A 144,179-nucleotide genomic window follows, 5' to 3' on the forward strand; every position below is an offset into this window, starting at 1 on the left:
TGACTTTGTACAAACAGTGTTCTAATTCCCTCTCTGTCCTCAAGAATCCCCCAGATATAATTTGTCTTGGACAGTTAGAGCAGTTGGGGATTTCATGTGGAATTGTGCATTGCACACCTGTGATCATCATTTAGCTAGAACAACCTAGAATTAAACATCCTAATGGCAAGGGATGGCTTTTAACTTCAGATTCACTGTTAGAGTAGTTCAAATAGACTTTGCTATGTGCAAAAAACCTATGTATAGTGCCTAGTGTTGCATCATGCAAGCAGAAGCAGAAGCCCATGGCTATGCTTTGCCTAATAAATCCAACTGAACATTAACTACAGTGCCAGCTTATGACATGCTCATTGGCATTGGCTCAAGTTCACATCCACCCCACCCTGAGAAAAGCAAAGCATGACCTATTGTTTGAGGACTTCCTGATGACGAGTCTTTTCTTTGGCAGTTAAAAATAATAGGCATCAATACACAGCAATCTGATGTGTCATCTGATTCAGAGAGGAAAATTATGAAAATGTTTATTTTAAAGATATATTTATCCATCCATTCCTCACTTTTATGTTACTAACAAGATGAATAAAACATTAGATCTGAGGCCAGATCACAAAGGTGGTTAGGCAAGAGTTAACTTTTGTGTGCATGGAAAGTTACAACTGCCGATCGGCTCTCTTCTACTGAAAAGGCAATGTTGACTTCCACTTTTTATTTCACTTCACACTCCAGTAGTCACAAGCAGAGTTAAATCAAACAGCATTTAATTATTTCATTTCCATAATTCCCAAATTAAGTTAATTGTTCACTGCATTACACTTAAGTAAGAGGAACATATATAGGCATACAAAATGGAAAACATAAAAGTTGTGTTGGAAAAACAGAAAAAGAAAAAAAAAGTCAAACAATAAATTTAAAAAAGAAAAAGAAAACTTAAAGTTAATTATGTGCTGGCCCTTAAACAAAGACCATTGTCTAAACAGATTCAAACCTCACTTTAACTGACCAAAGCGGGGGAAAAAAGCCAAAGATTTTTGTGCCAAAGCATTTGGTTTGAGAGACAGCATTAGCCGCTAATCCCTCCCGCTTGCAAGTGCTGTGCCGAGTGGAGAGGTAGTTTCCTTTCCTGGTGCAAAGGAGTTTTTATAAGGCATGGGAGAGTTTTTAAGCTGGAAAGAAAAACTAGGTCTTTCGGGGTGCTCGGCATGGAGGAAAATCATTTGGCTGTGCAACTTAAAACATTCTGTACATTTTGTATGGGCTGTTAGTCGCCATCTTGAAAAGCACTTGAGCAAACAGCTGACATACATTCATTTGCTCCGTCTGCATTTCATCCCCTGACAGAGTTGAAAGGCATTTTTGGTTTCCACAATGACAGGTTTTAAAACAAAACACCGTTTTCTTTGTTTTAAAGAAGAATTTAAGAGCAGACCAGCACATATAAGAGAGAAAGAGAGAAAAAAAAATACAAGTATCAACAGGTCAGTTCAGCAAAGTTCTCAATGGCTTCATGTTTTCATTACAGTAGAGAGCTTGAATATTCTTGTGCCCTTAATAACCAGCATAGATCTGAGAAAATCACAATGCAATAAAAAGGACTAAAAACAACGAAACAAAACTGAAAGGTTGACCTGAAAGTGCTGCATTTGATTTGATAGAATTGCAACCAAAAATCCAAATACAGCAAAGATAATGCACCAAACAGAAGGGAGGAATCTAATCTCTTTTAAGATGCAAGGCTGCCACTTTGGTGCTCCAGCAAACATGATAATGGTCCAACAATTCGGGCCAATACATTCAGACATCTCATCTCTAACAAAGAGAGAAGTCATTTTAAAGGCTCTGTAAAATACAAAGAAAGATGCAATTCGTAATAAAAGTAAACAAAATATGTGACAGCCCAAAAATGCCGGTTTGCTGGTATACGATTATAAAATATCCACAGCCCTTGATTGGTTATCCCAGATTTTTTTGCATTGCTTAGCTTGCTGACTATCCTTTAAATATTATACTTTCGAACACGCAAACTAAATAATCCCATACACAGCAACTCACATTCGTCGTCCTACCACGAGGACATTTTCAATTCAGATCAATTTAATATGCTGCTTCCATCAAATGGCTCAAAATATAGTCTTTTTCCTCAGCAGAAGTATCTGAGACAGAACAAGGATGGCCCGTCATGAAACCCTTGTGCGTCTCCTTTAGCAGCCGAACAGTTCCGATACACTGGGCAAAAGGAGTCCGGCCCCCTGTGTTCACCATCGCATGTGCAAAGATGGCAAAACAAAAATTTACTTACACGTCTTTTTAAACATATAATCCACTTTGAAAATTGTCCAGTTGATTTGATATAATCAAGGCACATTTGGTTTTGACAATCAGTTTTGAGTTGGCCTCTACGCCGGAGTTATGGTTTTCCCACATCCACTGTGATTTTGGTGAATAGCTGGTCTTTCTCAATCTGAACAACTGTGTATGTCAGTGAATTGATCCCGTCTCTAGCCATAGTTTCCCTTGTGTGAGCTATTCGGTCAAACCTGTAACAGGAAATGACATGATTAACATTCCACAGTGCAGGAGGGCATTAAGTAGTTGTTTAAGTGGCCTCTATTTGCACAGTCTTGTTAACCATTTAACAAAGCAGTCACTCAACTGACGATGTATTATTGCAATGCATTTCAAAGCGCTTAAGGTTTTACAGAACGTTGTCAGAAAGCTGTAATATGTTTAGGTACCTCTGTGGATTGGGGTCGTTTTGTTTGTCTCGCTCATGACGGATCATTCTACATCTCCCAATGAGTGCATCGGGCCTTGATATAGTCATCCCTTTGGAGGTAACCCTGTGAAAACATGCAGTGCTTTTCAATTAATCTGATTAAACACTCTTGAATGCACGTGTAGAGAATAAACATCCATAATTATCTAGTTCATGTTATAACAGTTCAGAGACATTAGCCGCTATTCCACTGTCGGGCCAAACCGTTCTCGTTGCTTAAAGCATAGTTCACCCAAAAGTTTTTCCAAACCTGTATGAATTTCTTTCTTCTGTTATACACAAAAGAAGATATTTTAAAGAATGTCAGAAACCAAACAGGTAATGAAACCCATTGACTTCCATAGTATTATATATAAATTTTTTCATATTATGGAAGGCAAAGAGGTCCATCAACTGTTTGGTTTCTGGCATCCTTCAAAATATCTTCACTGTATGGACAAAAACACAAGCATTTTTTTGGTTTGGGTGAACTATCACTAACCATGGCAAACAGTTTCAAAGATACTGAGATTTATTTACTCATTCAGGTAAATATGAGCTGAATTTGCTTCCTCAACAAACCACACAACTTATGTCTGTAGCACAAATAGTGGGGAAAAAAAAAACATTAAGTACCATATTTGAATATTTGTTTAAAGTTTATTTTTTAAGGTGAGAGATTAGTTCAGACTGGAATTTAAAAGCTGTTTCCTGCTCTGCATGTATTTTTCTGAACATTTCCTGAACATTCAAGGCTGTAGCTGAGCAGCTGACAAATGCAGTGTAACTCTCCACTATCCTTTGAATAACAGCGTTGAGACACATAAGATAGCTGTGGGAAAGTATTCTTGTGACGTGCAAATAAGACATTAAACAACATTTTGACTTCCGTCTGCACCCTGATAAGCCTGATTTTATCTGCCTCTTCCTGAACTATTACAACCAGGAACAGAACCACATTTCAGTTACACTAGTATTCAAATGTTTGGCGTCGGTAGTAAGATTCTTTTTTTTTTGGTAACACTTTATTTTACTTTTATTTACTTGTTACATATCGTCACCTTCCTAAAATAATTGCCTAAGTAATTTTTTGACAAAAATGATTTTTTTTCATCTTGTGTGGCCTTCACAAGTCATCAAATCGCCCACATCCTCAGTTGAACAGATCATGCATTTCTACCCCTGTAGTATAATGGCCTATGTCAAGAGTGTGACTTAGGCTGTTTTATTTTGCCTAAGGCAAAAGACTTTATTTATTTAAAAATACAGTAAAAACAGCAATATTTTGACATTTCTATTTTAGCTTTCCATTTTAATATATTTTAAAATGTAATTTATTCTTGTGATGACAAAGCTGAATTTTCAGCATCATTACTCCAGTCTTAAGCGTCACATGATCCTCAAGAAATATTTCTTAATATTTCATTAATGTTCAGAACTGCTTAGTGTTCTGCTTAATATTTTTTTGTGGAAACCATAATATATATTTTCCAGGATTCTTTAATCAATAAAAAGTTCAAAAGAGCACCATTTATTTGGGAAAAATTTTTTTTTGCAACAATGCAAAAAAGTCTTTACGGTCACTTTAAATCAATTTAATGCATCACTGCTGAAAAAAAGTATTAATTTCTATAAAAACAAAACAAAAAAACAAACCCCAAACGTTTGAATTGTAGTATGTGCTCTGTATCACATGCTTGAGCTTTAGATTGTGCAATGCCATGCTTACAGCACAGCGACAGGAAGTGTGAGGCTCAGAATGGAACATTCAGCTGAACGCATGCTTCCGTTTTTTGCTGGATCAGAGGTTTCCTTAGTTAAATCGCACTAGAAGGCAGACATGAGCTCGGCTCTAGGACAAAAACATTAAAGTGTGTTTTTTAATAGAAAGGGGCGTTCACACTAAACTTCATACTCTATTCACTTTCATCCATACGCATTTGAACGTGGGTGTACGCCAACACAAAGACGTTTCACATTTTACATTTTTAAATGTCATTATTTTCTCTCCCTCCAAACTTGTTTGCTCTTTTTTTTTTTTTTTTTTTTTTTTTTTGATGAACAATGATGTTTGATGTTGCTTACATCCAAACAAGTGAAAAGATTGCTTACATTTTGGTCTGTTCATCGCGTAAAACTATCGTATGACTTCCAAACACAAGTCAAATTAACTACTTTTATGGGGCTTTTACAGTGCTTGTATGTTGTTGTATGGTATAAATTCAGAGTGAAAATTCCAAGTATGGGACACCATACTTGGCTACACATCACATCACTTAAATCTGTGAAGATTCTCTAAAAACTGTTTTTTTGTGTGTGTTCCAATCAGCAAATGGGTTTGGAACAGGATGAGGGGTGAGTAAAAAAAGACAGAACTGTCATAATTGGGTGAAATATTCCTTTAGAAGGGTTCTCGAACCTGTTAAATATGTCGTCGTCCTCCCCTCCCCAGCCCCAGTAGTTGTTTGGGAAGCCGTTGATCTTCAGAAACTGTTCTTTGCTCAGTGATGACACGCCACCAAAGTACTGCGTGTATGGCAACCTGTTGGAAACGGAGAGAGAGAGAGAGATAGAAACCATGAGGAACAGTTGCGTGTTATGTGGCAGGTGTTAGGTCAGGTGCAGAAGAAGTGCAACACGCAGCTTGGTGTTTCTCTGCAGGGAAATGACAGTGCAGTAATGAGAACTGGCAGGGGGCCGAACTTGAGCCCGAAAGCAACTGCTGCCTCTGTGTTTTGCTGTAAGCCAGTTGCTCTTGTAAATTATCAGGAGGTGTCACTCCTGATAACCCACACTCGGGATGGTCGACATAGTGATGATAACCATAGCAATAGTTTTGCGTCAAGAAACATGAATTGCAGTTTACACGGATGGTGTGAGATACTTCTGACCAAACTAAAGGCACCAGAGATGTATTATCATTATATCCGAATAGAGCTCTGGAAATTACACTTTTGAAATTCCCTGATATTTCAAGAAATAAAATGTAATTATTCATCAATTTATTAATATTATATTATCAAAAAAATAATAATTCATGAGTAGTTGACATTACATTTTCGATTTAAGCAGTATCTTGTGTTACATACATAATACAACAGAATGTATCTAATATTTTAACTTTTAAAAATGGATTTGTTACACAGCATGACCATTTCAAATGAACTAGGCTAAAATAGTAAATAATTACTTATATATATATATATATATATATATATATATATATATATATATACACACACACACACATACACACATACATATATATATATATATATATATATATATATATATATATATATGTATGTGTGTATGTGTGTGTGTGTGTATATGTATATATATATATATATATATATATATATATATATATATATATATATGTGTGTGTATATATATATATATATATATATATATATATATATATATATATATATATATACACACATACATACATATATACATACATATATACATACATATATATATATATATTCTACTATAATACATTATATTTTAATCAGGATTTATTTTGTATTATTTTATAGATTGCACTCAAAAAGAGACATTTCTAGTCAAATAAATACTTTAAATCTGAGCATAAGTAAAATAATTATATTGACTACTGAAATGTTGACTTTAAGGACTGAATGTATAATCTTAACATTGAAATAAAATCAACTTTCAAGTAACAACAGCTAATCTACAGATGAATCCGTTTTGGTGTTGCCGTTAACCTAGAAACAAAATTTTTTGAGTCTGACTTGTCTCTGAATTTGAATGAAACTGTTATCCTATAATTACAGTAATTTCGACGTGACATGGACACAGCAGTAGATCACCCCATCCCTTCGACCACACACACCCACACTGCTTTCCAAAAATATTAGCAAACCTTACTGTCACCACAAGACAACCACTTGAAGCTTCAACTGTGATTTGAAACTAATAACACCAGAATGGATTCATGTACAGCTTTGCTGCTAATACCTATTGTAAATCACTATATCAAGTCACATATTCTTTTGCAAAATACTGAAGAGCGAGGGAAGTGCATCAGCAAACACTGGCTATGATAAAATGGAATATCAAACTATGTGCAATATAAGCAGCTTTGAATGGATTCTCCACTTTTTTTGGAAATAGGCTCATTTTACAACTCCCCCAGAGTTAAACAGTTTTACCGTTTTCGAATCCATTCAGCCGAACTCCGGGTCTGGCGGTACCACTTTTAGCATAGCTTAGCATAGATCATTGAATCGGACAGGACCATTAGCATCTCTCTCAAAAAAAATGACCAAAGAGTTTCGATATTTTTCCTATTTAAAACTTGACTCTTCTGTAGTTACATCGTGTACTAAGACCGACGGAAAATGAAAAGTTGCATGAAAATAGTCCCCAGCTCGGTAACTTCCAACGTGACCGGGACTAAGTTTGTCCAGAGCCCGTCTACGGAGAGCCTTGGCACTCCCTATTAGCCCCATTGTATTGATCTTGGTTGCAGTTCCATTAGAATTCCACTGGAGGTGATCCCTTTAAAGGAATTTTCAAATAAGAAAATTCTGTCATTACTTTATTAATTTTGTGACTTTCAAACCTGCATGAAAAAAGAATAATAAAAGTAGCCTGCATGGTTTGCGTATCTATCTGATTTTATCTATGCATAATCTATTTGTTAGATTTCGATCTAAAGTCGTAATTCACTGGAATAAAACAACAACAACTGATGTGCCCTAGCTATTAGCTATTGACTTGGAATACAGCACTAGAGATGCATGATAAATCGCCCACCATATCGGTATCGGCCAATTTATGTTCATTTTTAATGTTATCGTTATTGCCCCGACAAGAAAATTTGCCCGATATATTACAGCCGATAAATAATGGATTATTTCAGCTGAGACAATTCAGACATGCTCTGTTCGCCGTGAAGGTTTTGAATAGCTTGAATCCCTTCAAAAAGGAAAATACAGTTAAGTGCAACATGTGCTGTCTGTCATAGGCTACATAAAATTATAATGAGAACACTGTGTGCTTGGGACATGGATTTAATGGTGAGACTTGTTTTTGTAATAAGGCTCTCAAAAATGATATAAAAATTTGGATTGAGATTTATCGGCCAATTTATCGGTTATCGGCTTTCAAATATAAAGAATTATCGGTATAGGTATCGGCCACAATTTTCATATCGGTGCATCCCTATACAGCGCAAGCCAGTTTATGAAACTTTGTTTTTGCATTGTTTTGTTTTTTTGAACTGACATTCACTGTCCCCAATTGCATTGAAACAGGTCTAGAAATAAGTGTAAATGATTGTGTAAAACTGTAAAAGAGTAAATGATGACAGAACTTAATTTTTGGTCAACTATCCCTTTAGAAACTGCAAAATTACAAGTGCATTTAAATACATTCAAAGTTAAACAAGACAATTATGGAGGAAAGTATGCAAAAACATACTTGTTTTGGCCAAATGTTGATACAATATCATAAATGGCCTTCATTATGATTTGGTTGCTGTTTTGCATACAAGACTGGTTCTACATAAAGGTGTCTCTGTTTGAAATAAATGAGTAAACACTATCCTACACCAGGTCCTGGCCCGCTCTTGTCTGACGTTCTTCCGCACGATAACTCTTGAAAATTACAAATTACATCCAGATGCTTTTGAAGTTCTGTGTGAGAAGAAAGCTGCCCTGCTTCTGCGGAACACTTTAAAGACTTTATAAAGGACTGCCGGCCTCTGTTACAAAAGAGCAACCCAATTGTTTCAGCGTGTGGAAGTTTAAAACCTAACCTTTATCATATATTTCCTCATTACAGACAAAAGGACACACGTGAACGCACACACCCCTTCACATACATCATACTCATATTACTCAAAGCTTGTGCTGGAGGTCACTGGTACAAGCTGCTCCAATGAGCTAGTTTCACTTTAGACAGAGAGTTGATCTCCCAATGGGCTCTAATCTGAATCATGTGAATTTTCCCAAACAAACGCTGCTACTTTATCATTTATCTGACAGTTTTATCTAAAGTGACTCGTTTATTACAGGTCAAATCCTGCTGGAATAAATGGGGGTTAAAGGATATTCTGGATTAAATATGACCAGGTTAAATCAACAGCATCTGTTGCCTGCTGTGGATTACCAACGAAAATAAAGTTGACTAGTCCCTCAGTAAATATTAATAAAATAAAAAAAAACATTTACAGTAATTTAACCCAGAATATTATTTTAAGGTCACAGTGGTGATAGACCAAAATTACAATACAAAATATAAAAATATATGATAATATAAAATATATTGTTTTGGCTACTGAACATCTATGTTTAAGACTACAGATATCTTGGACTTACAAAAAGTACTGTGGTGGTAACATGGTACATACAGATGTTATTTAATATATTCCATGATAGTGAATGATTACTATATTCATATACAATGGTATTTAGAAGATCTTATATCAGTTGAGTTGTTTCATATCACTGTGACTGTCTATCCACAACTGATCAAATGTTTGGGATTTAACATTTGGGATCAAATGTTTTAGTAAAGATAAATATTAATATTGTGAAATAGTATTACTATTAAAAATAATTGTTTTCTATTCGAATTTATTTTAAAATGTAATTTATTTCTATGATCAAAGCTAAAGCCAGTCTTCAGTGTCACATGATCCTTCAAAAATCATTCTAATATGCTGATTTGCTGCTCAAAAAACACTTCTCATTATTATCAATGATGAAAACAGTTTTCTGCTATTTTTGTGAAAACTGTGATATAGATTTTTTTCCAGAATCCTTTAATGAATAGAACGTTCAAAAGAACAGCATTTATTTGAAATACAGTTCATAAAATGTAAAACATATCTTTTGTCACATTATAGATGTCTTTACCGTCACTTTAATCACTGTCAATTTAATGTAAATAATAATATAAATCAGCCTTAAGTGCGCTTTCAGACCTGTAGATCGTTTGCTTTGTTCCAAAACAGGGACTTAATTTGTTAGGATTTTCTTCTTGGTTTGGTTCATTTTCACAAGGCAACATTTCAAAGAATACCAAATTTTTTTATGCAAGTCACATGCGAGTAAAACTGTCCTCTTATTGGTCAGAGTTTCCTCTACGTCATCCATCAAGATGGATTGACAAGTTCGCTTCGTGATTCATCTTAAGAAGGCAATAATCACGATAAGCGCCAGTAATACAAAGGTCCAGTCATCATTCAAGATAGCACAAGCTAGATCAGGGAGAGACAATCCCGCTCACGACCTTTAATTCATTTAAAGTCTTTGGGATGTGCTGCAGGAGACTTTACAGAGTGCTTAACTCTTGCATTATACAATATCTTGACCAAGAATTAATACACACTCTCGCTGATCAATGTTTAAATGTGAATAAAAGCCTAATTTATATCTGTTCATCATATAAAGTGATCGAGTCTCTTCAGAAAATTTGGACTAAAGTGCTCAGTTTTACGAACTTCTTTCTCATTTTGACCAGTTTGGGACATGTCCTGCTCTGCATTTACACATTACTCCATGTTTCTTTGTCACGCTAACCATTTAAATACTGTCCCAGTCCCTGGCTGCCATGCAAATATGTACACCACAGCCGACATGATACTGCAATGTAATTCAAAGAATACCTTAGTATTATGCCCTAAAACCATGTTACTTTTAAATTAGCACGTGCATTTGTAATCCAAATAAATATAAATACATACTGACACATTCTGGGGGCTGAAAATACACCATAAAGCCATGACATAAGACCAGTGTTGGGAGTAATGCGTTACAAAAGTAATGTATTACAGTAACTTATTACTTTTTGTTGTAACGCAGTAGTGTAAGGCATTACTAATCAATTTTCAGTAATATTTTACTCGGTACATGTTCAGTAACGCATGCGTTACAACACACTTTTAGCCCAAAATTTAATTGTTAAAAAAAAATAAAAAAAAAATACAGCCAGACCGCGAGCCATTAACGAATGAAAAATGCAAGTTATTACCTGTTCGTGGTCAGTCAATAGCCGTGCGTGTGGTGTCCAAGTTTGTAAATAATGACTAAATGACAGCTTCTGATATATTTGTAAGGCGATTTATTTCATTCATCTCCCTCTTGCTGGTGTACCTTTGTATTGTGTGACATACTCCAGTAAAAGCGTGTTTAGGGCAGGTTTTACAGGAGTGCCGCGATCATGATTTCGGTCTCTGTGCTCGCGCTGGCCAGTGGAAAAGCGGTTAACGGGAGAATATGGTAGAAGAAGACTGTACATTCGCGGGATGGACGTATGCGCATTGCTCTGTTTGCTCTTCTGTGTTTTCTTTCTAACCAGAGAGCAGTCCGTTTTCTTTCGTTTTGAATTGTTCTGTTTAAAAGTAGACATGTCTGACTGTGAGTGAGGCAAGTAGACGCTGAGTTTCGGTTCATTTATGAGACGCCCGCGCCTCCGTGTCCTGGTTATCTCTTGTCTACTTATATTTACTTCTTACTTATTAAATCCAGGCAATTGGTAGATGAATCATTGATTAAAATTAAGATACAATTAATACAAAACGAAATTCTCTTTAAAGAAAGGCTTTGTGCTGTTTGAGGTCTCTGTGAAAGCTTAAGCAGTCTGTAGTGCCGCTTTCAGAGCGGTCGCGTCCGTTACGGAGAACTGACACGACCGTAACATCGTTTTTTCCTCATAAATGCGAACACGAAAAATAAAATAAAATAAAATAAAATGAATATATTATGTTCTGTGGAGAGCCAACCCTTCTTCATACTGTGGGTAGTATTAGGCCTACTTTTGGTTTGCTTAGTGTAATTCACAGAATTACTAAAAAATATTTTGCTATAACCTACCTAAAAGTTAAAGATTTTTTGTGTCACGCCATTTCCCTCATATTAAATATAAAATGCATGTGTGTATATTTTTCTAATGTCTGGACTCCTTTATTAAGGGAGTAGCCTATGGATGTATAAACAGACGTTTCAATATATTGGTATTAAATGCATTTTCTGAGAATTTATATTTCAAGTTTTTACTGCAAATGTCACGTCCATAACGCTGGAATTGCCCAATTTTAAATAATTTATTCTCAACTAGTTTTGTGGTGTAGGTCTACGTATTTTATAATGTTAATTTCAAATAATATTAAAAGTAATTTAAAGATGTGGTAGCTTTGGATCTGGACGTGTGGGGTGTGTCGTGATTCTGCCTTCTCACACCGCACACCGACACAGGTTCATGAATCTGAGTGTCGCGGTTTCATATCACATATCTTTACAGCCCTAGTCATTTTAGAATGTTAAGTTCTACTTCTGTAGTTATTTTGGTTAAAGTAACTCAAAAGTAATACAGGAGTAATGTAACGCATTACAATTCTGAAACAGTAATATTGTAAGGTAAAGAATTACTTTTTAATAACAGTAACAAGTAATGTATAATGTATTACAGTTTGGAAGTACCTTGCACAACACTGCATAAGACAACAGTCAACAAAAGCCAGAAATACCTGAAGCCAAACTTGTCCATAGACACAGACAGATGCCTGGGTTGATTATAGCACTTGTAGAAGTTGCGGTCGTCCATTGGAATGAGGTCAACGTCGCTGAAGACAAAACAATCATAGTCATACTCCTTCAGAGCCTCCGCATATCCAATGTTGAGGAGCTTGGCGCGATTGAACGTCTCCTCGCCCGCCTGATGATACAAGGATACAAAGAGAGCATGAGGCCAAGCTGCAAAATTCATATTTAAAGTACGGATGCACCGATACCAACTCGGGCCCGATACTGATCTCATGTACTCGTACTCGTAAAAATGCTCCGATACCAACAACCGATACCAGGCAGCGTGTAAACAGTGTTTGTGTCCAGACAAGGAAACACTGACAACAGAGGGTAGGCCTATGATGGGGATAAAAAAAAAGAAGGCTGTCTATGAAGTAAATGTATCTTATTAGTGGAATATTAAACGAAATATAGAAACGCCTATATAGCTGTGGTGCACGAGCTGATAAGAGAAAAACGCGCAGTGGATTGAAATGGATGAAAAATACTGTAAAATACTGTAAATGATTGAGCGCGCATCGGCACCGCACAGACGCGCGAGCTGGTCGAGCGCATCCCTTTTTCACAGTCAGAGGAAAGTTTGTAGCGTTTGTTCAGCGAATTCGCGAATACTGAATTGAATTGTCTTTCACGTCTCGAGCTTGTACGGACGAATTCACACAAGTTTATGTAAAAACGCCCGTCTTGGCGAGTATCCCAGTAAACAAAGTCGGTTATATCTCAAGTGAACGTAGACAGTATTTTCAAATGGTGCGTTCGGTCTTAAAGGGGCAGCAGTTTAAGAAACCTGCTGCTGTGTTTTAATGTTAATCAAACAATGGACAAATAAATTACTCACTGAATAATAATATGCAATATTATATAGAATATGCAATGTTTTTTCACATTTGATTACTTTCAAATTTCTGTACCTGTTAGATCTACCCGAAAAACACTGTTTATTTCATTTGTAGCCTTTCTTTGTTCTATTGTATTTATTTGTGCTATATATGTGTAATTTGATTATTTGTTCTTATTTTATTACTGACTGCTTACTTGTCTTCAATAATGTTTTAAATTCACATTAATTAGGCTGGTAGTTTTTGTAGTATCAAAATTGGAATAAAGAATTGATATTTCACTGGTGTCTAAACATTTGTACCACTGATCCAATCCTCAGCACTGAGCCCTTCTGGAGCTGCTCTAAATACGTGATGTGCTATTAAATGAAAGATAAAATATGACAGAGCAATAGAAAGAACAGTGAAAGTAACAGAAGCTCATACAATGCATTTTAGCAGGCTTAATTGAGCATGAAAATAACTGAAGGAAATATATATTTGATGAACAAATTATGCAAACTAATATGATTTATATTCTTTTGGTTTATCTTCTAAACATTTAAAAATTAGAAATGCAGTGAAAATACAGGTATCGGTTTTCGGTATCGACGAGTACCAAAAATGGGAGTATCGGACTCGAAAAAGTGGTATTGGTGCATCCCTAATTTAATGCAAATGAAATCACAGTGGTGGAAGAAACGTCATACAATGTTTATAAAGCACTCTTTGCTGGAGTAGGTGTGTCTGTTTAAACTGACAAAATAAGTTTAAATATTTACTTATTTGCTTGCTGTACGGAAGGTATCAGTTTAACCTTTCGCAATATGGTTCAGGTGGCAGGAGACATAAATGATAGTACTGGCAAACACAAGCTTTTCAAGAGTGTATTTCCTTCAAGTGAACTTTCCAGTAGTGCAATGTCGTTGTTTTTTTTGTTATTTGACATGTACTTGTCTGATTAAGCCGATATTGAATGCAAATCATTTCTGGGAAAATTATTTACAGTATACTTATGCAGGTTTTGAAAGTTATTCATTATTTAAAAGTAGTAGTAAAAAAAAAAAAAAAAATCTATCTTTTCTACAGTAAATTAAATGCATGCTGTTTAAAAATAAAGTGCAACATTAATGATTTAAAATTCCATTATTAAACAACATAACATAAGTACTGTAAAACTTTTCATGTAAATTTACAGTAAAATAGTAGCAGCTGGGTTGCCAGCCACTTACTGTATTCTTTACAGGACTACAACTGTAAGCATTTAAAGTATAGTACTGTTGTTACCAAATACAGTATCCTGCTGTAATATTATGTATTTTACAGTATTACACTGTCTACAGCAGGGGTGCCCAACCCTGCTCCTGCCGATCGACTGTCCTGCACAGTTCATCTCCAACCTTAATCAAACACACCTGCTAGTTATTGTTAGTTATTGGTTGCTAACAATAACTGTTAGTTAGTTATTGTTATAACTAACTTATAAAGTTATACTTATTACAGTTATACTGTATATACAATTTATACTTATTGTTATAAATAACTAACACACCTGTTAGTTATTGGTTGCTTCAGGTGTGTTTGATTAGGGTTGGAGATAAACTGTACAGGACAGTCGATCGGCAGGAGCAGGGTTGGGCACCCCTGGTCTACAGCAATTCATTGCATTTATACAGTGGAATACTGTAATTCCTGGTTTTCAAACTGTACTTATATTACATTTGTCATTCAATAAATAAAAACGTCATACTTTTGTTATGTTATTTGTTATGGCAAAGGAAATGGAAAACAGAATTTTTAAAACTTTTATTTATTTAAAGAAAAAAGCAGAAAATTGCCCAAAACATAAGCTGAAATGTCAATATTTAAAAACATTTAAAGTGCAGTTAGTTATCAATGAACAATACTGCTCTTTTTTGCACAATGTTGCCAGTCTTGGAAGTCAGTATCCCATTCTTGGTTCTTGACCTATGTTCAGGGTTGATGTCAAAGTGCCTAAAAGGCAGAAAAGCAAAGAAAAAATAAATAAAATAAAAAACAGATATACATACATATATAAATATAGACCTGGTGACGTTAATTGTGACATTAAGCACACCACTTACGTTAACACTGGATCTGCATCAGATGATTCAGCCTGAAATGACAAAAAACAATTGCCAACAGTTACTAACCGTTTCCAAGGCATGTTGTAAGAATAATGCATGTTAATTTTTGCCGTGAAAGATCAATGTTATTCCGTGAAAGCGTTGAGAACAGAGTAAACTGTATGCCCAGGACTAAACAAAAGTGCAAATAAAAGCGTTAAAAAAAAAAATACGTTCCAAGGTCAAACCAATCATGAAAAAGTAGACACGAGACCGACTTACCATATACACAGACGAACAATCGTTTATCCTTCTTCTCACGCTCCACTTTCCACTTATCCTCCAACTTTCCACAGGCACAAATGTTTTGATTATTTTGGCGCAAAATTAGTGATGAGAAGTCGACTCCAAAAAAAGTTGATTCCTCGACTCTTAATAGCCCTAGTGTCGGAGTCAGGGCCGGTTCTAGACATTTAGGCCCTAGGCAAAATTTATGTTGGAGGCCCCTAGTGCCACACCCCTCCTAATAAACAGCAGCACTTCAAACAAACATTCCTATGCTTTTTGTTTATACAACATGTTATTAAAATTTAGAATAGTAGACATAAAACACTTGTCGCATTGGGAGAAAAGTTAAAATGTATTTTCTTGTCCTAGAAACTTGAAATGAAAAAATAAAATAAAGAAAATCAATCCCATAAATCAATGCCTCTTCAATATGATACCGTATTACGAATGAAACCGGCTGAAAACAGAAAACTGCTGTATATTTACAGATATTTAGTAAAAGATACAGTATGATACTGTTTTAAGAAAATACATTATAATACTTTTAGAAGCTACCAGTAAATTTACAGTAAAGTTTTACAGTAATATTGGTATATTATATTGCTATATAACAAAATAAAATGATTAGTTCTACTGGGTAAAACGTTTTATTAGATTAAAACTACTTTTTTAGCCTTAGCATTACATGAATTTCACATAGTTCCTATTCCCATGTAGGCTAATCATAGTTTCAGCCAAAACATCCTACTAGTTATTGTCACCACAATAAAACTAATGTGGTATTTGCCACTGTTGCTATTTAAAAAAAAAATATAAAATAAAATAAACAAAAAGACAAAGATTTTGAAAACTTTTAAGAACTGTGGTTGTAGAAGACCACACATTTTTACAAACTATGGTTACCATGATACATTTTTGTAAAGAACATCCTGAAGAGTCCAAAAAAGGTGACTTTTCGCTGGCTTTGGGGCTTCTACTCATGATTAATGGATGCGATCCCTGTCTAGAGTCCACCTTTTCTTCATCTGAAGGGCATCAAGGCAGCACTTGAGCTCGTGGAATGAAATTTAATGACGGTGGAGCCTCAGGGGTGCGGAGCTATCTGTTAACCTCCTGTGCACCCAACAGAGAGTAGCCATCTTCTCTTTTATAACACACAGGAAACTCAAACGAGCTGCCCTGAACGAACTGAGGTGTGCTTGTTCTAGTGGAGAAGAAGACATCCATGATTGATTTAGAAGATGTGGCCTGTGCATTCAGAGCGAGACTCCGCTTTAAAGAACCAGATTGTCCTATTCTACGGCCATCTTTTCAGTCAACATAATGTAGTGTTCTCATATGTCAACACCCAGATCTGATTGTCTGCTTGTAATGCGTCACTGGAGGATTCATTCACATTTTAGGGATTACCCAAGTAAAAAAAAAAAATAGTAGACTTAAAAAAGAAGGATTAAGACTATTGAGGAACCAGAACACAAAGAACTGAAAGTGAAGAAGAGTTTCATTGTTCATATAGAATAGATGGATAGGAGAGACTGGACAGACAGGACAGGTCAGCAGGGCCTGCTTTACAGCAAAGAAAATAAACACAGGCTAATCAATCAAAAGAAAGATTCCGTACTTAATTACTCGTTCTTTTTCATTCAATAATTTAGTTTTATGTTCGACAGAAAAACTAGCAGCATAATGGTTTGTGAGTCATTTTTGGATGAATATTACTTTTCATCAGTAAATAAACAGATAAAGAAGAAAATAAATAAAAAGCCAAATTTTAAAAAGTCACCAGTCTTCCAAAAGAATGAGATAATGTGATCAAATTACTCTTTCGCAATACAAAACATAGCTATTTTTGGCACAGAACTGGCATCCATGGCAAATGAGGAAATTAAAAGAGTGAAAACAAGGATGAAATGAAAACGACAAAGAGAAAACAGATAATCAAGAAGCCAACGTTACCATTCGTCAGACGCAGCCAGTGAAGCGTAGTGTGTTTGGCCAGAGAAAGAGCAAGCAGACGTCTCACCTTTTCCCGAGTGCAAGGGCCTCTGACGTGCATAAAAGGGTTTTGGTTTGAAGGGGAACAAGGGAAGGAATGTAGTATAGAAGGGTGAAAAAGAAATGCAAGGTGCAGAGAAAAGAAAGGGGTGGCAAACAGAGCAAGAGAATAATTAGAAAGAACAATCACATAACACTTGAGAAAACACTCAGAGAAGACAGCAGACAGGTCCAAGACCTTCTTGGCGAGCACATTAGGATGCTTTTAGTGAAACCCGCATGGAAGACACACATTACTCTTTTCATTTACTTGGAACATTCCCATGGAACATAGCTGGCTGTTTGAAATGGATTCAATGGAGACATCTGTTCTCTGTGAGTCCCAAATAAAGGAGACAAGAACCGAAGCACTCGGTCTCACCTCGTTCCAGTCTGTAATGTCATGGGGCATTTACTGAAATGATGACAAAAGGCAGTTCAACTTTTTTTTTTTAAAGGACGCTCAACCTCAAACAGCAGCGGTCTCTACCACAGTCTGGGGAACTAACTGTGTAATTTACCTTGGTTTAGCATTTATTAGCTGTACTTTCTGAAGAATTCCCGAACTCAAGGACGCAACCAGATATTTAAGATTATGGTGATCAAATGTAAATGATTGAGTCCTTAAAAAAAACACCATCCAATAAATATTCACTAATCTGAATATTGGGAGCTTCTGTTCTTCTCTTTCACATAAAGTTTGGCACTGTGTATTGCAAAAATGGCTTCTGATGTTCCTCATTTGTAAGTTGCTTTGGATAAAAGCCTCTGCTAAAATACTAAATGTAAGTGTACATGGCATGCCTCCCTCAATGTAAGGATATCAAAAGTAGGGCTGCCCCCTAACAGTCGACGAGAAGAGGCTTGGTCGACCAAATTTTTTTTAGTCAGTTTCTAATAAAAAATAAAAATAAAATAATAATACTAATAAAAAAAGAGGAATTGGCAAAGAATTTTGCTGTGGTCAAGACTTGCCTATGCAAAAATGTCAAATGTACAAAATCAACACACACAAGCGCACAGCAGGGCCTTGCTGTTAAAATCGTTTTTACAACATAATACTCTGAGCTACATTTCTCTAACTGGCCAATGAGAGACAAATGAGGACTTTGAGAAAAGAGCTCACTTAGCAAAACACATGCCAAACTTCATGCCCCGGCACGCCTGTGTAACAAAGAGTTTACATTCCAGAATTTACTAAAGGGAGTAGACAATGTCATTTAAAGGAGTGAGTGATGTTAAACAGAGCTTTATGAGGAACTCATCATTAGTGGTAACAAACAGAGCAAAGTGTTGGTGTGTTCAACAGCAGGTCTTATGTTTCAAGATACAGTTTACTTTCAGAGTGACAAGAAGATTTAAAGTCAAGCGGCTGTTGATGTTTGCCTTGCTTTATCGAAGCCATAATTTCCAATCAAATGACATTTACAAACAAAGCTCTTGAATGTTACTTAAAGGCACTTGCATCCGATCAGACATAAAAACCTACACTCTAAAGATTATAAGTATGTTTTAAAAGAAAATACTATTTTAGTTGTTCTACTTCAAAATCTTACATTTATCCGTTTCTTCGTCAGTGTTTGTGAAATGTGCAGGCAATTTCTAAGTGAAAATAGTTTCAAAGGAAATCCTACACCAGTCTTTTATTTAACTTCTGACTCAATGATAACATCAGACTGTACCACAGGCCTTTGAACCCTTGTGTGCTTGCAGATAAAGCATTTGTAGCAGCTAACAGGTCAAAGATTTTATTGCACTGGTTGAAAGACAAACCTGATTGATGACGTAGACGCCGTAGTCCAGTTGCTGACGCTGTAGGATGGGGTGCAGATAATACAGCCAGTACTTCAGGTGCTCGTCGCGGTTCCTGAAAGGGATGATCATTGCCACCTTCTGCTGGGCGATGCAGTCTGTGGGTTTAAACCGCCCGCCGGGCTGCAACACAGGGTTCTCTGACCTAATGAGGTCTAGGGTGACCGGGTCAGAGAACTCAACCCGGAGTGGCCCCACTAGAAGAACCGAGACACAAATTACATGCTTTATTATGGAGACTAAACAAATCTCATTTTCTTAAAGGGAGAGTTCACCAAAAAACAAACAAATTATGTCATCATTTACTCACCCTCAGGTTGTTCCAAACCTGTATGAGTTTCTTCTGTTGAACACAAAAGAAGATATTTTCTTGTTATGTTGGTAACCAGGCAGTTGATGGTAGCCATTGACTTCCATTGTATTTTTTTCCCTACGATGGAAGTCAATGGCTACCGTGAACTGTCTTGTTACCAACATTCTTCAAAATATCTTCTTTTGTGTTCAACAGAAGAAATAATCAACATAGAACAACATGAGGGTGAGTAAATAATGACAGAATTTTCATTTTTGAGTGAACTATCCCTTTAACAACAATATTGGGACTGGATGACTTCAACCATTACAAACCAACCAAGCACTATTGCATCTTAAAGTAAACCATGTCACCTTAGACAACTCATTCTTACTCATTGCACTATGGTGGTATCAGATTACATTATCATACTACTGTTGCTACAAGCAGCAGCAGTGTCAGTGCTGTCTGACAAAAGAGAAAGATAGCCAGCCAGGACAAAATAACAGACACAATTTTTCCATTACGACACAGGGCTTCAGGGAAGCCGATTCATCAGCATCAGTAGATAATGTGAAAACTACCAAGTGACACTTATGCAAGAGATAAAGAGATAAATTGCTGTATTGTCAAAAAAAAATTAAACAAAGAGGGGTAAATGTTAACATCCAGAGACTCGACAGCTGTAAAAACATGCTTTTGTTTTTGGAATCTGGATTGAGGGAAGACAAAGTGACAGGTCACATCATTTATAACAAACACAAGTTACTCAGAAATACTAAAAATACTAAAATGTGTTGATTAATAATAGACAAGCACAATTGTATGTGGATTCTGGTTAAAAGAGAGAGAGAGACATTTTATTTTATTTAAAAACAACCGATCTAAACTAGCCAGTAGCACAGAATGAGAAATCTGTCCAGAACATGCCTTGTGTATTTAAACCTAAATACAATGAAAATTGTACATTGAAAATTAAGCCTGCTTTACACTTGTATTTGTCATGAAAACATGATACAAAAACAAAATAGACAATAGAAGACTGGTTAACACCAGCTATATTAATTCATGCTAACATCAACTAGTATTACATATATTTTTAACTTATCAATAATTAAATGTGCATTCAAATAGTTAGAAATGGCATTAAACTTTCTGTATACTGGAGAAAAGTTTGGAATCATTAAGATTTTTTATGTTTGAAAGAAGACCCTTATGCTTGAGGATTAATTGATGAATAGAAAGTTCAATAGAACAGCGTTTATTTTAATTAGTAATGTTTTGTCACATTATGAATAGACATTTTTGTTCATTTTATAGCATCCTTGTGAATAAAACTCTCTTTGTTTTTTTTTTGTTTTTTTGTTTTTATCTGACATTTTGAATGCTAGTGTATAACTTTCAAATGTAGTGGAATCATGGTTTCCACAAAAATATTAAGCAACAAAAACTGATGAGAAATATTTTTTAAGCAGTAAATCAGCATGTAAGAATGATTTCTGAAGGATCATGTGACACTGAAGACTGGAGTAATGATGCTGAAAATCATTGTCATCAGTTTTTATTGAGGATATATATTCTAAATAAACAATAGCATATAATATATTCCAATATATATATATATATATATATATTTTTTTTTTTTTTTAAATATAGATCTTTGAAACAGCTACTCACCCAAGCGAGGTGGATTGTCAGGGCATGTTTCCAGCTTTCTCTCAGTTTCTGTGATATTCGTAACGGATGGCAGAAGCACATCGTTCGGTCTGATCTCCTCGGTAGTGACTTTCTGTTCGGTCAGTTTCCTGTGGAACTGGGGGGTTTGCTGATTTTGTACGAAGGCTTGCCTTGAATCTGAATTTCTCATATAATATATGAGAGTAACAGAGATGTGAAGGAAACACAGCACAACCACCAGAGAGCAAGTCCTGTGCAAAAGACTGAAATTCACAACTGCATCCGGCATTGTAGAAATCCTGGATATGCTTTTGAATATATATTTTAAAAAGAAAAGGGGAAAAAAAAAGCTATTTACAATCTAACCCAGTCACGTCCTATACATTTCCCACTTCCTGGGATTTTCTGAGGAACATATCATTATATATACTAAGTTACAAGTTAAACCCCCTATCACATACTGTTTTAATTATTAAAAAATAAAATACAACGTAGTATAATACTTATTTATAGAAACGTCTCAACCGATTCCACCCAATCTTAAATAATTCAACAGCTTAGCTCAGTTCTCAGCTACTAACACGCGACCCACTATATTTGGCTTATTTCCTTGAATTAAAACGTCAACGTTATGACAAGTAAAACTACTAACGTTACACATCCGAAACTTGAACTTCAGTCCCGATCATGGTTGACGTTTAAACGTGTATGAACGCAAAAAAAAAGAAAGAAAAAAAGTCCGTTATAAAGTTTATAGGAGTCACTTGACTTGACGGCACCATAGACTGTGGACGGCACGAAGACAGAAGTAAAACTCCAAATAAAGCTAAACGTCAGCCGACGGCATCTTCTTAAAACCCCACAAAATATCCAGATCCCCAATGTTTTACATGATAAATCTCCGTGCCAGAGCAATCCGCGGTAATTATATCGCAAGGGAGATGGCGAAAAGTTTCCGGACAGATTCCAAGTCAGTCCGCGAAGAAACGGGTCGCGTTGAGGTTTTAGATCGGTTGATATGCGCTCAGCTCAGTTTGATCTGTAGAAGCTCTGCTGGCGGATTTGTCGTTGATTATGACTTGTAGATCAGCGAGAGAGCTAGTTGCGTCATCAAATGAAGCCAGCTACAGCGGGAAAAACTTCAGCTTCAAAATAAAAGCATGCCCTGAGAGTTTCAATTTAGAATGTTTTGCTTATCGCATTTCATTCCCAGCATATTTATTTTGCTCCTTGGACAGCCCAGTAAAATGCTTTATTTGTGAAACCAGTAGGAAATACACCACTAGGAGTCGAAATTTGCTTGATTTGCCAATAATGGATAATGGATTAGATATAGAAAATTTGCAATTTTACATAATACAGTACCAAATTTGGTAGCCTAGTTGTATTTGTATCAGCACTTATTTGCATGCTTTTGGGCACTGGCATAATTTTTTCAAAGAGGCAAACTCAACAGTTCTGGTCATGTGACTATTTACACCAGCCATGAAAAAGCTAAAGTAAAATAAAACGTTCACAAACTCTTCAAACTAAAAAAAGCACATAAATCCCAAGTGGGAATAAATTGGTAATAAAACAAATTAATGGTGATGACCAATATGATTGGTCACTCGTGTGTGAGACACTTTCTTTCTTTCTTTCTTTCTTTCTTTCTTTCTTTCTTTCTTTCTTTCTTTCTTTCTTTCTTTCTTTCTTTCTTTCTTTCTTTTCTTTCTTTCTTTCTTTCTTTCTTTCTTTCTTTCTTTCTTTCTTTCTTTCTTTCAGAATGGTAAGCGCTTCTCACGTAGATGTTCAGCGCAGCCTTGTGGTCTAAAAGGAATATAACACCATAAATGTGAAATACAACGGCATGAGCTTTCATACAGTTTTTCCCGATTGCTAAGTAACAAACTATAACGGATTCATTTGTCACAATTTCCAAACTATTCATTTCATTTTATCAAAACATATATGTATAGGCCTATCATATTTCTCAAAACGTTTCACACATTTCACCTGTTTTTACTCATATTCCAATTTTCTTATCATTTCTGCAAAAAATACTACACTGCATTGCACACTGCGCAAAAGACACAAAATAGTGTTTTACATTGTTCACTTCTGTGTGTTTTTGACGTGTATATGGCTAATCATTAGATGGTTTAATGTTCAAAAACACACATTTTTTAGAAGAGTTAAAATAGTTTTGAATGAAGTGTTTGCTTTTGCAAGAGATGTGGGATATTTTGCATGTTGTGTGCATGTTTTGTATTTCGAGAAATGTAGCCACATAATTTTAGAAATTGTGTTAAGCAATCTCAGGATAATAACTACTTACACATACAGTATAATTACAGTACACAGTAACAGTACTTTAGATGAGGCAAATTTCACCACAGTAAACTATAGCACATGTACTCCCTCAAACTCATGATTGTCAAATTTATTTGTAGCCAGTTATTATTATTTTTTACATATACTGTATATTTTGCAGAACTGAGTGATGAGGGAGGTATAGAGAAAGTCTTTTGTCAGAAGACCAAGAAACCTTTATACATTGTATACTGTAATGAAATCTGGCCGGAGGTGCAGTGGATGCTGAATTTATTAATTTATGTATTTTTACTGTATTTACAGTATACTGTATTGTGTTGCATACCAAGTTCATATTCAGTTCTTTGGTATTTTAACTTTTCTTTTCTAGTGCTTTTCAATGAAAAGTAATTTTACCTATAAAGCTCTTTGTTGTATTTTACTGTAGCATATGCACTCTTTCATTATGGCAATAGACACTTAGCTGCAAAATAATTCCTGAATCCCAATTTTTGAGGTTTTTGTTGCATGCAAAGCTATGAATTGATATCTGGAAAGTCTGTGTATTTGTTAGGCTTCGTGAGTCATCTGCAGGCCAAAGTTTGATTCCAACAAAAGTGACGAAAGACGTTTTTGACTAAAACATTGGATTTTGAGGTGACAGTTTGAGGTTTGTTGCTGTGTAGTTCGGAGATTGTTGACTGAAATGAAAAAAACTGTAATGATGTTTCAGATGGTAAATCGGCTAACCTTGATTTTCATCTTTAAAAATACCTTTCAGATCCTCATGATATCATGTTTTCCCCATGTGCTGCAAAGCTTCACATCCAGAGGGCCCCATGGCATCAAGGTCTAACTTTAGACTTTATACCCTGTTCCATTTTAACTGGCCTTGGCTGGGACCTTATAAGCTCTTTATATATTTGTGTAAAAAGACCTTAAATAAGCAAAATACAAATGTAACATTAAGTTCTAAAATCTTACCTAACAGTTTTAATTTGGCACATTAAGCTAAATCTGTCAGGTTCCCTTCTCTTTGAACACACATCTGAGTCATCAATCCTTAAAACGGCAAACTTCAGGGCAGGCCATGAAAAGTGTCCTTTCTGAATGAATGACAAACAAACCGTTGCTATCTTCCTGTTGAGCATGTTTACTTTAGTTAGATTTAGCTTGTTAAAAGCCATAACAGAACATAATTTAGTGCCTTGGTAGATCACTTATAGCACAACCAAGAATTCCACTCCAGGAATGATGCAGACACTCAACAACACTCAATGTTTTTATTCAATAATCCTTCATTAAAAATACATTTGTAGCTGTAAGATATTATTCAACTAATAGCATAATAATACATAAGTTAAGTTGTTCTAAAATACATTTCACGACTTTTAATATGGTTAAAATGTGTCCAAAGCACCAAAAGGGTTAAAAGTGTGGACAAATCCATGGAAAATAAACAGAACCCCCCCACCTATCTTTACTAAAGTTAGTTGTTTGTCTAGCACTTGTATTAATCCTGTGAGTTCAGCTGCCTAATATCATCCTGTAAAAATACCAACAAAAAGTAATCTTGACTTGTACACTGCTGACCTACTGCTATACAGTTCAGACCCATTCAAAATATCTTCGCTATATTTTCGTTTATTTGTTCAAACCACCAGTCTGTCACTCTCTGCCCACACTACAAAAACAAACTTCGAGAGCGCGAGAACATGAGCGCGCCCCCTGTGTGAGCGAGCGCGCTGACGTCACACATCCCCAGCGATCGCTGCGCGAGAGCGATGTGTTGGAATGCGTGAGTCTCGCGCACTTCCTCGACCGATTTGAGAGTTTGGAAATAACTTCTCCCGAAACTTGTTTCTGGAGGAACATCGCCGAACAACGAGTGAACGTCTCCGGTGAGTACGCGGGCTTGGTTCCGTGGGGTTTCGTGCTCATTAGGGTGTGGTTTTGTGTTGTTTTGTGTCGCGCACGAGCCCAACTAAGTTTGAGTAAGTGGAGTGAAAATGGAGGGTTGCATTGAAAGGGAGAGGCGCTGTCCAGGGCTGATTTCAGCACGGAGAGAGATCAGATCAGGACCACGGCTAACACACTCACGCTGACCAAATTAAAAGTGAAAAAATGCGTAAAAGTAATGAGAAATGAAACACAAAAACCTCACCATGATCTGCGATCGACTATGTTGAATAAAAAGTGCAACTTTGTCGGGTTGTGTGTGCTGTTGTTGTTGTTGCATGCAGTTTCCGGAAAAGTATTTTTTTTCTTATTATTGAAGGTTCGTAATGCAACTTTTGCTGTCAGATTGACTAGATTTGTGTTCTCCACTATTATTCCAGCTGAAAAATGACAATCTTTTCACTTTTACAATAAATCACATCATCTTTTTTGGTGTCTTTGTTTTGTTTATTCGAAAATCACCAATATTTGCACTTCATTTGATTTTAGACTTTATGTAGTGAGTGATTTTTGATTGTTATGCCTGTAACATTTCGTGTAAAGTGGAGCTCGCTCTTCGTCTGATTCAGATGGGTCGTGTTTGGAGCTGTCCAACAAGGTCAAAGTTTTTCACTCCTTGTTTTGATTGAACACAATCACTGTATCTTTTCACTTAAAGCTCGATTGCGCATATTAGCACTAAACGTTTAGTGTTTTGCTTATTAAATGAATTGATCTCAGTAAACTTTCATGTAAAGCTGCTTCAGTTCACACATCGTCTGTATTTTGTTCCTCCTCCGCTGGCTGAAGTTGGTGGTGCTGTTTTAAAATGGCCGAACACACATTTCTGAGCATGCAAAGCTCACAGGCCCTCATCACACACATGCATGACTCTGTTTGCCATGACCATATATATATATATATATTTACAATAGAACAGATTTAATTAAACTTTAACTGGAAAGTTTTAGTGATTTTTGTTTTGTCAATACTCAAAAAAACAACAACAAATTTTTTTTAAAATCATATTTTGTATGTAGCATTGAGTGCTTTTAAACCTCTCTCTCTCTCTCTCTCTCACACACACACATATAGTGTCTCTTAATGTTATGTATCATGTAATCAGTTATAGCCTGCAGTATTTAGAAATGCTATACTATTACATGAGTAATAGTATAAAACATTGAGTACCCTGCGAACATGGTAATTCGTTTTAATAGTATTTTGTTTTAAGTTACTATATAGTAGGCTATAACATTTTAAACTAGATTTTTTTTCTTTTTGAAATATGGTACATAAAATAGGCCTAACATATTTTGGGTTGAAATAAATGTCTGAATTGCACAGTTTTTAATACATTTTGCTTTTCCATAATGTGCACAAAAATTCAAGTTTTTTGGGGGAAATGATTTTGTTTCCTAGTGCACAGTAAAGTAAACTATACTTCACAAAGTTCTAATTGAAATAATGCAAATCAATAAACATTGATGTGTTTTGTTATTGTTGCTCTGAATATATTTCATGATTGTCCTAGATTGCATCTTAAACAAGTAATGCTGTCATGATTGAATCATTACTTTTGAGGAACATTACCATACATGGTCGGGATTGTTGGAGCTGTTGTAACATAGACACTTCTCTGCTGTAATTCCCTAAAATAACCCAGAGTTAAAGCTGCTTATTAGTGGACTTCATACAAGAAAGAACAGTGTAATTTATTGGCTCTTATAGATTTGTGTTTATTTAGGCTTTGTTTGCTTCTTTTTAAATGTGTTTGGGTGCATGAAATCAAACAATCTGCTTTTTCATTGATTAATCAATCAGATAATGGCTCAACTAAGACTCTCATCTCAGAAAGGTCAAATCATTGACCCTTATTTAACTTAAATGAAATCGCAGTGTTTGTTTTGTCATAGATGACTTGCTCTCAAAAGATCACAGTTATCAGATTCTTTTCAAACTTCTTATTTCATTTCACATACACATAATTTGTTTATAAGATTTAAGATGATAATACAAATATGCAATTTTTACAATTAAGTTACTGTTGTGTTATCTAAAATCAGTGTTTCTATTTACATTTCAGCTGGTTGAGCATGTCTGCTCAGATGGTGTATCCTGCTACTGCTGGTATCTTCATGCCTGGAGGCATCCCACTACCGGAGGTGGGCCATGACCTTCCTGAGCTGCCTCGGAATGATGTGGCCGCCCCTCAGCTAGTGATGCTCGCTAACGTAGTGGTATCATCAGAGGCGTCTTCCTCAGACTACAATGCAGAAGAGAAACAAATGGTTGAACTCAAGACTGTTGGATGCAACAACTACTCTGACAGTGAGGAAGAGGGTGTTATCAGATACAGCCTTGACAATTCGGAGATGTCCGAGGACACGTACGCTGAGCAGGCCACTCGGGTTGAGGCAGATGTTACAGAAAGAGCGCTGGAGCAAGTTGAAATGGAGCGAGCAGAAGATCTCTCGAACCCGTCCGAAAAGGCCCTGCCTGAGTCCTCGCCGGCGGAAAAACGTAAGCGTACCCCGGTCGTCATCTTCGAATCCAACAAAAAGAAGAAGAAGCCCTTCTTTTGTAAACCTTGCCAGTACCAGGCCGAGAACGAGGAGGACTTTATTCACCATATCCGCATTCACAGTGCCAAGAAAATGAATGTGGTAAATGGTGCGGCTGATTCTGACGACGATCTGGCCAGTGAGTCAGGACGATCTCAGACACCGAACCCAGAGAATAGTGAAAGTTTGAGTAACTCCAAAGGTGTGATCCGTTGTGAGCGCTGTGGATACAACACCAACCGTTATGACCACTACATGGCTCACCTTAAACATCATACTAAGGAGGGTGAAGATCAGAGAGTTTTCAAGTGCACCATTTGTGCTTATACCACCATCAGTCAGTACCACTGGAAGAAACATCTGAGGAACCACTTTCCCAGCAAGCTTTTCACTTGCAACCAGTGTTCATATTTTTCTGACCGCAAAAATAACTACATACAGCACATCCGGACCCACACTGGTGCGTCTAAAATCGAAAGGATTTGAGTTCACGTTTCAGTGTCCTTTTATATTATCAGAAATGTATGAAAAATCAAACACTTGATTTTATGTGATTCTTCTTTTAGGTGAGCGTCCGTTCCAGTGCATATACTGTGAGTACTCCAGTTCCCAAAAAACTCATCTGACCAGACACATGAGAACCCATTCAGGTGAGTCTTTTGTCTGGCTTTTGAAACATTCTTGTTCTAAAATTGATCTAGGGTGTATATAGTTATATTTTAGGATTTATAAGCTAGTTTGTTAAATTCCAGTCCACATTTTGATTTATAACTCTGTTCCAAAACCTTCTGAGCTGCCTTGCTCCAATACATTTCAATAGATTTAGCCAATAACAGCTAACAGTATATTTTAATAGAATAAAAATACACAGAATGCACAAATCTATCAATTACAAATATTAGAAATTAGCTAAATCATTTTAATTACACTGATTCATTATTCATAAAAATAAGTATTTTTGTTAAATAATTTTTTAATCATTTGACACAATTGGCAATTCATCTTGGATTTGTTTTTTCATTGAACCTGTCACAGTGCATTCTGGGATGCATTCTCTGAAAAGTATTGTGTAGGATTTAAAACTGTGGTTTCCATGTTTGGGAAAAATCATGTGAATTAAATCTTAGTCATGGAAATTGTATATAGATTTGTGAGGGAGTTCTCTGGGTTTTGGGACAAAGCAAATGTGCTGTTAATCAGCTATGACTCAAGGCTTGTGTTTTGATCTTGTCAATGATGTTTCTCTCTTTTGTTGCTCTCCGTGGAGCCAGATGGCTTTGGATAAAATGGTACACGGTTTGTGGTATACAGAGTGAATTAGAATGTGATTCCGTATTGTGATGTGTTTGCCCATCTTTTATCTGTATTCCCCGCATGAGACTTGCGTCTGTGTTTCTCTCAAAATGTTGAAATAAAAGACTGATTGTTCTGTCTTGACCTTCTCCTTATGGTCTGTCCACAATAGGTGAGAGGCCTTTCAAATGTGACAACTGCAGTTACCTGGCAGCCAACCAGCACGAGGTGACCCGCCATGCCAGACAGGTCCACAATGGACCCAAGCCCCTAAGCTGCCCTTACTGCCAATACAAGACAGCCGACCGCAGCAACTTTAAAAAGCATGTTGAGCTCCATGTCAACCCTCGCCAGTTTCTTTGCCCAGTCTGCAAGTATGCTGCCTCCAAGAAGTGCAACTTACAGTATCACATCAAGTCCAGACACCCAGGATGCACTGATATCTCGATGGACGTGTCAAAGGTAAGACTGCGTGTCAAAAGGACTGACGGCGATGATGTTTCGCCAAATGAGCTTGCGACAGAACAGGCTGAAGCAAGGCGAAGTGAGGAAAAGCAGTTGGGAGAATTGGATGACGTTGAATCAGGCCCCATCAACCTCTCCATTAAGAAATCTAGTAAACCCATCTCTGCTGTGGAGACTGAGCTGACTGGCAAGACCTCGAAGAAAAATCTTGATATCATTGTGAAAGAAAAATCTGGAAAGCCAAGCCAGCAACCCAACGAGAAGACTGCAGAGAAAAAGGCCATGGCGAAAAATGAGGGGAAAGACAAAACCGGTAAGAAGGTTAAAGGAAAGACTTTGGTGAAAGTTATGGACATTGCCTCGACACAGAGAGAGGGCTGCAATAACAAACAAGTTAATAAAAAGGAGTTGAAGAAGGTAGAGAAATCAATCAAATCTGTGGAGAAAGTAATGAAAGGTCGTCCTAAAAAAGAGAAGCCGTTAAAGGAGACTGCCAATGAAGTTATTGCAAAACCTCAACCCATTGTTGAAGAGCAAAGGTTGGATTTGGGCAAAGAAAGAGTGGAAAAAGACCTTGTAGATAAACAGCAGCAGCACAAAGACAAGGAAGAAAGAGAGCGGCTACAAAAGGAAAACAGATTGCTGAATGATAAAGTGAAGGAGACCGAAGAGAAAGAAAGTGCAAAGGATTGCAGGAAATCTCCAACCAAGAAGCCATGCAAGAGGCAGACAAAATTGTCAAAGGTCAGCAGTGATACTCAGAGTAAAGAGGCAATGAAAGAAGTCAGGACTAAACCAGTCAAAAGAAAAGCAGAGAGCATGGATGTACGAGCGACTGATTCTTCAGAACCAACCTGCCCTTCAAAGCGGGTCAAGCGCACGAAGAAAGATACAGCTAAGCCATCAACAAGTTCTGGTGCTCCAGAGAGAAATCGCACCATACCTGAGGTTCTACAGGCCATGAAGAGCAAAACCAAGAATGCTGAGGCAAGTACAAACAAACCTGAGAGTTGTGTCATTGAAACCGAGAAGACCAATGAAGTCCCAGAGAAGCTAAGCCCTCCAGAAGCTGAAAAAGGGCTCACCACAGAAACACTGAAGGTGCTTACCCAGCCAGACGAGCAGACACCTACTGATGTGACCAATCAAGGTGATAGAAATCACAAGGAGACCGCTGCTGTTTCAGAGGAACCCACAGTCTCGTGCCAACCCCAAGATCCTCCCTCAGAACAACCTAAAGAAACCGAGAACAAGATCTCACATGAACCAAAAGAAATTCCAGAAGCAGACAGTGGAAGTGAGATGCCGTCACCTACTGACAGCGAGAGCTCTCCAGGTTTCAGCCAACAGCAGCCTGTTTTCAGCTCATCTCTTGAACTTCCTGGTCCGCCTGGTCACAAATCCACGGATGCAGAGGATGACGAGGGTATCCACAGTAATGATGGGGGAAGTGACATCAGCGATAGTGCCTCTGAGGGAAGCTACGACTCCGGTCTTAACGGACTGGCTGCTGCCACCGAGAGTGGAGAGAAACTTCCAGAGACTCCAACAGAAGATCTCCCATCTTCAACCAAACTGCTCAGTCACACGTGTATCTTCTGTGACCGTACGTTTTCTCTAGAGATGGACTACCGTCGCCACTTGAACCGCCATTTAGTAAATGTGTACTACTTGGAGGGGGCAGCTCAGGGTAACAAGTGAGGAGTATCTTTGTTTGTGCCCAAGGCAGTTTATGAGGTTCTCAGAGACTTCTGAACTGAACAAAGCTTGTTCAGGTTGTAAAAAAAATGAGGTTCCTGTCTGTTCTTGTTGGATTTACGGCTCATGACAGACACCCACATCAATGCTTTCTAGTTTTTAGCTTGGCATGACATGATGAAACATTAAATGTCAAACTAATAGATTTCTTACCATAGTATTCCTTCAATTCGAGATTACAATCCATTGTAAACTTGTGGTAGGATCCTATTGTCTAATAAATTCCAAACTAACTGTATCTTCGCTTAGTCATGTGCGCCATGACGAATGGTCATCGTTTTTTCCCGCGTTTTTTTTTTGTCAGACTACTCGGACAACAAAAAAGGAGGGCTGCTCTGAAAGCAAGTAAACTTTGTCCCTCCATCCCTGCAGAGAGCTCAGATTAGCCAGACCCAGGTGGTCCAGCACTGAATAGCCCTGAAGATAATGGGGTTTTCAGCGTCTTTGTGCTGTTCCACTCCACTGAAGCGCCTCCATCTCTGGGCAGCAAGAGACGGAGTGTGTTTAAAGCTGGCTAATGTCATTGTATTCAACTGTTTCTTTGTTCCCTTTTACAGTTTAGAGAGCACTTGACAACTAACCATAATCTTACCTTTGAGGCTCTGTTTCACATAAGCTGAACATTTAATTTAAACACAAAAACATTTCTGTACACTTCCTAGAGGTCTTTCTTTGATTAGGCTGCTCTGCCTTTTGAGGAAAGTAGCGTGTAGTGTGTAATGTTTGAATAGTAGTAGGTCATTTTCTTTCATTGTATATTTGCTTTCAAAGATTTTTACTCTTGCGTTTGTAGATTTTTTTTTCTTGTGTCTTTTTTCTGTCAAATTTTCTGGTAATGCTTCAATTTCATCCTCAGTCCAAAGATTTTGTTGCTTTTGTCTGTATATAAACTGTACATATTTCTGTTCTTTACTTGCTCTTCAGTGCCTCAGACAATCAATTTGAGCATTTTAATTCATTTCTCAGATATGTAGATCTTATTTACCATCAGAAGAATGAATGTCGTCTTTTCTTTGTAAAACATTCCCTTCCATATCAAATTTTTTATCTGCATCAAAAATGTTTATCCAAAGTTTATCTAATCATATGACTTTCAACTGATATCGACTGACTTTCTTTTGTTTTTTTTTATGTGTGAGAATGTGTTGTTGCCACAAACCTTTAAATGTGTTATGTCATTGTCTAAAAAGGAGAAAAAACGGTAAGAGAAAAGTTATAGAAATAAATTGCCTTTAGTGCATTAAGTGCAATATTGAATTTTTGGATATATAACCAAAGCAAGATGTAGTTGGTAGAGTTTTATGGGCAAAATCCCAGGCCTCAGATGGAGGTGTGTTGCTCCTTGAAAACCATCCACAGTGCCCCTGAAATACTCTTGGACGGTTGGATACTTTATCACTGTAAACATTTTTTTTATTATTAGTTGTTAAGCACTGCATTTTTTGATTTTCTTTTTTAGAATAGCATGTTGCCATTTACATATCTTTGTAATCAAGTATTTGACATGTCTTTTTCATTTTGTAGCAATAGCAGTCAAATTATATCAGTTGAAATATTATATAATGTTGTCCCCCTTGATTTGGCTTTTTATGAATGATCTGCAAAAACAGTTTGCTATGTGACCTGTATGCTTAGCAGAAGATGTTTCAATAAAATAAAAACTCTTGCCACAGTTTTATGAGTTTTTTATTTATTTGAAAGACATTTTAAATGGCAGAATATATAAATACATTTCATTTTCAGGTAAATTCATAAACATTTAGTACAAAAATATGTAGCATACAAGCAATACATTGTTGAATCAGAACAACAATATTTTGAAAAGATATTTGCACTTTAGCAGCACTTAAATATGTTGTTCTTCATTTTTTCCTTCTCACGTTGAGTCTCTCGGCTGCTTTCACAGACAGACCAATGTCCACCAGCGCCTGTGGCTTTCTAGTCTTGTAAGCGGGAGACTTGTTGATTCGCTGTCCTTTCCGATTCACAATGTGGGGTAGCAAAGGCGGGGTGCGCAAACAAAGTCCTGCTGCTTCAGGGGCGTGAGTCCTCAAAAACAGCTGATCTCCTTCAGCTGCTGTCACAGCAACCCAGCCTAAGAAACAAGAAAAATTATGACAAATTAAGTTTCTTAAAACATATTTAAAAATAATCTTTTTAAGGGGCCTGGCCCCCTGTGGTGAAAATCAACTTTTTAATGTTTTTTATATGTCTATGTGGTGTTTTAAATATGAATTTGCACATGGTTTGTCTTAAAGCACAAGTAAACATCAATGCTGAGTATTTTCTCCTTAAAACTGCAGTGAACCAAAGACAGTCTCAAAAACACGGTTTGAAGTCGCCCCGTTCTCTATGTGGATCAGGAGGCCCGAGCTGCTGTGAGGGAGTGGAGGCGGGGCTAATTTGCATATTCAGGAAGCTGCGTATACTAAATGATAAAAGGGTGTAGAGTTACATTCAAGCTATTTTAAGGTATGACGGAATTATTTTCACAGGACAAAACATTTAAATAAGCCATTTTGATGATCAAAGATGAGTTTTAAATTATTGACTACAGGGGGACTTTAAAGGAACACTCCACTGTTTTTTGAAATAGGGCTTATTCACCTTCTTTCCTACATTTAGATAGGTGGGCAAATGCATTTTTGTCTCAGTGCATGCATTGTTTTAGTTTGACAGGGTCGGCGCTAGCTTAGCTTAGCATAATGAATGGAATCCTTTGTTGCCAGCTAGCATGTCCTGAGTAAAAGTGATATAAAAAATATAAAAAACCCACCTAATTACTTCTTGTGGCCTGTGTATTCACAACAAGTACAAATAGCGATGCAGATTAACACTAGGCGATTTCCTATGCAGATATTGACTTGGGACTATATTAGGGGGAAGCACAGGCGAAGCACTGCTACTTGGGCGCAGAGATATCTCGCCCAAGTAGCAGTGCTTCGCCTGTGCTTCCCCCTAATATAGTCCTTAATATACAAGTCAATATCTGCATAGGAAATCGCCTAGTGTTAATCTGCATCGCTATTTGTACTTGTTGTGAATACACAGGCCACAAGAAGTAATTAGGTGTTTTTTTTTTGTTTTTTATATCACTTTTACTCAGGACATGCTAGCTGGCAACAAAGGATTCCATTCATTATGCTAAGCTAAGCTAGCGCCGACCCTGTCAAACTAAAACAATGCATGCACTGAGACAAAAATGCATTTTCCCACCTATCTAAATGTAGGAAAGAAGGTGAATAAGCCCTATTTCAAAAAACGGTGGAGTGTTCCTTTAAGACTTGACCATGTGGTACTGTAAAGTACTGTAGTGGTATCAGTATCTCAGATATACCATATGAGTACCATTAAAAAACCCTGGTAATTCAAAGAAGGTCTTAGTTTAACCAAGCACATTTGAAAAAATATAATACCATGACATTTTTGTTACTTTTTTGTGGAAAAATACAAAAAGTTATTGTAAAAAAGTTATAATCAAATTCCAGATTTGTGTCTCATCTAAACAAGCAATTCAATATAGACATCCAGCATAACCTGGAAAGGCAGCAGGCACCAAGATCGAAAGAATTTAAAAGAATCACAAGATTTATGCAACACATAGCCTGCTTTTCTGCTTGAAAATTCAGAAAATCACCTGCTGATGAGATCTTGATGTCAGTAATTGCGGTGTTGCTGCCCTGCCCCTTGAGTTCAAAGTCTTGAGCAATAAGTGGCGGAAAAGTTTTCATGCGCTCCTCACCACCAGATGGGACCTTATCACAAAACAATGGAGTATCATGTAGAATTCATTTTACTGATAACAAAGCACACACACATATATATACAGTATACACATACTGCAAGAAGGGTATTCCCAGCATGTTTCTGGTAGAGTGCATCAGCCTTGTCCAAATTGGTGATGTGAATCGGGATGTGAGATGAGGCAACAACTGTGAACCAGCAAGAGCTTTTCCCCTAGAGAGAGTCACAGAACATTGAAACTATCTTGGTGCGCGGCAGATGCAGCAAAACATTCAGTATTCCTAAGTCAAACAGACTCTTACCTCCAAATAATCAATGCGTGCCAAAGCCCCCAAAAACAAAACCATACCAGGGTTCATTAGATACGTTCTCGGTGTAATGGCATGTGTAGGAACCACCAGCTTCACTTCCTGCTCATTCAACAGGCTGAGCACCTGGAAAGTTGCATTTTGATTAAAACCCTTTGTGACAGATGATTCATAATGATAGATGTTTTAAATTAAGGGAACATAGAAATTATTGCAGTTATGAACATAATTATATCACATAATGAGAGTACAGTTTGAATGGAGAGACTCACGTCATGTTCTTTCATGATGCCTGGGGTGTCATAGAACCAGTGTGCATCTTTGATTTCATTGTAGGTGAGCTCTGCGTCTGTGGAGGAGTCCAAGGACGGATTCTGTTTAACACCTTCCTCCGCGTCTTCTCCAAAGCTCAGACTGTCAGGATCAAACTCCACAAGGTCTTTCTTGAGTGACTGATTTGTTCGGAATGTCCTCCCAATATGACCTAACAAAAAAACAATGGATAAAATTAAGTTTCCTCTAACTTAAAAACTATAATATTATATAATAATAAAAGATAACACACATATATATATATATACCTAAATAATGATACATTTAAACATTAAAAGTAAACAAATAAAACAAAATCAATCGTTTTAAATGCTACAAGTGCACAACTTTACAAAGTACAGTATGAAAAGTTAATATTAATTTTGTGATTTTATTTAACACTTATTTATTATTTTATGAATTAAGTGTTTTTAAAGATGAACTTTAACTGAGCATTAGATGGCAAAGGTTTTATAAATGTAAAAATAGTGTAAACTACCACGCACAGTTAAATTTCCAATATCAGCTGATAGAGATGAATTAAAAGTCTATAATATCAGCCAATAATTGATATGAAACAGATATATTGTGGATCCCTAAAAAAAACTAAACTTGCAAACTCACCAACCAAGTATCCCTGCTTGCTGAATTGTTTGATTCTCTTCAGCTCTTGAGGATTCATGTCCTCCTCAGTCAAAAGAGACGCCTGTTTAAGTCTCTCCGCCCGCCTGAACATCCGGTAGGGGGTCGGGTTGATGATGGGAAACTTCAGCAGATTTAATGTTGTTCCTAGATTTACAGAGGACAGATAGATATGTTTTAACAATTTAAATAACTTGGGACAGCAATATCATACATTAAACAGCTTTATAATTCAGAAATGCACAACGCATTCCTAAACGAGGTCCTAAAAGGGTCAAGCACATTCATTAAAAAGGTATTTGTTCTCTTTTTTTGTGCCTTGAAACATTCTGTTCTTATATACTTGTGAAACAGAATCGCAAACATTGCATTAGTCAACATATTACATATCTTATGTCATCATAAATATGGTATCTGTCTGTAAAATCAACCAATTAACTCAAATGCAATATCTCACCAGGCCATGGAGATATAGTAGCTTTATGGATCACATCTGAGGCTCTAGATTTGCAATAATCTGATTCCAGTAGAGTATTAAACAGCGTGGATTTGCCAGCATTAGCAGTGCCGACCAAATACACATCTCCATTGTACTTCCAGGTTGACTGCAGTCTTGATATAAGGTTTTCTATACCATAACCTGTTTTGGCACTTATGAGGTGGATGTCCTTGCTATCACTGGTAGAAATGCCCATGCCGGCACAGTATGCCGCCAGCTGACGTCTGATACGTTGCAGGTAATTCTCTGCATCTCCAGGCAGCAAGTCTATTTTATTTCCTAAAATAACAATGTGCTTATTCTTCCCAACAAGCTCTGGAAGGTCAGGGATGATGGAGTCGGGGAGATCCAGAAGATCCACTATCAGCAGCACCAAAGCCTTCTCTGATTTAATTCTCTTGACAATCTCTCTGTACTCCTCTTTGGACATGGTGACGTTCAAAGCCTTCTGGTGGTGATTGATTAAAAAGCATCTCTGACATATTGCCTTCTTCAGTTTGTCCTCTTCAACTAACACTTTGAATTTCTCACTCGGCAGGTAGCCTGGGATTTCAGGGTCAGTGCAGTGCATGAGGGCCCCGCAGCCAGAGCAACAGGAACCGCTGACTGCCACCTCCACATCAGGAGTGCCATAGATCTTTTGCTGCTTTTTAACCTTCTTTGATTTGGTGCGTCGGCCCAGTGGGAATCCTTCATCGTGGAAGTCAATCAATGAGTTTTCCTCCACTTCAGACTTTGCAGAGCCCTTTAAATGCTTCAATTGCATTTCCAGTCCTTTAATGTGCATGTTTTTGCCAGGCTTTTCATGCACTGGCTTTGTTTCTACATTACTCGTGATCTCATTTGAAAGAAGATGATCTGGCAGTTTATCCTCTTCATGGTCCACTGGTTCATCAAAGTCCGGGAACACAAATTGTTCTTGTTTCTCTGGCTCAACTAATGTGTATAATTCCTGAGGTTGATTTGATGCTGGTACTCTAGCTCCTTTTTGACTGCTGTAACACCTCAGACCGTAAACCCCACATCTGGATGATCTGCACCTCTGGTTTGTGCCCAAATGGCTTACACAGTCTTTTGATATTAAGCTGGAAACAAATGACCGTGGAAACCGCCACATCCATTCATGTTCCGGTCTTGAAACATGTTTTAAACACGCACGAGAGTAGAATTGGAATGTCGACGCTCTCAATAACTTGTACATTATTGTATGTTAAAATAACAATCACATCGCTTCAATTACTACAACCTTGAAAACAACGAACCCATGTGAGAGAATTCCGAGAGCCGCGCGCGTACAATATACGTCACCGGGGAAAAAAAAATGGACAAAGAATATTATGTACAATATTTTATTTTTATGTAACATATTTAACATTCAAACTGTGGTTTACTTGATCACAGACGTGTGAATGCTTGTGTATAAATAAAATAAAAACACTTGTCCGGAAGTGACGTATAATTCTGTAGCCATTTGTGTTCATCATACTCATAGCAGTGCAGCCGCAGACATAAAGCGCCGTTCAGTGGGGTGCGCGGATAACCTCCTTTTAGTTTAAAGAAATAAAGTTCTTCACCAGTAAATATCATGTATGATCAAGACGAAGGTATGTTTTGGCGATATAAGTGCAATACGTGTTTATTTATTGTTTTATTACTGTGAAATGTGTGGTTAGATACGATAGTTTCAAGCGTTAACACAACGTTATTGGCTAACAGGCTAAGGTTAGCTTTGTCGCAAATGGGCATGTTAAGAAAAACAAACTTAATATTATAATAATTATACCTTTGTATCTAGAACAAGTATTTAATGAGTGTCTTCCATTTTAAATTTATAGAGTGAAGTTAATGCATTTGTTAGTAAGCATAATTTGTCAGCAACAATGTTGTTTTGCACTCCGTGTATTAACTCTGTGTAAATAAATAACTTTAAGTTCTGTAATTATTGTAGATATCCAATATGATGAAGATGATGATGAAATCACCCCTGATCTGTGGCAGGAGGCCTGTTGGATTGTTATCAGGTAAAGAAAAAACCTGTTGAATAGCTGTCATTATTGCTTTTGTGCTATAACTTTAATTTAACCTTATCTATCTATGCAGTATTATAGGTAATAAGATACATCTTAAACTTTATTGACATTGCTTTGCTAGTTTCTTGTCACATTTCTCTTTCCAGCTCATATTTTGATGAGAAGGGTTTGGTGCGACAGCAGCTGGATTCATTTGATGAGTTCATCCAGATGTCTGTGCAGAGGATTGTGGAGGATGCTCCACCCATTGACCTGCAGGCTGAGGCCCAGCACACATCTGGAGAGGTGGAGGAACCGGTGAGTGATTTGATTCGATGTCTGATATCATATATGCGCTTATGAGACTCTCTAAAATGAATTGACTGATTTTGATTTGATTTATTTTCTGCAGCCTCGGTACTTGCTGAAGTTTGAGCAAATCTACCTGTCCAAACCCACTCACTGGGAAAGAGATGGTGCTCCCTCACCTATGATGCCAAACGAAGCCAGACTCCGTAATCTCACGTGAGTGATGTCCTTCAGTGTTTGAGAGCAGTTTAACCCTGTAAAGCCTAACGTATGAAAAAATACGATCACTTTTATTTATTTATTTTTTAATGTTTTTTGTTGAGTATCATATTTAATAGATCAGGCTTTTATGGCTCATAACATATGATATAGGAGATTATGTAGATCATACTTGAGGAGAAAAAAAAACACCAATTTTTTTCCCATAGAATCCAAATCGAGCAAAAACATGCAATTTGTTGCTGATATTTATATTTCCAGAAAGTAAAATGAAAATTCTGATAGTTTATAAAATCAATCAATGACATCTTTGATCTCATCTACTTTCATAAAGTGCATATAGATATCAGTGGTTACTCTATATTTCCTAATAATATGTCTTAGTGAGGTTTGTAATGTTTTTTTGTGGGAGGAAAACATACAGTATAATGCAATACAATGATGACTAAATCTACAAATAAATGCTCCTGAAAAGCCTGATGTATCATTTGTTTCTCTCTAAAAAAATGTATGGGTAATCATGTAAAGTAAGTTACTTCAGTCCAGTGAGTGTTCATCTTGAAATATTACTAACAATATATAAGTTAACTATGCAAATCAGGTAAAAGATTTCACAGTAAAAACATACCTGAAGGGGAATGTTTTTAGAATTATACTAAAAGCCTATTTACTTGCTGATACAGAATGAACTGTCAGACAACAGAAATCATGTAATAGATTTTGTATAACATCAAAGTTTTGATCCTGTTGATAATTTTGAGACCAGAATTTGTGCATTAAATATGCTATAGTAGCCTTTAATAGAGCTGAATTACAGCATTCTTAAGTTGCATGTTTTAGTGTGAACTTTAAAAGTCCGACTCCCACAGGTTTCACAAGAGCAGGCAGTGTATCTGAATGCACGCTGTGACTTGCAGGTATTCCGCCCCTCTGTATGTGGACATCACAAAGACTATCATAAAGGATGGAGAAGAGCAACAGCAGACGCAGCATCAGAAAACATTTATAGGCAAAATTCCCATCATGCTCCGTTCCACGTACTGTCTGTTGAGCGGCTTGACAGATCGTGATCTCTGTGAGTTGAACGAATGCCCACTGGACCCTGGAGGCTACTTCATCATCAATGGTTCAGAGAAGGTTGGTTTTGTTTCAAAAACACAGAATCACACACACAATCGCATAATTATTTTGTTTGTGAAATAATTTTTTCTTGTGCAAATAATTGGTCAGTTGCAGTATAACACAAATTGTGTTTTAAATCAATGTGTTCTGTCATTTGTCCAGGTCCTGATTGCTCAAGAGAAGATGGCCACTAACACAGTGTATGTGTTTGCCAAGAAAGACTCCAAGTATGCTTACACTGGAGAGTGCAGGTCATGTCTGGAGAACTCCTCCAGACCCACCAGCACCATCTGGGTCAGCATGATGGCCCGTGGAGGACAGGTCAGTGTCTCCTGACTGTAAAAGCAAGTATTTCACTTGCAGATTGAGCCAAGTTGTGTGGTTTTTGGATTCATGAATTATTTTTGCTCTGAATATTGTGCATCTATTTTCTTATGTTTTTTCTTCTGTCCAGGGAGTTAAGAAAAGTGCCATCGGCCAGAGGATTGTTTCCACTCTGCCGTACATCCGGCAGGAAGTTCCCATCATCATTGTGTTCCGTGCTTTGGGATTTGTGTCTGATAGAGACATCCTTGAACACATCATCTATGACTTTGATGATCCTGAGATGATGGAGATGGTATGTCACCTTAAATGTACAAATGAAGCACTCTTTTGATAAGGGCGGTTTCCCTTAGAAGTATGATTTAATTTGTAAAAATGGCGTACTCTGCTTTTTTTTTTCCCTCAAGGTGAAGCCATCTTTGGACGAGGCCTTTGTGATTCAGGAACAGAATGTGGCTCTGAACTTCATTGGCTCCAGAGGGGCTAAACCTGGTGTCACCAAAGAGAGAAGAATCAAATATGCTAAAGAGGTTTTGCAGAAGGAGGTGTTGCCACATGTTGGTGTATCAGATTTCTGCGAGACCAAGAAAGCTTATTTTCTAGGGTAAAATAGCTTTGAGTTTGTCCTGTTGTCTTACACTTCTGCATTTGTGGTCCGTAAGATTTTGAAAAACATATAGTATAGAAAAAAATACACAATGGCAATTCAAAGTGCTTTACATAGAAGAAATTAAAATAATAAAAAGAAATAAGAATAATAGAATAATACTTTTTTTTAGTAAAAAAGTGTGTGTATATATGTATACACTGTATACACAAATATCTACTTAATTTTTTATATTTTGTGTAATGCATGTACAAACTGATTGCTTTCTCTTTATTTAGTTACATGGTTCACAGACTACTGTTGGCTGCTCTGGGCAGACGAGAGCTGGATGACAGAGATCACTATGGCAACAAGAGGCTTGATCTTGCTGGACCTTTGCTTGCGTTCCTTTTCAGAGGGTTAGAATCAAAAAACCTTTCATTAAGCATTCAGGGTGCATTAATAAAATAATGCTTGTGCATGTTTCAAGATGACATCACATCCAACATTGAAATCTATACATCTGTGTTTTTCCCAGAATGTTCAAGAACCTGCTGAAGGAGATCAGGATCTATGCACAGAAGTTTATTGACAGGGGGAAGGACTTTAATCTTGAGCTGGCCATTAAGACCCGCATCATTTCTGACGGACTCAAGTACTCCCTGGCCACAGGCAACTGGGGGGATGTGAAGAAAGCCCATCAGGCCAGAGCTGGAGTATCTCAGGTGATTGCTTATTTTTCCTTCTTTTGCTCTACTATGTACAAATGCATACATTTATTAAACTTTTTTGCTGACAGTTTACTCACTATCCTCATTGTCTTTTTGTTTATAGGTGTTGAACAGGTTGACTTTCGCCTCCACTCTTTCCCACCTGCGCCGCGTAAACTCGCCTATAGGACGAGACGGCAAGCTGGCCAAACCCAGGCAGCTTCATAACACACTGTGGGGTATGGTGTGCCCTGCGGAGACCCCAGAGGTAGGACCCTTGAACACTAGTATGCATGTGAATGTCAGCTCAAGTTTCCAGTGAGGCGGAGTGTAATTGCTGAAGGTAATTAAGATGGAGTGTAATTGTTTTGTTGCAGGGCCATGCTGTAGGTTTGGTAAAGAATCTAGCTCTCATGGCCTACATCTCTGTGGGATCTCAGCCGTCCCCCATCCTGGAGTTCTTGGAGGAGTGGAGCATGGAGAACCTGGAGGAAATCTCCCCTGCTGCTATTGCAGAGTGAGTGTCATCCTGTTCTATAGGGGGCAGCACCACACCATTGAAATCGACACGCTTTACAAGTGAAACATTTTGTGATTGCGCAATGCTGTTCATATATATATATATATATATATATACATATACATACATACACACACACACACACACACACACACATATATATATATATATATATATGTGTGTATATATATATATATATGTGTGTGTGTATATATATATATATATATATATATATATATATATATATATATATATATAATTTTTTTTTTTTTTTTTTTTTTTTTAAATCTTTATTGAATTTACACAATTTAATTTGTGTTTGTTCCTTTAGTGCAACTAAGATTTTTGTGAACGGTTGCTGGGTGGGTATTCACAAAGACCCCGAGCAGCTGATGAACACTCTACGGAAGCTGAGGAGACAGATGGACATCATCGTGTCTGAGGTGTGACATCTCTTTTCCCTGTTTTTGTTTTTGCACCACTCCAGTTTAACATTTATTTCGTGTACAGCACCTAATTGTGATCTTGTTTTCATCATGGTCCAGGTGTCAATGATCAGAGACATTCGTGAGAGGGAGATCAGGATCTACACAGACGCTGGCAGGATCTGCCGTCCGCTGCTTATTGTGGAAAAACAGAAACTTCTGCTGAAGAGACGACACATTGACCAGCTCAAAGAGAGAGAGTACAACAATTACAGGTACATACATATGTGAAGAATATCATCTCAGACTGGTTTCAGATTCTTCCTGTTCCTCTATAACAGAGTATCTGTCTCCTGTGTAGTTGGCAGGACCTGGTAGCCAGTGGTGTGGTTGAATATATTGACACACTAGAGGAGGAAACTGTAATGTTGGCCATGACCCCCGATGACCTTCAGGAGAAGGGCGTGGCTTATTGCTCCACCTACACACATTGTGAGATCCACCCGTCCATGATTTTGGGTGTCTGTGCATCCATTATTCCTTTCCCTGATCACAACCAGGTACCGCCCCATATAATACCCATTTAAAACACGCAGTATTGTGGATATATTAACATTTTAGAGAATTTTAACATCTGCAACCCTGCAATTTCTCTAGTATAACTATGAAGAACTTGCATAATAAAGTGTCTAAATTATGCACTCTCCTGTTTACAGTCTCCCAGAAACACGTACCAGTCTGCTATGGGTAAACAAGCCATGGGAGTTTACATCACCAACTTCCATGTGCGAATGGATACCCTGGCACATGTGCTCTACTACCCCCAGAAACCCTTAGTCACAACTCGTTCTATGGAGTATCTACGTTTCAGAGAGCTGCCGGCAGGTAATCTATTTCTTACATTAAACAGTAGTGCTGCATCCGTTTCTCCACTACCATTCAAAGGTTTGGAGTTAGAAGGTTAGATGTATATAATTTTTTTAAAAAAAAATTTATATATAAATAAATTAATACTTTCATTCAGTAAGGACATGTTAAATTGATCAAAAGTGATCAAAACATTTATAATGTTACAAAAGATTCCCATTTCAAATAAATGCTCTTCTTTCATCAAGCAACATTGAAAAAAATTATCACTCTTTCCACAAAAATATGAAGCAGCACAACTGTTTTCAACAGTGATTATAAGAGATGTTTCTTGACCACCAAATCGGCATATTAGAATGAATGCTGAAGGGTCATGTGACACTGAAGACTGGAGAAATGGCTGTTGCCATCACAGAAATGATTACATTTTATTAAAAAAGAAAAGTTCTTTTCACAATATTACTCTTTTTACTGTATGTTGACCTAATAAATGCAGCCTTGGTGAGCATAAGAGACTTATGCAATCTCACCTACCTCAAACTTTTGAACAGTAGTTTATCAGTGAATCAGACATCATATAACCTCAAAAACTGTAATATGTATGCACATTTTTCTTATCTTAAGGTATCAATTCCATTGTGGCTATTGCATCATATACTGGATACAACCAGGAAGATTCTGTCATCATGAACCGTTCGGCTGTGGATCGTGGATTCTTCAGGTATCTGATACGAGAATTTAGCTGTCAAAATCATTGTCAAACTATGCTTAAAATTTCTTTTCACAAAGTTCAAGTTTTGATTAAACTGTCTGTTATCTCAGGTCTGTGTTCTACCGCTCGTACAAGGAACAGGAATCTAAGAAAGGCTTTGACCAAGAAGAGATCTTTGAGAAACCCACCCGAGAGACCTGTCAAGGTGCAATTCTAGTGATTGTACTCTTCTCTTCATCCTAGGAAGTGACAATGCAGCATATTTGTAGCATTAAATACATTTTTACTGTCCTCTACTGCATGAAGCAACAAAATATATTCTAGTTTTCAATGAGTTTTCAGTTTGAACATCTTGTGCAATGCTGTTGATATTTGCTGAAAATCTTCAGATCAAAATGGAGATGTGATTTATTGCTTGATGTTTTATTACATCATGCTTGGCTAGAACATGGTGTTGCAGAACCTTTCTGCAAGCTATGTGTTATTAACATTTCTTTTTTCTCTAAAGGCATGCGACACGCCATCTATGACAAGTTGGATGACGATGGTTTGATTGCTCCCGGTGTGCGTGTGTCTGGTGAGGACGTCATCATTGGCAAAACCGTGACTCTTCCCGAGAATGATGATGAGCTGGATAGCACCAACCGTCGCTACACTAAGAGAGACTGCAGCACGTTCCTGCGCACCAGTGAAACCGGAATCGTTGATCAAGTCATGGTCACGCTAAACCAGGAGGGCTACAAGTTTTGCAAAATCAGAGTATGTGCTGATTTGAATCTGAATTATTATTATTTTTTTGCCAATCTTGAAGGAATATTTCACTCAAACATGAACATTATTTACCCTCAGTATGATCCAAACCCAAATGCTGTTGTTTTTTTCTTTCAAAGATAAGCATAAAATTTGTTTATTAATAAACACTTTTAGTGTAAATGCATAAATGTAAATTGTCTTGTGCAGGTCCGTTCAGTTCGTATACCGCAAATCGGAGACAAGTTTGCCAGTCGTCACGGTCAGAAGGGTACCTGCGGTATCCAGTACAGACAAGAGGTAAGTGTACACTACCGTTGGGGTCGGTATGATTTTTAAAAAATATATTTTTGAAAGTCTTTTATGCTCACCTAGGTTGCATTTATTTGATGCAAAATACAACAAAAACTGTAACACTGTAACATATATTCCAGTTTAAATGAACTGTTTTCTATTTCAAAATGTAATTTATTCCTGTGATGGCAAAGCTGAATTTTCAGCATCATTACTCCATTCTTAAGTGTCACATAATCCTTCAGAAATCATTCTAATATTCTGATTTGATGCTCAAGAAACAGTTCTTCTTAATGCTTAAACAGATGTTCTGCTTATTATAATATTTTTGTGGAAGCCGTGGTACTTTGAATTGAATGTTCAAACAAGCAGCATTTTTTGAAATGCAAATCTTTTGTCATTTTTAATCAATTTAAGGCATCCTTGCTGAATAAAAGTATTAAAGTATTTTAAAAAAGTCTTACTGACTCAACTTGTGTAACGGGAGATGCAATGTTGTAGTGCTCATTTTTAATGTAAACGAGACTGAATGTGAATGTTTTTGCTAGCTTTGTTTAGACTAGCCTGCAGTTGAAGGTTTGTACACAGGATGTGGCTCTTAAACAGCTTATGATAGCACAGACTCTTACAGCTGTAGGCATTGTAAACAGTCACTATGAAACCCAAACGCAGATGCAGTGTGTGTCTGACCTGAGCTGTGAATTTTCCTCTCTTTAGGACATGCCATTCACATGTGAAGGAATCACCCCAGATATCATCATCAACCCTCACGCCATCCCTTCCAGAATGACAGTCGGCCATTTGATCGAGTGTCTGCAAGGGAAGGTACTTAGGTTTTCTGCTCCTAATACTGCGTATCGTGCTTCTCTTTCCAACTCGTTGTCTACATTACTGACAGATGTTTATTCTGGGAACATGTGTTCAGAAAAGTGTCCTACAAAGATTTTTTTTTTTTTTGTAATGATTACACATTCCACAGTTAATCCTATATATATATATATACACAAAACAAAGATGTTTTTATGCCTATCAATGCACATGTACTTCTTGGTAAGCCTTTACAATAAATTCCCATTACTTAATGTTAGTTAATGCATTAATTAACATTAAATAACAATGAGAAATACGTTTGTTACAGTATTTATTAATCTTTGTTAATGTTAATGTTAATAAAAATACAACTGGTCATTTATTATTTCTTGTTATCTCAGGTCCATTAAATATCAACAGAGATAACTTTGATTTCAAGTCTATTAGTAAATGTTGAAATTAACATTAACCAAGAAGTATAATTTTTTTCCATTGTTCATGTTAATGTAGTTAATGATTTTTTTAAATTTATTATTTTAACAAAACAAAGATGTTATAAATACCTTTTAATCTTTAACTACAACCAGTTCTAACTCAAACGTCTAGTACAAAACTCAATAACAGTTCACAGTTCTTTTGAAGCTTGACATAACATCTTTTTTTAATTTGTTCAATTTTTTGACTGATTTGAACCAATAACTCATGAGCTTGAGACTTGATTTGAGAGTCTTTGTGAGTGATATCTCATAAGAGCCAATTGTTTAGAAATCAAACTATATACTGGTCATCATACTTTTGCATACTTTTTGCATGCAATTCAATCATCAATTGAATCAGTAACAAAACCATAATTCGGTTCCATTACACTGAATAAGAACCAATTCTTGATTCACAACCCTAGTCATTTGTGTGTTAAACATGCAGTTCAGAACCCTTTATTTCCTTTTCAATTCAGGTGTCTGCTAACAAAGGAGAGATTGGTGATGCCACGCCATTCAATGATGCTGTGAATGTACAAAAGGTCTCCAACCTGCTGTCAGAATATGGTTACCATCTGAGAGGCAATGAGGTGAAGAGCTCCTACCTGCCAATGTGGCAGTCCACCCAAAAATGAACATTCTGTCATCATTTACTCACCCTCATGTAGTTCCAAACATGTTCGACTTTCTCCTGTGGAACATAAAAGAAGATATTTTGAAGAATCTTGGCAAACAAACAGTTTTGGTTCCCATTGACTTCAAAATATCATCTTCTATGTTCCACTGAAGAAAGTAAGTCATACAGGTTTGCAATGACGTGAGGGTGTGTAAATGACGGAATTTTCATTTTTAGGTGGACTATTCCTTTAAGAATGCATTAGATGTGTTGAAACATGGTTCTAATGGTAGTATTTTTTTATTGCAGGTTTTGTATAATGGATTCACTGGCCGTAAGCTCACCTCACAGATCTTCATCGGACCCACATACTACCAGCGTCTAAAGCACATGGTGGACGATAAAATCCACTCCAGGGCCCGTGGTCCGGTCCAGATCCTCAACAGACAGCCCATGGAGGGTAGATCACGGTGAGATGGCAGCACTTTTATGCTAGCAATTTGTTTGTGTAAATCACCTATCAGATCTTAACTGTTTTCTTTCCTCCAGTGATGGTGGGCTGCGTTTTGGAGAGATGGAACGTGATTGTCAGATCGCTCACGGTGCCGCTCAGTTCCTAAAAGAGAGGCTTTTTGAGGCCTCTGACCCGTACCAGGTCCACGTCTGCAACCTGTGCGGCCTCATGGCCATCGCAAACACCCGCACGCACACCTATGAGTGCAGGGGCTGCCGCAACAAGACACAGGTGAGTAACCGCTAATATCCGGTCTTACTGGGTCAAGTGGTCAATAAAGTTAGTATAAAATAAAATTTCACACTATCAATTTTTTAAAAAATGTTATTGATTTTATTGTGAATGATTTATCTATGCACAACTCTTTCGAGACATCTCTCTGTTGACATATGCTAGACTTCTCCAATCATTAAGTCCGCTTAAACCCACCCCTTTCTCACAATATACTACAAGCTTGCATTCAGATCTGCCTCAATCCGATCAACAACCCATGGATTGAACCAAGACCCCGCCCTACAATTTCTTCTTTTTTTGATAATCATTTTCACTGTTAATCATTATACAGAAGAAAAGATCTGTCTCTACTTCTCTACTATTTTATTGAGACTTTAAAGGCTCAGGGATGGTTTTTGGTTCAATTCCCACAAGTAGCAAGCCATGAGCTTTTACTTTAAATGGTCTAATGAGCATATTATAGAACTCAATATTCAAGATGTTAAAATTAGCTCTTTCATGACCCCTTCCTCTGCTCTGTTCTTTCAGATCTCTCTGGTGAGGATGCCGTATGCCTGTAAGCTCTTATTCCAGGAGCTGATGTCTATGAGCATTGCCCCCCGGATGATGACCAGCTAAACGACCACACTGATGAATAATGGAAAACAGGAACCAGGAGCAAATCATAGTGAAAATGATTTTGAATGGATCCCAACAGCACTTCCTGCGGTAGCTGCTGGGCTTGTGAACTTTTTATGTTTTTGTTGTTTTTCATATGTTGTTATAGTTCTGAAACAGGTGTTTTGGCTGTTCAACCTAGAATAAAATAAAGCTTCTTTTTTTAAAATAAAATAAATGATGTGCTCATCAAGATTTAATTGCTTCATTTTTTTTGCACAGACACCACAAACTCCATGCCTCTCAAAGTACATCTTTATTCATTGGTGGTATACAAATATCAAAACATACAAACAAATGCATTAGATGCTCAGACTTTTAGAGGACGAAACTTAATTCTACTGCAGTTTAGAAACCAACAGAATAGAAGGAAGTCTATAGCAGTGATAAATGAGCTCTTAATTCTTAAAACCCAGAAACTTAATCTAAACCTCTGAACTACAGTATTTGTGATTTGTTTAAACTTGTCATGTCATAAGCTGAAAAAGTGTCTTTTTTTTTCTCTGTCGGTTTGATTTAATTTATCTTTTGCATTTAAAGGCAGATAATATAAGTGAGCTTTACATTTTCATATAATGTAGTTAGACGTAATGAAACATTTACCTACTGCTCATTGCCTTCAATCAAGTTAGATTTGTGGCCCTTTATTGCAAATTTTTTTGGGCAACTCTGATTTAGATTAAGTAGTCTTAAAGCTTTTTGTTTTAATTCAACCTTGAAGGAACAGCGTCCAAACGTTTGTGCATAAATACAGTTGACGTTCAAAATAAGTTGTTCATTCAGCACCATAGACATCAATCAAAAACAAAATAGAAAACTAAAGAAATTAGTACAATATTTGTATCTCCAAAAACACGCAAAGCATGCATATGATAAGTGAAGACGAGATATTTGAGTCCCTCAAATGCATTCAGTGTGCGACGCGCGATAAAAGGCATATTTTCCATGTAATCAGAGTTGTCCTAACCAGCCGCGAAGTTGCGGATGAACAACAAACACAAAGTCTGGCAAACATAATCTCAGGTAGGCTACTGTTTATGTGCTTTATTTAATGTTAAAAGCGTGCAATGTGACTTTGAATATCATTTAGTGCTCTCAGCTTTGTAGCTGTAAAAGCAACAATGGATAGGCTAATTCACCTTAGATCTTGAAATTAAACAAATGGAAACAAGAGCGTTCAAACTGAACAAACAAGATTAATCTTTAACAAAGATTGTTTTAGTAACTCAGCCTATGTATTTTTAATAATGTTTAAATGGTGTAATATTTGTGAATTTGATTGTTGCCTACTTATACATTTTCTTGCGAGTGCTGTCAAGATTACTCTGACGCTGTGCACTTGTCGCGAGACTCCGCCCACACACTGTTCTGATTGGCTGTGGATTTTGATTGATTTTGACGCATCTTGCAGTCGCGTCGCGTCTACTGGACAGACAAATGATTTGTCGCTTCGCTGGAATCTTGTCGCCTCGCGTCTGGTTAGGACACAACAGTGTGAATGTTTGCATGGAGATGTGTATGAGCGAGAGTATCTCTTGGAAAATCAATCTGATGGTCGTCCCGTTCAGCGCTTTACAGTATGGAAGTTGTTCTGCGGGCAGACAGCTTGTAGAGTGAGTTAAAGAATACAAAAGGAGAAATGTCGGGGTCTGTTTTTTTGCGAGTGTGCCTGAACAACTTCTATAAAATAAAGTGCCCACGTGCGAGTTGCTGTTTGTGGTTCAGGCGGTGTGTGTGAGCAGTGATTACACTAGATGCTACGTGCTTGTCCTCAGTGCACAGACGTAGTGCGATTCATCTCAGTCAGAGTCCACGCGTCCTCTTACAGCTTGCTATCCTTCACTGCATACAAACAGACAAGAGACACCAATGACAATGAAGTCTTACAGTTTTGTAGTTTGCTGCACAAAAAAATGATTGTAGTTAATATGTGCTATTCCAAATCGTATGTGCTATTATAGTAGGCCCAGGTATTAATATTTTGAATTTGCTTTTATTTTTATATTTCCAGTTTTCATTTTAATTTTAGTTCTGTCATGACAGTGTTTGGCATGGCCATGGTGGATATGACAATGTTTATAGACCTTATGTAGCCCCGCCCCTTTTCAGCGCTGTGCTTGTCTTTTGTCCTCGGTCTCACAGCGATCTTATTTAATATTTATGAATGAACAGCTCGTTTAAAATCTTCCCGGTCCCTACTGACATTTGTTAAGACATCTGCTTTAAGCATTACAATCCACATGATAACTTTTATTCACTTTACAATAAGTAAATCCACTTCACCAGACACCAGCTAATTACTCCTCGACAGCGATGCCATAGAGATAAACATATAAAGATGGCTGCGCGCTTGTTTCTCTGGCTCAGTCATAAGGTCTATATGTTTGAAATTGCTGCTGTACAAAATAGCATACGTGAATTATCTGAACTGGTGGAGCTGTGGAAGATGGAGGGTTTCTGAAAGTGAGCTGCAACTACTACAGTAAATGCTGACCAAGTATCTGAAGGTTGATCAGCGAGCTGATTGGCTACTGATACAGCAGGAACTAATCAGCTGTGCCCTATAGAGCATGCCTTAAGTCAGTGGTTCTCAATTCCAGTCCTCGGACCCGCTGCTCTGCACATTTTGTATGTCTCCCTTATTTAACACACCTGAACCAGATCATCAGCTCATTAGGAGAGATTCCATGAACTGAACTGAGTGTGTCAGATAAGAGAGACATACAAAATGTGCAGAGCAAGGGGTCCCGAGGACTGGAATTGAGAACCACTGCCTTAAGTGTAGGTAGCAACATGTTGATTGACTGAAAACCAGATAATGTTCCTTAGCAAGCTGATTTATGGGCTGTTGCAATGCAACAGTAGAAACTTGTCACTGCAACCATCTTGCTGACAGGGAACTGGCAGGTGACGTGGGCCAAGAAAACGCAGCTCGGCATGATGGGACATGTTCAGTACAGCCATGTGCAGCACACATTCTCTACTAATGCAAATGTCTTTTATGTATCCTAAAGCATGAAGTAGGTGCTAATGGACTGATTTATTGCAGATAAGTCAACTGTGGTTCAACTGCACTCACTCACCCTTCTTGGGAGGAATGTCATTGATGGAATCCACCACGTGGATGATGCCCACAGCCGATGCTTCGCCCTTGATGTTGCTGGCGTGACACTCGTAGTAGCCGTCCTCATCCTTGGTAAGAGGAGATATCTGCAACAGATGGCCATCAGTCGTAGTTTTCATCCAATCTGTTCTGAATGTTTCGATAAGTGCAGAGAATTCCAAACAAACGTAACTTGAGATGAGTCTATGCTTTCGGAGCAGCGCTGGCAATAAATGCTGTAACGGTTTTGTCTTGCGCAATAAACATCACTCGTAACTTGTAGCAGAAAGCTTGTAGTTATATGTGGAAAGATAAGCTAAGAGTTTATATTTAGTTAAAAAACACACTTACTAGCACCCAGCCAGTAACCTCATGTTTTTCCGGGCCTCCACGGGTCTGGACGGCCAGGTTGTCTTTGTCTCCTGGGAGCGGCACATACTTTCCTTTGCTGTCAGATACCTATGAGAATCACAACAGCCATAAAGAGTTTTACTTATACACTCTGTGAGTTAATGCAGAACAAATTTCACCGTATAAATCGCTAAGCACATGATTTTGCAGCAAATTACAGCTTGTTTGTTCTGTGGTTATGCGTGATTAAGTTTCACCAGACTCTACAAGAAGAAATGTTTCATTTGTACAGATAAGAAATATTTTTTTCCTCTAAACTATAACCACATGTGGAACCAGACACAATAAATCTTAACCCTAAAACCGAATTCTGGACAAATGTGGGCTAAATAATTTTGATTTATTTTAAAAAAATACTTCCCTTGATCTGAGCGGTACAAGACTTGGCTAATTTTCCTAAGTTTGCCTCCTGAACACACACAATTCTGACTCAATTCTACAATGTTAAGTGGGTGAAAAAAACAAACTCCTTAATCTTGTATTTGGGTCAAAAATGGGCACCCATAGAAATGAATGGGAAAACCTGTAATTTAGAGCATTGTTCTTGTTTTTTTGTAAAAATAAATCAATAGATCCAATACAATGCATATCTAACAATACACACAAATGAAGGGCTGATCCTGTACAACATTCTCATCATGGCAAAAACTCACACTCAAAAAAAATAAGCATAATTTACATAGAAAATATGGTACTTTTTGAAGTAAATAAATTCAAAAATACCCCCAAAATAAAAAAACACACCATAAATGGATAGACAAAATTTTATCGAAGACAGTGATATAACATTTATAATAAATAAAAAATAGGATCACATCTGAGTCCTCTGTGCCCACATTTGTCCACAATTACAGAATTAAGGGCTATAAAGTGAATACGGTTTGAGGGCTACACTAGATGATGTATTTCAGTTTTATATGCTGTCATGATAAACAACAGCCATCTGAAATCAGGATAGTTCACCCAAAAATTAAAATTCTGTCATTCTGTCATTTTTGTCATTTACTCATCCTCAAGTTGTTCCAAAGCTGTGTGAATTTCTTTCTTCTGCTAAACACAAAAGAAGATATTCTGAAGATTTTGTCATTTTTGGGTGAACTATCCCTTTAAACTCAGGGCCATTTAGGTTTGGAAATGCTTAACATGTGGTAAATGGTGAATTAAACCGACATTTTGAGATAAGGCTTACTTAAGTTAGCTCTAAAACACTGTAAAATGCTTCTATTTTGACTTTTTCTAATTACATAAACATTTTTTCATTGGACATTATATTATCTGCATTTCAATTTCTGTGGAAAAAATATGATCTGAATTCTTAATAATAATATTTTTTATTAGTAGTAATATTAGTGTTGTTGTTATTATTATTAATAATACAAATATAATGATAATTATTATTATCGTTGTTGTTGCATGTGATGACCATATTAAATAGAATAAAATAAACGAAAGAAATGCGAATGTATCTTACTTTTCAAAATCCTCTTTCTCTTTTCTGTCCACCAGACTTAGTTTTTATTGCTTAAACTTTAATCTCTGAAGTTTTTGAGTGAGTGTGGGTCTACAGTGCTTCATCGCTGTAATAAAAATATCCCTGGGCCTCTCAGTCTGAGGCAAGGGTGAAATTCTTTAGGCAGGACATAATCTAGTTTCCACTTTTAATGAAGCATGACTAACCTGATCATCAGAAACCCCATAAGAAAATACAGCCCAGATTACTTTTTAAACTAATTTATGGATAGAAAATATGAGTTAGAGCAAACAATTATTTTTAAATACTAATATTTCCCAGGGTTTCAGGTTTCCTGTAGCTGAGAGGGGTTAATTATGATGAGCTTTTTGCTTTTTCCTGGGAAATCACCTCGTTATTTTTTTTTGCATTCGGTTATCCGCTGTGGCTTTTCATATTAGTGACTCTAGAGCCAGTACAAAGGAGAATCCAGTCCCATGGAATTCTTTGATTCTATCTTTAAGGAAAAATCCCGTCCAGAATGGAAAAATGTGATGGCTGATGACATGCTTGATAAAGTGTTTCCTGCCCTGTTCGTGGTGCTATTGTTTCTGTGCTCTGTTATTCATAGAGGTGGACATCCTTTGACATATCTGAAGCCGTTCAGTACACACAAACACATCCTTCCTCTTTTCCATACGAGACTTTGGCCTGTGCCATAGGATCTGATACATGAAAAAATAACAGCTCTCATACGTTACTTGCAAAAGCAATATAGAAAGATTCACTGCCTTTTTAAAATTTATTCTCTACCTTTCTCCAGGTGAGCACAGGTGTTGGTATCCCAGTGGCTTCACAGCTTAGGAAGACCTGTGAACCGGTCACGTTCCAGACCTCGCCAGGAGCTGTCTCTATAACCGGTCCTGCATTGGACATGAATGACACAAAATGCCACACTAAGGTTATCAGCATGTCTGGAAGAGTGAGGAATTCTGGGACAGAGTTTGCACAATACAGTGACGGAGAGATTGTAATACAGACAATGACCTTGTTGTTCCTAAAGGAATAGTTCTTTCAAAAATGAAAAGAATTAGTGTCAAAATGACTTTTTCTTCCACTGAACACAACATTATGAATTCATTCCGATGTTGTTTCCATTAAAGCGGCATGAAGCGGAATTTGCGATTGTCTTTTTCCCCCTATTGTGACGTAGGCCTATACTGCAGTGTCCAAAAGTGATGTCTGGAGGAAATATTTGTTTTTTTATGGCCCTACAAGTTCGATTAAACAATAAAAATATAATATATAAAGTCAGACATTGTGAGATAAAAAAGTTGCAATAACTTTAAAAAAAAATTGTAGTGGAAACAAGCTTCCATTCCATCTAGTGTCTGATTCAATGACTGTATTAAAAATGACTTCAGATGACATTAGCGCTGAAATATAAAATTATACAAATATTTTTAACTCCAATCAGTATTTTTTGTCCACAAGTTTATTTACGCTCTTATCCTTTAATTTCTATGTCATAATACTATCAACACTAAAATACGCAAATGCCTCAAGCATGAAGTAATGTGATATGTAGACCTACTGTTAAACCTAACAACAACAACAAAAATTGCAATTTATTTAGCCTACATTTAGCCACCTTAATTAAAACTTGTCCTACTGTAAACTGGACAAACAAGCTATTAAGTATAAAAGTTAGACAAAGGTTCTCAATTTCATTGAACAAGCTTTATTATTACCTCACAAGCACTTTGAAACCTTCCCTTACTAAACAGGGAAAAACAGATCTAACCTTACATTTCATATAATTGTACAGTAAAAAGCTTTTAAATATACTGTTTTTATAAGTAAAAAAAGAATAAATCATCTTATAATGTCGTAAACTGACATCCTCAGAATTCCATGTGACACTTGACATTTGATGGGTTTTCATTTGAATAATTATATTTCTCTGAAGTTGTTTTTATCAGTTAGGCTATGTACAGGGTTTATGTTACACCTCATGTTGTTAAATGAATAATAATTACACTATTTTAGCCACAGCTAACAGCCACCAGTTTTTGGACGTTGGATTTTTATTACAGTGAAGTTAAAACAAATCACTGTGCACTGTTTGCACCCCTTCTTTTCTCCTGCTGAGTTCAACTTCTATCATATTCTGTCAAATTATGGGTCTATTAGCAGAAGCCTCAGAGAAAGCTCTGCTAGAGAAGCATTTCCATATCCTCTAGCTCAGAATGCGGTTATAATGAATTATATGCAGGTTCACTGATTCAAGCGGTCTGACTTTGCTTTAAAGCAACAGTCTGCCTGCGTGTTTTGCTAATCGAGACATTGCTATTTGATCAGGGCTGATCTCCCTTTTCACTAATAAAAATCCACCCGAGAGGCTGGAATTTCAGACATGTCTGTTCAGGGATAGCAGAACGTTACCACCCTGTGTGAAAACAATGGCCTCTGGCCTGTTCCGTTGTTGCCTTAATACACACTGTCAATGTATATGTGATTATGTGTGTGTACAATTTATTTGTCCCGGGGAGAAAGTACAGGACATTAGTATTACAGGTCAGTGTATTAGTGAGTGATCCCGGGAGAAAAGAAACCTAAACACAAAGCACATGACAGCTGAATCATGTGAGTGATTGGATCATAGGGCATTAACAAGGCAAAAATGAATCTAAAGTAGGAAAGTTGTTGACGCAGCTGTGCAGAAAGGCCAGCATTTCATTTCTCTGCACGTACAATCTGATCCTTGTATATCAAGCCTCACGGTCAAATTCTACACTGGATTAAATACAAAACTGAACTTTAAATGGCTGCGGGTCATTACTTCAAAACACTAAATGTTCTTACATAAACAGTGAGCCATTATAATTTTCATTACCGTAGGCACATGATGTTTGTTTTTTTGCTTCTGGCTTGGGGCCCAAGAGACATAATTAATCAATGAGTTGTCAAATAAAGGTGAATTAACCAGCATCACTGTATACAAAATTTGTCAACAGTTTACAGTGGCCCCGGACGCTTAAATCACACCCATGGAAATGTCTGAATTCCATTGCATCACATAAATACATAATGCATTACATCCATTGCATGCACTAACTTTGTGTTATATGTAAAGACTCATATCAAAACAGCAGAATCTGAAATTGGAATTGTGACTTTAGCCCTCCATTATCAGGGCGAGTTGTCACATGTGCTTGTAAATCTCATAAATTGCTTATACAGTTTATTAATTAAAAATTTGTATAACATTTTTTGCTGTTTCCTCATGATTTGTTTCACCGTTGAGCTAAAAAGCCTATAATAGGCTTCCAATTGACAGCACTGCATGTTGTCACAAACACTATTATTGTTTCCCTAGGCAATGTGACAAGGAACCCGGAATCCCATACAGCATGATATAAATTATAACTTTCATGACATTTCTATCCACATGCACTTCTACTGATAAGCATTATTTAATGTAAACATTTTAATTATTAATTCAAGTTATTAAAGTGTTGACTGATAAATGCAGACAGGCTCTTATAATGTTAAATAATCTCACCGTGAGCGCATTTGCCCTTGTTCTGAATCTTAATTTCGTTTTTTTTCTCCTTCACTGCTTTCACACTTGCTTCTCTGAGCTCACAGCCGCTTTTATAGTTGACGCCATCAGTGCCGCACACGGGATAGTTGCTCTTGCACACGCAGACCCCTGATTTACTCTTCTTGTCTTTGTCGTTCTTGACGCACTCGAGTCCGGACGCGCATCGCTTGGCCGAGGGTCCGCGTCCCCCGCACGGGTCTCCCGCTCCAGACGCGCAGAGCTCGCAGCAGCCGCACGCGTCCAACAGCGCCCCGGATGAGCAGCCCTCGGCCGGCAGCGGAGCGCACTGACTCGGGTCGCAGGTGCCGCAGCTGCGGGGCAGCCGGTCCGCTGAAGACACCGCGAACAGTGTTAATAGCAGAAAGCAGAGCATGGTGAGATGTGGAGGGTCTCAGGCTGGTTCAAAGTCTGCTGCTTCTCTCTGCTTGGGATGGAGGTACTAAAACCCGCCCAGCAGGGACATAAACTTACAATAACACAACTAAGGCTACCCTTTTTTGGCAATGATTTTGGAAGCTCATTTAGGCTACATTTCGTGGTTCTGTTGTTATTGGTATTATTTGTGATACAGTGGAATGGATTGTTTTTTTTTATGGATTTAGCTAGATTGGAGATAGCTAAAATTGCTTTTGATAGTTGCTAGGGTGTCAAAGGATCTCACTTTCAAGTATGTGACATATATTTTAATGAACAAAATAAACATTTATATAATGTAAAAATAATACTAAGCGTGATATTATAGATAACATACTGTTAACAAAATTTGCAACCAAAAAGTGGTTCAAATTCAGTTCAAATGTACTCCAATCCAAGTAAAATTAGTTTTACAAACATGGAGAGAAACATCAAATTCTGATTTATTTCTATTTCATTTACTTCTATTCAGCAAGATTTTAAAAGATTAAATTAGAACACAATTAAAAATGTATGCTATTTTGCTGTATTTTTTGGGTATGCCTTGGTGAGCACAAGATACTTCTTTCAAAAATATTTAACTATCCAGTTACAGTGTACATGGCTCATGTCACTTCTTCAATCAATGATTTGTTTCTGCCAGGCCAGAATCATGAACCCAAGTATGAGTAACAACACTAACAACAAAATGGAGGACTATTCCTTTTTTCAGAAATAATTTTTATTTTTAACATCATCTTAAAATTGTATTACTTGAATGCATTTGTTCATAAACATGTCCTGACTTCATACTGAGATTTCTGGCAGAAAGGCAGCAGTTTTTTTTTTGTTGCCACATTCCTCTGGTTACAGTGTCATGTTGGATGAATCTACTGGTTTGCACACATCCACATGTTTGGTTCCACATTTTCAGAAGCTGATGCACTAATAATCAGCAATGTCCGGGTTCCATCTATTTGATGTATTTGGCTACAAAGGCAGCTGCAATGTCTTTGTATGGAGTTTCTGAGTCTGAACGTGTTGGAGGGATCCGACAGACGCCCCGGAAGCGAGGGGATCTCAGGAGCAGGTTATGTGCCAGTCCAACACAACTGGAGCTGAGCCAGTACAGAGACATGGACTATGAATCAGGAAAACAGAAAGAACAAAACAAATCATCAGGACCCCTTGAAGGGATAGTTCACAAAAATGTAAAAGAAAAAAAATTCTGTCATTAATTACTCACCCTCATGTCGTTCCAAACCCATAAGACCTTCGTTCATCTTCGGAACACAAATGAAGATCTTTTTAATCAAATCTGAGAGCTTTCTGTCCCTCCATAGACCGCTACGCAACTGACACTTTGATGCTTCAAAAAGTTCATAAAGAGATTGTTAAACTAATCCATATGAATTGAGCGTTTAGTCCAAATTTTCTGAAGAGATTTGGTCGCTTTATATGATGAACAAATTTAATTTAGGCTTTTATGAACCTGAACCTCAACTGAACCTGCTTGACGTACAAGAACAAACGTGCTGTGTAACACGAGAATGAACCTCACTGGTTCTCGTGCATCAAGCAAACATGCTTAAGCTTAAGTTGATGAATGTTTATATGTGAATAAAAGCCTAAATTCAATCGGTTCATCATATAAAGCGATCAAGTCTCTTCAGAAAATTTGGACTAAAGCACTTAATTCATTTGGATTAGTTTTACGATCTCTTTATGAACTTTTTGAAGCAGCCTGGATCTCTATGTGGCTTTGGTCTATACAGCTAATTTTGCCCTTCATAACAACTGTGAGGGGGGTGAATTTTTTTATAACTCATCCGTTTAGTTGATTAATATTTAAATGTCTGCATTTAAGGGTGTGGCCACTTGAGTGACAGGTGGATTGCTGCTGATGTCAATGCTAGCCGTTTGTCTGCTGTTACTAGCCGTTGTGGTGAAGTATCCGGTAACTCTATAGTGATGGGTCCGGGCTGAGGACCCAATTAGTATGCCAGTAGTATGCCTGATCTAAATCTGTTCTCGCGATACGGTAAGGCAGTATCAATGCAGTAATATCAGGTAAAGCTCATAGCACGATCTTCGGATAACATTAGCTGTGTGCTATGCTACTATCTAAGCTAACTAAAAAACACACTAACAACGAGAAATGTTTAATTTCACAATCTATAGCTTCGGTTAAATACTAGTATATGAAACGTATAATTTAAAATACATTAAATACATTAATGACTCGTTATAACGTAGTACAAACGTCTTCTATAATAAAATGATTTTGTATGATTTGTAACCAGGCACTAACGCGATTACCCATAAAACGGGCTTTGAGCCAATCGGATTGCTTGGGTCCTACGCCCGGACCGAGTAACCATATTATTCACCACACCGGATACTTCACCACACCGTCACTTCACCTCAGCAAATGTTGCTGCTGAACTTGCCTTCTCTGCAGTGTTTGTGCTTTTTTTTCGGGATTATTTCATACAATTTAATACATCCATTACTTGGGTACAAAGCACACGGCTTTGGATTCCGTCGTTGTTGTCGAGTATCGTTCGAGAGAACAACCAGCTCTGTATTTCAGTTGTTTTCCTCTGTGAACATGCACTAATGGATGTCTGACAATTTCGTTGCTTTTTGGAGTTTTCAAATTTAAAAACGTCAATAAAGGCTCGTTCGTTCTGCTCTCACGGAACAGATGGATTATAATATGCTTATGTACCGTCAGATGAAATCATGCAGGCGTCGGCGCTTTCTCCGTTCATGCAATAAATGCACATCCTTTAATGAGCGTGGATTTTCTAGCGCATTTACTTGAACTTCATAGGCAATATATCTCTGGTTTAACCCATTTGAGAGGCGGCCAAAAAATGGACTGAATATAAGCTCTCTACGAACTTGACGAGCGATGCCGCGCTGACGGACCATAGACCATAAAAAAGAGTGACTGACATGTAACTTATGCACATAAATCACTGTCACACACTCTCAGAGTAATATTAAGTTACTGCATAATAATTTTCAACTAGCAGAATAGTACAGAATCACGATACACAGTCTCACCTGTAGCCATGTCTTTTAACTATTAAGTTATAATATTTCGAAGGGCAAAACCAGGAACTTTTAATTGGCTTTACATCATCAAGTGTCACTTTAGCGCGAGGCCCTGTGTGCAGTCGCAGACTTGGTACTGTCAGTAACATAACGTCATCAAGCATTACCCAGAGCCGTTAACAGCCTGAGCTAACTCGATCACGTCGAGCTATTTGGGCGTGATTTCTCCAATAATAACAGTGACGCAAGGCCAAGATGGCGACGGCCGGCTCCGCCCACTTTAGGCTTCAAAAATGCTCTTCAGAAACCTACGGGTGACGTCACGGACACTACGTACATATTTTTTTACAGTCTATGGGAGGGACAGAAAGCTCTCAGATTCCATCAAAACTATCTTTATTTGTGTTCCGAAGATGAACGAAAGTCTTATGGGTTTGAAACGACATGAAGTTGAGTAAATGATGACAGAATTTTAATTTTTTGGGTGAACTATCCCTTTAAAACATTTTAATTTGATTAGAATTCATTGTGCTGTTTTTTATGAAACATTCTCATCTGTACATCTGCTGGAGATATCAAAGCAAAGTTGTAAAACATCTGTCTTTTGTAACCAGGTGGGCTTCAAAAACACAACCCTTCATATCCCCCTTCTTTCACAAGATCCAAAGAACAGATCAGAACAGAGCATATCTCTCTATGTACAGACATCATGTATACTGTTTTCTTCTCTTTTGGAAAAACATCATCATCTGAAAACGTGAGTGATATTTATTCATGTCATACATGTTGAAACATGTAAAGTTGCAGTTTACAGATAATAGCTGAATGTGCCGGGATACTTACTGATGGGACTGTGGCGGCTATAGGAATCATCACCAGAGATATTCCTCTGATGAAGTGTGTCACATACTTCTGGAACTTTGAAGGCTCTAGTTGTCTCAGGGCAAAAATCTGGAAAACCAAATCAAGAAATAAAAGATAAGAAACAAGCAAAACATTAACTGTAAAATAATAGGTGAACCTCATAAAACCTGCCAAGAACGAGTCATATTTCACGCCATTTTTTTTAATGAAAATGAGAAAAATATATTCAAATTAGACTTTGATAACACTTTACAATAAGGTTTCATCTGTTAACATTGGTTAACTATAGTAGTTAAAGGGTTAGTTCACCCAAAAATTTAAATTCTGTCATTAATTACTCACCCTCATGTCGTTCCAAACCCGTAAGACTTTCGTTCATCTTCGAAACACAAATGACGATCTTTTTGATGAAATCTGAGAGATTTCTATGCCTCCACTGACAGTCCACGCAACTACCACTTTGACGCTTTAAAAAGTTAACAAAAGGGATCGTAAAATAATAATTCATATGAATCGAGCGGTTTAGTCTAGATTTTGAGTTCCTTCAAGAACCAATGAGGTTTGTTCTCACGCATCAAATCACATACAGTTGAGCTTCTGTTTATGCTTGCTGATCAATGTTAATATGCGAATAAAGCCTAAATTCAATCTATTCATCATTTAAAGCGATTGAGTCTCTTCAGAAAATTTGGACTAAGCTGCTCAAATCATATGATTTTTTTATGATCTCTTTATGAACTTTTTGAAGCATCAAAGTGTCAGTTGCGTAGCGGTCTATGGAGGGACAGAAAGCTCTCAGATTTCATCAAAAAGATCTTTTGTGTTCCGAAGATGAACGACATGAGGGTGAGTAAATGATGACAGAATTGTGTGTGAACTAACCCTTTAATATGAACTAACAATAAACAATACTTCTAAAGCATTTATTGATCTCGGTTAATGGTAATTTCCACATTTACTAATGCATTTTTAAAATCCAAAGTTGTATTTGTTAACATTTGTTAATGTACTGTGGACAAACATGAACAAACAATACGATTTTTACTAACGTTAACAAAGGTTAATAAATGCAGTTAAATATATTGCTCATTGTTAGTTAATGTTAGCTAATGTATTAACTAATGTTAACAAATGATAATTTTATATTTTTAAGATAATATTAACAATTATAATATATTATGGAAAATTGTATTATATGATTATATAACAATTAAGAAAAATAAACAAATGCAGAAAAATAAATACTATATACTGTATGTATGTATATATATATATATATATATATATATATAATGATCAGCAGCAAATATGTGATGATATATAACCTCTGTGATGAGCAAGTTGATGAGGCCAAGAGAAACGGGAATGATCCAGGTAGAGTCTGGGAGAGTGAGGTCTGGGAACCACAGAGCGCCCCCTGTTGCTAAACCGGCTTCTGATGCTGATGAGCGTGTGCAGAAATATGTATGTTAGTTCATTAAAAGCCTCTCTTCAGGTGATTATGGGGAAGTTGGTTGCATTGCTAAATATAAAAGCATATCTGGAAAATGTAATCGACTACTGGATGAGACTCACCCAGGGGAACATGTCCCATTGCCAGGCTGAGATTACGCAGGGCCAGAGACAGACACACCCACATGGGCAGCTGGACCCAGATCAGCAAACTGGCCTTGAATGGGTGGCAGTTATCTCGAACATAAAGCTCAGACACGATTCGCTTTAGATTCTTCTTAAAATGAAACCTGTAGATGCAATTATTGTAATTAAGCAAAAGGTTGATTAAATCCTTCAAAGTTATAGTGTAGCCGAGAAATTAAATATAATACTGTTTTTATCAGGCTGTGTTGGTGTGAGGGAAGTGTATCATGTTTTGCAGTAAAATATATATAAACAGCTTTAAAAAATGCATTAGATATTACAACTTGTTTTCATATTGAATATACCTTTCATTATATTATTTTTAAGTTTAGAAATAAATTTAAACATGCATTTAATAAGATATATTCTCTGAAAACGAATCTTAGTATCTTATGCAATTTTGCTTCAAGTAAATGAAAACAAAAAGTTTTTGCAGTGAAATGAGAATCCATATTTTCTGAGACCTTTAATATGGGCTTTTCATATGACAAAGACTTTAACCCAAAACAGAGGCTGTGTCCCAAATTGCATACTTCCCTACTATATAGTAGGCGAAAAACAGTAGGTGACGAAATAAGTATGTCCGAATTCACAGCACTCATAAAAGAATAGGTAAAATCTCCCCGGATGACCTACTACTTCTGGCGAGATTCTGAAGTGTGCATACGATAGACACTTTACTATCCCATGAGGCCACGGGAGAGGATTTGTGAATGGCAGTGAAGCGACGCAACTGACGTTGGTAGGTCATATGACTATGACAACATTGCGAATGTAGTACGTCCCAGAATACATTCATACTACACACATTCATTCTATATATAACATACTTTTTTAGTGCTCACAAAGTTCTATTTAAGAGAGTATGCGATTTTGGAGGCAGCCAAAGTAGATGGCATGAAAAAATGATCTCCTACCTGCATGTTTTCTCTGACCAGCCCTTCTCTTTGGCTTTCACAGAGATCTCAAAGCGTAACTGCCGGGCTAACACAGCTATCTCCTTCTGCAGAGCTTCAACCTAGCTGAGGCAAAAGGGCACATGGGTTACTTTTTTCCCAGCTTGAACTCCTTTTTAAGTATTTCCAACAGTTACAAAGTCCCTGGCCTATGAAATCTGTAATACACTGGACACTGCCACTGGTACTAAAAACCAGTGTTTTGACTCAGTTTAATGAATTGCAACATTTTTCAGATAGAGACACCCACACATATTTTCAATGGCTACAGATCAAACTCGATTTAAAAAGGACAATTGATTTGGCCTCATCTCCGCTTGTTTAGATATCAAGACATCAGTTTAAAGAGACGGTCTGACATGCTACAGCTAATGTTCTCACACAGTGGGACATCAGTAGGGAAGGAAGAAAGAGGGGAGGAACATTCTTTTGCTTCAATTCTCCTTCTTGGCAAGAGAAACATCCCACAGCTGGGAGAGTGGGAGAGAGAGAGAGAGATTCTTAATAAGGCACATAATCTCCAGTGTTTTCTCTGCGATATCTGCTGACCTCCAAGATGTGCCTCCCAAAATGTACTAAGTGCAGATAAACAAAGAAATTCACATGAGAATGGGCTGTTTACTCAATGTTTCACTTTAAACCTAGTCATGTATATACTTATTGAAAGGAACATATTGTGGAAAATAGCTTTTAGTGAGCTTTTGAAATCTGCGTTTGATGTACCAGCCACTCACATGGCAAAGCTCCATCCCTAGCCCTCTCAGACCATTTATGAAAATTACACACACACACACACACACACACACCCGCAACCTTCGGGTTACCAGTCGGACTCTCTAACCATTAGGCCATGAGGCCAATAATATATCCTTTTTATGAAAAGACTAAATGGGCCTATGAATTAGCAGAAATAGGTGAAAAGTATTTGATGAAAATACATTCGTCACAACATACACTACCGTTCAGAAGTTTGGGGTCAGTGAGAAGAAAAGAAAAGAAATGAATACTTTTATTCAGCAAAGCAGCATTAAATTGATCAAAAGTGACAGTAAAAACAATTATAATGTTATAAAATATTTCTATTTCAAATAAATGCTGTTCTTTATAACCTTTTATTCAAAGAATATTTTTTTTTATCATGGTTTCCACAAAAACAACTATATATAATAATAATATATATATTATTATTATAAATAATATAATATTATTATTACTATAATAATAAATGTTCCTTGAGCAGCAAATCAGCATATTAGAAAGATTTCTGAAGGATCATGTGACTCTGAAGACTGGAGTAATGATGCTGAAAATTCAGCTTTGCATTACAAAAATAAACATTTTAAAATCTATTCAAAGTAGAAAACTGCTCCTTTAAATTGTAATAATTTAATAATTGTGTAATATAATACTTTTTATTGTATTTTTGATCTAATAAATGCAAGTGGCTTCTTTTAAAAACATAAAAAAATCTTAGCGACCCCAAACATTTGAATGGTTGTGTATAGCTAAAAAAAACACCAACAAGATTTTACGCAACCACAGATCCAGACATGGACAATGACTACAACAGCCTCTTGCTGAAATGATCTAGCAGCACCTTTGCAATGATGATCGACTGATAGATTCCCAGGGGGAGAGTGATAGCGGTGCGCAGTGTCAGTGTAGTGCACACGATGCTGGCCCACCACGGCAGTCCCGTCATCTGCTGAGTGGACACGAGGAGCTGCTCCGTGAGGCATACGGGCGTGGAGTCTGCAATGCTCTCATACCAGCTCGACCGGTCTGTGGTTATAGTTCTTCTGGGCTGAAGCCCCAGGGCCGGTGTGATGGAGGGATGGCCAGACCTGCTGCAGAGAGGCTGGATGGTTTGAGTTCTGCTGTCCAGGCAGGAGGAACCATGAGAGATGCTTCTGATGTGAGGCCTCAGTGTTGCTAGGTTGCTTTGGCGACATATCCGTAGCGTCACAAAGGTCACCGACCTGGTAAGCTTTGGCCACATCTTTATGGATGAACCTTTGAAAAAAAATAATAATAAGGAGGAATCTCAGAAATGTCTGCACACAAAAGCAAAACCTTGTTTCTAGTTAGGCAGACATTATGAAGTTATGAACATATCCAACTATTCTAGCATCACACCGTCACCATGTATCCTGTGTTTGTACTTTTCTGTAGAACATATCTAACTTTTGTTTGTGCAAATGCCTAGTAATTGTTTAAAGCTACAGCATGGCATAATGATAACATGCAATAATTCATTGCTCATTGTCTGTTTTTGATTATAGATTAGTTGGTGTCCTTTTTTTATTTATTGATATACATCATAACCTGTTACGTTTCATATACTTTAGCTCTCTCTTGATCTTCACACACAAACTATATGCCGGCCATATATTAGATAATTCACGTTTTTATGTTCTACATATTCTGCATTCAAATAATATTTTAATTAAACAGACCAATCATATTATAATAAAACTCAACCCATGGAAAAAACTGTGAAATTAAAAAAAAAAAAAAAAAAAAAAAAATAGACGAAATGTGTGTGTGTAATATGATTAATAGTAAAATCACCAGACAAAGATAACACATTTAACCTGGTAAGACTGTTACAGTAAAGTAACCGGCTGCTGGTCAAATGGAAGAAACGTAACAAAATCTTCACCTTCGTTTGCAGTTCCAAACTTTAGATAAGCATGTTGTTTATCACATCTTTCGCGCGTTGAATGTTTACTGAAAGATAGTTTCCACAGTCATCCTTTTTCTTTGGAATGTCAAAATGAGCAGGCATGACAAGTCGCTTGAATATGACGTCACGTACTTCGCAAACCATTTGCGTCACTCAATCGCTCACTTTTTATTTAAAACAAATAGTTAAGAATGTATCACAAGTATTACAAAATAAAGAGTAGATTCAATGCATTCTAAAAGCGTATTTATTTATTTTTCTATAATTCTGTGCCCTATTGAAATCTTCAAAAGCACAACAGCGCCATCTGTTGACAGCCACAGGTTCAACAGAGACAGTGGCGTCCATATAAACAGTACAAGGCCAAGTTCATTCATCTTGTTTACTTCGAGAATTATTTTATTACAAAAGTTTAGTTATGTACAAATGATTCCCATTCCATTCAGAACTACTCATATTTGGTTATTACGAGTGCTTGTCATACTGAGGTATGTTGTTCTTTTGTTTATCTTGATATCTCTGTTAGTTATTTTTTGTGTGGCAGCATTTCCTTAAAAAACAAACATCCAAGTGCTATTATGATCATTATAAATAACTCTTCAGTATATATTTCAGAAGATGTCAACTCTTGTTGACTTTCAAGGTTAAACTGTTTGAAATATATAGCAAACAAATAAACACTATACAGCTAAAGAAACCAATTGACAAAACATCAGTTCCAGACTGAGAAGTATTTGCACCTCTATGCACAAATGTGGGCACAGATTAGCATAAAAATCAAACATTCCAACAACGGTCTATTTTTAATTGCCGTTATCAATGTCTTGTATAAAAGTATAAAACAGTTTTGAGACATTTTGGTGTGAAATTGAATTTACACTGCATAATATATCTGCTCCTCAAATGTATAATACACAATGTATGTTACCACAGAAAAGGGCAACCTATTTACAGGCCCATCTAAATTGTATTTTCCCTAGACATTAATACAGTCTAATCCTGTACTTGGCCGGCAAAACAGGTCAAAGGTTAAAGGTCAGTCTAGTTGTGGGCCCCCCTAGCCCTCCGCTGCTGTGACTCCCTGCGTCGGTTAATAAGCTTAGTACTGACACGCAGTTTCCGCATGCGCAGCTGGCGCAGTCGGAGCTGCAGGTCTTTGGGAATCTTGCCTCCCTTGGCCAGGATCTCTCTCAGCCGCTGTTTTGGTGTCTTGGTAAGTTGGAAGTCGCAGATAGTGGGGTAATGCTCGTACTCGACCCTGCAACTTCGAGTGGCTGGGAAATATCCCTCTGCGGTCACTGTGATGTCATAGTCACCCGGGTTCAACAGACGCCAGAAGTCCCCATCAAAAGCTGAAAAAAGATAGATTTGATAGAAACAGATTTGAGTGTTATTTAAATGAGACCGTTTAAGATGTTTGTTTTTTTGTTTCTATCCAAGTTATGCATATTTGGTTGATAGTTTTAATTATTCTGAGTAGCATTACCTGATCTTATGTGATGGTCGATGTCATCCACTTTGATGATGGCATCAGCGATGCCGGCTTCAGTGTCTTTGTCCCTAACCACTCCTTTGATTCCTCTGTGCACCTGTTGACAAATATTGACAAATGCATAGATTGTAATGTTTTTAATGACACATTCAGGTGTTTAGACATATCTGAGACAAATGTTTAGTGGTTGCTGGGTTTTTGTTTGCGATATATTGTACCTGCTCCATGTAGACAAGGAGAGATTCTTTATTGTTCTCCCATTCTATAGGCAGCTCACTGGCATGAGGGAACTTATCACAGGACAGCTCCACGGTCACCTCAAAACAGTTGGTGTGCAGGTAACTGAAGTCATTCATGCCTACAGATGAAAACACAGATCAAATGAAGAGTTAAATTCATGTAATCAGGGTTAATATTCTCACACACACACACATACACGCATACACACACAGTTCAAAAGTCGGTAAGATTATGCTCACCAAGGCTGCATTTATTTGATCAAAAATACAGTAACAGCTAATATTGTGAAATATTATTACAATTTAAAGTAACTTTTTTATATTTGAAATATATTTTAAAATGTAATTTAGTCCTGTGATCAAAGCTGAATTTTCAGCATAATCAGTCTTCATTGTCACATGATCCTTCAGAAATCATTCTCATATGCTGATTTGCTGCTCAAGAAACATTTCTCATCATTATAAATGTTGATGAATAGAAATGTCAAAAGGTCAGCATTTATTTGAAACAGAAATCTTTTGTGACATTATAAATGTCTATATACTGTCACTTTTGATCAATTTTATGCATCCTTGCTGAGTATATACTGTATATATATATTAGGCAAAAAGTATGTTTTGGACCTTAGATGTAACGGTAAAGATAAAAAAAGTAAGTGGCGTCAAATTATGTTACTATATTTCCTTGGTAAAATGGAAATAGTGAGTGAAAATGAGGAAATTCTAGCTAGAGATACTACAATATAGCATTACATAGATATTCCATCCTGTATGATGAAATAACTTGGTAGGTCTGACCATTCAGACTGATATGCATTTCCCATTTCAAAATACAAATATGGTTTGAATAAAGTTTTTTTTTCTTTTGTTCAGATTATGAATAAAATGACAGATTTGAGCAAAATATGCTGATTCTTGCTGCCTGTCTGAACTTTAAAACCTTGATTTTCTTAAAAAATATATAGCTTGTTTCTTATATGCTGGAGGTATATGTGTGCATCAATGAGAGTGCTTCATTAATTAACAATACCAATTAATGGCATGATGCATCTGCACTGGTGTTGCCACTTAAAGAATCAGTTTTAAAAAAGGGAATGCCACATGAAGGTTTTCGTTGATTTGCCTTTTTTTAATACATTTTTTTTTTTTTTTTGTGCTAGGCCTTAATTTTTTACTTTCTTTTACTTTATATTTATATGTGAACTTTTATCAGCAAAGACTAAGTCCCTTGATGATCTCAAAAGCCACAAGAGCAGCAGTACTTACTGCCTGGTACAGTGTGCCAGTTCGCTCCATTAATAATGTTATTGTAACGAAGGAAGTCCTCATTGTGGCAGGGCCTTCGGTCTGGGTTGGACATCACATGGTTGGTGCTGGCGTAAACGGTGGCCAGCCAGCGGAAAAAGCTGTCATCGGCGGTGGGTGTTTGCTCTTTAGGGGCCCAGTCTTTGGTCATGTCAAACGGGTACGTCACCACCAGCTCTCCTCCATGCAGGTTAGCGCTGAGAACAAATGGTATAGTCTGCATCCAACTGATGACGGCTCTCGTTTCTGGAGCCACCTTCAATATAAAGACAAGAATAATGTGATTTATTTAAAATATTATGGCCAAATTACATGAGAATGATGATTTGAAGTCGTTTAAAGACGGAAGGGTGTTTGTTTTAATCAGTGAGATCTCATATATGATCTTTACAGGCATACTTTACCCAAGCTTCTTCTGAAGTGTAGTACTCTGGAATGGGAAAGTAGTGATTGATTAGTTTTGACTTGTCTGTTTCTAGCTCGATGGCGTCCCACATCACTGTGTTCAGATCTGCAAAGTTGTGATTCATGTCAATGCCTTCATAACTATAGCGACCCAGTGCCCATCCGGCCAGCTCTGAACCCTGTAAAACAAAACATGTTCACAAAACACAAGTGTTATGAAGTCGTTGATTAATTGAGCTTGTTTGTGCTTGGTTTAAAATATTTAAAGGGGACATATCATGAAAATCTATACTCTGTCTGCAACCTGTCTGACCGTTGTAAGTCTTCTAGGAGCTGTGCCAAGAGAAATCTGAATCATTCCCTTCCGAATCTTGCAGAGACGGAGAGCGTGAGTAGGAGCTGTCCATGAGCTAGGAGCAGGAGCAACTTTATGATTCTCTATGGGCTTCTCCCTTGACTTTATCGGACTTTATCAGACTTTATGCCTCCACGTCCCCCCGATTGACTGCGAGCTTCTCTTCCTGTCTATACGGTAATTTCCAGAGAGTCGCGTGGTTATGACGCAATCGTTAGCCTGTTTTTACAAAAACTGCTTCTACGGGGCTATAATGTAAGATACAAGGTAATATGAGTCAAGTCAAGTCAAGTCAAGTCAAGTTTATTTATATAGCGCTTTTCACAATACAGATTGTATCAAAGCAGCTTCACAGTATTAAATTAAAATAATACATCAATGCTTGTTTCTAGTGGAAAACGTCCACGTTTGGTAATGCTGATCAATAGTATTGTTGATTGATTAATTAAATTAAATATCCCCAAATATCCCCAACTGAGCAAGCCAAAGGCAACAGTGGCAAGGAACCGAAAAAACTCCATCAGGTGACCTAATGGAGAAAACAAAAAAACAAAAAACACAGCTGCAGCTACAAACGTTCCTGCTGGATCCTGCAGCCTATCTGGCAACCTCGAGTCAGGGGGAGGGGGAGGGGATACACCGCTCTACAGTAATTTGAAAGTGATTGCAGTACCAGTTTTGGCCACAATCTTACATACAGCTCCTTTCAAAATTCTGAGTTTTTACATTTATAATATATGATACAGTTCAGCAACATCACACGACCAAAAGTGCTGAATACAGCCTTTATGAGCCTTTTATACATTGTCGTGTTTCTTTAGAAAGAAATAATGGACAAATGGAGTCTTTAAACGCCTCAGATGTAAAGTTATTCGCTTTCAAAGTGACGCCAAAATGAATGGGAGTCAATGGAATGCTAACAGCAGGTGAAGGCTTGATAGCCAATGGCGGCCGCCGGGGGGGGTACGGAAATCGAGAGCTCGATTACCCCCCTGAATGGGACAGATGTTTATGAATGGGTCATTGAATCTTTGACTCAACCGATTCGTTCAAAACGCTGAATCATTCAAAACACGATTGAGTATTGCTGTGAGACGCGCTATGCTGTGATCTTTGTTTGGATTGGAACTATTTTCGCTGCTAAAATAGAACAAAAACAGTCAATATTTTGTCTAAAATGTAAGTGACTTAATATTAATTACTTGTTTAATGAACTGTCATATGAAATCAGTGTCCCATTTTCAATTGTGATTGTATTCAGCACTTTTGGTCGTATGATGTTGCTGAACTGTATCATATATTATAAATGTAAAAACTCAGAATTTTGAAATTTGTTAAAGGAGCTGTATGTAAGATTGTGGCCAAAACTGGTACTGCAATCACTTTCAAATTACTGTAGAGCGGTGTATCCCCTCCCCCTCCCCCCTGACTCCAGGTTGCCAGATAGGCTGCAGGATCCAGCACGAACGTTTGTAGCTGCAGCTGTGGTAACTAGAGCAGAGCTGGCAACCCGGATGCTGAAACACAACTGACTTTGTGATTGGTAGATAGGTGGAGGGTGGGGCATCAGGCCAAAACACAACATGACAACATCAACATCAGTTGAGGGCTGCAACTATCACTTTTAAATGACAATATCCTGGCCGGACTACTGTTGTCAGTGATACAAGTATTTGAAATGAACATGATTTCTTAATGTCTAGTGACATATCAGGGCCATTTTATGATTAATTGAAATACATTTCTTACATACAGCTCCTTTAACTGAGTTTTACATTTGCATTTAAAGGGACACACAAAAACAGGGCGTTTTTGCTCACACCCAAAAAGGGGCAAATTTGACAAGCTATAATAAATCATCAAAAAAATGTTACCGAACCCAAACATTTGAATGGTAGTGTATTGGCAGAGAAACATTTTGGAAACGCCAGAATATCCCTTGCTTTCCCCACTCTACCTTTTTGTAAGCCATTTCATAGCCATCAGGGTTCATCGAGGGCAGAAGATGGATGCGTGTCTCTTTGACTAGGTGAACTATGCGCTGATTTCCACGTTTGTACTCCTGGCATATGTACTCCATCAGGTTGAGCAGAAGTTCCCTCCCGAGCACTTCGTTTCCATGCATACCGGCCACATAGCGGAACTCAGCTTCACCTGCAGGGGGAGCCAAACTGTTTTTAGATTGTCAAGCTCTGTCACAGAAATTGGATTAGGTGTGCACAGTTATTAGGAGTGTTATGGTACTTATCCAGATGTGTGGCTCTGTTTTGAAAAGCAACTCCATGCTTTGCCCAGATTCTCTCCACCTCCTCTATACAGTGTGCTAACAGAGGTGTCTGAAATCTGGCACCCTCTCTCTAGCAGCTCAGAGAGGCAGACATCTCTGCTTGTCTGTTAAATGCTTTGTTTTCAAGTTAATTATTTTTTTCATAATTTGTCGGGCATAATGTCTGTGGCCGACATTTTGTTTTAAAATATAAGGGTTTTTATCAGTGGTTCTCTGGTGGGGAGAACAAAATAGGCAAAAAGAAGAGTGCCTTAAATTTTAGGAAAGAGTTAAAGCTTTTACCTATATATATATATATTAAATTTCAGAGGGAGAAAGACAGTCAATCCTTCAGCCGTAGTATAAAAACACTCACACAGCAGCATTAACTAGTTTTCTGTTATTTAATGCCAAGGCAATATAACTTAAACTATAGTGTTATAAATATACATAATTAAAAAAAAAACATAAAAAAACTTTGCTAGATTTACAATGGTAATAAATGTGGAAATGTGTCATCACAGTCTGTGAAAAGGGTCCGTAGCCTTGGACTTTAATGACACACTTATTGGAGTGGATTATTAGAAAAAAAGTTCAGTTTCTGATTATATTGTAGGAATGCACCAGTATTTTCCACCATTGATTAATGTGTTTCACAAACAACAGTGATTAAAAGCTGGGATACAGAGAGAAATATTACCGTTTTACTGTATTTTTTATCAAAAATATGCCGCCTTGACATTGAAAACATTTTAAAAATCGTACCGACCCCAAACATTTGAACAATAGTGTATTGGTGGAGAATAATATTGTATTTCGCAAACGACAGTGTTTGATAGCTAGCAGACTGAGAGAAAGCATTCAGTAGTTTACCATTAGACCTATGTAAAATGAAAACAACTATTTTTAAATAGTGTAAAACTGAAAGTGGGGAAAAATGCTTTTTAATGTGGTAGAACATGACCTATAGATTTGAGAATGCTAATAAATTAGTAGCATGCTAAAACATAAAAATGAATCTGTAGTCACCAGTTACTTAAAGGTAGTGTAGGTAGGATTGTTATAAAAAACTTTTTTCCAAATTTGTTTAAACTTTTTATATATATCAATGCATAATTAAAATGTAAGTACTCTGATAAAAAGAGTATAAAAATCGAGTGACTCTAGACCGTTTAATCTGCATTAAACACAGCTCATTATTTCCATTCGGGACGAAACAAAGGATTGGCTTAGGCGACTGTCACTCTCTCGCAACCATGGCAACCACCCTTTTGCCACACAGGATCTGCCCATATGCGCGCGCACCCGTTTGATTTGAGGAATTCAAGAGGCACGGAACCTAGGAATAGCAAAACAATGGCAGAGAAAGAGCAATAAAAAATTCACATTACCGGCATATGCAGTTAGCGAAGGCAAACAAGGCAAAAAAGGAAGACAGTACTAGAAAAGGTAATGAACAAAAAGTCTTTGAATAAAACGCGTGTCAATATCCTCGGACCCTAGTTGCACGGCCTCTTGCACGACCTCCTCTGCTTCACCCTCGACCCCGGACCTGTCCTCGAGCTGACGATGCGGTACTTGTCTCTGGAGTGTAGTCCTCATCAGAGTCAACAATGCTTTCATCATGGAAACTCTTACATGCAGAACACCATATATGTTATGAATCTTACACGAAATTCATCTTCATCACAGTGTAAATGATGGTAATGGAAAAGCGTGTATCATGCAACCTGTTTTTAGCTTTGCCTTATAGATAAATAGCTCGTTAGCGAATCAAAAAATATATATTTTAAACTTTACCAATATCAATATGCTAGCTTGATAGTGAGTACTAAAATACATCTTATTTGTTTATCTTCATAATGATAAAGTTAGATTTTTTTTATTACATGTGATTCTGACATGATGTCACTACATGCACTGCGCTCCTTCCTCTCCGCTAGTCTCAGGTAAATAATGCGTCTTCAGCTCAGCGGTCGGCGTCGCGCGTTCATGTGTTTTGGGGGCGTGGCTTTGGAAGGAGCCCAGAAGGGAGGGGGTGGAGTGAATGGAAATAATGAGCTGTCTTTAAAACAGTCGTGAGAGGTTTACAGACACTCGATTTTTATACTTTCTTTTTCAGAGTACTTACATTTTAATTATGTTTTGATATATAAATAAAGTTTAAACAAATTTGGAAAATAAGTTTTTTATAAAAATCCTACCTACAATACCTTTAAATGATGTACTGTATAATGATGAAGAAGGATTGAGGGATTTGTGGCCTTTTTCAATTACAGTATCATGAAATTTGGTATAAATTTTAGGATACAATGAAAAAAAACAGGCACATTTATTGTGCCATCTCTCAGAATTTTTAAGCAAAAACAGGAAATAGCCTATGTGCAGCTAAGCTGTGCATATCTAACCAAGCATGGATGATTTATTTCTATAAATATTGATTCGGCTTGCAGCTTGCTGCCTCTTTGTCAACCAAGAGAAGCACAAGTTGCGTCTGTTTTGACAGTGAAACTGAGCGTCATTAGGTTCAGGTCCTCTGCAAGGTTAAATCCCCCCTCCTCTTTCTCTGCAATATTTGGCTAACAGTTGACCCATTCAGTCTCAGCAATCTGGCTCTCGTTAGCCTCACTGAGAAAACATCACCCATCCCCGCCAAAGAGGAGGAATTTCCAGAGGAGTAACTAACTGAACTTTGACCCCCACATGCAGACCACAGCATTGATATGCCATTGATTTAAATGCAGGCAGGAAACATGAGTCTGGAAACCCCCGAAACAACAAGCGACTGATTCATATTGAGCGTGCAACCAAAAAAGATGATATACCCATCAGACAGGCTAGGAAATAATGAGAATGTCTCCTCTCCTGTGTAGAGCACAGCAGTCATGATCTACAAATAAAAAATCATTTCTTCATTTTTATTTACCAGTAACGTATAACATTTTCAAGACAGATGTGCCATGAACTCATGTTTTTATCATTTGATGATTTCATTGATTTGCTTCCTTTAATCAATTTAATTTCAACCTAATTTTTTTTTAGTCAAGTCACCTTTATTTATATAGCACTTTATTCAATACAGATTGTTTAAAAGCAGGAAAATGATAAACAGGAAAATAATGATTAAATGATGCACACAGAATTAAATTCTGCTCTTAAAAGAAAATAGTGTAATTTCAGTGTTGATTCAGTTCTGTTCAATAACTGGGTAAAGATCATCAAATATGAAACGAGTTCAATTAATCTATAAAGCAGCTAGTTAGTCTCTCTCAAATGCCTTGTAAATGTGTATGTGTTTATACAGTATATTCAATAAATGTAAAATATACTGTTTTATTAATTTACAGTGATCCATTGCAGTTAATTCCATCAGATGTTAAGGATGCTGTTTTGTATCTTTTTGTACTTTTTAATATAGTTATTCATCTCTGAGCTTGTTGATTTGGTTTAAGGCATAGAACTTGAGGATCAAGGCTGCTGAAAAAGTATTTGGTCACTCTTGCGCTTATTTTGTCTCTTTATATTTATATATCAAAACAGATTTGAAAAGATTAATGGTTCAGTTAGGTGGAGATCAGACAATGAAATTGAGTACGAAAGGACTGTCAATGTGTTTCGAAAAAGCGCTTATTACAATAATGACATTTGGGTGTGTTATTTGACCTCAGACATGATGTGTGTGGCTTGTAACACTAGAGCACATAAATGCACTTCCATATTGTTCTCATTTCATAAGCGCAGCCAACAAAAAGCTAATATATTTCCAAAGAGGCCATAACTTGTGGATTCTTGTAGGCTGGCATTTCTCCACTGTGCCCGGAGAGACTTTAGATTAATCAAGTCAAATCTCCTCTTAAACAGAATCGCCATGTGCTTTGATCCACTCGTGAAATGCTCTATGATTTTATAACACAGAGTGAGGTTATTTCTTCCCACTTTCCTTCTCTAGACTCTTTTTGAGGTCTGCCGCCATGGCCTTCTGCGATTGCATCCCTGGCTCCAGCCTGCATTATGAGTGCTGGCAGGAGATGAGTAAACCACTGCCAGAGCTGGCAACCTCTCTCACCGAGGAACCAATTTCTAACCCACAGGCCAATGCAAACACTAGAGTTGCCCAGTGTAAATAGAAAGGGCAAATCAGACTGAATGAGAGTGAGTGAAAGAGAGGCTTTTGGGCTCTTTTCCAATTGCTATAGTTGCAGCATAAAAACTGATAAGTGCGCCCACGTCGAATCCATGCCCAAAGAGCACCACAGAAAATTCCACATACCCTTTGTTGTTACATGTTCATTAAGTTCAATATATTTTACCATGTTTAAATCCATTCCGGAATTCCACAGATTTTCCCACCAAAATTCGCATTGAAAATTGAAGAAAAGTCTGTATATTCCACCCGGGTATTTAATACAAAGATTTATAACATTAGAATCCTATAGCTTGAAGAGGGCTGGTATCATTTCCCCTTAAATTTACTCACAAAACAAGTTTAATACTTTTTTTTTTTTTAAACCAGTATAGTTTAAACACGTTGAAAGAATTGTTCTTATCCAATAAAAGGTTGCATTATTTTAAAGCAGTTGAAAAACTTGTAATTTCTTGGATTCATCATAAATGTTTGCAATTTAAATTAGCCAGGTTAATGCATGATTAAACTGTATAGTTAGTGGTAGGCTAACTTGAGTTGGGACTCAAACTCACCCAGCTCATGTTTGCCTGGATTGTCTGAGATTTCCATCACATACAGTTTAAGGCCCATGTAGCTTTTGCCAATGCTGTAAATGCGGGTGATATCAGGACACATCTCGTTCACAGACTTCATGAGCTGAAAGACAAATGATGATCAACTTTTTCACAGCTTATTCTTACATAATGTACACCAAGGACACATCAATTCAAAGTGATAGTAATTATATTTACAATGTTACAAAACATTTCCATTCATCTATCCATTCATCAAAATCCTGAAAAAAACACAAACATTTTCCACAAAAATATTAATCAGCACAACCGTTTTCAACATTTATAATAATAATAAATGGTTCTTGAGCAGCAAATCAGAATATTAGAATGATTTCTGAAGGATCATTCATGTGACACTGAAGACTGGAGTAATGATACTGAAAAATCTGATTTGCATCACAGGAATAAACTAAATTTTTAAATATGTTAAAATAGAAAATTATTTTAAATTGTAATAATATTTCACAATATTGCTGATTTTACCGTATTTTTGGCTAAATAAATGCATGCAGCCTTTTTGAGCATAGGAGACTTCTTTCAATAACATTACAAAATCTTACCGATCCCAAATTTCTGAAGTATGACAAAGCACAAGTATCCAGGACTGGAGAATAAACTAAAACATTCCTTGCATTTATCTTTCTGTGTGTATATAAATGTGGTTTTTGTTACCTGCCCGCAGGCTTGTGTTAATGTAGACACTGTTGCATGATGGTGGTCAGACTGACCGCAAGTGATCCGCAAGGCAGCTCATATACTGACGTGAAAATCTGGGAAAATGTTTGTTTTCTAGCCAGGGCTGGTTTTTAGATCATGCAGTCATCCATCTCTGTCAATCTGAGGTTGGACTGTTAGCATGTAGGGCTTCTCACTTTAAAGAGCAATTTATGAATCATAATTCTCCTTTCATTATGTGTTATAATTTCATTATATGTAGGTATTGTTATTTTTAATGATCAGTATGTCAGTGGGTTGCACCATTTCATGCTGACAAAGGAACAACAAAACAAGAGGAGAAAAGGCTCCATCTTCCTCACCTTCCTCATCTCTTTGTAGTTATGATGTCTGAAGTCCAGTTTTTCCTTGGTGCCTTCATCAGCTTGCCACGGGTAGATATTGTTTGGATCTTAAAACACGATGTACAGTTCATGAAAATGAAGGTCTGTTCACACCAAGAAATTTAACTATAAAGATGACCATAACGATAAATATTTGTGTTAACGCTCTTTTTATCCTAAGTGCTAAGTGATAAGTGCGTGCTACAGGTTTGTCGTCTGCTGATATAAATGCTCAAGCTCTTAAAAGCTTAATGGATTCTGATTGGCTGCCGATGTTTTTATCGTTCATCAGCTGGAAAAAAATCATTTTGAAAGTGATTCCAATGATATCGTTCCTCTGTGCCATTATCGTTATAGTTGTGGTGTGGAATCTATCGCTATCATTATAGTTATTGTCCTTGGTGTGAACGGGCCTTTACTGTGGCCATTTTTGATTTTCAGTAGTATATTGTTATCATTTACTTATGTAACCGGCCCCTAACAAAAATGCTAAACACAGTCTGTAGCGTTTATGATGTGTAAAAGAAAGACCTTCCATATGTGAGATCAGTGAAAGGTTTGTGTTTGGCATACCTGGCAGCTCACAGCCCATAATTTCAGCTCTCAGGCAGATGGTCCCATTCTTAAACCAGGTCTGAGGGTTAATACGTATGTATTGTGCCACGGCTGGTTTGGGCAAAATGGCCAAGACTGACGTTTCGGTGTCCTTGTTCCCCTCAAACACCTGTTAGCATACAAGATCACTTCTGGTGAGTGATCCTATTGATGCGATCCAAGTGACATTTGCCAGTGGCAGCTGGCACAGTTAATGTCCAAGGAGGGCACACGAGAGGCTGGCACAGTTCAGTACGCAGTGGGCAGGCTATTCCTTTCAAAAGAGCCGCTTAACCCTGCCAACTACTGCCAGCGCCTGCCTCCAACCTTTGTTAGTCTAAAAGACTCTGTGCCAGCTGGAAACTGAATGGATATAATGATGTCACAAAGATACTGAGGCTAATATACACCAGCAGAGGTGAATGGCACAACCTACTGTCTGGAAAAGGGGGCTTATTTTAGGTGATTCCTGTTAAATGAGAGTAAAATTGTAATGTAGCCTCATAATACTATTGTTCTTCAATTGTTCTCTGAAAATACTGTAACTCTCAGAACTCAATTTTAAGTCCAAAGAGATGATTTATCTACAATTATGATATGAGTTATGCTACAATTTTCTAAATGTCATAAACATTTGTTAACAAACAAGTATTCATTACTTCAATGAGTTTATTGTTTCTGCCTTAAATTATTACACTGTTTAAATTAATACATTTTTAGCTAACTGTGATTTGTATAGGTACATTTCTAAAAATGCATAACTAAGACAGTTATCTCTGATAACAGATTTTAATGTGGATGCATTTTCTGTAAAGCTGCTTTGAAACGATGTAATTGTGAAAAGTGCTATACAAATAAATGTGAAATTGAAATTGAATTATAATATATTCTAATAATATACACTTCTGGTCAAAAGTTTGGAATAATTAAGATTTTTAAAAATATTTTAGAATGAGTTCTGAGAAATGTGAATGTGACACTGAAGACTGGAGTAATGGCTGCTGAAAATTCAGTCACTGGAATATATTACATTTTAAAGCATATTAAAATTTAAAACGTTTCACAATATTACTGTTTTACTGTATTTGTCATCAAATAAATATGGTCTTGGTGATCAAAAGAGACTTCTTTCAAAAACATTACAAAATTATTCCAGATTTTTGACCGGTAGTGTTTTTATTTTATTTTTTACAGTTGATGATAAAGAGAACAACATACCGCCTCTTCTGTCCCGTTCATGCATGGCTTCCATTTAATGGTGTCATTGCTAACCAGAACTTTGAAGGTTTCTACATAGTCCCAGCTACAAAATAAGAGAGACATTGTTATTATTGCAATTTAACATATTGTTTTAATTATGATATTATGGTAGAGACATATATCATGATATGAAGTACCTCCATATAGAGCTGCGACCCTGTAGTATCACTGCTGTGAACCGTGTGAGCTTCTTGGCATCTACCTGTAACCATTGGTTCTGATCTTTATACTGGGCACACCAAGCTCCGTCATAGATATCCCCATCCTCCACACCAGACTGCAAAAGAAGAAAAGAAAAACGATGAAACAATGGTTATGTTAATAATATAAACACCAAAAACTGCCAAATATGCTGATGAATACATCATTGATGCTATATTGATGATGACATGCATATACACTACTGTTCAAAAGTTTGAGGTCGGTAAGATTTTTTTTTTATGTATTTGAAAGACATCTCTAATTGCTATGGCTGCATATTTTAAAAAGTAAAAAATACAGTAAAATATTAATATTGTGAAATATTATTACAATTTAAAATAACTCATATTTAATAATAAATGTAATTTATTCTGGTGATGGCAAATCTGAATTTTCAGCATCATTACTCCAGTCTTCAGTGTCACATTATCCTTCAGAAATCATTCTAATATGAGATTTAATACTCTTAATATATCAATGTTGAAAACAGTTGTGCTGCTTAATATTTTAGTGGAAACCGTGATGCATTTTTGTCAGGATTCTTTGATGAATATAAAGTTAAAAAGTATAGCATTTATTTAAAATAGATATCTTTTGTGACTATGCCATTATAAATGGCTTTACTGTCACTTTTGATCAATTTAATGTGTCCTTGCTGAGTAAAATTAATAACTTTTTTCCCAAAAACAACAACAACTAACCTTACTGACTCCAAACTTTTGGGCAGAGAATAAATATACATATGAGGTTTATTCTGCTGTGTGGCCCACCTGTATGTTGAGTCGGCCCCTGTGTGGCCCCAGGCCCATGCGCTTATAAGATGAGGCTTGAATCTGCGAGTCTTTAACTTTCAAAGACTCCAGACCCAAAGGAGGACACTCTGAGAAGGCGAAGAGATATGATTTAAAGAGGAGGAAGGAAATAGAGAAAACGATTGAGAGCACAAGCATCATATCATGTGCCCCTCCTTTGAGCCAATGGGTTTTGAATGCAATTTATAAAAAACATTTGAGTAAAATCAGTCCATAATGTTTGACAGTCGATGCAGCTGCAGGGCAGACAGGAAACTGTTGTTTTGAGGAGTTCAGCTTGTCCCATCTGCTTTCCAAATACTTTCTCTCTTTTCTTTCTTTAAAACAAACAAAAAAAAAAAACACCTGTGTGTTTTTGAAGCCTTTAGGATCTGTAAACTGCTACTCCAATGTGTGACAAACCCTGCACAAATGGTTGAGATGGATGTGGCCAGTAATTTAACTTTATAACAGGAGAGGATCTATGTTCGGTTTGATACTGTCTTCAAATCCACCTGTGAAACTATATACCTACGAGTCAGGCGTTCATTATAAAGTCAAGCATTCAACATAACGTGGAAGTAGCCTAAACAAAACAAAGGAATTATATTGTGGACTATAAACTTAAATAACTACATCTGAATTGAAAATGATGAAAATTATTTCTATCGCTCATTATACATGGTATCACAAGTACTACATGCAAACCATGGAACCATACAGAATTGCTTTCCACTCACTGAGTGATCTCTATATAGATTATAGATATTATATGATATCATCTATATTATAGATCAGTGTTTCAACCATGTTTCAAATAGAATCACCCCTTCCAACGCCACAACTCATTAACTTGTGTATCATCTATAATTATGAGTTTCCCATTTGTAAATATTAACTTTGCTTGGTAGTTCATGTGCTTGGAACTCGTCGTTTTGATATTTCCGACTCTACTTGAAGGGCACATCATTCACAGGCCCTCTAAACAACTTTTTAAACACAAAACTGGTCATAATATGAACATGGTTTGCTTCAGCTGCTTTGAGCACTCTTATTAAAAAAAAACATTCATTCCTATTCCTATAAAACTTTGACTTGTGAACAAAATAAGTTTCAAAAAGCAATACTTGACTATCTGCATGCGATATACCACTTTCTTCCATGATGTTTAGTTTATAATATAATAATAATTGATATACAGTATTTATACCGCAGTATACACACGCCTTAATGTCACTCAAATAAAATTTGTTGTATATTAATATTTTCCAGTAGAATTTACTGCTACTTGGGGACGTCATGCTCTTTTTATGCAAGTTTAAGGAGTTTAAAGATTCTCTTTACTAACTTATTTTTTATATGTTGATCTCCCAGTTAACCTTGTGAACTGTTTAATGAGCAAAACGCTTGGATAGCATTTCCAGAAATATCTTGTTTGTTACTGGTTAGTGTTATTGCAGCTGATTGTGCCTGTTGCATTCAAACTTTTGTATCGGGACATCATGTAGAAGTGATCAGGCTCTCAGTGAGAGAAATGCACATCTGGTTCTTGTGGGTGAGTCAGTCTGATGGTTTGCGGAGTCAGCATTCCTTACCAATTCATCTGAAAGTGGGGAGATTTCCTGGCACTGATGGTTGTTTAGATGGCCCACATACTTTGACATGGACTACTGTCCTGTTGCCCTTACAATTGTTTTATGCTCCAAGTGGACAGAAAGCCCGGCTGTGGAGTGAAATGCCACTGGGCTCATCTTTAAGAGGTGTTTGGAGAGGTCTGGATGGGCTTCTTACACAACTACCTCCCCCTACAAATCAGCTAAAACACCCCAATTCTGCAGAACATAAAAGAAGTTGAAAAGATGAGCTGTTGCTTGTGACGCTTCATCGAGATTTGTTCTTGAATGGGTCTGTCTTCATAATAAAGACTTCAACTGCAGCTTTATATTTCTAGCAGACGTTTTGCACACATCCTCATTTTAGTCAACTTGAACATGCGGTAGCCTACATGACCAAAGATTTTCTCATAATTCTGACCATAGAATTCCTGAAGTTTAATATAATCTATGGAAAATCATGCTTTTCAGCTCTGTGGTTTGTTTAGTGGAGAAAACTAGTTCACAGACTGAGTGACCCAAATGGCTTTTGAAACAGGAAATGGACTATTAGAGCAGTGTTTGAATATGGCCAGAATTATGTAACAATGCTTGCAAGCAAATTTATGAACTGATAATCTGGGAGTTTTTGTTTTTGTTTTGTTTGATGATGCATAGATATATAGATAGATAGATGGATGGATGGGTGATGCATAGATAGATAGTAGATAGATGGATGGATGGGTGATGCATAGATATATAGGTAGATAGATCGATGGATGGGTGATGCATAGATAGATAGATAGATAGATAGATAGATAGATAGATAGATAGATAGATAGATAGATAGATAGATAGATAGATAGATAGATAGATTGATTGATTGATTGATTGATTGATTGATGGATGGGTGATGCATGCATGTATAGATGGATAGATAGATCACATTTACTTACCAAATACCGGTGGTTCTTCACTTTCTTTTTTGTGCCAAACTCTCCGTTCCACGTTTTTATCAATGTTTTCATTCAGGTTCTCTGTGTGGAAGCGCACTGGGCTGGTCGTCGTCCTTGTGGCTGTTACTGTTGGCTTCACTGTTGTTAGTTTAAGGGCTTTCGTGCTCACCTCAGTCCATTTCACTGTGGGCTTCAGAGTTTTCGTGGGTTCCTTTGACTTGAATGGCTTCCCTTTCGTGGGTTTCAGAGGTCTGGTGGTCCCCTGGGTCTGGTAGGGTTTAAATGTCGTGGCTTTCAGAGTTTTGGTGCTGCCCTCAGTGGGTTTCAGAGGTCTGGTGGTCCCCTGGGTCTGGTTGGGTTTAAATGTCGTGGCTTTCAGAGTTTTGGTGCTAGCCTCAGTGGGTTTGATCGTCTTGGAGAATCTGCTTACCTTAGTAGGTGAGATGTTTCCATAAGTGCCGGTTCTCGCGCTTGCAGTTGCAGTTGCAGTTGCAGATGTTGTCTGAGTGTCATTTTTTAAGTTATATGATTTTTTAATAGAATGTGAATTAGTTACTCCTCCAACTAAAACAACAATAAAAGTTAACAAAGATAAAAGTATAACGGTTGGTGCCATGGTTCACTCACTGTTTACTCCTTACTAATGTAAAATCTCCCCCAGAAATGTTGCTTTATCCGAACGCATGAACCCCGTAATGTTGCAAAATCACGCGCCACTCGAGTTGCAAAGCAAATGTGAGACCATATTACTGTGAATAGAAGGAGAGAGAGTTTGAGGGGGAAATGTGTGCCGCACACATTCCTTTGGTGAATTTCTGTTATTTTTTCTCCAAGAACGAATGAGTTCGTTAAAAAAAATCACATTTTGAGCATCACGCCAAATGTTATATATTGTTTTAACGCTATTACTTGTGGCATTTCTTGCCATTTTTTCCACTCAAAAAATGTTGAAGGCTTGTACTCACAGTTAATTGTAGCAGCGCGCCATCTAGTGGCGACCACAGATCAGACTTTTTAATATTAATAACTGACTGGAATGTTAACATTGGGAAAACACATGCTTTGTACACCTAGACCTTTTATGTCTGACCTGATATGTCTGATAAACTATTATCTAACATAAAATTAACGTCATTATGAAGACGTCAAAGAATATTTTCAATTACCAACAACATAGTAGCCTATTAGTTGTGTCGGTGTGTCCCATATTTTGCATGCTTTCCTGTTAAAGTGTAATTTGATCCCAATTACAAAAAATTAAATTTCCTTAACATTTTCGACGTCAGAGAAAATCATCATTTGAACGAATTCTTCAGCGGTGTGGGAAGTAATCTTGTTTCATTCTCCATAATTTTTATTATTATTATTATTATTATTTTTTTTACAAATTATCAGTTGTAGCCTATATTTCATTTTAATTTTCGTTCAATTTTGACATACACTTATTATAATTTTTATTTATTTTTTTAAACCCATGTGCTACATTTTTTTTGCATTTTTCTGCAACCCCCCATATAAAATTAATACAAAATAAAACTGCAAACAGCTTGTAGCAATTAAGATTTTCATCTTCTTTCACAGACCGTTTGTAAATAAGAGAGTTTCGGGACATAAGACTTTCAAGAAACTTCCATTTGGAAAATTCATGGTCAGAATTTAATTGTCAGGAATGACAACAACGTCGTCATGTTTCATTTTATTTTTTATAACGAACATAATATAATAACGAATAGCAAAGTAACGTAGCCTATCCAATTCCAAACATAAACACTTAGAATTTGTAAAAAATATAATTAGGCTACCTAAAACCTTCCACTAGATGGCGACCAAACACTGTATATTTTTTAATGTGACGTAAAGGTTGAACGCTTAAAATACGAGGGCCGGTTTTGTGGAGAGTTTTTATAAAAACAATTTTTTTTGGACAAAACGAAATAAAATGCTCAGACAGTCCTGATCAATTAAATACAATAAAATGTTGTTTATGCATGGAAAGTGGAATGTTATTTGCACTGGTGACTCATGGCTTTCATGTCCAAACTGAGCTCCGCTGCGCTTTACCATATAGTAACGAGGTTAGAGACCACATCACCATCAATTATTAATGCATTACGCGCATCAATAAACTTCATACAACCATTTCAGAAATGTGAAAAACAGACAAACAATTCTGAGCATTTAAAGCAGTTTATCATTTTATGATCTATCAATTATTGAATGTGTTGTTTTCATCTTTTCTTTTAGTAATGCTTGGTCTAGATTCTCTTTTTCATATAAATATTTCAGAGTGTCTTTTAACATTATAAATTAATTTAGTGGCATTATGCATTGAAGGTTAATAAACTCAGAGGATGGAAATATGTATTATTTGATTATACAGGCCTAGTGCTTTTTAATTTTGAAGGCATATGTATTAGGCTAGTATCTGCATAGAACTAAAATGTATTAAGGTTTATGTGCTGGAGGGTGTAGTTTCCTGAAAAATTCAATTTACCCCTTTCTCTCTCCCCCTCTCTCTCTAACACATGCACACACCGGATGTGAGAAAAAACATGAAGTTTGCATGGAAATTTCTTTCCTCAACCTGTCAGTTTCCCCCAGTACCACCTACAGTGAGGAGTGAAATGTCAACGCTTAATAGGAAACTTAACACTGCGAAATATTCATAACCTGCTCCGCTCCTTAAATATATATGTGCTATAGTGTCTGTTGTGCTGTTATGTTGTCTGGATAGGTGTTAACATGACTTCTTTGTACATTGTCTGAGCCGAGGTCATCTTTACTAGTGTATGTGAACTATTCATGTCAAACCATAAGTGATATATTTGTCAGGTGGCTGATGGTCTTATATATTAAATTGGATTAGTAGGAACTGCAATGCAAATGCTTTATTGCTCCCATCGGTCTGCTTGGCAATTGTTGTTGTGATTATCGCTCTATAAATTGAGTAACTAGGCTAATTAGACTTTGATTGTACTGATCAATTAAATAACCTCTAAACAAGGGTCTAAGCAATTATATATGTATGTATGTATGTATGTATGTATGTATGTATATATATATATATATATATATATATATATATATATATATATATATATATATATATATATATATATATGTATGTATATGTGTGTGTGTGTAGATATGTGTGTGAGAGTGTAACAATTTGAAATTATTTAAAATATTCCATTCAATATATATATCAGTTTTACATTGATGAGAAAATATAAAATTATGTAAAACTGATGTGTGTATATATATATATATATATATATATTATATTTATATATACACTACACACACACACACACACACAAAACAAAACATATATAGATCATAAAATAAATAGATCATTCATCACACACACACATACATTATATAATTTCTAAAATTTCTAAAATTAAGTCTGGTTCCTTGCACTCTTCAGCTGGTCTGTTTTGTAAGTTCTGAAGTCATGAGAGTTACATTAGGAGCAGGTCTAACTGTGTGTGTGTGTGTGTGTGTGTGTGTGTGTGTGTCCATCCTGTACAGTGACCCAGCAGCGGTTGTGTGAGAGCTAGCTGCATGCCGCTCCTTTAATGACCTATGAGAGCTGTGGACCCAGACCATACACAGGGAACCTGAGAACCTGCTGAGCAACTTCTGTTGATCTAAGCCAGGTGAGGGGCCCACACTCCAGCCTGCAACACACACACACACACACACACACACACACACACACAGAGAGAGCTGGGGATAAGACTTTGAGTGTGTGCATGGGGAGTTTTATGGCACGATTGTTGTTTGAATTATTGATAGCTTACTCTCTGATCAGTTCTTGTACATTTTATGATTCACACTAAGTGAGTTTGTTTGCTAAAGATGTCAGATTCAGTTCTGCATCTTAACATCTGTAATGGTAGTTATGTGTGAATTGAAAAGTCAATGTTCTGTCTAATAAAACTACACAGCCATAAAGTTTCAGTTTCACACAAAGAAGTGGAGAGAGAGAGATTTTGAGGAAACACTGACTTTGTGCTCTCATTTCAGTTTACTGTACCACTCAAATGAACCACAGTTTCACTCATACAGCAGGTGAGCTGCATCAATTCACAGGAGTCCGTCATAGACCTCCACAGCTTGAGAAATTTAACCTCCCGATGAAAACCGCACTGTCCTGACCTAAAACCAGAGATGTGAACAACAACAAATAAAACACAGGACATACTCAGTGAGTAAAGGGCCTTCAGATGTTTCTTTCATGTTTCATTTCTCATTACCACGGTGTATTACCTGAACGCTACAGGAATTCAGAATTATAAATATTCAATCTTCCCCTCACCTGAAAATCGAACAGCATGCTATACCGCACTGCTCAATTATTGATTTCCAGCAGGCTTATAAAAGTATCGAAACTCAGGATTGTTCAGAAGAATTTGGGAAGTAAATTTTAATTAAAATATATTTATTCATTATGCATTACTTTTTATTATTTAAATGTATTTATTTGAAATATTTATTTTAATGTGATCATAATAATATAATATTTTAATATATGTGTATACAATTTTTAATGTAATATATCTTTTATATTGCATGGGATGTTTCTCAGACAAAATAATGCAGGATTGTGCATGTGTCGATTTATGCTAATTTGGCATTTGTTTTTATTATTTAACTCCCATGTAAAGCCTTTGAAGTAAAAATCTTGCTAAAATTTGCATTGCATAATCGAGATTAATCTGGTAAATACATCTGGTGTGCTTTAGTGAAACGGAAGCTGCGATCAGCAGGTGGCAAAAGCTTCCCAACCATCACGTTATGGCATCAACATGCTGCAGTTTCCACTTTGAGAATTAAAAAGTTGTAATCTTATATCTGGCAGAGCTTTTCTGGTAAATGTCAAGATGACCATATGTAAAAATCAACGAGAAAAAGTTTAACCTACCATAAAACTTTTCTTCCCTCGACTTCCACTGATTCATCCGAAAAGAATACATGGATGAAATCCCCTCCCAAGACATTTCCCCTTCCATGAACAATAAATGTAGAGGTGTCATGTAATATTGATGGGCTCAGCTGATGATCTCCTGACGACCCCAGTTTGGTCCCTCTCATGTTGTATAAAATATTCATGATTCTTGTCCCCTTCCTGCCCCCGCCCCCTCAGCATCCCATAATGCATGTGTGATGTTCTGCTGGGCTCACTCGCACAAAAACACACACCTGGCTGCAAGAGCAAAGAATGATGGGATATATAAGCATGATCTCCTGTGGTGAAGACCAGCTCTGAGTTTTCCCTTTTATTTCAATTCCAAGTCTGGAAATTCTTACGTTCCCCCCCCGTTGTACATTATGCACCTCACGTTCCCCTCTCATGCACTTCTAGTAATCTCACAGCTATCATTAGTGACATTCAACCTTTCCTCTTCAACTCCTCCCTCTCTCTCTACCTGTTCACCTGCATCTGTTCTTTTGTCATTTTTATCGTCTGTGTTTCTCCTCCCTCTCTTGCGTTCCTCCTTCCGTCGTTCTCATTAACACCCCAGCCCTGATAGATGTAGAGAGGTGGCCTACTGCTCCTTGAGAGTCTGTCCCGGGTTGCCCGTGCAGCCCTGGCACCCCGTGCTCCTCTCCTTAGACCCGGGCCTGTGCCATCTGCCTCTGTCACTTCCACCGCTGGGCGCTGGGAGTCCGTGTGCATGAGGCAGCTTTCTTCTGCTGCAAGAAGCCGGCTCATGCTGTGGCTGCTGAAACTTTTCAGCCAGTTGGTAAACTGAAAGTTAACTTTTTTGTGACTGAAGTTTATTAAACAATCTTATGTTTAAATAGAAGAGGGAATGTGGCATCATGTTTTACTGCAATAGTGTCTTTGTGCAATTTCTTATATACTGTATGCTTTAGGATTTTGCCTTTGCTAATATACGTAAATATACACTATCTTGCAAAAGTCTGGGGCAAGTAAAGTTAAATAAGTAAACATTTTTATTCAGCTATGGTGCATTAAATGCATTAAGCATGCATTCAATTGATCAAAAGTGACAGGAAAGACTTTTGCTTTTCAAATAAATGCTGTTCTTTTCAGATTCCTATTCATCAGTGAATCTTGACAGAGAGTATCAAAATTTACACTAATTTTCATTTCATTTTTGGTTAGCTCACCCAAAAATGAACATTTCTGTCATTAATTACTCACCCTCATCCGTCCCTCGGATGAGACTTTAAACCGAGCTCCTGACTCTCTGTGGTCATTAAAAATCCCAGGATGTCCTTCGAAAAAGAGTAGCAGTGTAACCCCGGCATCCTTACCCAATGGCCTTTGTCCATCATCATGGCCTCCTAATCATCCCCATATACTGATTGGCTGCATCACTCTGTCTCCTCTCCACCAGTAAGCTGGTGTGTGGTGGGCGTTCTGGCGCACAATGGCTACCGTCGCATCATCCAGGTGGATGCTGCACATTGGTGGTGGTTGAGGAGATTCCCCCTTCCATATGTAAAGTGCTTTGAGTACCTATAAAAGTGCTATATAAATGTAACAAATTATTATTATTATTATTATTATTATTATTTCTTATGTCGTTCCAAACCCGTAAGACTTTCGTTCATCTTCGGAACACAAATGAATAACTTTTTGATGAAATCTGAGAGCTTTCTGTCCCTCCATTGACAGCTACGCAACTTAATTCTCGTGTTACGCAGCACATTTGAGCTTTGGAAAGAGGTTTGTTCTCACACGTCAAGCAGGTTCAGTTGAGCTTCTGTTTATCTTCGCTGATCAATGTTTATATGTGAATAAAAGCCTAAATTCAATCCAATCTGTTCATCATATAAAGTGATTGAGTCTCTTCAGAAAATATGGACTAAACCGGTCTATTCATATGGATAAGTTTTACAATCTCTTAATGAACTTTTTGAAACGTCAAAGTGGTAGTTGTGTAGCTGTCTATGGAGGGACAAAAAGCTCTCAGATTTCATCAAAAAGATATGAATTTTTGTTCCAAAGATGACTGAAAGTCTTTCTGGTTTGGAACGACATGAGGGTGAGTAATTAATGACAGAATTTTGTTAGGTGAACTAACTAAAGGGTACTAGCAGCAGCACTGTTTTTAACATTGATAACTATAAGAATTTTTCTTTAACACCAAATCAGCATATTATAATGATTTCTGAAGCATCATGTGACACTGAAGACTGCTGAAAATTCAGCTTTGCCATCACATGAATAAATGACATTCTCAAATAAATTAGAATAGAAAACTAGATATTTCACAATATTAATGCTTTTACTGTATTTTTGGTCAAATAAATGCAGCCTTGGAGGTGAGCATAAGAGACTTTTTTCAAAAACATTTTAAAAATCTTTCCACCCCAAAACCTTTAAAATGTAAATCTGAATATCCTCAGGTTTCCCCAACTGACCCTACCATTGGTCGCATGAACAGATAGCCACTCCCCCAAACCCACACCATTGGTTGAGCCAGTGTTGCTGTGTCTTGGTGGTCGGGATGCTCAAACAAACATGTTTAGACAGCGCCACTGAGACTTTTCAGGTAAAACAACCTTCAGACGGCTTACTTGCAGTCGTCTTTGCATATTAAACCAGGATATAAGAAAGTTTTTTAACATTTAGCAGTTATAAATGATTCAAAAACGGCTGCTGTGATACAAGAATATTTGTTTTTGTTCACAAATCGTGTTCAAAAAAATATGTGCCTTACTTTGAATGTTTGTCTGGCATGGAAAATGTAATTAACAAATCATGTTTGTGCCAACTTGAGCAGGCAATATGCTGTTTACCTAAATCACTATCTGAGCAGAGAAAACAAATATTTCTAGTTGAGAGAGGCGCTGAAAGTCCCACAGGGGCAGACTGGAGCTGTGTTCTCTCCAGCACGATACCTCTGCTCGAGAACGGAAGAAGGCAGGACTTTTTTGTGTGCGGACGAGAGGAAATGTGTGCTACCAGCCAGTTATTGTCGCACAGCCAAAAGACAAAACCAGGATAGGCAAATCAGACACATGCACGCAAGTAAACGCTGTATGCGCACTTGTGTCCACCCTTTTCCCAGCTTTCCCTGTACTTGCTGGCTGAGTCTAATTCAGTGTCATGTTCCGGGGAAGCCCAGATTGTGAACTAGCTCCTTCCCTGTGTGTTATTTATTGGGTGGGCAGTGAGTTGCTGTCTCCTTATTTACACCAAATTGCTTCTCCAGATGTTTTTTTGGGAAGAAATCCCCCACCCCTCTCACTGCCTCCCTCCCACTGCCCCCCCACCTCTCTTTGTCCAGATGGAAATGATTTTTTTTTTTGTAAGGATCTCTAATCCCTTTCTTTCCAGGGCTATTTTCCACCGCATCGTGATAGGAAACTTTGGACGAGCCGAGGAGAAAAGCGCAAGGTTAAGGCGAAGTCTTGTCAATGGGAAAGAATGCCTTCCTCTGGTTGTTAAATAAAGCCTACTATGTGCATCTTTTTTTTTTTTTTTGTTGCTTGGTGTGTGACCCAGCGAAAGCTGCTCGGCCTGGTGTAGATGTATAATGAGCTTTTGTGCTCAATGGTTCTCCCTCACTTTCACATTAGTTCCTCTCAGCCAGTGTTGTGGAGAGCGCAGCACGGGGAAATGGACTGTGAGAACGCTAACCAGATGGCTTAGATCCCAAAAGCCCACGGGAATGAGGCATAGTTCCGGACTAAGCTAAATCAGTGTACCTAGACTTCAACGGCAAATACACATAGTATAAGGAAATTGTTTGAAAAAAATAATAAGGGATCGTAGAGATTTAAGAGAATGTATTTGGGTTAATCAAATTGAGTACAAATACACAGCAAAATGCAGAAACTAGCACTTTTTGAGTAATGACCAAGATCGGGTCCCTTAGATGTGGGGGTTTAAACTTTCTGATGCCACAAACCCCAAAATATGATGATCTTCTTGTGAGGGCCACCTTCCTACAATATAAAGCCATCTATAAATACCCATTTATCTTTTGTGGTATGTTATACACCAATAGAAAATATATGTATATTTTTTCATGATTTCTAACTATTGTTTGAAAAGCAAGATTGAAATGTAAAGTCAGTAAATGTAAACATTTATTTTAATACAGAAGTTTTATTAATTTTTCACTGAACATTTCCACAGCCCCCCTATTGCACCCCCTTGTGGCCCCCCTTTAAAACCCCAGTTTTAGTCTATTGTCTGTCCTTCAATCAAATTGTAGGCCAGTATAAGAGGTGAGATGAATCGTTTTCATGCTCTCACTATTTTCTGTGTACCCACTTTACTTTTTCTTGTCTCCATGTGCCACCTTGATAAATACAGTAACAGCCTGCACATCTAAAATGAAAACGGTGGGTTTTGTATGACTGAAACATCAATCAAACTCTCAAAATCCTAGTCATAAATCTTTAAATATGTGATATACTTTTTCTTTTCTTCAAGGGTAGACAATTGGTGCTAAAACTTAACCGATTTTATACCACAGATAAAAGACCATTTACTTCCCCTGAAATCAAATAGGACATATCTCTGGTGAGCAGTAAGAAGCATTGTTCTAAAACGTTAAGGCACAGATTCGTCTGTAGATCTCCGGCGAGGTCCGTGGGGGTGGGAGGTAGAGGGATGGAGGGGGGGGGGGGGGGGAACGGCAGATTGATGAAGAGCTGAAGTGGGTCCCTGGGTGACACACGCTCCACTCCACAATATTAAAAACTCCCACACGTTTTTTGGGGAGGCAAAATTGCCCTTGCTGGAACGCTGGTGTATTTTTTTCCCAGTAATGAGCAGCATTTGTTTTATCTTGATAGATGGGACGTTGAGGAGAATTCATATCATCACAAAACTCTGAAACTGCCTTCCATTTATGCCTGGGTCCCCCATTGATCGCTGCTGAAGGACATCTTGACAATTACGCAAGGGACGCCTTCAAGAGGACTGTTCGAAGCCGACCGCGACACAATGAGGATTCCTTGCATGGTTTTTGGAGGCGGCTGCAAAAAAAACATTTTTGGAGCAGGGGTTTAGTCTTGCAACCTGTTACTTTTGCTACTGTTTCCTCGCTGGGTTATTATAGTAACTAAAACCATTAAATAAAACTATTTTGTTACTTAAATGTAACTTTTTATTCCAGCTAGTTGCCAAGGTAATTTACAATTAGTTTAACTTGATGTAGTAAAATAACTAAAAATATAATAAAATTCATAAAAACTATAAAGGGATATATATATATATAAATGAAAAATAGCAACAACAATATTTCTAGAACTTTAATGAACATTAAAATGGAAAATATTTAACAAAAATAATTCAAAATGTTAATAAAAACTCATAGCATCTCAAATGATAATAAAATAACCCTGTTTCCTCCTTGGCGTCTCACTCAAAAGACTTCAAATATTCAAGTATTCAGAAGTTGTAGCTTTATAAAAAAACATCTTTTAGTTTGTGCTGCTCTCACTTATGTCACTTTTGATTGTTGTTTAAGTTTTCCAGACACAATCCGCTCCACCCTTTCATCCTAAAGACTAAACGAGGCCATTATCAGACAAACTGGACCTGGCCCAATGTGTCAAAGTGACCCTATTACAATGACAGCGAGACTATCACTGCCCGACCCTCTCATGGCTTGCACACGCGCCCGCCACCTTCTCCACAGGATGTAAATGGCTGATTAAATGAATTAATGTAAGGTTTCTTTCATACATGCCCCAGTAATATTGAAGCCATTACGGTCCTCTCCGGAGCTGGCATGGTCAGCACTTAGTGCTTAATGTCTTCCACGTTGAGCTTATTAATCTAAACAGTGCAGCACAGCTGGTCTGGATCGAGCGTTCCCGAGCTGCGAAAGCAGTGGCGGCGACGACGACAGCCTCACATCTGAACTGCTGCCATATGTGGCCGGGCCTGTGGAAATGCTAACTGGCTTGTGTTAGTTTCTACACTTAAATCTGACCACTCCTGGTGAGTATAGGTTTTCACAGAGGCCTTTATTGAGACCACTTCCAACTGTAAAGCCACACTCGGATACGCCGTTCCTCCATGGGTTCTTGCCCAAAAAAATAAACCACAGAGCCACTGATTTAGCTGTGACTCCCACTACCAACCACTTCAAACTACTTTGAGCTGTATAGCTGCGCCGAAACAAGTCTTACTATATATGTGTTTGAGTCTTACAGAGAATAGATTAATAAGAAGTGACTTGTTTATGGAGTGTATGGCAATGTGTTGATTTCAACCCAGTCGTGACATGTGGCAAACATCAGCACTGTTTTTCTCTGATGAGAAGAGTTGGGAAGATGATAGTATTCACAAAAATGGACTGAAATGATGGTTTGCCTGCTGTTGTGGATGATCTGTACAGCTTAGAGCTTATTATAGTCCAGTTACAAACATTGACACATTTGAACATTGTTTAAATCAAGCAGGGATGAGTTTGTGTTTGTCAATGAGATTGGAATGTAGTTTTCTTCACAACCTAAACCTTTCTATCTCTTCCACTTTTTAATTAACAGATGAGAGATGACCCGAAATTATGCTGAGAAGTGGAAACTGGGCCTGGAAATGTGTCAAACTGAATTCGATCAGCACACCTGTAAAAGTAAGTAAAACTTTATTTATGTAGCACCTCTTAGCAATGTTTACAAAGCGCTTTACAAAAGACAAATCTTTACATAAGAATACATATACACTTTGCAACTTGTAATTGCAACTTAATATTTAATAATATCACAATTACACCTTTCTCAGTGTTACAATTGTTTATATGTTCAATTAAAATATGGAAACCCATTTAAACCTAAGGGTTAATAAAAATCTTGGCTTTTTAGCTCACAATAAACTGTGGTACACTGTGTAACTCTTGACCCTCTAGCAGTTAAAAAACAAAACTGAATGCATTTTGTTGAAGAACATTGCGGAAGAACATTGTTTTGGTTGTGCTTCTGCTCTGCGTGACTAAGAATTAATTGGATGGATGGATGGATGGATGGATGGATGGATGGATGGATGGATGGATGGATGGATGGATGGATGGATGGATGGATGGATGGATGGATGGATGGATGGATGGATGGATGGATGGATGGATGGATGGATGGATGGATGGATGGATGGATGGATGGATGGATGGATAGATAATGCTTTAGATAATGCTTTACATATACTTTACAATGAACTCTGTTAGAAAGCTATGGCAATTTATCTGTTCTATAAAATACCTTACTCACCTGTTGGCTCAAGGTGTCTTTATTAATACCCAAGGGTAAATTTGTTATGCAGGCAGGAGATTCATCGATCCATAATTGACAAATAAAAACGCCATGTTTGCTTCACTTTTACATTTCAAATCCCTCAGTTCTCGCCATCTCCGAAAAGTTAAGCCAGTATTGATTCTTGTTTTATTTCGAGCTCTGTCGCATTTCTTTTTAAAACAGATGATTCCCTGGAGGCTCAAGATTTAGCGTGTTCCATGTCAACCTTTCTCGCTCGTTGTGACAACTAACCTATGACACTTTCACACCAGACACGTGTCAAAGTAGCCAGAGCAACTTTTCTGTATTTAAGGGTATGTCAAGACACGCACTGGCGAGTGATGTATGTATGCAATTTCCCACAAAAACCACCCGTCAAGTCTAAGGGTACATTTACACAACAACGGAAAAGTTTTTTCTTTGTGTTTTTCACATACAGACGACAACGTTGTCGAAACGATCCCGATCACATGGATCTGCGAAAATGACTAAAAACGCTGTATTATGCTGCCAGGCCAGTAGTTGTGATGTCACTTTGTATGCACCTATAGACTGAACACGTAATACGCATGCGCAAGATGACGCCGTTTTCACAAATTTCCGTTTTTGTATTTTACATGGAGACAATAACGGTATCGTTTTCAAAAACCTGCACTTCGAAATCAGTTTTCCATAAAACGTTGTTGTGTAAATGAACGGCCAAAACCCATAAAAAGTTGTGTACACTGCCCCTAAAATATAATTATAATAGGCTTACCACAGTGAAGATTATTATCAGTTTTTATGTGGAAGCTGTGATACAAAGTTCAAAGAACCATTTATTCAAAACAAAAATCTTTTGCAAAATAATAACAGTCTTTACTGTAACTTTTGATGCGTTTAATGCACTCTTGCTGAATAAAAGTATTAATTTCTTTTTAAAAACAAGCGTACCGAACTCAGACCTAAATAATAGTAAAATACAAAACTAAGGAGAAATATTTATTAAATTGCATAAGGAAAGTGAACAAATATGCTTTGAGATACTTTTAAAAGTGATAATTGAATCAACTGCTCAATGAAATGATCCACAGCATGGAAACGATGACTAAAGTCTGCATTCACCATTTTTGATGTTTTAGGTATATTTCATAATCATATTGCGTATTGTAGTGGCAACATGAAGAATTATATTCATTTGAAAGATGATGTTTGCCTATTGTCATGAAAAGGTGTCTTTAATGCAACTAGAAATCATAATTCAAGGACCTGTTTGGACACAAACTGTCGCTACATTCCCCATATTCACTTCAGTTTAGCTTGTCAGTCTGAGACAAAAGAGCTGAGAAGCGTTAACAGAGTCTCTTTCCCTGTCACGGTAAGGTTACTAACAGGTCGATGTACTAGTGCAGAAAGGTAATGAAACAAGGTTCACCCCGGCGCTCTCACCTGGGAGGGTCCTCTTCGCTTGCTGTCTGCACAGATGAGAGCTTTAGGCTAAATCTCTGCTCCGGAGGGTGACACCCTTCAGCTCTTTGCCACCTTAATGGGAGGACTCAGGCCAGATAATGATGCTGACAGCCTGACTGTCAGTCTGCCTCCTTCTGCAGCATCCCCTTAAGAGCTCAACGTGGGGCACTGGCCATGAATCCGTGAGACTGCTGCATTTTCAAAAGTCATTAATCTAAACAAAGACACCCCGGAGTCTTCCGCGACTCCCTCTGCTCAGCCTCGTCCTCTGCTCAGGATGGAGGAGACGAAGAGTGAGTGCAAAAGAGGCAGCTCAAAGTTCTGCAGTGCTGTGACGGGCTGACATGGAGTCAGTGGGCCTCGCAGGTGAAAGGAAGTGGCCTTTTCAGCACCTTGGAGAGCTCTTGAAAGCGCTGCAGCGAGGGCAGCTTTGATGAAAAGTGATGCTTAGGTTGGGCAGCATTCACAATTCAATTGAGAATGCATTTTAATTTCTAGTCGTTGATGTTTGAACAAACATGCAGAATTGTAATTCAAATGTAAGTTTTAAGAATTTTCACAATGCATTAAAGTCTAAAGTTTGTTAAATAAATAAATGTAATTGTAATGTTTAATAAAATACATTTATTTTGGGAATGCTTTATTTAAAGCCTTTATATACACTGATGAGCCAAAACATTATGACCACCTGCTTAAATGATGTTTTATAAACAAAGTTAAGGAGGAGTACGTTCAAATAATCAATCCAATCAACTTGTCATCAAACAATTACTATGTCTATCCTATCAGCATGAGAAGAAGCATATATATATATATGAAGAGTTCAGATGCAAAAGCCTCTAAGTGCCATCTGAAATTTTCTTCTAGAATGATCATTTTTATAAAGCTCGTATATTTAAGTTTAGTAATTTCACTTAAATGACAATTAATAGGTCATTTTCATTGCCATTTAAGTGAAATTACTGAACTGAAATATACAAGCTTGATAAAAATGATCATTCTAGAAGAAAATTTCAGATGGCACTTAGAGGCTTTTGCATCTGAACTCTTCATATATTCACTCTGTCAACTCACCTAACATTCCTTGACAGTTTTTCAGCATCCCTCTACCACCCCGACTCCTCACTCTTGGATCATTCTTTTACAGCCAGGAATACGGGGGGAGTATTCTGGGTTCGGGCCGAATACCGAGCCCGGAGCCCTCTCCTCGGACAGCATGCCAAATACGCTTTTATTCTATCTGACTTATTTCTAAGTGTGAACTCGTGAATATGCAGTTGTTCCTCCGCGTGCTGCCAAAACAGCACTGACCCGCCGAGGCATGGACTCTACAAGACCCCTGAAGGTGTCCTTTAGTATCTGGCACAAAGACATTAGCAGATCCTTCAAGTCCTGTAGGTTGCAGGGTGGAGCGGCCGAGGATCGAACTTGTTGGTCCAGCACATCCCACAGATGCTCAATTGGATTGAGATTTGGGGAGTTTGGAGGCCAGGGCAACACCTTGAACTCTTCATCATGTTCCTCAATCCATTCTTGAACCATGTGTGCAGTGTGGCAGAGTGCATTATCCTGCTGAAAGAGCCACACCATTGTCATGAAGGGTGTACCTGGTCTGCAACAATGTTTAGGTAGGTGGAATGTGTCGAATTTACGTCCACATGAATGGCCGGACCCAGGGTTTCTCAGCAGCGTCACACTCCCTCCACCAGCTTGTCGTCCTCCCACAGTGCATTCTGGTGCCATCACTTCTCCAAGTAAACAGCGCACACATATACAGCCGTCCACATGATGTAAAAGTAAACGGGGCTCGTCGGACCAGGCGACCTTCTTTCACATCTCCAAGGTTCAGTTCTGACGCTCGCATGCCCATTGTAGCCACTTTCGATGACTGACAGGGGTCATCATACGCACTCTGATTGGACTGCAGCTACAAAAAGTGGCATCACGTTTACAAGAACTGATTGTTTGCTTTCTAATCTACCCCAACCTTAATATGTGGCCTTGTTAGGAGATGATCAGTGATATTCACTTCACCTGTGACTGGTCATAATGTTTTTGCTTAGTGTATAACGCATTCTAAAAGTATTTTGAATGCATTAATAATACATTGTATGGTCTCATGAATAATTTTAACCACAGTTATAATACATTATAATACTTATTTATTCATTGTTACACCTTGAGAAAGTATTATGCATTAAAACACATGCCAAACAACCAATTTCAGATGTAACAAGGAATCTGCAAATATTATCATGCATTTTAACTATGGTCACAATTGTTTAAGAAAAGATATAATGCATTATAAAGCCTTTAAGTAGTGTTACCTCAAATTTAATTTTTTTATTTATAGATCATGGTGGAAAAACACTTAATTTCCAAGTTGCAAAACTTTCCTCTTAATGTTCTTCCAATTCCAATTTGACATCTTATGGGGACTAATCGATTCAAATTCACACTCATGAATTGAAAATAATTATTTCATACATGCTGTTGTTTTTCCTGTTGGTGGAGGTCCAATAGAAATAGCCAGGTCTCTCTAGCCAACACTGTTTGGGTGGCATTAAAATAAAGAATCTGGACTGTGCCTCATAATGTTTTATGTTCTTTTGATTCATGTAATTTAGTTTTGGAGGTGTCATAAGTCAATGTTCCCACTCTCATCTTATTAGCGAGTCCTCCTCTGTCAGGATGCCATATCTTTTTCTACATCGCTGTTTCAACAAGCCCTCAGACCGACACGCATGCTGCTTACCACATCCAACCAGCTCCTCCAAAGACCCCTAAATCTGCAAACATGTTGAAGATGAGAGGATGAGTAAGGTGTAGCCCCTAGAATAAAGCCAAATGTGCTTAACAACAAAGACACCTGGGCCAGAAGAGGATCATGGTTACAAAACAGCGACTCCACAGTTGCCAAATGCAAATGCAGATGTTTGGACGCTTGTTTGCTCAGTTTAGCTGGCCAAAAACAAGCCATGATTTAATTTCTGCTCAGTTGATCATCAGGACATGAAGCACCATTACTGTGGAGGACGCATCAGTAAAGCATGATTTTGCATTGATGATTATGATTTTTCGTGGTGTAGCCATATGGCAACATTATTTTTTCTACATCATTTTTTTTCTGCATGTTTGATAGGTTAATTAGTTGATGCTGTCTACTGATCAACTTTATATAACAGTTTATTTAAATATGAACAATACCATATGACAAAGCTGTATTACAATTACATTTCTCTAATGCATTTACTCAATACTTTTTTATAGATTATCAATTTTTTATTATTACATTTATTAAATTATTTGGAGCCATTTATCATGATTTAATTGTTTTATGCATAAATAACACAATTATAATTAGTTTTTCAAGACAAAAATGAACAGAGATTCAACAACTGAAAATGACAACTGTAAAAAAATGACAACTGTAAAAAGTTCAGAACCATTTTTATGCTTTTAGGAACAATATTAAAGAACCTATGATAGAGTTTCTCTAAATTTAAGTTTTTATATACACTGTAAGCCAAAATATTATGACCAAGTCACAGGTGAAGCGAATATCGTTGATCATCTCCTAACATATTAAGGTCTGGGTAGATGAGATGGTAAGCAAAAAAATCAGTTCTCGTAATCAATGTGTTGGATGCAGGAGAAATGGGCAGGAATGAAGATCTGAGCAACTTTGACGAGGACCAAATTGTTATGGCAAGGCGACTGGGTCAGAGTATCTCTGAAACGGTAAAGGTGATGATACACAGGGCAACTTTTTGGGCAATGTTGCCGTAAACGGGCAACCAGATGAGACACAGGGCCCACGACCGATCTAAATTATCCAGATATATAAGCTTGGCTTAGTGCCCAAGCAACAATCGCTCGGCAAGATTTCCCTGCAACATTGCTCAAAAAGTTGCCCTGTGTATCATCACCTTAAGGCTTGCGTGTTGCTCCCAGTCAGCAGTGGTGGGAATTTACCAACAGTGGAGGGATAAACCACAAACCGGTAACAGGGTGTTGGATGCACAAGGGCAATGAAGGCTATCCCATCTCTAGTCCGAGCCATCAGAAGGACTACTGTGGCACAAGTCACACACAATTTTAATGATGATTATTGCATGCGTCACAACACAGTGTATTGCACTCTTCTGCATATGGGGCTGCGTAGCTTCTTATGATGACCCCTGTCAACCATCGAAAGTGCCTACAATGGGCACACGATCATCGGAACTAGACCTTGGAGCAGCGGAAGAAGGTCGCCTGAGTACCGTTTTCTTGTAGCACGCGGAAGACCAATAGCATATTAGGCAGGTGGTCATAATGCTTTGGCTCATCTATGTACATAAGTATGTTCAGTTAATTAAAGAAATATTTGTTTAATTCAAGTGTTGCATTGTTACACAGCTGCCATATGACAGCAAAAATCATGGGGGGGTATTCCAGCATGCTTTGATGCAATCATACCAATTTGAAGAGAACGTATTATCGATGTCAGTTTTATTCACACCGTCCACACCTCAGCAGCAGGATCAGGAAGCTATAGTGGGGTGTGAAATATCAGTTTAAAAGTTCTTTCTCCCTTATTTCTCTTTCAGCTGTGGCCTTCTGCCTGCTGTGTTCTTTTACTACTTGACTACTTTAGTGTAGAAAAAGAATTGGAGAAACACTATTCACATCCAGCTATGTTCTGATGCATCATGGGTAGGGCCATAATCAGGCGCTGCATTTGTTGAAACATAATTTCCACGTAAAACAAGGATGCAATATATAACATGTAGGCTTCCCACAATGCTTTGTGATCCCTAGGGCCCCGTAAAGAAGCACCGCTCGCAAGATTTATCATAGTGGAATCATAAATAACTCTAAAACGCCCGGGTTGGATTTGTATGTTTGCCTGTGCTCAAGTCTGACATCATCTGGAAGGCATTCCAAGCAAACCTGTCCCGTGCTTTTGTCTGAATCCTCGGATGAAACCGTTTTTGGCACTTGCCTTTGTGTTGGCTGCTGGCTTGTCTCTTAAGAGAAGTAGATGGATCAGAACATCAACTTTCAGTAGTTGTGGAGGATGAGAAAAAGATGAGCTCTTGTAGTGTTTTCCAACTCTTTCTCCTTACCTGCAGTCGGCTCGATCATTAGCAGGCAAAGGCAGCTTTCAGCGGTACACTCGCTCTAGATTGATCTCTGCTGCTTCAGCTGTCAGTGACATTTCAAATCCCTGTATGAGGATGAGGAATTTGCCCTCCGTAATGCATTTGCAGAAATTAAAATAGGTACAGGAAGTGAACAGCATTATGGTCTCTTAAGACTAAACTGTAACTGAGATAAGGGTTGTGCGCTGCCAGGCAAAAAAACAAAAAACTGATTCTTTTCCTCATGATTAATAGTTAGGGTTTGTACGAATTCTGTATGGCAATACTTTCTGTAACGTTTTGGCAGAACAACGGTTGCAAAGGGGGCATTCATGTTTTGTTTTGCGTTTTTGGCTTACTTTTTATCTTCCAATTCAATGCAATACTTGTTACATTTTATTTATACTCCATTATTTTCCATAGAAATAATACTTTGGATTTTTAATAATTGAAAAATATTGGAAAAAAAATATGTATAATTTCTTATGCTCACCAAGGCTGCATTTATTGGATCAAAAATACAGTAAAAGCAGTAATATTGTGAAATATATTATTTAAATTAACTGTTTCTATTTGAATACATTTTAAAATGTAATTTATTCCTGTGATGTCAAAGCTGAATTTTTAACATCATTACTCCAGTCTTCAGTGTCACATGATCCTTCAGAAATCAGTCTAAAATTCTGATTTGGTGTTCAAGACACATTTCTCATGATTTTCATTTGAAAACAGTTGTGCTGCTTAATGTTGTTTGGAAACCATGATCTTTTTTTCAGGATTCTTTGATGATAGAAAATGCAACAAGTATTATTTTTAATATGCACATTATATATGAAATTATTATCATGTAATTTTCTATTCATTTAATTCCAAGTAAAAAAATTATGATAATTATAATCAGAAAAATAATAATAATAGATGGGAGGCACTTGCTGCAGTAGATTCCGTAAGTTTGTTGTATCATGTTAAAAAATAGCTCAGTTTTTTCAATTTGCCTCTTGAGACCCCTGATTTCAGTTTTGTTGCACCCCATCTAAGAGCATGTCCTGTGTAAACACACCCTAACTAAGTGTTTTTGGTGCAATTACATTTAGAAAGACTTTTTAAAGCTTTGTTTTGTTTTCTGTCCATTTTTACAGAGAGTAAAATTCCCCATTTTTCTGATTTCTTCATGCATGTGGTTAAAAGTCCCACCTTCAGAGTGACCACTTCCTGTTCCGCTTCATCTCGGATGGCATTATGGAGGTATTTAGTCGTCCAAGACAAGAGCTGTATGTTTTCCTATGGTTGCTTCACCCGATTCCCCTCCACTGCACACCAGATGTAACCAAAGCAGAGGACAAAACAAGTGCATTATTTTTTCAGAGGCATGTCTAGGAAGAGACATTGATGCGCGCTGACAGGGCCTGCTAATTGGAGTAAATTAATTTACCTCGGGCGCCATGTTCTCACAAAGTGCCGCGCTCCATGTGAATAAGTGATGATCGGCAGGGCTCGTATAAGCCCCGAGTTTTTAAATCATTTAGCAGCGCATTCTGCTAATTAGCACAGAGAAAGCCGGCTTTCAGCTACAATTAAGACGGGCCTCTGTCAGTCAGGGGACCGCAGCCGGGAAGAAGCACTGATTTATTCATCCTGCAAGCAGATGCTGAGTGCATTGGGGGTTTGGATGGAGGGACTTGGAGATGAAGCAAGCAAGGGGATCTGAGAGATGAAGGCAGTGAGGGAGAGGAGTGCAGTATGTGTGTGGGTTGCAGTCTGGTAGTGGGTTGTTATTAGTGTGCTGGTGCAGAAATGTTATTTTATTTTTTCCCCCTCAAGAAGAGGCCCAAACAAAGCAACGAGGCGAGCTGGTGCAGAACTGTAAGTCTGCCCGTGAAGTTGTGTCTAACTTGTTATTGGTCAGCTATGGGCTTAGTGTACAAGTGTACTCTCCTGTATTATAGCAATGTCATTCCTATGATGCTGCGCCGTTTAAACTCTGTAAATTAACAAAATATGGCCTGTGTTATAATTTAATAAAGAGGGTAAACCAGACTTTTAGAAATATTCTGGTTAAGATATCTTAAACTTTGTCTCGAGCAGCTCTGTTAGCTGTAAATGCTGCTCCACACAAACTCAAATCTGCATGTGCTACGAGTTTGGATCGCTTAAAGTGTGCTTTTTTAAACGCAACATGTGACAAGCATCTTCACATTCTTGTAGCGCTTATAAACTGGATGTTGTCAACAAAAGAGAAGCCTTATAGAGAAGCTTTTTCGACAACATAAAAGCTTGATGGTTTACAGTTAAGGCATTAAGACGGCCATAAATATTACTATTTTACTTTTACAGTTGTGCTATAAATTAATAATAATAATAATAACCATTATTATTATTAAATACTTTATTTTATAGTAAAACAACAGTAATATTTATTTTTAATAATTCATAATAATAATTATAGTCATATTAATATATAATCAAATTGTGCAGCCCTACAAACAAGTATGGAAAACCTAGAGCTTTTTAAAAAAAAAAAAAAAAACCCCCACAATTTTTATCAGAATAACTTTTTCCACTATTGACCAATATTACTATTGCTAATATTGCTCACATTTGTTATGTTTGCACCAAAAATAATGTAACTTCCTGTAGAATGATATCATTCATTCTCCCAAAAATTTAAATTATGACCTCTGACGTAGGATGTAGGAGTAACGTGAACTTAGGTGAGAGTAGACGCCTCTTGTGGCTGGGTAACAAACTCAAGCTCCTCCGACATTTCGAAAAATTCTCGTTTAAGTCCATTACCGGAAGCCAGTGATTAAAGTTTATAAAGTTATAAATATATTTTTCTTACAAAAACGCATCAATTCGCTTCAGAAGGCTTTTATTAACCCCCTGGAGCCGTATGGATTACTCTTATGATGGATAGATGCACTTTTTGGGCTTCTCTGTTAATGTTCGCTCTAAATTTTGTCCTGTGTTCACTTTTTATTGTGATATTGTGATAAAAGAAAACTAAGTAGTATGAGCTTAATATTTTTTTCCAATTTGTAAAGCCATATATGATAAGGGCATGAGAATGCACAGTGTAACAGGAATGAGCCGTAAAGTGTGTCTCGGATTCAAGTGTAGGGACCCAACTTTAAGAGCCCTAAAACATAGACTCATAACATTAACTCACTTCTTTTGAAAGGAGGAAATGCTCTATAGCCTAAAGAAAATATATCTCTGGACTTCGAGCCAAATGCCTATTATTTTCAGCAATCACTCAACAGTGTACACTACACATATCGAGTTTGTCTTGGCTCTGTAAAATCACTGGAACAGTCTGGCAGACCTTTTTAAACAAATTTACAAGGTGCTTGACAAGTAATGAGAAAATGCTTTTCATTCTCAAGTCCAAATATTTGACGGCAACACGGCGGAAGGTCTGGCTTTGACGCTGACTAGCATTTTGACTCTCAGGAACGACGCCAGTGGATCCATGTAACTACATTTTATCAGGCTGTTGAGATATTTGCTCTTAAGATGCTCTCTTTTTTTCTTTCAGGTGCTCTACGTATCTGTGCGTTTGGCTGTGCCCTCTGCTTTACAAGCTCCCTCCTGACCTTCGCTCTGTTTCGCATCTCGCAACACGTCCCGTCGGGCTAATCTCCAACAGATACAAGCCATACATTTTAGATCAGAGGATTAAGCCCATGGTAAAAGACAATGAATCAGTAAAAAGCTACAGTTCCTTCTGTTCGGCCTTGCATATGCGATCTGACGGATGACTCCTCGGGTTCATCCGTAACCCTGACAGCTTCAGTCTATAAACAAAACCTCATTTCAATTCCGACATCGAGATGTGACACTCGTGCGGCGAACGCTCACCCGAAGCTCCTCCAGCCCTACCGATTTATTCAAGGTCAGGCCCGCGCGTTCGTTTGTCTTATCGCATAATGGCTTGCAGGCTTCTGCAACTTGGAAATTTGTGTCTGGCTGTGAATAATAAATGTTATTCAGATGAAGCTGCTATAGATTTAGGAACCCTGAAATTGTTTGCATTGGGCTGATTTCCCCCCCTCCCCTTGGCTTAAATTGTTGTTGACCAGTATTTATTTATCAGGTATTCCTGATATGCCTTTCCTTGGTTATAATTACTTGATTTGGCTTACTCTTGCTCTCTCTCACCAGTGCTAAAAGTCTTTCACTTTGATCTGAAAGTCTTTGCAGGCTCATTGACTGTAATGAGATCTGGAGAATCCATAAAGACGGCTGGGATTTGACTGGGAGCCGAAAACGCGGAGCTGGGAATCAGCCGTATTTCACGGACGGAGCAAACAAAATAATAATAAAAAAAAAAATCTCTCAGATGACTTGGCAGCGCTTTGCATTACCCTCCTCTACGCCAGATCCGAACATTAATTTCCCCACAGTCTGGAATTCCTGTGTGGAGTGGGGGGGGGGGGAATTCACAGGAGAAGCAGGATTGGCATGGAGGCTTCTAGATGTTTCTGTTTGCGGCCCAAAAGGGGCGTCACGCGATGAGAGCCAGGGTTTCTATAATCTCAAGTGTTGACAAGCGCCCAGTCCATCAATCAGGGGCTCCTGGGTTTCGTTCCTTTGCTTTATCCAGGCCAACTTTCACACGGTCACTGCTGATGTCTGATAAAGCTGCTTTATTAGGTCAAGGAGAGATCGAGAGAGGGGCTGCCCTACCGCTAACCAAAAGATTTCTCTGAACGTCGCCCAGACGACCTTGCCAGATTCACACTAACATCGCTGGGATGTTTTTCTCCATCAGATAAACATCAGGGCAGCGTTTCCTTCTTAATCTGTCAAAAGGATTCAAACAGGATCTAAAAATATCCTGTCAGTGTTTGCCCATGATGTCCAACTAAATTAGGGGAGGAGCAGGGCTAAACAAAATTTGCATCAGACAACTTAAATGAGTCCAGGATTTTTTATTAGATTATAGGTCCATAATTATATTAGGTTTTAAATTGATAGAGAATAACTCTGACAACGCATGTTGCTGAGTAACTGGATACAATAAGCTGTTGAACTATATAAATATATCCATTTTTCACTGATAATAAGCTGTTTCGAAGGTAGGCTAGGCATGTTGTTAATATGTAAATTATGGATGTTTCTTCAACGATTTTTTGTTGTTGTTTCTTCTCACATTGGAAACTTTTACTAGCATTTGTCATTTCTTTTTGCTACTTTTTAAATACCTTTTTTATTATTTTATATATATATACAAACATTTTATTCTTTTAACTTTATCCCAGACTCACTTTCAATTTTAAACTCTGAAAATTAATTATAAAAATATTACATTTAGAACTATGATAATATAAAGATTTGATTTTGAAAGTGATAAATCACAGATTTAAGACATAGACAAATTAAATAAAATTATCAGAATATAACTATTGTGATTTAAAAGAAGTTCAGAAAATGCCCATAGTTGAAAAAACACTTAAAAAACCTTTGAAACCTGCAACAACATATTTTATTATTTATATGTGTCAGTGGGTGAGAATTGCATATGCAAATGAGCTTTCTACAAGAAATTAGCTTTTGTGTCTGACAATTACATTTATACATTTGAAGATCTGTGAATGTTATTTGTTATGGGGAGACATGAGGATAAAGATTCACATGTTGATATAGAGATGATTGTTCACTCTTTACACCTTTAAGAGGTGTAACCTGCACCTGTGTGTTAATCTGAGTAACCACCTGCTGTTAATAAACACACATACTGTACAAGTGGGGCTTAGAACACACAATCCATAAGTAGCTACATGATTTCAAACACCACACACACCCTCACAAAGCTCCATATTTCATGCCAGTCTATCCTATTTATTATTAATGAGCATGTAAATAATCTTTTGCCGACCTGAGGTCTCAGGCTCAATTATTTTAATTGTGTTTTTTCCTCTAGTGTCCCAGCTGAGCTGTGTGGCCTGGTCTGAGAGAATCCGAGTCCTATCAGCATAACGTATGATTTCATGCTCTCTACCCTTCTGCTATAACCTGCTGGAGTCTTTCTGACCTTGAAACTTGAATTTCTTTTCCTCTGTTCCTCTCCAGCACTTCCTTTGGCTGTCACGTGCAGGCTTGACTTGATAATCCGAGACAAGATGCTTGACGCAGAAGAACGATAAACTCATGTTTAATTATAAGGAGAAAAACCACCAGCATGAAACTTCAACACAGGACCATGAACAGAAGATAACTGAGGGTTTAAATACAATGTGGATGACGAGGAACAGGTGAGACTCTAATCAAGGAAACAATGACAACCAAGGAAACAGGAACTAAACAGGAAAAGGGAAACTAAAATGGAACAGAAAGAACGTCAAATTAAGAGTCCCAACACACACAGACCAAAACCGTGACATTGGCTCCACCTTTTGTCATTTTCCTCTCACTTTCTTTGTTGTGATGTCTGTTTCACAAATGGATTGTTCTTTGGGAGAAGTTCTTTAAATGATTCAGTCGAACTGATTCACAATGCATTTGTGAATCACTTGGAATTTTAGTTGATCTAGAAAACATAGTGATGCAATTTATCTGAATATTTATGGCAGTTATATATTGTATAGTGTTGTTCAAAAATAATAATAAGGCAAAATAACTACTTCAGAAGACCATTTAAAATTAATGTTTTTGCAGAGTTCAAATCTGCAGAGAGAGAGAGAGAAAGAGAGAGAGAAGGTTTTTTTCATGCTTTGTTTCATAATTCTTTTATTGGCAGATTACATTTTGACTCCATTGCTTAAATACTTGCTTTATTAAATAATTGCTGCTGTATATTGGTTAAGTTAATCGTAAAAAAGTCTCTTATGCTCGCCAAGGCTCCATTTATTTGATCAAACATAAACAGTAATATTGTGAAATATTGTTACAATTTAAAATAACTATTTTAAAACTATTTCTATTTTAATATATTTTAAAATGTCATTTATTATGTTATTTATTAGTCTTCAGTGTCACATGATCCTTCAAAAAGCATTCTCATATGCTGATTTGCTGCTTATTTCTTATTGTTTCAATGTTCGAAACAGTTTTTACTGATTCTTTCATGAATAGAAGGTAAAAAAAACAGCATTTTCATGAAATAGAAGTCCTTTGTAACATTATAAATGTCTTTACTGTCACTTTTGATCAATTTAATGCAATAAAAGTATTCATTTCTTTCAAAAAATGCTATTTTACAAGCTGTGCTGCAATTAAATATTGTTGAAATTATATTGATATATCTATTGTTCCTTATGGGCAGCAAAATTTTACATTTTGGCCTCTTCGTATGACAGCTGAATTGCCTATATTTGGTTTTTAACAATGTATTTCTGTATTTCTCTCTACTATAGAGTGCTGAAGGGGCTGTTTGTTCAGTCAAGGCTGAACGTGTTTATTTCTGCTAGACTGGTGGTTAGAGGCCGCATCCCGTATCACCACAGCGAGTCACTCATTTACACATACACACATGCACACACACTCCCTCTGTTTGTTCTCCAGTCCATCATTAATGTCCAAATCAAGCCACAAACAAAGGCTCCTTCCCCCGCGCTGGCACTTGCTCGCTAATAATTAGCCCGGGGTCATTGTTTTTTGATATTGCGGCGAGAAGGGTAGGTGCATAGAGAAAAGGAGAGAGAGAGAGAGAGAGAGAATGGAAGAACAAGGTTTCATTTGCATAGCTGTGCTACCCTGAAATGTAGCCACTTATTACAAGTGCAGGTCAGCCAGTCACTGGAATTGTTCAAAAATAATTAGCCTGATTCCCCGTCACACATTTGTTTTCATTTGAACTCCCTGAAGCCCTTGAATGTCTGAACCTGAATGCAGTTTTTCCCCTAGAGTCATGCCTGCTTGTTATATGTGCGTGTTTTGTGAGATATAGGGATCGCGGATGCTGTACTGGACCAAACATGCTGTTATGGTGCACAACAGCTCTGCTGAATAGAAATTAGTCAGGTGGCTCCCAGTTCTGCCGATACAAGTAATCAATATGAGGAAAAGACCCCAAACACAAGCACAAAACCCCGCTCAAACCGCTCTTACCCTTGCCATGATCGGTGCGTTCGGGAAATATCTTTGAAGCATTATAAATAGTATAAAACAAATCAATACTTAGATGTGGGGGGGGGGGGGGGGGGGGGGGGGTTGTGAAAATCATCACAACGCTGTGTTCTTCTACCAGAAGGCCTTGATTTTTCATCATGTTTTGTTACACCTAAATCTCATGAGGGCTATTTTGAAAAATCTTGTCATACTGTCGAAATGAAGTTTGCAGGGTGAATGACCACGAGCGAAAGCATGCTAAACGCAATCATGGCGCTAATGCGCACACATTATTTCCTCTGTCATCGCCGCACGTGGTTTTTGTGGAATTAGTGACATCTCGCATTATTTCGCCGTGATTAATTTATGTGGGGGGGCGTCTAGATGCAACCGTAACTGCTGCGTGGCAAAGCAAATGATAGCAGAGCAGCGATTAGCTGTCATTTCCCCAGAGGAGAGCAATATAATATTAAACTAATTCTCCTGTTGAAGTAATCATGTTGTCTGTTCAAGGTGATGGACAACTAAATTAAGAGAACAAGTACGCTAGCATTTTATATCTGCGAGTGCTCTGTTTATCTTTCTAATGATAGCACATCAAAACAGATTCTTTACAAGCCCAAATATTACTGATAAAAAGCCGCCTCATATTCAAATACCTGTAATGAAATTGTGATTTTACATTTCGCAGTTAATTCTAATAATTGTGACTGTTTCTTGTAATTGTGACTTTATATCTCACAATTGCAGTTGTACGTTATTTCTTGTAATTGCTACTGAATATCTCACAATGTGACAACATCTCACAATTGCAACTTTATTAATTGTGACTCTAAATCTTACAAATGCAACGTTATATCTCAAAATTGCAACTTTAGCTCATAATTGCGATCAGAGTGCAACGGTGCCCACGGCGGTGCCGGAAGTATTTTTTCCATTCATTTTTCCCATAGGGATTTGTTAAAAAGTCTTTATTAAAGAATTATAAGACATGAACCACAACACTACAAACGCTGATTTGAAGCAAAAAAGTTTTTGAAAATCGGACGAAAAGGCAAAGGTACAAGACTGTGTACTTAATGGCTTTAGTGAGGGAAGCATTGCGAACAGCATAATCAAAAAAAAAAAAAAGACCATTTACAAATGTTGATTATATATATATAAGTTTATTGCATATATATACAAACATTTAAGTATTTTGAGACTGAGAGCTTCGGGAGACTGACTCTATTACGTCATTCGCCGTGCTTCATGGGAGTAGGCGGAGCTAAAGAGCAATTTTGCCGTGTGTCGTTTTTTTAGACTCTCTGATTGGCGTCTAAAAAGACTCAGCGTAATGTAGTTTTTCACGGGGAAGTCTGCTGTTAAACACAATTTTTAAAAAAAAGTACAATGCAGGCTGACAGTTTCAACAGAGGCAAATGCTATCGTTTAACAACCTTGTAACTCACAGAAGGGCTGTCTTTAAAGGTTTATAAGTTATCATTAACAATCAGTTTCCCTATGGATAAAATGAATGAGTTTTTATTTCCTGAATCCGACTGTTGCTCTCTGTTGGAACATTGTATTACAAAAAGTTACTTTATACGCTGTCAGAAATAGGGCAGTACCCTTTCAAAAGGTTTATCTTTGTACCTAAATAGTGCATATTAGTACCTCAAAGGTACATATTGATACCAAAAGTGTAAATATTAGTACCTAAATAGTACATATTAGAATCTTTTTAAAGGGTACATCCCAGTGACAGCTTTTGTACAATTTGTTTTGAGAGTTTATCTCACAATGGGAACTTTATCTCACAATTGCGACATTATTTCTCCTAGCTGTGATCTGTTATATGTCAAAATGTGACTTTGTCACATCAAAATGTTGATGTGTGCTATAAGGGGAACTTTATTGTTGTTCCTTTTTATAGTTAGGGATTTGAACAATGCAAAATATTACACTTAAATACCTAAATCCTATACTGATCATGCTGCATGAAATACCTCAAATAATGCTTTGGTTTTGTCAGGTTTATGTTACATTCTATGGACTCTTATTTTGGTATTCTGTTTTGTTTCCATTAGTTCCTGTTTCCCTCGTCTGTTTAGTTTTGATTTCCTTGATTACGGATTAAGTCCTTGTTTGTTTCTATAGTTACTTATGATTATCACCTGTGTCTCTTTATGTTTGCCATGTGTATATATACAACCAACACATGAAAGGGTTAAATAACGAATTTTGTTAGGAAGCAATTAAGATTAAGTGTCAATTTTTATTTTTGTTCCTTTTAATGTTATTAGACATACACATACAAGCAGGCTTTCCTATGTGGATACATGCACAGACAAGTGCACTAATGAAAACCCAAACCTCAGATGTTAAAACTTGTAATGGCCAGTCCCTGGGGTGTATCTCGCATCTGTCAGAGGAGTGTGGGAGTGGACCGTAAGTCCTGGAAGGGTGGGAGAGAGAAATAGAGAGGATGAGTGTGAAGGAGAGGAAGTGTTTCAGCTCTCCATCTGGGCCCAACAAGCAGAGTCTGACTCTTGCTTCAACTCCTGACTTAATCCCACAGGACCAGCATCCATAGCAACCATTCACTCATTTTGTGGCTTCTCAAATGCATACCATATGAACAACGATTAACTCTTCAATTTAAAACAAGTATAGACAAAACGGAAAGTAGCAAGAATGATAATAGGAAACAGATGGTAAAGACAACAGGTCAACCTTTGCACACCTAGAGGTGTATATATAGAGTATACCTATATACAATATACAATATATATATATATATATATATATATATATATATTATATACAATATATATATACAAATATTTATATTGTATTATTTTTTTATTATTATTTTTTACATTATAGTCTTTTCTTTTCTTTGGGCACCAAGTGAGCCAGTTCCCCCTCAAAAAATTGCTTTACGAAGTCTCTGAAGGAGAATCCCTAATGTCAAATTTCTTGGGCAACTCTGAGTCCGAGTTCTCGCTGAACACGTCTCCATGATGAAATTAGTTGCTCCATTTTTCTGGAAATAAGGAAATAAATTGGTGCACCTAACTCCATATGGTGACTTTTAAGACAGTTCATATAGCCTATAGTGCTTTTGACGTGCACTATTAAAAACTAACATATTACCCACCGCTGGCACTGCACCAGTGCTCTCACATGTAATTAGATTTGATTGCACAATCAACTGGGACCAAATTAACCATCATATGTTTAGAGGCATAACTCCTGCAGCACAATAGCGAGCTGTCAAAAGACGCAAAGGCCTCGTCCAAGAACATGTAGGAGAGTTTAAAGTGAGCCGCAGCCATTTTCCTGCGGAGAGCCATTCATTACGGGAGAAACTCCAATTACTCAGCGCAGAGTTTCTGGCAGCCTGGAAAGAGAGGTGTTCTGTCTGTTTCCTGCCAAAGCCTGTATAGAAATGTTTGTTTGGGCTCCTGTCAGATAATCGTATTTTCATGTACTCAGGCTGTTACTGCTGGTATGAAATGGATTTAAAGCACTCTTAATTCTGAAACGTGATGTATTTGTTTGAGTAATGTGGAAAACCCTGCTATTTATCCATTCAAATATCGTAGGCAGGTGTATGGAAAGAGTATTGAAAATGTTCTGGGGTCGATGCAAGTTAAGTTCTATTGACAGCTGAGCATACTGTACGTGGCGTGATGTTGACTACCGAAGAAAATCATTTATGATTTGTTTTCAGACATCATCAACATTTTCAGTTCGAATAGAAGCAACTGTAAAAATGCATTACGATAGCCATTTTATAATTGTAGCCCGAAGCAGACCTCGGGTGTGCATTATTTTGTAATAATTCAACGGACCCGAGTCAATTATTCTGCTTATTCTATACGGTTACCACACCTTAAGAAATTGTTCAGAAGTCAGAAGACATTTGTCAGGTTTTTGTCCTTAAAATGCTCTTGTGTGTAGGACTAGTTTCTTACACATCTCATCCCACACCTCTGTTGCTAATTCCAAAATGTAATTTTAGAGCTAGTAACGGAGGCATTGAAACGAAACATATATTAATAAATATATATTTGTACAAAATCTGAAGTACAATACAAATATTTAACAATAAATGTAACTTTTCTTTTTTAAACAATACAGATTAAGTTTGCTATGATGTGGATGAGCAGCAGCGTGTTTCTATGGTCACGATGAGGGTGACTCTGCTTGTTTTGCCATCACGTCCACAGGGGTGTTTTTATCTGGTGACCACAATTTCTCACACATCAGACTGATCCGAAAACAAACAGAGACTGATCCTTCCTCTCTTTCTCACTATCCACTGACTCGCTATACGTAATGGCCAAAACACAGAGGGCTCGGGGCTGTGTGTGAGTTTCTCTCATGGCACCACAGGTATCAGAGAGTGTGAGTGATGTGTATTGTGTTGTGTTGTGTGTGTGTGTGTGTGCGCTCTTGTCCCATGTGTCTTAGTCTGTGAAGATGGACTCCCCCTCGCAGATGGGGCTTTAATTAACACATGGGCTCTCTCATCACAACACCACGGCCAGGTGTCGCCCAGGAAACCGTCTCAGGACCAGGCGCCTGGGACCTGTGCTCAGGGAGAGGAGGAGCAGACACTTACTCTTCAACATAACAGGCTTCACAATTAATAGACCGAATTAAAAGGTAGGAAATTATAAAAATAAGAAATTACACAATATGTTTCCCAAACATATCTGTTTTTTACATTTCCCCCAATATATGTATTATCTGTACACTTGTATTTCCATTTAACAGAAACACATTTTTATTTTATTTTTTTCTCTGTACATATGTACCCATTTCCATTTTAATAGAAACAAATTGTACTTATTTTCTTTTTTATTATTTTTCCTTATTTTTAAATAATTATCACACCAAGTCAATATCACACAAAGTGGTATCTAATTTCAAAAACATCATAGAAATGAAAATGTTCAGGCAATGTACAATTAATATAATATAAGTAATATAATATTATTGAAAATTAAGCCAGAAAGTATTCAGACAATTACTGGCTGCTAAATGTTGGTGGATCATGTTGATGGTTGATGTGATGAACAACATCTTTTATTAGTTTTCTTGAACACCTGTGTGAACTTTTGGAACATCACATTGTCATCAGTTTGTTAAAATTCGTTGCAGAAATGGCTCACATCATTATTTTGCAAATGGCACTTGGTTTGATTTTTTTTTTTATGTATATAATGCAATTAATTTTCATTTTTTTAAGCATTAAGTGTTCAAGTTCTTTTTGGGGCCACTGCATGTCTTAAAGTTAATTACTTTTGATCCTTTGCATCTTTCATTTGACAGTTTCTCTTTAATGCTTCGTCTTATGCAACTCGCAGCGCTCGCAGACCTTGGAAGTGAAGCTGTTGCTGACATGTTCTCAATTCCACCAACATCTGGCCCCAAATAAGAACATCAAATCCCACCCAATGCCTCGCCGGAGTGTGCCAACTGACACTCTCCATTACGTGTCGTGCCCGCAAAGAGCCGTGGCCCGCGGAGTGGCAGGACGGAGCACTTCCCATTAGAACCCTAAAGAGGAGGACATCAAACAATCTAGGGAGCAGACAGAACCTCGGGAGGGCCACACATCATCATATTTTAATAGAACATGTGGCTTCTTTGCTGTTGTCTTGTGTCCAAATTGCAATAGTGAATTCTGTCCAGCTGTCGATCTACAAATGGGGCTCAATTACCCAGGCACTAGCTGTAGCATGTGTGCTAGAGCGCCGCTCTCTCCTCGCTCTGCCAGACTCCTGGCTCTAATTGTTGAACAAAGTGAGACAGAGTAGTTTGAGTCGCCTTTGGTCAAGCTTCTATGTGGGTGACAGGTGACATCATCCAGGCTGACATTGTTTTCTCGGCCCCCCGCTTCATAACCTTCTGCGCTTCTGTGTCTAAACGCAGGGAAGCATTGCATCCTAACACAGCAAAACTGCAAAACTGACTTTGCCACCTTCATAATAGAGCTGTTGGCACGTGACGCTTGTGCCACACAACATGCCGATCCTTTACGAGCCAGTTTGAGCATGCTTTTTTAATGATTGGGGTTATGGCATCTGTGTTATGATTCCTGAGAAGTGAAAGGAAGGCTTATATTTGCTATCATAAGCGCTAGCTGCTGGGCTTTACTGGACCTATATATATATATATATATATATATATATATATACACTGTAAAAAAAAATCCTATTTTTTGACGATCATTTTCTTTAATTTTAAATTGTACTCAAAACACTGTAAAATTACAAATAATATCTGTAAAATAAAAATTCAGCTGTTATTTTAGGTATTGTGACATTAATGACAAATTACAGTAATTCACATTTTTTATACAGAAAATTGATTGTATTTTTCATACAGTATTTTTTCTGTTTTCTTAAATTACATAAAAATGTATGTAAAATTACAAATATAAGCTGTAATTTAACAGAAACAAAACAGTTAAATTATAAAATGGTCAAATGACTGTCAGCCCCCCAAAAAACTGTAAAACATCCTAAATTAAATAAACTGAAAAACACTGTTATTTTACAGGTAGGCTATTTCTTGAATAATCACGATCATATACCTTCATTGTAAAAAAAATCGTAAAAAAAGGGTCAAATGACTGGCAGCTGCGGCTGCCAAAACAAAAACCATAAAAAAGTAAAATATGCTAATTTAAATAAAGTGTAAAAAACTTTAAAATAAATTTGATGTCACCATGATTGAGATCAGTGTCTGCTTTAGTTGGGCTCATGACCCTTGAGTTTTTAACTTATGTTTGTCTCTGGCTGCTTTAACTGTGTATTTGATACACATTTGTTATAGCAATAAATGCAGGGAAAAATATCAGATGATCTTGGTCATTCATTGATGATGTTAAAGTCATCATATGATGATCTGATTCGCTGATATGTCAGTCAAATCTCTGAATATAATTACATAATATGTAGATGGAATTTAGCTTTATAGAAAGTCTTTAATTAATGTCATAATTTTTCACATGACCCTTTAAATATTGTGGCATCAGTATTATAACAATCTGAATTAAAAAAAAATATATATATATATTATACAGAAAAAGTTTTGAGCTGGTTAATTTTTTTTAGTAGTATAGAGACATCAAGAATCAACATATGAATCTCAACAATGGTGACAACCAACAAAGCCTTTTTGTGACTTTATAGTAGTTCAGATTTGTTTTCATTGTCACCATTGTTGAGATTCATATGCTGATTCTTGATGTCTGAGTGAATCTATATGATCTTGTCAAAACATTTTCTGTATAATGACTTCATAAAATCTGAGTATTACAGAACTGCAGGATCTTCTATAGCAGTTTTATCATGCAAAATGAACAACTAATATTTAACGACTTAAACAGATATTACACTTCAGATGGTATCAATGAAGCAGAACACTACATGATGACTATTATCACTAAGAAGTGACCAACATCATCTGATCTGAGTTTCTCTTGGATTCCTACTATAACAGATATGCATCAGAGACACACAGTTAAAGCAACCAGAGAAAAACTCATGTTGAAACCTAAAAGGTCAAGAGCCCAACTAAAGCAAACACCGATCTCCATCATGGTGACATCAAACTTTATTATTTTCAATAAAGCTTCAACTTCTAAACCTCTGTTAATTCTCAATAAGAATGTTAGTATGAAAGAAATAAAGTCTGGATTGTAATAAGTGAAGATGCTGAGATCCTGAGAGATCTGTTATTTGGGGTTTAAAGTGTTTCTGTATGGTGTGTTTTGTGTGTCACCATTGTGTTGAAAAGTAGAGCCTGAGCTTCAGTCCAGGATGAGCAGAGAAACACTGATGATATGCTGCATGTTGCTTTATTTAACAGACAGTAACTGTGTAGTTTCTGATGCAGTGATGTATAGTCACAGCAAATCATGCATGTAGTTAACTGCATGTTTTTCAGTAAAAAAATCAGAAATAAATGTGAAATAACTGTGTTTTAACTGTGTGTTTCTGTTATAAAAGATTAATGAAGATTTCTGTAAAAGTATTTTGCACTTATTTACATTAGGATATTTTACATTAATTTTACGTTTTTTGTATGGCAGCCATTGCTGACAGTCATTGACCATTTTTTTACGATTTAATTTTTTACAGTGTAAAATTTTTTTTACATTTGACTTTTACAATGAAGGTGTTTGATCGTAATAATTCAGGAAATAGCTGTAAAATAACAGTGTTTTTCTGTAAAACATTTAAGGAAAATTTCTGTAAAAGTTTTTTGCACTTGATTTAAATTAGGATATTTTACTTTATTTTTATGGTTTTTATTTGGCAGCCGTAGCTGACAGTCATTGACCGTTTTTTTACGATTTAATTTTTTACAGTGTATATATATATATATATATATATATATATATATATGTATATATATATATATATATATATATATATATATATGTATATGTATATATATATATATATATGTATATATATGTATATATATATATATATATGTATATATATATATATATATATATATATGTATATATATATATATATATATATATATATATATATATGTATATATATATATATATATATATATATATATGTATATATATATATATATATATATATATATATATGTATATATATATATATATATATATATATATATATATGTATATATATATATATATATATGTATATATATATATATATATATATATATATATATATATATATATATTAGATCTATATTAGATCTGTCAAGATCAACAATCATGCCCAGGATTCACGAACTGTACATTAACGAAAAGAAATGCAAAGTAGAGCTGCTATCACAAACAAAGAGTGTTGCTTTGACTGGGGACCACTGGACATCGGTAAGCCAGCATGATTACTTGGGTACAACTGCGCATCGATAAAGACTGGCACATGCATTCATTTGCATTAACTGTGCTTAAAAGCGAAGAAATGCATTTTGCTGAGGCCTGTGCCGAACAGTTTATACAAGTAGCGAAGGAGTGGGAGATAGAGCGCAAAATCTGTTGGTACAGACAGCGCAAGAAACATGATCGCTGCATCTAGATTGCTTCCTTTCGAGCATATGCCTTGTATAGCACACATTATACAGAGGGCAATCATCATGGTTCTTCGTGAAGTCGGCTTTGATGGCGTTTTAGTGAAATGTCGTAAATTAGTCGGACATTTCAAACATAGCCTGTCTAATATGATAGACCTGAAAGCAGAGCAAATTACTCATGGCCTGGGCGAAGAGTCTCTAGTGCAAGACTTTCTCACAAGGTGGCATTCAACCCTCGAGATGGTCAGCCGGACACTACGCAACAAAGACCCCCTGATGGCAACATTGGCTCATCAAAACCACAAGCTATCTCTTCTAACATCTGCAGAGTTTGATAAGCTTGCCAGGCTGTCCAAATGCATGTTCAAGTCATTTTCCTTTGAATTTGATGATAAATGTTCATATTAAAGTGACTTTTGATTTGGTGTCTAGGCAGAGTTTGCAATATGTCTTGTAAATGTCTTCTGAAAACTTCTGAAATTGAATTGAGCTTGAAACTGTTCTGATAGTTCTCTTTGCTGGATATAGCAATTTTGTGAAATGATGACAAAAATAAACATGTTGTATGCCTTAGCAGCTAGAAAAATAAGTTTCTGTGTGTTCTGTTTTAGTTTGGCAAGCAGGAAATTGAAATTGAATTGAGATTGAAACTGTTCTGATGGTTCTCTTTGCTAGATATAGCAATTTTACGAAATGATGACAAAAATAAACGTTAAACAAAATAAATAGTGTTTAATTTTACGATAAGTGTGTGATTTATCACAGTTGATCACATAAAAAGGGTGCGATTAATCGCGATTAAAAAATGTAATCTATTGACAGCCCTAATATATACATATATATATTTCTAACAGAAGGCTAAGCTATCTCAGGTCCTGTTTACACCTGGTTTTAGGATGCGTTTTGGGTCAATCAGAGTCACAAGTGGACGAAGCTAAATACAGGTGTAGGCTAAATGGGGTCTAAAACGTTTTGAGCTTGTCCACTTTCGACCACTTCCAGAGGTAGTCGAAAACGCATTTGACCGGATTGCTTTCGTAGTGTAAATGCTTGTGTGGTCGAATGCGTTCAAACAGCCACAAATGACCGCCTACTCTCCGTCTACTGACCTAATGTGTAAACATTATAGGAAGCATGCTAGCCAGACAGGATTTAAACTTTGTCGGCTGAAGACCCAAGTTTAGTTTGAAGATGAAAAACCAAGCGAAATGTTCTCTCACCATTCCTGATTTCTAACACACACTCACAGCGTTTGCCGTGGTTTAATGGCTATCAGAGCAGAAATGAAAGCTGTTCCTCTCCGTATGTTTTTCCGTCGTCTCCAGTCGCGTTCATATGTAAATTGCACAAGCTTATTTTGTCCATTAGATCGAAAGATCTTAAAAAGCCCATACATTTACCCACCCATAGACCCTCCACTCAAAGAAATCAGGACAGAAGTGGAGACGGCTTAACCATACATTTACTCACCCATAGACCCTCCACTCAAAGAAATCAGGACAGAAGTGGAGACGGCTTAAAACACCAGGTGTAAACAAGTATGTTTCCCTCGTCTACTTGTGGTGTAAACAGGGCATCAAATATGTACTAAGCTTCCATCGAATTTAAAAAATCTGCTTTCTTTGAAATTTCTCTTAAAAAATGGCTCTGTGTAGCAGTTTAAAATTGGATGACGTACAGAGTCCATGTCTGAGGCAGAGTTACAGTATTGTACTGCAGGGCCCTTATGAGCTTTTGGAGCCCCTGTGGGAACATTTTGGCTTTGCAGTCCCAGAATTCAACAGATTGTGATCATCGAGCAGAGTGAAATGAAATTTTGTGATGGCTTGAGCAGATACATTTGGCAAAAACAGCAACTTTGTATCTTTGTTTTTTTTTTTCCAGTGAAAGTAACCAAACATCCTTAAAACAAGATCAATTTACATGAGAAGCAGAACTGTGTAAGACTTGTTTTTAGAGAGTAGCCCATATCTTGAATTACACTACTGTTTAAAAGTTTGGGTTGTGCACTTTTTTAAATGCTTTTGAAATTATACAGTAAAAACAATAATATTGTGAAACATTATTTAAATTTAAAATAACATTTTCTTAGATTGTAATTAATTCATATGATTTCAAAGCAGAATTTTCAGCCTCATTACTCCAGTGTTCAGTGTCACATGATCCTTCAGAAATTCAAATTCTAAATCATTCTAACATGCTGATTTGGTGCTCATTAAACATTTCTTATTATCATGTTGAAAACAATAATTTGTAACATTATAAATGTTTTTACTGTCACTTTTTATTAATTTAATGTTCCATTGATGAATAATAGTAGCCTATTCATTTCTTTAAAAAAAATTTACTGTTCCCAAACTTTTGAGTGTAAGTTTGCATTTTACGTTTATGAATCAGAAAAATGTATTTGTCGGTGGGGTAAGAATTTTTGGCTTCTTAGCCTTCTTGTATGTCCAGTAATGTCATACTTTTCTCCCTCTACAATGCTAGAACCTCATTTATATATTGCAAAGCTGGTTTAGTTGTGCTGTCTGCCTTATTAACATCTCTTGAGACCTCTGCACATTTCATAGAAAGACCCTGCAACCAGTTAGCATTATCCATGCCCTCGGAGTGTAGTCCCAAATAACATTACCTCAACTCCCAACATAACTTCCCACAGTAGCCATGCCTCCCCACGGAGCGCGTGTTACCTTGGCAATGAGGCAGCCTTTTGCACTTCACTAGAGAACAATACCTGCATTTTCTGTCACAGCGCCTGTATCGCTTCACTTAGTTTAGGTAAACAATCGTGCTCTATGACATCCTAAATACCTTCGAGCCCTCTGCGACTTCCCCTCGATGCAGAACGCCATAATAATCTTCATCATCACCGCCATATATTACCGATGCCGCCTTCTAATGCCTGCGAGGCATCGCGGCCTCTCCCATCCCCGGCAGCCCTTCGCCGCATTTTCATTTCGTTTCACTCTCTCTCACTTTTTATTTCCCTTTGGCTTCTGCCACGGCTCCCTTTACAAAGCCCGGGAGCATTATCAAAACATTACGGTGCGCAGCATGTGTTTGATTAAAAAAGTGTAAAGTTACAAATTAGTTAATAAAATCATTTAGGCCGATCGCTGCAAATGGTGATAAATGCGTTCCATATGTTCCCAATAAAAAAAGAAAAAAGAAAAAAAAACTGAGTGCCATGTGCCCGTCCCCCTCTGTCTTTGCCATAAACAAATAAATTAAAACAATTACCGTGGCGCACGCCCTCCCTGTCTTTAATGAGAGTGCCGCCATATAAAAGATGTGACAGCTTTCATATCCTCAAAATGGTGTGTGTCTCTATCTGGAGAGGCTGGCTAGTTCCAGATGTTCCCGGTGAAAGGGCTTCTCTCCCCCTCTGTCTGACCCTCTATCTGCCCTGCGAAACTTTAAATCGCGCCTATTTATGTGGCTTTGGGTTCTTTAACTCCTGCTGGTTAATGAGAGGTGGTGACTGCAGGTGCTGTCAGTCCTCTATTAACCCAGCGCCTCTCTTCATCAGCAATTGCTTGTATGTTATGGTAAATTTGCTCCCGTCCATCTGTACGCTTATATATTTAATCTCTAACTTTGAGTTGTCCACACTAGTTGCCCTTTTGCAGACATTTTCTTTCTTCAAAAAGAAAGTGATGGAAAGTAGCTAAATGTACTGTAAGCTATGGAATTATAGTAATACAATTTTCAGTAGGCTACCAGTTTTTAAAATTAAAGACCCCCCCCCCCCCCACCCCCAACAAGTAGCAGTGTATCATTACTTTATTTATTTAATGTTACATTACAAACAAAATTACTGACTAAAATGTTTTTTTTTTTTTTGTGCTTAAATTTTGTAAATGCTAACAAAGCGCGATAGAAAAAGCGCATCATGATGATGATTAAACGATTTTGTGACCAAAATAAATTAGAATAATCCAATCATAAACTGTAAAAAAAAAATTGTTTCAACTTAAAAAAGTAAGCGTTCGTGCTGCCTTTTGTGTTTTTTAATTTTAGTCAACTTGAAATGTGAAGTTTTACTAAGTGACGACTTGGATATTTGAGTTGACTAAACTTAAAATTTGAAGGCAGCATGAACACTTGTTTAAGTTCAAACTATTTGTTTTTTTTACAATTAATGTTTGTAAAATGTTTGAAAATGTGATATTTTTTTCCTCATAAATTAATTTCTTTTAAAAATATTTTATTTCCTCATCTGGCATTGTTTTACTTAAACAGCTAAGAATCTACAGCTGCTCATCTCAATTAAATAACATATATTAACAGTACACGTTCCATGGGTTTCTCATGTGAGCCGTTACTGCTGAATCAGCTTTCATGCACCATGCAATACTTGGCGCTTTTGACAGGATAAATCTACATGCAGCAGATAACGCCAATGTCTCCATCTCGGTTTGGCCCTTGTCTTGAGGGCTTGGCCACCACATTCCTCCATTACTCTTCATATAAAGAGCATGACAGCGGCTGGGAGGCCTGCCGCCATGCCTGAGGTTTCGTCCAGCCTGGGGAGATGCAACACTGGCCGTCTGAGTGAAACAAATTGTTTTTGGGGGTTCTCACCAATCTGCTGTAAAGCCCCCGTGCAGACAACCCCACGCACACCACCCAAATCACCCAGCGCCGATTATTAGCCCTGATGTCTGTTTTTATTTGTTCTATTATTAAGTTTTTGTTCAGCCATCGCCGTGCATCCATTTTTAATTGCACCTCCTGGGGATGCAGCGATGATGGATGTTGAGCAGAATAGCTGAATAGGACTGACCGCTATTGTAAACTGAGGGGTTTTGTCAGTGAATATCTAGTGCGGTCTCAAATTGAAATGTATTTTGGAGACAAGATAAAAAAAAATAATCAAAAAAAGCTTGCTTCAGAAAGATATTTTTCATTGGTGAGGTTTTGTGTATTGGGCCTCTTTGCCCCCTCAGCTAGTATGTGGTTCTTCTCACTTTAATGGGTGTCAGGTACACTGTAAAACAAGGGATTACATTTGATCCAGCTTCTTGAGTCAAAGTTAAACTAAGAATTTAATTAAAAAAACTCACAGTTAGACCAACAATATGTGTCCAAACAGAGTTTAACAAACAGTTGATTTGAACTACTGAGCAGTGTTGGCAGTTTATTAAACTCCTTGCAAGCATTGCAGCATCAATAAATTATGCCGTTACTGCTTTGCTAGAGCTTGGAGAATGATATTTGTTGGTTGTCACCACTACTGAGATTTTTATGTGAAGTGCTGAGGTCTATTCTACATGCCAATAACATATTTCCAAGATGTGTATGATTGCAATCTAAAATTAATATTTTTGTGTTGCCAATTAGTGTTTTTTACTAAATTAAATCTTTAGTTGCACTGAAAAGTATTTATCTTTTTACCTTTATATACCCTCTATATATATACATACATATACTGTATATCGTTTAAAAGTTTGGGGTCGGTAAGATTTTATAAACAAAGTCTCTTATGATCAACAAGGCTGCATTTATTTGATCAAAAATACAGTAAAACAGCAATATTATGAAATATGATTCCAAATATATCCGTCAGAAATCATTCTAATAAGCTGGTTTATTGCTCATGAAACATTTATTTTTATTAGCAATGTTGAAAACAGCTTAATATTTTTGTGGAAACTGATGCATTTTAATTATTTATTTGATTAATAGAAAGTTGAAAAGAACAGCATTTATTTGAAACAGAAATCTAAAAACAAGTGTTCTTGCTGAATAGAACTATTCATTTCTTTAGAGGACAGGTGTATATGTATATATGTGTATCATACACAGTGTATGTGCAAGATAAACAGAGAAGAGAGACAGTGAGGGCAATTATTTCTCTATTTGCAGACACATTTGCAGTTGCCATCTGTCATTGACCTTCACAGTCACACACTCTCCAGCCAGTAACCCTCAGTACAGCCCAGGAGCTTGAACCATGTCCATCTGATGTCCATTTGGACTCAGCAGATAAAACACACAGGAAGCAGATGAGGGAAATGAGCCCTTTAATAGAGGATCTTATAAAACAGGGAAAAAAAGCGAGAGAAACTCAATCACTCAAAGTCTTATTTAGATGATATCAGTGGAATTTCAAACACCGCCTGCAGTGGCTTAAATTAGAAGTATGAAATATAGTTTTTAGCAGAGCTGGAATTGCAGTACTAGAAGTATGCAGTATGGAAGAGAATAAAATATGCAAATTTGAAACAGAATATTATTAAATGATCCAGGATGCTGATTCGTCATGTGGTTTTTTTTCCCATACTATATGCTTAAATTAAAATGTACAGTGTTTAGTGTCCTTGAATAATTAGCATTAAAGTAAGAACCTGAAAACTTTCACAAATTTTTTTTGACAGTGTCATTAGAATGTGATAAAACAGGCTGATCATGTGTCATATTCATCATACTTGTGATATAGGTGATTATATGAGAAAGGTGCTTTCATTAAATTATCTAACAGTGTTATCTTAAAAGCTGAATGTGATGTTGAAAAAAAAGTGTGCATTTTCATACAGTATGTGCCCTTCACCATAAACTTAATAAAAGCACATTGTCGTGTGTGGATTCTAATGCATCCACAGAGAGTTTTATTAACAACCGTGATGTTCTGAAGTTCACCCATGTTAATCTGGCAGTGAGAATGCCCGCGTGCATTAGTCAAACAATGACCTTTATTCCGCTTTATAAACCGTGATCAGTGTCTGATCCCAGTTCCCCCAACTTCAACAAAAAGCCGTACCTCTAAAGGCCTCGGCACTGAAAGACAGAGTGCCAGGGAAGAGGGAGTGAGCGAGTTAGTGAGAGTGAAAAAGAGAACCCACGCGCTCTTGTCTTTTCCAGTTTAGGGAGTCCAGATGGGAAGTCATTTTTTATTCGTCTTGAGGCAGCACTTCACATCTGCTGGCCCAGATGCCTAATGAATACGGAAGCAGGGCCGTGCTGTCGCCTCATTAATACTGCACTCGCACAGGGAACGGGGCCGGCCTGCACCCGCCATCCACCGCCACCCCCCTCCCGCACTCCTCCCGGCCTCGGAGCCCGCTGGTGCAGAACCGCCGGCTCCCCGCTGGCTCCTCCGGGCCCGTGGCCGGCAGCTGGCGCCTCGCTGTAACAAAGCTGCCGTGCTTTGTTGGGCCTAATGTGTCTCTGTGTTGTCACTTAAGGTCTTTATTGGTATTAATTGATAGGATCGACCCAAGTTTGTCTTTTCTGGTAGGCTACTTCTTCTCTTTGCGGCGGTCGCACTCGTGTGCTTTCGGGGCGTAGGAATCTATTCAAACAGGTGTCGCCGCGAGGAGCACGAAGCAGAGCGAGTTGGGAAGCTCAAAGCACATGTCTGTCAGATTTGACAGATTTTGCATTTTCCTCTGTGAATTAGAGATGTGTGCGTTAGACAGACGCCGAGGCTGGTTCCGTGACCTTTGCTTAATACGGCTGCTCAGTACTCTGGCTGTCGTTCAAGCCTGGGTGGGCAGAACACAAGAGATCAGAGTTAGTTACATATTCACTGGAACTCAAATGAGATGCCTTGACACCTCTAGTTTATTTGGCACTAACGTTTGGAGGCAAAAATGTTGTACTCTCCAGGTTGTACATCAATGCAGTCTTTAGAAAAGAAAATAGATTTGGCACCATACACTGTAAAAAAAAGAAGAGTTGTAAATAAAGATTATTGGAGTACATTTTACAATTCATTTTTTAATAAATTCCTATTAAGGCTCTTGCATGTTGCAGACAGAACACTATGGAAGCTTGTTTCCGCCACAAAATAAAAAAGGTAACTGCGACTTTTTATCTCACAATTCTGACTTTTATCTCAGAATTGTGAGGTATATTAGCATTTTTGACTTTATAACTCGCAATTGCAAGTTTATATCTCAAAGTTCTTAGAAAAAAAGTCAGAATTGTGAAATATAACTGAATCTTGTAGCTCGATTTCCAATCGAATGATTCTTATGAACTGGTTCTTTTAAGTGAACCAAACAGAAATAATAGTGTTGAAATAATTTTACTATGTGAGCAGAACGACTACAGAACAGTGCCATTATATCATTCTCTACTTAAGTTCAACATTCATTATACAAAACTCTTTGACTGAAAAAGCAATTGACCAATCAGAATCAAGTATTGCAGAGAGACATATAAAAAGCATTTTATTTCCCACAAGTTAATCTTAGAATTTTCTACCATCAAATATTCATGAGAAGCACTTACAACAGAACACATTGTTGCAATTTGTTTTAGAGGTATGACCATACATTTTCATAACTTATATTTGTAAACTGTGGGTAAACCAAAAAAGCCAAAGACATACAGTACAGTCAGTGACTGAGGCGCTAATGTTTGAGAAAAAATATACATAGGTCTTTAAAGTATTGTCCCAAGATTACTCCAAAGGCAATTAAATTCAGTCAGCAACAAAATGAACAAAAGCAAGCAAAAAACTAAATAAAAGGAAAGTTTATGTGACGTGTTTGCATCTAATAAAGAGACAAGGCTCAGGGAAGAGGCAGAGCCCTGCCAAAATGTACCACTGCGGCCTCCGCCCCGCCCCTTCCTGTCCTTCGTTCTGATGAATGCCTGGCACGTTCTGCATTATGGCTGCGGAATGGAGGAGCGACTAGCAGCAAGATACAGACGATCGGCCCATGAGACGCAGAGCCGGGCTTACTGCTGGATGCTTGGGGCCTGTCAGAACCAACCAGCCACCTGCCAGGCTCCGCGCCAGGATACAAAACCTTGAGAATGTGGCAGAAAACTAATCCATGGCTCTTCATTAGTGGGAATGGTCTTGTCTCAAAATGACCTCTGCCAGAGAGAGAGAGAGAGAGAGAGAGAGAGAGAGAGAGAGAAAGAGAGAGAGAGAAAGAGAGAGAGAGAGAGAGAGAGAGAGAGAGAGAGAGAGAGAGAGAGAGAGAGAGAGAGAGAGAGAGAGAGAGAGAGAGAGAGAGAGAGGGAGAGAGATTGCTGAGAGATTGCTGAGAGATCAGGTTAAGATTGTTGAATTTGTACTTTGTGATTTGTAATTGTACTAATGTGATTCGAGAAAAAAGACGTCTAATTCTCTCATACAGTATTCTATGTGGGATGTGTATTTTATTTGTGATGGTAAACAGCTGTACTGCAGGGGGTAATTGTTTGATTTGAACTATTATTCAAATCGATTTAACTGCACTGACACTATTGGAGAACAAAATCTGTACTGAATTGTGCTTATTGCTGAAATTGAATTAGTTTCATATTTGATGAATTTTACAACATTAACTGTTATTTTCCTGTTTATTAATGTGAAGCTGCTTTGAAGACAATCTGTATTGTATAAAGTGCTTTATAAATGATTTGACTCATTTGAAAAAAAAAGAAAGAAAAGAAAATGTCAAAAATACAATATTACACTGTAAAAAAAGTTGCTGCCTTAAATTTTTAAGTAGCCTACAATCAACTTGGATGTTTAAGTCATTTCAACTTAAAGGGGTACTATTATGCCCATTTATGAAGTCTTGGTTTTGTTTTTGGGGTGTACTAGAATATGTTTTCATGCTTGATTATTCAAAAAAACACATTATTTTTCACATATTTTACATTATTACAGCTCCTCTCTCCCCAGTCTGGTTGAAGGCGTCATTTTCGATGAAGCCCCTCCTTCTGAAATACGAAATGTGCTGTGATTGGTTAGCTGGCCCAGCATGTTGTGATTGGCAGCACTTAGCAGCGTGTTCGGGAAATGTCCAGCACCTTCATAACCGCAAGCTCTACTCAGATGTAAATATTAACTTTGGCGTAAAAGAGCCCGATTCAGACCCTAATGTTGACGAACAAGAGGATCGTGGTGAACGAGTTTCAAGAACGGTTTTCACTGTACGTTTCAGAGTGGTATGTTTTTATTTTTTTACTTTCTTACAGATATGATGTTATCCACCATAATCATATTTGTCGGAAAGATATGGTAATACAAAGAGTAATCGATCACAAAACTATGGTTTATTTTCCTAAGGGGCGGTGAACAGGCTTACAAAAGCAAGAGCGTACAAAAGCTAAAGTAAACTCTACTGTAATGTTAGTTAGCAGGCTTGTGGAGGCAAAGCCTTGCCCTTTGTTTACATTATAGTTATCATAGAAACTACATAAAACTAATAATTGGAACTGTTAATAGAAAACACATGCTGCTACACTACACATAATAAGACATACTAACAAGTTGTGATCCATAAACAACAGATTTTCATAATGTTCAGTAACAGTAACAGAGTTCCTAGCCTTAGGACAAACTTTTCCAGGGTGGAAAAAACAGCGACAACACTTATCTTCTCTAGCACAGCTCAACCAGGCCTCACCAACTTTTTTGCATATTCAGTGGGTGGGGATTATTTAAATGAGGAACATTATGATTTCATAAGATCAGGAAAAAGTGCGTTGTAGTCCGATCGAGACGTTCGTTGTAGTTCTTGAAAAGTGGACACTGATAAATAAAATATCTCCCTTTGGAGTGGACTTGGAGCTTTGTAACCTTGCAGATCTGTTTTTATGCTCAAACAGCAACATTACACAAAGTTAAAAAAGTGAAAAAGCACAATAGGACCCCTTTAAATTACATTAAACTGACTTTAAAATTTAGTTGAATCTTGTATAACATAAAAAAAAGTTGAAAATTGCTTAAAGCTCCACTATGTAACTTTGGTATTTGACCACAAGAGGGCGCAGTTTCAACAATAACAAAGGCGAAGCTTGATGACGCTATGAAGGAGGTGACGATGGGAGATGTCGTTTTTAATGCGTTTTCACCATAGCAATGTATCTAAATGGAATTAATGAATCATGATCACGGATGAGGTAATTTATTCGTTTTTGTATTACCTGTATGTCTGATCGTATTATTTTATGTCATCATAATTAATGAACTGCAAGGAACGTGAAATGTTATGCTATATTATCCCGTTACAACATACAGCTATTTGTCAAATGATTTGTTTGGTTTATGTTGTGCAGTTTTACGTTTTTATGGTTAATGGCGTGTTGTTTAACGTGTTCAAACCAATATCTAAAAGTAAATTTGAACGAACATTTGCAAGTAATGACTAAATATATTTTTTTAACAACATATCCGATTGTATTTAATTGTACTGCCATAATCTCGGTCACCACACGTGATAACAAGCCTTACCGAAGTACAAAGAGCAATATAACTTTGTTTATAAGTGCTATTATTGACAGTTGCATGTCTTACCTGTCTATCAATAACGTTACACTCGCGAGAGAGTCTCTGTCAAGTCCAAGATTGACGCGCAGCTCTCTCCATCTCGAAAACGCCTGGCTGATATTATCCGGGTTTTATTCCTCCGTTTGTCACACAGTCCGTGACTCCGCGTGTATCCGAATATGGACGCTTTCGTTTTGTTGGCACTTCAATACTCGCCAAAGAGTAATCGTGATCCATAACAGCTATAACCATACAGTCTATGGCTATAACGCTTTAACCACCACTTCCGCATTTTACCATGTGATATTCCGGTGTGGTGGGTCATATTTTTTATTTTATTCTTTTTTTATTCTTTGTCAGACGTCTTTATTGTTTATTGTGATAAGAAAAAAAACTCAATAAAGTTGTTGTTAAAAAAAAAAAAAAAAAAAAAAAATCCGGTGTGGTGGAATATCCTATCACATGGTCCACACCGGAAAAAAGGGATAGAGCGGACATTGCGTCACTGAGGCGCGACATTTCTTTTCCGGGACGGCCAGTTATTTAAAATCGGAATTTCTCTGAAATAAAAAATCTTTGGAGACTTTTGAGATATTGTAAGTACACAACTGGAGGAAATATATCACACTGTGCAAGTTATTTTCGGAAATTTTATTACAAAATTCCTACATATTGGAGCTTTAACGTATTTTGACGTATTGCTTAACGTATTATTGGCTTTGCAACATTAGCAGCTTTACAAAGTAGAGAAAATACATACAAATTGTAATATACATTATAAATCAGGCTTAACATGCAAATTATTTTTACAATAGCAGGGGTCCCTGCTGCATCTCTATTCACAAAGGGTTTTAATGTTATCTAGTGTTTGTAAAAAAAAAAAAAAAAAAAAAAATTGGTTAGATTTATTTTTATTCATATGATGAATCAGGGGTGTAATCAGGGGCAAGTAAATGAAAACATATCACAGGTTGTCTTTGTGATTCTGACATCGGGTTTTTTTCTGAGAGAGAGAGGTGTGTGTGTGTGTGTGTGTGTGTGTCCGACATTGGGCAACACAGCAACCTCTGCTGGCTAAAGACTATAACTGATATATGTGGATATGGATGTGTATGCACTGTGCAGGTGTGTGAGTTTTGCTATTTTGTGCACGTAAGGTTGTGTAAGCCAACTGGAAAGAGAACAAGCAGATCTTTCATTTATAATGAAGTGAATTAGAGTGAAGCCTTAATCTCAAATTGATATAATTCACATCTTTAATGCAACGGTTTAACACATGCCACAATGATGCCAAAATCGTTTCAGTTCTTTGTTATATTTTCTGATACATGATTGTATATCAAGATAAATACTTCACATTTGCTTATTAGATCCCATTTATACTTAAGATCAGATTTAGAAAGTCCCATATTAAGCTTTCTTATCTGTATTTTCTCATAATAGTTCCTTTCAATTATGTTCAATTTGAAATGGTTAAATAAACATTAAGCAGGCAGTTTTGTACTTGAAATCCAGCCCACAACCTTGCTGAAGCCAAAGTCAAATTGTGGATATTCCCTCTTGCTTCCCATTATAAAATTATATTTAGATCTTTTAGCAGTAACGCTTTCAGTGGGAAGCAGATGAACTTTCGATACAAGAACAAAATTCTGGGATTGAGCTGGATTAGATCTCATTTTACTTAATGTGATTGTAACTGCCAAAGGAACTGCATTAAATCTCTGGGTGCTCAGGGTCTATGAGAGGTTTATTAAAGTCAAGATGCATTATAAATATCTATGTCTCTTTGTCCTTTTGAATTGGGCCACTTGAGTTGGAGTGTGTTAATGCAGTAATGTATATAGACAGCACATTACCGTACACACATTGCTCTGATTAGATTGAGAGTGAAGGCTGCACGCTGTCTCCTTAAATTAACATTCTTTAAAATCAACAAATGAGAAATATTACAATATCATATTAATACTGCAAGCATGAAACCACTTACAGAAGGATCTGAGGTCACTGTCACAGTTGGGAATGAGTTTGCATGGAATGACAGTGGTATCACTGTGCACTGAGCATTATGATGATTCTTGTTAAGTGTGCTTTGTTGTTGCAAATGCTGTTTGATTTCCTCACCAGGCAACGCTTTGAATTCAATCCATTGCCGGATGCATCTGGATGTCATTGTATGATCATCTCAGAGAGTTTGTCATGTTGTTCAGATGCTGTTAGTACTGTACCAACACATTGTGTTGCACTTTGATTCTACACTCTTCAGAATAAACTCAGCAAACAAGGAGCCTTCAGGGAGCTTTAGCAACTTTAACATTATTGCAAACATTCTTCCATGTTAATAGAATGTTCATTTAGAGTCAAAATGTTAGCACAAAAACATCATTCATGGGAAGTTTCTTTACCTGAAAACTTTAGTTGTACATGTTTTTTTAAATATTCCTACTTGTTTCAGAATGTTCAAGAACAATTAAAGGTAACATTCTCATAGTTTTGCAAAATTATTAAATGTAAAGTTCTCTTAAAGGAATAGTTCACACTAAAATGAAAGTTAAGTTATAATTTACTCACCCTGGTGTTGTTCTAATGCTGTTTGCCCTTCTTTCTTTTATGGACCACAAAAGGAGAATTTTAAAAAAAAAATCCCGCTAGCACTCGTCCATTTAATGGCAGTGAATAGCGACCAGCATCAAGCTTTTTAAAAAAGACACAAAAGTATTTACATTTATTCATTTAGCAGACGCTTTTATCAAAAGCGACTTACAAATGAAGTTTCATTATGATTTATTATTACATACAATCATTATTACATACAAAAGTATCCCTGAATGATCCCATGCGACACATGCCATCCCAAGTGTTCTGGGGTTATATGATGGGTTTAGTGAAAAACCAACTGAAATTGAATGTATTGTTTAACAAAATTCTTGACATTGGCTGTTGGTCTTCTCTGGACGGCTGCACGATGTGTGTGTTCTTGTGACTCTGTTAGCACTGGAGTTCACTCCGTCTCACCCAGAAAAAGCACACAAGTTGTGAGAAATCAAGATTAACAAAAACTTGGCATTGTCTGAGGTGGATGTCCATCGTGTTCGTCGTAACATGAACTTATCGCGTTCTCATCTGTCAACTGTCATCAGACAAACAGAGTTCCGGTCTGGTGATATTTGACTCAGTGAAGAAAGAACACTGATGCTGTTTTTGGGATTTCTAGGCAATGTTGTATTTTTGGCGAGTGGGACATTTTTTCAAAAATTCTTCTTTTGTGGTCCATAAAAGAAAGAAGGGCAAACAGCACAACACCAGGGTGAGTCAACGATGACTTCATTTTCATTTCAGGGTGAACTATCCCTTTAATGTTCGCATAATAAATTTTTTTTAAAGGTCCCATGACATGAAAATTTCACTTTATGAGTTTTTTTCACATTAATATGAGTTCCCCTAGCCTGCCTATGGTCCCCCAGTGGCTAGACATTTTGATAGGTGTAAACCAAGCCCTGGGTATTTTTGAGAAAATGAAAGCTCAGATGGGGGAATCTAGAATCTTCCCTTTATGTCGTCATAAGGGAAAAGGTCACCTCCCCTTTCTCTTCTTTGCCCACAAAGAGAATTTGGCCCGCCCATGAGAAAATGAGCTGCGTGAGCGCGATATAGTTTTTTCCTCAAGAGACATCATGGTTTGCAAACGAGCGAAGCATGGCAGTTGCTCAGTGTTTGGATGTACAAATGAACACAAAAGTATTTTTTTAGTTCCTTCATCTGAGCCTCTGAAGAACCAGTCTGTTATGTGAATTTCTGTGTATTTGTTCAAGTTCAGACAGATAATCTTTCTCTCAAAATCGTTCAATACTGTTTATGCATCAGTAAATCAAGCCAGTGACTGACTAAAATATCAACTTCACATCGTTTCTCTTGGTAGGATGAAAATAATCTTATTTAAACAGTGAAGAAAGCGATCAAAGAACAATCCCTTTCCAATCGCCCAAGCTGTCAATCACACAGCGCGAGTTTATCTGGACACTTGCCAAAACTCGTTATGAAATCAATGACGCTGTTACGCTGCACAACGAAGCTCTTACTGTACTTACCTCATGTTTGCATTGGAGAAATCATTAGTGAAAGTGCAGAAACTATGTTGCAATGATACGATCTTCATTCACACGATCAACAAGCTGTCATCTGCTCAATGCTCATCACTGCAACCTTTTATGTGATGGGAATAGATCTAAATACTTAAAAAAACTTCTCACGATTCGTTAATCTCGATAGCTGTAATAGTAAAAATGTATAATAGCTTTAATAGTAAAAGTATTCGAGAGAGTTCCACATGTAATGCTAGCTATTTAATATGCAAGCATGTCAGCCAATCACAGCAGTGGGCGTTTACACTGAAGTCTCACAGCAGACACGCCCCTTCAAACAGTGCGTTCAAATCAGAGGCTAAAATCAGGCTAGGAAATATGCCTTTTATTTCTAAATTATTAAAAAATTTGATCTTAAAAACATACTAACATTATAAGGGCACCCCAGGAAACATTATAAAATAATAAAATAATCCATGTCATGGGACCTTTAAAGGCTCATAGAATCATCGATGCCAATAAAGAATCTTAATTTTTAAATGATAGCATGTTTCTGTTGTTATTTGTGTGGTTATTTATTTATCTATGAAATGATGTAAAAGGTAAATCTCTATTTTAAGTCTGAGAAGGGTTAAATAAGCTCTACTTCCTGCTCTGCTCATTGTCAGTCTGTCATTAAACATGATGAACTTCCTGAGTAACGGGGTCTTTTTCGTTAAGCGTTTGACAATTTTCCACGAGTCTATGCCAAAAATCATATTCGTACTCGGAGACAAGCTTCTTTCTGAAATCCCTGATGCCTGTTTGAGGGAAAAAAAAGGCCGAAAGAAAGAGAGCGCGAGAGATCGGAGAACATGTTTTTGTCATTTGCATGAACCCAGGAAACACAGTGTTGTCCAGAGTCGGGTTATAACTCATTGCAGATCTGCAGTGAGGCGAGGCTGGGCTCTCTCTGGCCAGGCTGGCTTCAGTGTGATGTGAACTCTCCCAGCATTCCTCACCCTGGACATCAGCTCAAGACAGGACTCCTGGATTACATGTACACACACACGTACACCTGCAAACACAGCGGGACAGAAAGAATGTGTGGAAGATAAATGAATATGTGGAAACCTGTTGTGATTTGTGTGCATTCCCCTCTGACTCTTTAGTCATCTTTCTCTCAGCAATGTTGCAAGAAAGATAATTTTTTTAAATTTCTTTAAAAAAAAGAGAAAAAAAGACCTGCATAAATAACAGTTTTACTGTTAATTTTTGTAAGAATGCTGCTGTAAAGCTGAACTGCAACATTTTCTTTATGTGAAAATAGGCAAATTTAAGTCAGTAAAAGTGAAATCTTGCAACAAAGTTCAATTGCTTTAACCCAGCCCTGGTAATAATAATAATCATAAATCTCCAATTATTTTGTTTTTGTAAGATAATATTTAAATGCTTAGTTTTATGATCAAAGCTCTGTAGTGTTTATATAATTATTGAATGCAATTTAATGATTACTGAGAGATGGATGAAAAACGTTCCTCAAAAGCCTGATGTATCATCAATGCATATGCATAATCAAGTACAAAGCTATAAGTTGCTTTACTTTAGCAAGTGTTCATCTTGAAATATTACTAACAATAAAAATGATTCTTACATTTACGGCAAAAAGACGTGTACCACAACCTGAATGTTGACGCTTTTTAAATTTATACTAAAAGGCCTTTTACTTACTTAAAAAGTATAAACTATCAATAAGACGACAGAAAGCATGTGATTGTGTACAACAGTTTTTTTTTAAAAGGCTGTATCAAATATACTTTATAGGTTAAAATATTGCAGAAAGACTGAATGCTCTGGTGAATCAAAATTTGTTCAAAAACTGAAGTCTCAGGATGCTTTTGGAAACTAAGGAAAAAAGTAAATGAAAAGAAATAAGGAGTTCAAGATCATAAAGTTAAGTTTTTAAATATTAATAGGCAAAGGCATGTTAAAATTACAAATGTGGAATATGTGATTGCAAAGGCATTTCAGGTTGCATGCAAATCGTCCAGTAATCATTGATTTGTGTTAAAAGGTCAGAGGAAAATGTGGTTGTTGTTAAATTTGTTTGAACTTTGAGGGTAATGATGTGGCTGATGCTTCATTTATAGAGTTCAATGCTTTGGACAACATTTAAAAGGACTTTAATACAGACCAGAAAGCCTTTTTTCCCTATAAAACAAACATTAGATGTGCAGTGATACAGAGTTTCGTTGTTAAGATTAGATGGCATCAGTCAGAGTAGCGCCTCAGGCCTCCAAGAAGATAATGATAATTGCAACAGTGTTCGGCCCTTGAAAGCAGGCTTTCCATTATTTGCCTGTCTGAGCACTGCTTTCCTTCCTGACAGGAGGCCCATCAGGTACCAGAGAGAAGGTACGTCAGTGTTTATGAGGATGGAGAAGACTTCACCGAGCATGGTAAATCACGAGGGACGCAGAAGCACCAGCGCATTCTTGTCCTCGGGTTAAAAAAATATGAATCCAGGTTTCTGTAAGCCTGTGGCGTTTGGACCGCGTTCAACATCTGCCTTCAACTGGTGCTTCTCTACCTTTGTGTGTAGAACAGAAACTTGAAATGTGTCAAGCATAGTGTCTTATTAAACTTCAGCTCACTCTTTGTTGTTGTTCAGAAGATGAGGGGAAAAAAAAAATCACATTGAACTCCTCTTGTATCAACACTGATTTTAGTAGCTCCCAGTCAGAACGGAGTCTGTCACAGGGTTGTTTTTTTTGTCCTCCACCTCTCAAGAGATTCAAATCACCCAGAGCATTTTCTCTCGTCTCTCCCTCACATCTCTACCTCGCTCCCACGAGGGAGTGCCGACACAAAGCAGATCTTTTCACGTTAATAACAAAGCCGAGACGAAGTGTGTTACTGTTATTGTTTCATCCGAGAACCATGTTGTTTAATTTGAAATGCCTTTTGGGTTTCACTGGAAAGAATGTTTCAGAAGGACAAAGAAAAACTTAAGAAAAACAGAGTCTGCATAATTCATCAGCCATACATGTAGAAATCTTTTATTTATTCTGCATTTACCTTTGACATGATTAATTGATGTCAGATACTTGGAGGCACTGCAGGTGCAGGCCCCAGAAAAGAGAGACAACTTGAGCAACTTTTGAAATGACAAAATGTCAGAATCTACATTTGGTTAGAAGCGAAAAATAATTACTTGAGTCTACGCTGCATATTGAAAGCCTAATTATCCTCTTTATAAAATAAACTTTCATATAAGCCAACAGAAGCTTAAAGGGATAGTTCACCCAAAAATTTTAATTCTATAATTATTTACTTCTTGTCGTTCCAAACCCGTAAGACTTTCGTTCATCTTCGGAACATGAATGAAGATCTTTTTGATGAAGTCTGAGAGCTTTCTGTCCCTCCACTGACAGCTAAGCAACTACCACTTTGATGCTTCAAAAAGTTCATAAAGAGATTGAATTGAGCGTTTAGTCCAAATTTTCTGAAATTACTCAATCGTTTTATATGATGAACAGATTGAATTTAGGCTTTTATTCACATATAAACATTCATTAACTCGCACATCAGTTGTGGTAACCCGAAGCTCAAGCATGTTTGCTTGACGCGCGAGAACCAATGAGGTTCATTCTCGTGTTATGCAGCACGTTTGAGCTTTGACAAGAACCAATGAGGTTTGTTCTCATGTTATGCAGCATCTTTGAGCTTCTGCAAGAGGTTTGTTCTCGTGTGTCATGCAGGTTTGGTTGAGCTTCTGTTTATGTACACTGATCAAAAGTGAATAAAAGCCTAAATTCAATCTGTTCATCATATAAAGTGATCAAGACTCTTCAGAAAATTTGGACTAAACCGCTCAATTCAAATGGATTAGTTTTACGATAAACAGTTTAAAGCATCAACATGGCGTAGCTGTCTGGAGGGAGATTTCACCAAGCTCTCAGATTTCGTCAAAAAGATTGGAAGGACATGAGGGTGAGTAATTAATGACATAATTACTGACAACATTTTTGGGTGAACTAACCACTGAAACTAATAAAAAATCATTACGTATATTAAAATTGAAATTTGGGTGAATTTCAACAATCAAAAACATGTTCACATTACTAAAAATATATCTTTTTTTTTTTTCTTTTTTTTTTTTGCATACAGAAAATGAAGCATTTTTAAAACCATTAAAATTTCATTGATATAACTAGCTTTAATTTTGACTTAATTTGAACTCTTTTACGGAGATGGACCATTGAGAATAATTACAAATTAATAATAAAAACCCCCAGCATGCATTAATTAGAACTTGGGTGGAAATGCTTAACTGTTTCTGCTTAATTTTCATGAGAATAATGTCAGAAAAATGTTAATGGTCCCTAAATATACTGTATACATTTTTTTTATATTAATTTTAAATGACCCGTGTTACACCACTTTCTCCACGTTAGTTAATTCAAAAGGGGTGAACCTCACCAAAGTTTCAACCCTTTGAATTAACTAAAGTGGAGAAATTGGTGTAACATTTAAAATTCACAGCCCTCAGCTAAAGCAAAGAAAGATTCCTCTTCTTTCTTTGTCTTTATTAACCTCAGTTTCCAGTCCCGGGCCTCTGCGCTCAGAGCCTGTGGGAGATCTAGACATCCATCCTGGATCTCCCCAGAGCCAGAATGTGCTGGACCTGATCGATTCTGACTTACAGCTCTATAGATCAGACCTGCTTTTGGCTCCCCTATGCAGCACCTCTACCTAAACACACCATCAACACTGTCTCGCTCACAGCGTATACTGTCTCCATGAACATACAGTGTGTTGTTGCAAAAGCACCCGAACTGTCTGAGGATTTAGTTTTATTGTGGAAGTACAGTGTCGTATTTTTCTGGCTTTGTTCGAATTGCTGAGATGCAATTCATCATCGAAGACCATAAAAATGATTACTGACATGGCTCTTGGATGGAATGTAGCTCTTGGATATCTTTTGCTAAAACTTTATTTAAGATTAGCCATGAATCAGCGTGAAATATTCGGGCTGAAATGGACTGTGACGGTGTGTTTTCCTGGAGTGATATTTACTAAGAGACTGTTTGTGATGGCAACGTGCCTCCACAGGGGGGCCAGAGATGACACCATTTACTTTCGAGCAAACATCTCTCTCTGTCATCTTCTGCATCTGCGCCTCTTCCATCTCAGAGATTTGTCTTGATAGGGGTAGGGTAGAGGCTTTAGAGGCCAAAAACACACCTGTCTTCATAATTGCTGGGCTTAAGAGGTGGCAGATTCTCACGAAGAATTAAAAATGAAGGGGTGAAGGCACAGATGTGTTTATCTATTCACGGCTGTGCAGAGCTGCTAATTGGGAAGGCTTGCCATTTGGAAATGGACAATAGCCTCTGGGCATGTTCAGCAGGCTGCATCAGTGTGAACTATTTCAAACAACCCACCGCAGAGCATCGCTCAGGCACGGCTCCCCTTTGCCCTGTGGAATCTTCCTTTACATTCTGATTTCCTCCACCATCCTTGTATTAAAAATATCAGTCTCATAAGGGAAACATCACTCTAGAAAGTTCAGCACCAAAAAACAAAACAAAACAAAAAGCAACTCTCATGATATAATTTCAAAATTGTGTTGATCCTTTACCCCCTTTTTTGAGCACAGGCCTAAAAATGACCTGCTTAAACACCAAATGTGATTGCAGGTCATATTTAATAATCGTATTGGAATTTTATTTTTTACCCAAGAGTTAGTAGTAAGTAGGGCTGCACGATTAATCGCAATTAACCCGTAATCGTGATATGGTTTAGTGCGATTATCAAACCTCATCAAAAGGCTGTGATTTAATTTAAAAATGCAGCTTGTGCCACCAATACTTCTTATAGCCCACTTTTAATGCTTTAAGGGTTCACTGCATTTTTTACCGCCAAAATAAAAGTTTGATAGTTTATCTTTTAAAGACTGAGAAATAAAGCCATACATATTCATACTGTAATTTTACAGTTGTGGTTTTTTTTTCCAATCCAAAACCTGGATTTTTTTAAATCAGTTTTTAAATTGCAATCACAATTTTTATAAGAAAAATCATAATTAGATTGAAGGCAGTTGCTAACAAGTTGCTAAATTGGACTACAGAGGCTGTCAATAGTCACTTTCAAATCCAGACTCAAAACACATCTGTTTAGCTATGCATTTAATGAATGAGCTGTGCCAATGTTCGTCTGACTGTTTGTACTGTACTGTACTGTATTTTATTTTTTATTTTTCTAAACTGTTTTAATTATTCTTATTTCTTTTTATTATTTTAATTTCTTCTATGTAAAGCACTTTGAATTGCCATTGTGTATGAAATGTGCTATATAAATAAACTTGCCTTGCCTTGTCGAGGAGATTAAACGTCATCACGCCGAACAGGGAAATTTTATCTGTTTTTACAGCCTCATTATGCTTATAATAGTGCTCTTATAAACTATTCTAACTCAATCGTTCTGGGAAAATGTGTTTAGATAAAAACTGAAAGAGTTGTCGGAAGCTTAGTGGTGGAGACGTTGAAGTTGTGGGACCATGGTGTAGCCTACCCTTACCTTTTTCTTCCGGCAACTGCATTTAGGCTTCAAAATTCATAACATCTGTGTTCATCTGTAAAAATGATCTTGATGGACAAAATGTGTAAGTATCATAAACTTACATTGATCACAGATCTTGTTTTTTTGCGATAATCCAAAAGCCTATGGAAAAAACCTATTGGGGTTTTGTCGAGGGAACCAGCGCAATGCTAACTGCTGATTGGCCTACAAAGTGACATCATACCAGCACCACTATTACAACTGACGCTGGTAGGTCACATGATAATGGCAACATGGCGCATGTTGTACGTCCGGATTACATTTATACTACACACACTCATACTATAGAACATACTTTTTTAGCATTCATGACATACTTATTCAAAATAAGTACCTAGAGAGTATAGTTGTGTCCCAGATGACACACTATACATTATGTACTTATGCACTATGTATACTCAACCGTGTAGTAAGTTTATAAGGTTATTTTGTCATTCAGCATCAGAGTCTGATAGCTCCTCTCCCTCTCGGCTACATAATTAAAGTACATGAAGTGTCTAACATTCCACACTTCGGCTGCATCCGAAATAGCATACTTCCCTACTATATAGTAGGCGAAAGACAGTATGTGACAAAAGGAGTAGGCCTATGTCCGAATTCACAATAGCCTACTCATAAAAGAGTAGGCAAAAAGTACCCGGATGACCTACTCCTACTTGGTGTGTATATGATGTGTGCATATGATGGACACTTTACTATCCCATGAGGCAATGGAAGAGGATTTATGAATGGCAGTGAAGCGATGTAACTGATGCAGGTCACATAATAATGGCAACATAGCGAATGTAGTACGTCCGGATTTCACTACATACATTCATACTATATAGAACATACTTTTTTAACGGTCATGAAGTATTTACTTATTCGAAATAAGTAGCCTATACCTACTCAAGAGAGTATGCAATTTCCTTTTTTTTTTTTTTGGTTAATTAGTGCATTAACCGGGTATTTAAAGGCACAATATGTAACTTTTTTTGCTTTAAAAATAGCAAAAATCACTATATCTACAGTATGTTATATATTTTTTTTAGTTGTGTACTTACATTATCCCGACTGTTTCCAACAACTTTCAAACCAGGAGAAATTTGTAATTTATGAACCAGAGCCCTCTGATAGTAACCAAGACGACAGACGTGGACCACTGTAGTTCTCAATGTCTATCTGCACGCTGTTGTTGTTTCGTTCAAACATTATGGACCATGGCAAGCAGACTTTGGATAAAAAAGGAGAACTAAAATGAGAATCAATATCAGCGCGGTGTTTTCGAGATGCCAAGAGCTCCCATAGACAGTATATAAACGAGAGCTCCACGTCCGAGACTTCGACCGCTCCTACATGTACTTTATTAAACAGGTGAGCACATTTACATAAAACTAATCAATGTTATATAGTTCAACAATGATAAAATGTCATAATATGATCTGTATGTTATTCTAATGTTGATCTAGCTTACTGCTAAGTCTCATACAGACAAACTAACACATACATTTAAACACATTTAAATGCAGTTTAGTGTGCTAGTGTAATGTTAGACCAAGTGAAACAGTGCTGCGTTACCTCACAAGTTTAATTTGTCTAATAAACTGACCTGTGAGTTGTAATTATGCGTGTAGTTCG

General features: G+C 37.2%; 7 protein-coding genes across 8 annotated transcripts; 2 read left to right on the forward strand and 5 right to left on the reverse strand.

The window, feature by feature from the left end:
* Positions 1–691: 691 nt before the first annotated feature.
* Positions 692–22,343, reverse strand: b4galt1l (DP-Gal:betaGlcNAc beta 1,4- galactosyltransferase, polypeptide 1, like). Of its 2 annotated transcripts, XM_084132774.1 has the most exons (8): positions 21,324–22,343; positions 19,316–19,551; positions 15,239–15,270; positions 15,041–15,128; positions 12,258–12,445; positions 5,172–5,294; positions 2,733–2,837; positions 692–2,534 (listed from the first exon to the last, which is right to left on the reverse strand). In XM_084132774.1, exons 1-8 carry the CDS (start codon positions 21,610–21,612, stop codon positions 2,405–2,407), a joined length of 1,191 nt encoding a protein of 396 aa, XP_083988900.1. In that variant the 5' UTR covers positions 21,613–22,343; the 3' UTR covers positions 692–2,404. The 2 variants fall into 2 exon arrangements, with proteins under 2 accessions (XP_083988900.1, XP_083988901.1); XM_084132775.1 differs by lacking the exons at positions 15,041–15,128; positions 15,239–15,270.
* Positions 22,344–25,368: 3,025 nt separating this feature from the next.
* Positions 25,369–33,306, forward strand: rest (RE1-silencing transcription factor). The gene is made up of 4 exons (XM_084133258.1): positions 25,369–25,516; positions 27,640–28,577; positions 28,684–28,767; positions 29,583–33,306. The coding sequence occupies exons 2-4, from the start codon at positions 27,650–27,652 to the stop codon at positions 31,574–31,576; spliced, it is 3,006 nt and encodes a 1,001-aa protein (XP_083989384.1). The 5' UTR covers positions 25,369–25,516; positions 27,640–27,649; the 3' UTR covers positions 31,577–33,306.
* noa1 (nitric oxide associated 1) lies at positions 33,300–38,447 on the reverse strand. The gene is made up of 7 exons (XM_084133259.1): positions 37,097–38,447; positions 36,622–36,786; positions 35,958–36,169; positions 35,680–35,811; positions 35,474–35,590; positions 35,271–35,388; positions 33,300–33,728 (listed from the first exon to the last, which is right to left on the reverse strand). The coding sequence occupies exons 1-7, from the start codon at positions 38,337–38,339 to the stop codon at positions 33,496–33,498; spliced, it is 2,220 nt and encodes a 739-aa protein (XP_083989385.1). The 5' UTR covers positions 38,340–38,447; the 3' UTR covers positions 33,300–33,495.
* A 160-nt stretch (positions 38,448–38,607) lies between these two features.
* On the forward strand, positions 38,608–49,490 carry polr2b (RNA polymerase II subunit B). The gene is made up of 25 exons (XM_084133318.1): positions 38,608–38,742; positions 39,087–39,159; positions 39,315–39,465; positions 39,560–39,672; positions 40,593–40,812; positions 40,960–41,118; positions 41,252–41,416; positions 41,529–41,725; positions 42,007–42,126; positions 42,246–42,432; positions 42,542–42,685; positions 42,795–42,934; positions 43,269–43,380; positions 43,483–43,637; positions 43,724–43,922; positions 44,079–44,247; positions 44,854–44,950; positions 45,052–45,146; positions 45,450–45,700; positions 45,902–45,991; positions 46,703–46,810; positions 47,751–47,864; positions 48,200–48,360; positions 48,440–48,635; positions 49,167–49,490. The coding sequence occupies exons 1-25, from the start codon at positions 38,724–38,726 to the stop codon at positions 49,254–49,256; spliced, it is 3,525 nt and encodes a 1,174-aa protein (XP_083989444.1). The 5' UTR covers positions 38,608–38,723; the 3' UTR covers positions 49,257–49,490.
* A 42-nt stretch (positions 49,491–49,532) lies between these two features.
* On the reverse strand, positions 49,533–58,371 carry igfbp7 (insulin-like growth factor binding protein 7). Its single transcript, XM_084133320.1, has 5 exons — positions 57,825–58,371; positions 55,073–55,182; positions 52,750–52,857; positions 52,379–52,505; positions 49,533–51,137 (listed from the first exon to the last, which is right to left on the reverse strand). Exons 1-5 carry the CDS (start codon positions 58,237–58,239, stop codon positions 51,118–51,120), a joined length of 780 nt encoding a protein of 259 aa, XP_083989446.1. The 5' UTR covers positions 58,240–58,371; the 3' UTR covers positions 49,533–51,117.
* Positions 58,372–58,916: 545 nt separating this feature from the next.
* cox18 (cytochrome c oxidase assembly factor COX18) lies at positions 58,917–67,596 on the reverse strand. The gene is made up of 7 exons (XM_084132864.1): positions 67,443–67,596; positions 66,378–66,793; positions 64,742–64,842; positions 63,762–63,928; positions 63,512–63,627; positions 62,166–62,273; positions 58,917–59,400 (listed from the first exon to the last, which is right to left on the reverse strand). The coding sequence occupies exons 2-7, from the start codon at positions 66,777–66,779 to the stop codon at positions 59,233–59,235; spliced, it is 1,062 nt and encodes a 353-aa protein (XP_083988990.1). The 5' UTR covers positions 66,780–66,793; positions 67,443–67,596; the 3' UTR covers positions 58,917–59,232.
* A 100-nt stretch (positions 67,597–67,696) lies between these two features.
* Positions 67,697–85,473, reverse strand: cpxm1b (carboxypeptidase X (M14 family), member 1b). The gene is made up of 13 exons (XM_084133463.1): positions 84,721–85,473; positions 82,152–82,261; positions 81,318–81,457; positions 81,139–81,223; positions 79,900–80,050; positions 79,306–79,394; positions 78,227–78,350; positions 73,220–73,416; positions 70,907–71,086; positions 70,464–70,758; positions 69,177–69,316; positions 68,953–69,055; positions 67,697–68,818 (listed from the first exon to the last, which is right to left on the reverse strand). The coding sequence occupies exons 1-13, from the start codon at positions 85,334–85,336 to the stop codon at positions 68,508–68,510; spliced, it is 2,541 nt and encodes an 846-aa protein (XP_083989589.1). The 5' UTR covers positions 85,337–85,473; the 3' UTR covers positions 67,697–68,507.
* Positions 85,474–144,179: the final 58,706 nt, after the last annotated feature.

Source organism: Abramis brama, assembly GCF_963993115.1.
Source record: "Abramis brama genome assembly, chromosome: 13".
In the NCBI taxonomy this organism is placed as follows: Eukaryota; Metazoa; Chordata; class Actinopteri; order Cypriniformes; family Leuciscidae; genus Abramis; species Abramis brama.

What these genes read in the sequence shown, in the direction of transcription:
- noa1 (XM_084133259.1), bottom strand. Translation starts at nt 38,339, where the DNA reads ATGTACAAGTTATTGAGAGCGTCGACATTCCAATTCTACTCTCGTGCG. An exon ending in GCATCATGAAAGAACATGAC is followed by an intron (nt 35,812 to 35,957) that starts GTGAGTCTCTCC and finishes GCAACTTTCCAG; the next exon opens with GTGCTCAGCCTGTTGAATGA. An exon ending in CATCAAGATCTCATCAGCAG is followed by an intron (nt 33,729 to 35,270) that starts GTGATTTTCTGA and finishes CTTGTTTCTTAG; the next exon opens with GCTGGGTTGCTGTGACAGCA.
- cpxm1b (XM_084133463.1), bottom strand. Translation starts at nt 85,336, where the DNA reads ATGGCACCAACCGTTATACTTTTATCTTTGTTAACTTTTATTGTTGTT. An exon ending in TGAACGGGACAGAAGAGGCG is followed by an intron (nt 80,051 to 81,138) that starts GTATGTTGTTCT and finishes GTATGCTAACAG; the next exon opens with GTGTTTGAGGGGAACAAGGA. An exon ending in ACACTTCAGAAGAAGCTTGG is followed by an intron (nt 70,759 to 70,906) that starts GTAAAGTATGCC and finishes TTTATATTGAAG; the next exon opens with GTGGCTCCAGAAACGAGAGC.
- rest (XM_084133258.1), top strand. Translation starts at nt 27,650, where the DNA reads ATGTCTGCTCAGATGGTGTATCCTGCTACTGCTGGTATCTTCATGCCT. An exon ending in GCACATCCGGACCCACACTG is followed by an intron (nt 28,578 to 28,683) that starts GTGCGTCTAAAA and finishes TTCTTCTTTTAG; the next exon opens with GTGAGCGTCCGTTCCAGTGC. An exon ending in ACACATGAGAACCCATTCAG is followed by an intron (nt 28,768 to 29,582) that starts GTGAGTCTTTTG and finishes TGTCCACAATAG; the next exon opens with GTGAGAGGCCTTTCAAATGT.
- b4galt1l (XM_084132774.1), bottom strand. Translation starts at nt 21,612, where the DNA reads ATGCCGGATGCAGTTGTGAATTTCAGTCTTTTGCACAGGACTTGCTCT. An exon ending in ATGGACAAGTTTGGCTTCAG is followed by an intron (nt 5,295 to 12,257) that starts GTATTTCTGGCT and finishes CGTTTCCAACAG; the next exon opens with GTTGCCATACACGCAGTACT. An exon ending in AACGACCCCAATCCACAGAG is followed by an intron (nt 2,535 to 2,732) that starts GTACCTAAACAT and finishes TTCCTGTTACAG; the next exon opens with GTTTGACCGAATAGCTCACA.
- igfbp7 (XM_084133320.1), bottom strand. Translation starts at nt 58,239, where the DNA reads ATGCTCTGCTTTCTGCTATTAACACTGTTCGCGGTGTCTTCAGCGGAC. An exon ending in CTGTGCTCACCTGGAGAAAG is followed by an intron (nt 52,858 to 55,072) that starts GTAGAGAATAAA and finishes TGATTCTCATAG; the next exon opens with GTATCTGACAGCAAAGGAAA. An exon ending in AGGTTACTGGCTGGGTGCTA is followed by an intron (nt 52,506 to 52,749) that starts GTAAGTGTGTTT and finishes CATCTGTTGCAG; the next exon opens with ATATCTCCTCTTACCAAGGA.
- cox18 (XM_084132864.1), bottom strand. Translation starts at nt 66,779, where the DNA reads ATGTGGCCAAAGCTTACCAGGTCGGTGACCTTTGTGACGCTACGGATA. An exon ending in AGTCGATCATCATTGCAAAG is followed by an intron (nt 64,843 to 66,377) that starts GTGCTGCTAGAT and finishes TGCCTCAGCTAG; the next exon opens with GTTGAAGCTCTGCAGAAGGA. An exon ending in TAGCCGCCACAGTCCCATCA is followed by an intron (nt 59,401 to 62,165) that starts GTAAGTATCCCG and finishes CCTGATTCATAG; the next exon opens with TCCATGTCTCTGTACTGGCT.
- polr2b (XM_084133318.1), top strand. An exon ending in TGGACATCATCGTGTCTGAG is followed by an intron (nt 43,381 to 43,482) that starts GTGTGACATCTC and finishes ATCATGGTCCAG; the next exon opens with GTGTCAATGATCAGAGACAT. An exon ending in GCTGCCGCAACAAGACACAG is followed by an intron (nt 48,636 to 49,166) that starts GTGAGTAACCGC and finishes CTGTTCTTTCAG; the next exon opens with ATCTCTCTGGTGAGGATGCC.